This window comes from Equus caballus, chromosome 16 (assembly GCF_041296265.1).
Source record: "Equus caballus isolate H_3958 breed thoroughbred chromosome 16, TB-T2T, whole genome shotgun sequence".
In the NCBI taxonomy this organism is placed as follows: domain Eukaryota; kingdom Metazoa; phylum Chordata; class Mammalia; order Perissodactyla; family Equidae; genus Equus; species Equus caballus.
The window spans coordinates 19,402,979-19,546,566 of NC_091699.1; the positions used below are offsets into that span (position 1 = coordinate 19,402,979).

Below are 143,588 nucleotides of genomic sequence, written 5' to 3' on the forward strand. Positions count from 1 at the left end.
GATGTTTCAGGCCACAATTCGTCACTGTCATTTTAGTGACAATTAGTTTCTGTCCCATTATCAAAAAGTCTTTAAGAAAGCAGGACTTTAAGGGGGCTGGCACACAGGATGGGGACATTCTGTAGGGGAGATAGCACAGTGTGGCACAAAGCCACACGGCTTGGCCTCCGTGATCACAGCCCGGGGTTCACATCCTGATTCAGCTGCAACCCCCCCGTGTGGACTCGTGCACCTCGTTTTGCTCAGAGGTGCCATCTGTAAGATGGGAGCACTGACGTTAGGACTGTCAGGAGACTAAGTGGATAGTGCATGTGGCGTGCATGGCGCATGAGTTCTAGAGAGATCTGAGCCGTTAGTTAGTAGTGGGAGGGGGTACAGGGAGAGGCAGATGCTGAGAGGAAGAGATCAGACCCTGAGCACTGGGGCAGAGCACAGGGAGGGTACCATAGACTGGATGTTGGTATCGCCCCAAAATTCATGTTGAAATCCTAACCCTCATCAGATGGTATTTGGAGGTGGGGCCTTTGGGAGGTGACTAGATCCTGAGGATGAGGAGGGCACTGTCATAAGTGGGATGAGTGCCCTTACAAACGAGACCCCCGAGAGCTCCCTTGCCCTGTGAGGTGATATCGAGAAGATGGCCGTCTGTGAACCAGACACCGAGTCTGCAGTGCCCTGATCAGGGATGCTCAGCCTCCAGAACTGCGACTCATCAATTTCTGTTCTTTGTAAGCCACCAGGCTGTGGGGCTCTGTTACAGCAGCCCGAACAGACTACGACAGAGGCTGTGTGAGCGCAGAATCTGAGGCCGCGTGGAACAAGGCCGTGGTTTCCCAAAGCCAGTCCGCGTATCGGGACCTGACCACACCAGCGTCCCCTGGGAAGTGTGTCCAAAATGCCAGTTCCCACTCTCACTCCTAGATTTCCTGGGGATTAGGGGCTGAGATTCTGTGGTTTTAACCAGTGTCCCGAGATGATTCTTATGCATGGTCAAAACCAGAAATTGACATTTGGGGTCAGAACAACTGGACTTTGCAATCAGAACTCAGATTGAAATTTCAGTTCTTAGCCCACCATGGGCTTGCCTTCTGTAGCCCTGTTCCCTCATCTGTGAAGGGGTAACTCCTGCCCTGCCTGCCTTGCAGGGTTGTTTGAAGGCTCACGAAAGACACTGAAGCGGAAAGTGCTTTGCAAATTGGAGCCCCGTGTGAATATTTTTCTTATTAGGAGTGAGGAAGACAACATTGGTGGTTGGGCTCCAAGGCTTCCTGCTGCTTTTGACTCTGTCCACCAGGGGGCAGCAGGTGCTTGCGCATGATATTTTGGACGGGGGTTTCTCCAGGGCAAGTGACTTCTTACCCGGTAAAATTGGAACCCTACAAGGGTCTCATTTCAGCAGTCCTTGGGCTATCAGGTCCCTTCAGGGCCTGGAGCCTCAGGGAAATCGAGGTGGCTCCAGAAAGTGTCTTCAGAGATGCATTTGAGGTATGTTTTGTTATTCACTGGCTCTAGTTAAATTGCTTTATGCTTCCAAAAGGACACGGTGGAAAACAATGGTGACATTTAGGAAACCAGGTTTGAGATGCCAAACTAGAAGTGAAGGGTTTAGGTCAACACATTGGCTCTTGAATCCAATTCACGCATTCACTCATTCATTCATTCATTCGGTAGACATGAACTGAGCCCCTTCTCTGTGCCGGGCACTAATGAGGCCAGGCACCGGGGAAACAAAGATGAATCAGGCCCTGGTTTTGCCTTGAGGACTCCTGGTCTTCAAAATAATGGTGAACATTTTTGGAGCACCACCCATGTGTCAGGTGCTGTTCTCTGTTCCTTATATGTGTCAACTGACCTGTGTCCTGCTAGGTAGGTGTTACTATTACCTTCACATGACAGAGGAGGGCACTTACGTCTGGAGACATTAAATCAAGGTCATCTAGGGGAGAAGCTGGGATTCGAACATGGGCAGTCTGGTCCAGAGCCTGTGCTCTCTGTGGTTTAGTGGGGAGACAGACATGGTAACAACCTAGCAAGAAGAGACTCATGCTTCAGTCGCTCCATGTTCTCAGACACGCTGCTGCTGCCCTGCTGAGCTGGGCAGTGGGAAGTGATGGGGAGATCACGAGAGGGAGCAGCCCTCCGCTGACGGCAGGTGAGAGTTGGAGGATAAATACTCCAGCTCCCGCCGAGGTGACTCTGAGGTGTGCTCTCTATCGCCCCCTGGTGCTCCCCAGTGGGACTGGGCTCCAGGTGCCCACAGCCGTGCCCTGCTCACCAGTGCCTGCCTCCTGACTTCCTTCCCCGTCTGTCTCACTTCTCCACAATCCTATTGTTTCTCAGGATGCCTTCCAACTAAACTATTCCCGTTGCAATCCTTGGCTCAGGACCTGCTTCCGGGGGAGCTGCCTGTGACACCGAGTCTCCCTGAAGCAAATACTGAGTCGGATTCACAGCTGTGGCCGCCGCCCAGAACATGCTTGGGCCCAGTGGAGTGGGGTTAGAGGCTGCAAAGACTTGGGGTGCACTGACTTGGCCCTGTGGGGGGCAGTGAAGGCCGCTCAGAAGAGCTGACATCGGAGCTGCTGACTCCGGACCCTCTTCACTGCCTATTCAGGGGTGTTCTCTCTCACTGATTCCCTCCTTGCCTTGGAACCCACATGCTCCTCTGGCGTCTCAGAAAGTCATGACCCAGCCCCCCAGGATTCCAGTGCCTTCTGAGCCATGCACTTTCATCTCAAAGCATTTTTCCTACATACTTATCAGCAGTGTTAACCAGTTGATTGCTTCCGCTTGACTTTCCTGCAGCCATCCCAGGCCACAGGTCACCTTCCAGGGCCTCAGTATCCCGTCTGTAGGAGGGGATGGTAATGCTTCCCTCACCAGGCGTGGGTGCGTCAGTGTGACAGGTGGGAACAGGCTCTGTCAGCTCACAGGCTTGACCGGGGGCTCCGCCCTGCCCTCCGCCCTGCCCCTCAGGAGGGCAGCGCTCGGCAAGCTCGGTCACCAGCCACTTGTCTTTGCCCCTCCCTTGGTGCCGGGCCATCGCTCAGTGTGATCTTTGACCTCCCTCATGGTGTCCTGGGTTCAGAAGAGATGAGAAGGAGAGATGCTTTGTTTCTGGCTGGTTTCTTTCGGATGCTGCCAGACACCCAGCAGAAATCCCTGCGTCTCACCTTGGGGGCTCATGGCCGAAAGACAGCCCCACTGAGCCGTCGTGGCCCTCACAGAGCCCTGTCTCCTCCCCAGTCACGCGGCAAAGGCCTGCCGATCCTCCCGCCTGGCCCTGGGGGTGCCACGGCTCCTCCCGGTTCCTGTTTCCGTCTGTCAAGAATCGCAACAGGTGATAATCGTGGCAAACGTTTGCTCACCGTTCCCTAAGGGCCAGGCGCTGTTCTAAGCATTTTACAGGTGGTGGGCCCTGAATCCTCCTAACAGTCTTGTGAAGGAGGGACGGTTTTTATCCCCTTTCTACAGACCAGCAGATTGAGGCCCAGAGAGCTTAAATCACTTGCCCAAAGTCACAGAGCCGAAGTGCACAGCCAGGCTGTCTGGCTTTCAATCCTGACTGCAAAGGCAGTGGGCCAGTATAGACGGTGTGCTTGTGTGTGTGTGTGTGTAAGAAGGGGCGACCCTGAGGGACTCCAGGGGATAAGTGTGCAGACCAGCTGACAGTGCCAGCAGGCTCCCCCTGGGCCTGCCCCAGGCCTGGTGGGCACAGCAGCCCGCCTGCCCGAGGGTGGATGGGATCAGCTGCCCTTGTTGGGAGGTCCCGGCCAGCAGCTGCCGATCGGAAGTGTGTTGTTCTTCTTGGAGAGAAGTTGTGGGCCCAGCTCTCTCTGTTGAAGAGCTCGCTTGGCCTCTTCCCGGGGGGGTCGGTTCCAGGTCACCTCTTGAGCCCCACCCGAGAGCAGAAACAGCTTCATTTTGGAATGCAAGTAAAGGTCCTACTGTGGCTTCCTGTTTGTGTCACTGTCCTGGGCAAGGTGACTGACAGAGCCCCGGGGGATCCTCCTCCCTGTGGATCATTCATGGGACTGAATTACTTATACATTATCCGGTACATGACATATGTAGTACACACGTGCTCACGACACATGCGGTGAACTGTGAAATAACCCCTACCTTTGAATACATCCCAGCTACACTCTTCCGGGCCCTGAGACCTTGGCTCAAGGGTCGCTGTGACCTCGGTCGGCCCATCTGCAGAGTGGATGTTGGCAGTGCCGTCGCCTCCTGGGGGCTGTGAGGACTGGAGAGGTGGGTGCGTGGAAGCCCTGGGCGCAGTGCCCAGCACACAGGAAGCTCTCGATGAGCGTTATTACTCTTCAGCCAACGTCAGCGATGACCCTTATTGTTCCCGTTACTTCTGTCTGGGAGATGGTGTAGGAGTTAAATGAGGTCGTGCTTGGCACAGAGTGACGCTCATTACAGGGCAGTTATTTTATGATTATTATTGTTTGTCACCATATTTTACTAAGTTCTTTTGCCCTCATGGGGTCCCCACTCTAGATCTGAGGGAAAGCTGGAGTGCCTTTTCTCATTGGAAAAACCTTGAAACAGATGCGCAGGAAAGCAAAATGTCTTGTTCCAGTTTCCTGAAGAGTAAGGGTCAAAGCGATGACTGAAATTCAAAATCTTTGGGTGGATGTTGCTCGTGCTTCCTCCTAACCGCCACGAATCCCGCTCTGGGACACAGATCGAGGCTCCTTTGTCCTCCTGTTATGCAGGAAGCAGCTTTTTTTTTAAAAAAAAAAATAACTTTTTTTAAAGATTGGCACCTGAGCTAACATCCGTTGCCAATCTTTTCTTTTCTTCTCTCCAAAACCCCCCAGTACATAGTTGTATATTCGAGTTGTGAGTGCCTCTGGTTGTGCCATGTGGGACACTGCCTCAGCATGGCCTGATGAGTAGTGCCATGTCTGCCCCCCGGATCCGAACCGGTGAAACCCCTGGCTGCCGAAGCGGAACATGGGAACTTAACCACTGAGCCACGGGGCCGGCCCCCAGGAAACAACTTTTTAAACCACATCTTTACAAACCACATATACAAAACACTTTGCATCTACCATCTGGATCTGATAGGCTTCTTAGTCCTTTGAGGCCCATTCACTTTAAAATCCATCTCAAAGATGGGAAAACTGAGGTTCCCAGAGGCCGAGCTTCCTGCTCAAAGTCACGCTGCGGGCTGGGCCAGAGCCAGAGTCCTCCGTTTCTGGTTCTCCAGAGCACAGTCCTTCCTGCCCGTCCTCGCCTCCTGGCCACCCCGGGCAGCTCCGATTGTCTGTGAGGCCACTGCCTCTGAATCCAGCTCCGTCCCCTCTCGGAACTGATGACTCCTACTGTCCTGGAGTCCAGTCCCGCCTCACCTCTCCCTGCACAGACCAGGGTTGGACATCCCCATCTTCCGTTCCCAGCATGTGACCCCGCCATCCCTAGGTCCAGCTGCTTTGCTCTCGTGCCACATCTGCCAGCTTGCAGTCACCTATGCACTGTGTGGCTGAGCTCGACTCTCCCCCATCATGTCCTGCTGCCCCCACTTCATGGCAGGACACCAAAGACAGAAGAAGTAGGTGTGCAGAGGTGCAGAGGACAAATGTTGCTGATGTTATTGACAAATAGTGACACAGATACAACAGAAATAAAATAGAGATGTCCATGTGGGCACTGGGACACTGGTTGTCAGTGCCCGCAGCCCAGCTCACCCCGGCTGAAGCAGTTTGCTGGCACGCAGAGCTGCAAAACCCGAGGGTCGTCCCAGCTCAGGGCCTGGTGCACCCGGACGTGCAAACAATGCCCCTGGGAACCTGTTCCTCTCCACCTCTTGTCCTGTCAGTAGCAAGCTGTCCACCTTAGTTCCAGGCTTATGCCGACTCTCTCAGCAACTCCTGCAGCCAAGAGCATGGGCTTTCCTGGTTATTCCAGAAAAGGTTCCAGAACAGAGACTCATTGGGCCAAATGGCCTGGCTCAGGCCAGCCTAGAGCCAGTCCCTGTGGCCTGAGTGATGAAATGAGCTGACTAGCCAGGCCTGGATCCAGGGGATGGGACTAGACCCATGAAAACCTCCTGGATCTGGAAGGGGGAAGGCTGCTTCCTTTAGGAACATCTGGGTGCCATTCCCAGAAGGGGAGGGTAATCTACGCAGGAAAACAACCAAGGACTGGGGCAGCATTTGTGCACACTCCAGACCCAGGGCATCCCCCGCCATCCTCTTTCATCCTGAGACAGTGAGCTTGGACCCATTCAATGTCCCACATGAGCTTGATAGAAACCTGAGTGGGGAGTTTCCTCTGAGGATGCAGGGGCTGGGCTGGAGACTCTGTCTACACTGGCCTGAGTTCAGGCTGAAGCTGGGCAGGAAAGTCAGGCTCCCAACTTGCCTTCCTTCCTGTGGCCAACAGCATCCACTGATGATGGCCCTGCCTCAAACAGGGGGAGATTGTTCAGGAAGACAAAGTGCTTGATTGCTTCTAAGGGACATATGCTGTCTTTGGGGGGTGCTGAATGCAGCCTCTTCACTTAGAGAGTGAATGAAGACAGGCTGGGCTGCAGATGCCAGTGTGGTCTGGCCCTGGGCAGCGATGGGCAGACTGGGCAGGTGGCTTTGGGTCTGGGGTTGTTTGTGGGCACGAGGGAATCTAGACTCTTGAAGGCGAACAGACCAGATCCGACTATGCAAACGTGAAAATCCTCCCAGCTAGAAGCATCGCTTATTTTTCTCATTCCTCCAGCTTGGCTCAGACAGAGTTTTCTCAAAGAACGATCTGCTCAGCGGCTGTCTCGAACGGCTACATAAAAGCCTCTATAGCTTTGCCCTGGAGCACATAGCTGTAGATGCCACAAATGATCCGTGAAGGGATGGGATTTCTATTGACAGACACATGTTTATTCAGATCAATTAGGGGAAATTATTTTTTTGCGACACTCCCCAAACAAGGCTTTGCAGCTAATAATGAGTTTGAGCTGTGCAGCACAAATGACAGAAATGTGAAATGAGATGAGAAAACAATCTGCCAGACTGCCTCTTGGGGAGGGCACTGGATGGTGGGGAAGAAATGCTGCGGTGACCTCTTAGGACGGAGGCCAGGATGCTCTCGAAATTGCTGGGCATAATTAGGGAGAGAGAAGTTTGAAGTCGGGAGGGAGGGACTGTTTTTAAAAGCTGATCAGTATGAGGAGGGGGGCAGGAGAGAGGGGAGAGAGCCCCACTGCTGAGACACACCTACGGAGTGCTGACGTGTTAGGTACGGAGCTTCTCAGGGGAAATTCGGGGTGCTGGGTGGTGTGGGCCTTCCCCGTGAATGGACACCCTGTCAGTAGAAATTATTAAGAAGCCCCCAGATGCTCGGTGGGCAGACTCTGCTATTTGCCCTGATCCTGCGTGGGCTCTCTTGCCCTCTGACTTCCTCCGGGATGGTTTGGCCATCGGGAAGCTTCATTTTGGTTTGGCCAATGAAGGAGCGTGATGTTGGGGGATATTTGTTCTGCTCTTTCCCACTCAGTTGGCCATTGCTGGCTCCAAGGAACTACACGGTCCCTTGGGGTTTCTTTGTACCCTTCCCACAGCTTTGTAAAATTTCCATCTGTTGAACACCTTGAAATGATCCTAATTGGAGTTTGCTGACTTTTTCCTGCCGGGACCCTGACCGACCCACTTCATGTGAGTGCATTTCTCATGGAAGCCTGTGAAGTGGGGGGGGGGTTCTGTGTCCTGGGCGAGAGGCCGAAGCAGCAGCCCACACAGACGAACGAAGAGCTGACTTCTGGAACAGCACACACATTCAGGAACTCTCCGGGCCTCTCCTGGCAGCCTGGCTGCCCTTTGCAGCTGTGGTCACTTAAAAGTAAAAAATTTGAGTCTCAAAATAGCAGACAGGCCCCAGGAGCTCATTGAGCCATCGTGAGTGGTCCTCCTTTGACTGAGGCCAGGAACAATCAGGACCTTGAGACGGAGGGTGGGGAATCGAGAACTGCTGCATGTGACCAGCTTATTGATGTGGAAACTGAGGCTGGAAGCGTTCCAGGTGACATGTCAAGTAGATGGCAGCATGGAACGAACTGTAGGAGAGTGAAAACAGGGCTTGGCCCGAGATCAGATACGGCGTCCAGCAGAGGAGACGTCAGACAAGGAAGTCCAGAATTGGAGCTGGCCGGATGGAGGAGGGTGCAGAGCCCGAGCATTTCCAGAACACAGTGGGGGGGGGGCCCGTCAGCTGGGAGGGTTATGCGGTGCTGAGGTGGAAAACATGCTCCTCCATTTTCCTCATTATAAAAGCAGTTCAGATTCATAACAGCACATCTGAAAACCGTGGCACAAAATAGAAATCCCCCAGGGGCTGGCCCCGTGGCCGAGTGGTTAAGTTCGCGTGCTCCGCTGCAGGCGGCCCGGTTGGTTCGAATCCTGGGCGCGGACATGGCACTGCTCATCAAGCCACACTGAGGCAGCGTCCCACATGCCACAACTAGAAGGACCCACAACGAAGAATATACAACTATGTACCGGGGGGCTTTGGGGAGAAAAAGAAAAAAATAAAAAAAAAAATAAAAATAAATAAAAAAAAAAAGAAATCCCCCAGGTGCTTACCACTTACACCACCTCAGCTACGACTCGAGTATATCTCCTTCCAGGCTTTTTTCTTCAATATTGTCATTCTGCTCTTATAATTTTGCAGTCTACTTCTTTCTCTCAGCATTGTGAGTAAACTTTATGAATAAACATCATTGTTAAAAATTTCTATTTTTTCTACCATATAGGTTGCCAGGATTTGTTTATATAACTATTCCCATGAGAGTGGGCCCTTAATTTTTTTCCTTTTTATTTTTTTGCTATTGTCGTTAATGATACATATATATCATTATACGTATGTACATTATATATATGTTGCATGCAAACTTTGTACTTATATTTTTGTGTTCATCTCCAATTATTTCCTTCATTCAGAATTTTAAAAGTGGAATTATCAAAGATCATGAACATTTTAAAGACTCCTGATAAATACTGATGAATAACTTTCCAGAGAAGTTGAACCAGCCCCACTTCTCCTGCCAGTCACCCAGGAGAGGGCAAGTCTCAACGCAGCTTTGCCTGTATGGAGCTGGGCCAGCCTTGGTGGTCTGGTGGTTAAGATTTCGTGCTCTCACTGCCATAGCCTGGGTTTGTTTCCTGGTCAGGGAACCACACCACCCATCTGTTGGTTGTCATACTGTGGTGGCTGCATGTTGCTGTGATGCTGAAAGCTATGCCACTGGAAGCTATGCCACTGGGATTTCAAATACCAGCAGGGTCACCCGTGGTGGACAGGTTTCAGCAGAGCTTCCAGACTAAGACAGACTAGGAAGAAGGCCCTGGCCACCCACTCCTGAAAACCTGAAAATAGCAGCAGAGCACTGTCTGATAGGGCGCTGGAAGGTGAAGGATGGCACGAAAAGTTTGCGCAGTGTTTTGCAGGGTCACTAGGGGTTGGAATCGGCCTGATGGCACTAACAACAACTCTTCTAAGCCTGGCTCCACCCCCAAGTCCTGCCCCGCCCCCAGGTCCTGGCCTCGCTCCCAGGTCCCACCTCCTTCCATCTCAAAGGTGAGCCCAACGCCTGTTTGTGAACACGTGCGGTGGGTGAGGGTTCCTCTGGTTCCAAGAGTAATATGTATCTATTTTCTACTTTCCAGATGTTTCTTCCCTCTGGGGCCAATTCCATGGCTCCCTGGAAAGTGATATGATGACCTTGGGCTTGAGCCCAAAGAGCAGAGGAGATTTTTGGCAGGTGGGTGGCAAGTTGGTGCCAACCCACTTAGAGCAAAAACACTGTAGGTTGGGCTCACATGGAGGAACACGTCTGCAGCCGCCTCCCGTGGACTCAGAGGCACCAAAGCGGCCTCCAGGAGACTGCCTGGGCAGCCAGATGCCTCCGGAGGGGAAGCAGGCAGGACATGTTTTAGAAAGGATTTATGTATAGGGAGTTGATGCCAGAGGAGGCACGCACGGTGGAATCAGGAGACCTGGGCCTCTAGAGACCATTGGTACAAAGTCAACAGTAGTGTAAGAACTGGATATCCAGCCTCTCGGCGTCTCAGCTTCCTCATCTGTGTGCGTTAGTGTGGGAAGGGTTTCTGAGCCTTTTCTAATGAGTGTACATGCACACACGTGTGCACACACTCACATGCACACGTATATGTTCTATCTCACGATCCACATGCTGGAGGGTGGATGAACCCCAACTGTTCTCCATCTTTAATTTTCCACTTCTTGCTACTTAGCCTGATGCTGGAAATGCACTTGGTGGGTTTCTTGTAGGAGCTATTGAAACCTGGGGCAGTCTTTCCCCTGAACAATGCCCTCTTCCTGTCACTGCCTCAGGGTCCCACCACTTCCTGTGACTGGATAGAGTTCATTTGGACATTGACTCAAAAGTATGATTAAGAAAGTTGATCTGCAGAGCTTGCGTTTGCACTCCTCTGGTGTTTATGCCATCACCCCGCATGGCCCTTCTCTCTGACTGCCAGCTGCTTAGAGTTGTGAGATGTGACCATCTTACAGACGTGGAAACTGAGGCCGAGATGTGGAAACTCTGGCCCAAGAACCCCCACCCAGTGAGTGGTGGAGGCAGGACTAAACGTAGATCTCCAGATTCCAGGCTGGTGCTGTATTTATTTTATTTGTGGTTTATAAAAGATAGAACTCTTCAAAAAAATGAGTTTTACGTCTTATGAGTTTTATTCTCTCAACTCATAAACAGATGGGAGCAGTGGGGAGGGGTATGTGTGGCCCAGAGCCCTGTCCACAAGGGGCTTTTGAAGCAATTCTGTGGATCTCCCCAGTTCTGCTTAGAAACCACTGATGTTCACCACGCAGACTGCCCCATTCATTCTTCTCTCCTTCATTTTTCCCTTCAACAAACTTGGGATGAGTACTTCTCATACCTCAGGCTCCATGCTTAGCTTAGGTGAGCTACCCGGTGTTCTTCCAACAAACGCCTTGCCCTTGCCTTTTTTCCTTTCTTAAGTTATTCAGTCATTTCTGTTGCTTTCCATCAAGGAGCCCCAATAGGTGCAAGAAGTTTATGCTGTCTCGGAGGTGGAGCCCCTCTGGGAGGTTTTATGCACGGGGAGTCTCCAGGCCAGATTTGAGCGTTACATAGATTGTGCCTGTGGCTGAGCAAATAGTGGCTTGGTTCCCGCTGGGGTAGGAGGGAGATAGGAGGCGGGGAGGTTGGATAGGTAGTATAAAAGACCAGGAAAGAAATGCTAAATGCCTAGGCTAGTCAGTGATTGCACTAAAGGCAGCAAAGTGTAGTGATTAAGAGCTTGGATTCTGATGACAGACCCAGGTTTGAATCCTGACTATGTCACTTACTTGGTGTAAACATGGGCAAATCCCTTAACCTCTGCAAGATAACCTCTTATCTGTAAGCTAGGGCTGCATAAGAATGTCTCTGCTTATGGGGGCATTGGGAGGATTCACTGAGATAACTAAAGTGGAGGCTAAGCACAGTGCCTGCTTCATAAAAGGCATTCAGTGAATGCTCTTATCCAGTGATGATGATGGTGGTGATGATGGTGATGATGATGATAATGGTGATAACTATCAGGGATGGAGATGACGAATGGGATTTAAAGGAAAATTTGGGGATGACTCCTGGGGTTCTAGGCAAGAAGACTGAGGGAGCCCTTTTTGAGAAGGAAAAAATACACACAAAATGTATTCTTATGGTTCTACGCTTTTGTAGAATTGAAAAGTTGGATATTGGCTATCTTAACCCCAATCAGTTAAGACTGCCTTCTCCCTCCACTCTGGCTCCCCCTCCTGCCAGCTCTCTCTTATGTTGGGTGGTGCTGGGGCAGCTTTGGGAAGGACCTGTGCAAACTTCATTAGCTCCGTGTTAATCTGTCTCTGTTTACTCCCAATTTGCAGAACACCTGAATTATATTTACTTAACATTTCCTTACATCACCTTATGGTTGTACAGGGGAAGCCAGCGTCCTTTCCATAAACAGAAAGTGGCTACAGATTCAAAATGATGAAAATCAAACAAAGTTATTCAGTCTGAGCTAGACACTGTTGCCTGCAAGGACTCCAAACCTAGGACTTGCTCTTTATTTGTTAAAAAGGTGTTAAAGACATGTGGCACCAAGGTGAGACTTTCTCCTTGCAGTAACCAGCAAGATTTGAAGAGAATTGACGACGGAACATGGTGGATTTCTCTCTATGTGAGTCAGTGTTATTTAAGGCTGGGTGTGTGGACCACCCAGAGCTGTTCTTGAACTGCCAGTGGAACCCACCCTACACCATGGACAGTCCTGCCCCAAAGACAGGCTGTCATGTCACCATGCCATGTGGCTGCACTCTTCAGGGTCTGTGGAAATTGACATCGACAGGTGAACACAGGTAAAAATTAGCTCAGGATTAATCGGCTTGGCCTTTCAGCCTGACTTCCTCAAGCAGGCAGAAGGGAGACATCATCACACAAGGCTTCTATTTAGAGAAGGCATCTGAGCAGCTGGGCTTGGATGGGCCAGGCTCTGCAGAGGGGCTGCCTGAATTTCCAAAGCAGGCTTGCTGGTGACATCACTGGAGCCAGTGCACAAGAGTCCTGCTTAGAGACCACCACAAAGCAATTAAAGGCACAAGGAACACCCTACATCTTCTAGAAGGTTCCTCAGAGAGATTCCCTTCCCACGAAGGAGACTGAAGCCAGCAAATGGGTCCCCTGGAAATGAGAAGTGAGCAACATTTTTGCCATATTTTTAATGAATGTGCTTCTCTCCATCCCTGCCCTGCTCAATAGCAATTTGCTCAAATGACTTCCAGAAAGACTAATAAGTGCTGAGATAATCATGGACACCAAAATTGACCTTTGCAAAATATTTGCATCCTTTTCAAATTCTGTTTCTATACTGTGACATTAGCAGAGATGCTCAAGATATTGGCAACATCTCCTTTTTAAAACTTTAATTATAGAAAATTTCAAACATATACAAGAGTAGAGAGTATTGTAAGTTTAACGAGGCCCTTGGACGCAGCACCCAGTCTCAGTAATTACTAACTCATGGCCAGTCTGTTTCATTCATCACCACCTCCTCCCTCCCATTACCCCACTAGGTCATTTTGAAGGAAATCCTAGAATCGTGTTGTTTCATCCACAAATACTTCAGAATGTATTAGGTTGAACCACATGCAATTGCTGATAAACAAATATATTTACTTAAAGTTGGTTTGTTTGATGAGGACTCAAACACGGTCCACCCGTTCTGGCAGCATCCCTATGTTGCTGCTTCTCCTCCCTCCACGTGTCTCCATCCTTCTTCTCATGTCCCCCATGTCTATAGTCATCCCAAGAGGGGAATTTGGGAAGGAGGTGAGTTTGTCTCTGGAACTCCCGAGCTCTTCTGAGGGGTCTGCTCCGCGGTGTTCCCATTCACCTCCTTTAGGCACTCCGAGATCGTATATTTCCTACCTACCGAGGAATTTTGATTCCCAACAAATGCTGATTCCCTGAAAAAAGAGGTTCCAGACATGAGAGAGCTGGTGGATTGGAGGGTGGAAGGGGCTCCATGGTGCTTCTGTGCCCAAGGGACTGACATTTCTGTTTAAGAACTGACTGAGGCCTTGCCACTGCTCTGTGACCCTGGCCAAGTCACCCATCCGTCCGGGGCTCCAGTTTCCTCCACATAAGAGAACGGGTGTTGGTTTATCATTCCCACCATCAACATCGAGTGCTCCCTGTTAGTTGCTGTAGCAAAAGCCCAGCCTATAGCAAGTGCCTACTCATCTGCAGAGCAAGTGGACCAGATGCTCCAGGAGCCCCTCCCACGTGCTTCCAGGACACCCAAGCCCCGCCAGTCCTGCCCGCCTAGGACACCTCACTTCCTGCTCCTGGCTGGGGGTCATCTCCCACCCCTGACTTTGCTTGGCTGACTGAGAAGGAAATAACCACAGGCTCCAGCGCAGGGAGAAGAGGTGGCCAGGGACATTGGAGGCCACTTCCCCAGTGTCCTTGACTGAATGTCTCCCTCCTGGGTGACAGCCTGGGTCCCAGAGCTCAGCTCTATTTCGGTCACCATTTGGCATGTGTCACCTTGCAGAGGCCCGGGTCCTTAGGGACAAAGGGCCAAAATCTGCTACAAGAATGGTAATTTGAGGATCTTGGCCCCCTGCCCCTGGGGCTTCGGTGTTCTTAGGGACAAGCGGAATGATGATATCATGGACTTAATTACTTTCTGGATATGAGGGCCCTGGTCTCTGGGCACCAGCTGGTGTGAGGCCCCAGGGAGCCTAATTTAGGAAAAGGATTCAGCGGAATGACAGCTGTTGAAAGTGCTTGGCTCCCACCTTTGGCCAGAGAATTTAAGAAAAAAGCCCTTTGAGACTTTAAGACCTGTAGCTCTGGAGGCTGGTCTTCCCCCTGAGGTCTCCTAGGAAAAGGCTCAGTTCTTGGAGATGAAAGAGCCCACAGAGGTCATCTTGGCCAGCCAATACCCTTCCCAATACCCCCAAGAGGTGGTCATTCTGGCTGTGCTTGATTACCTCCAGTGATGGGGAGCTCAGTCTCTCTGGAGACAACCTGTTTCATTATTGGCCAACTCTAACTGCTGAACAGTGCCAACGTGACTTCTACATAGCTCCAATCTGCCTCGATGCCACTTCCATTGCCCTAGTTTCAACCTGTGGAGCCACAGAGAACACATTTAAATTCCTCTTCCTTGTGACAGCCCTTCAAATATTTGAAAGCAGCTCTCATGTCCCCCCGAGCTTCTTCTCCAGGCTAAACATAGCTCTTTCAGCCATTGCTCATATGACATGGCTTCAGTCGGCACCACTGTCCTCATCATTTTCCACTGGATGGATACCAGCTTTTCACGGTCCTTCTTACAGTGTGGGGCCCTGGAGGCACTGATCTGAGCAGAGGGGAGTTGCACACTCACTTTATTCCTACCCTCACATGTCTGCTGTCACAGCCCTGCTTGGCAGACACCCTCTCTCTTTACACACAACAAATCCAGCAGTCTTTCTCACGCGTGCTGCGGTGAAGCCACACCCCGCTCTGGGACTCAGGCAGCCATGTTTCAGGGCCCAAGCACAGGGCTTTCGCTTTGTGGATTCATGGTATTGTTCCGGGCTGACTGGATATTTGGGTCCTAATTCTCTCATTCGGCATTGGTGGCCCCCCTCGCTCTGCGCTGCTCGCGTTGCTGAGCGCGGCGCCGTGCCCGCCCCATCACCCGGCAACACGAGCCACAGGAATGGGCACGTGCGTCCCTCTCAGGCTCACGTGAAGTCGTTATTCAGCACCCTGTCGGGGGTGGCCATTCACACATCACAGGTCATACGGTCGCAGAGCTCCCGTTGCGTCACCCGCTCACAAGGGTGCTTGGGGAAGCCGGGTTACAGTCCATGTATTCTGCGTCTACGCATGATCCTCGCCGAAGCGTCTTGTCGTACTCTTGAAGAAAAGTGTGGCGGCAGCGGTGTCCCATGCGAGGTGAACCCAGGCTGCTCCCACTGGTCTCCGGCAGGTGTGGAGGGCCAGCGCATCTCCAGGTTGCCCTGGAGACGGGAGGGAGCAAGCGCCCCGGAGAGGCAGCAGTGTTGGCAGGGCAGGGGCCCGTGTGGAGTCGCGGGGGCCGATCGGCAGGTGGGGAAGACTCTAGGCTCCCGGCTGAGGTCACAAGGAAGGACTGAGCCCTGGGTGGCAGATGTAGGGCAAGGGGTGGTGCCTCCTTTCTCTTCCAGGTCTCTCACCTGTGGAACTTTCCCCGGGGACCAGACCCAGTGGTTTTATAACTAGGGAGACTGTAGATCTCACATTTCTCTGGCCTTTTTTCCATCCTCCTTTCCCACTTCCCCTGCCTTCTTTTCCTTTTCCCCCTTCCTTGCATCAGTTGTTTCTTGCCCTCTGAGCACGTCTGCCTCGGTCCTCACCGTTGCTGGTCCTCACTGTTGCTGGGCTGGCGTCCTCCAGGTTGCAGGCCATTGGGCGAGACACATGTCAATCAACAACAGCCCAGCCATGGCGAGAGGCGGGCCAAAGCGCGCACAGGGCGCTAAGGCAACCCGAAGTTTCTGCGTCCTCCCCAGGCTGGACGTTCGGTCCCGTGGTCTTCAGAAGCCTTTGAACTCCCCCTGGAGTCATTCCACTTTGGTGTCTGTGTGACAACTTCCTGGATAGATTCACTCCTGAAGGAGATAAAATTCCCCTTAGTTAGACTCTGGACTTGTTTTTGGGTGTAGAAAATGTGTCCCCATAATTAAAGTCAGCCCAGGTCATTTTGGGATTCAGAATGCTGCTGAATTTGAGGACGAAACCTGACAGAGAGCAACTAACCATAGGTCAGTGTGATATGCTGGAGCCAGCACCACTGGCGGGCTCGGAGCCTGGGAGAACCAGGAGCTCTTAGCACCTTCTGGAGAGAGTGTAGACTCTGACATTACTCTTGTGGCTCTTCCTCTCATTGGCTGTGTGACCTTGAGACTCTTAACCTCTCTGGGCCTCAGTTTTCCACATCTGTGAGATGGGGGTAATACTTTTGCTGGATCATTGTGAGGATTGCCTGAATTCGTGCTGTACCTGGTTTATAGCAGCCTGTTGTATTTATTACTTCACAGCTCTGCCGCTGATAGAACTAGGAGCTCTGTTTAAAAATCTGTGACTCTTCTAGAAAAGAAAAGAAAAATGATGGAGAACATGAATAATGTAGGTTCCGTAGGGTGCTTGAATTACAGTTTCAATGTAATTTCTGATTTGCGTTTCTCGTGCAGGTCACTGTCAGTCTGCCTGTCTTCACTGTGAGGTTTGTTAGAAAGTCTTTGAGAGAGGAAAGTGCAGCTGCATTTCAAAGGGAAAATGCAGGCCGTCCCTTTGTTTGGGACAGCTGGGCCCCAAGTAGCAGGGCTCAGGAAGCTTGTCCTGATGACAGCGACAGGTGGGCCAGGGCCTGTCCGGGTCTGAGAGGCGGTGTAAGTGTAGGAGCCCCCGGGGTGCCGATCTGGGAGTGCTATTGCGTAGCTAGGATGAGAGGATGGAATAATGCCGTGTAGGAGGGACACAAGGCTTTCCTGGGCTCCTGGTCAGGGTCTGGGGTAGAGGAGAATCAAAGTGGGGAAAATTCTTCCTGCTTCTCTGACCTTCACCGCCCCTTCCCCAATTTCAAGGCCAAGATCTGAGTTCCGGGTTCTCAGTGCTTGCCACTGTCCCCACTTATCTCCTCACAGGACTCAGCCCAGCATGGCAGCCAGGTTGCTGCAGGTCAGGCTCACCCTTGTCTGAAGATCATTTCTCTCCTGGATTTGTCCCCTTTTCCCCTTCCTCCTGAGTCCCAACATTGTGCCGTTTCATTAGGATTTCCCAACTCCAAATTCCGTGATATGGCCAGCCCATGCCATTCCACACTAAGTCAGCAGATTTCATTCTATTTATAGGACGATGCGACAGTTCAGACCTGGCGCCTCCTCTGCTGGCCTGGCAGCCACAATAGACTTTGTTTTCTTTTCTCTTTTTTCTTTATTCTCTTAGTTTTAAAGATAATTATTCTCACAAGTAATATGCAAATATATCCTCTCTGGGAAAGATTTTAAAAATAGAGAAATATAGAGTAAAATATTTAGGTTCCCCTTCATTCAATTCTGACTGTTAATAGTTTGGTATGTTTCTTTCCAGTCTTTCTTCTATGCGTTTATATACGTACCTGTATAAACACAAATGCAAATATATATGTGTGTGTATGGTAAAGAGTTTAACCTTGCCCAAACGGGGGACTGGCCTGGCTCCTGGGAGGTAAGCTTTCTTGACCTGGGGGTCTTGGGCCAGCTGGATAGTAACAGTGTGATTCAGCATGAGGCTGGCCATGTTGGAAAGACCAACAATGTGACTTTGGGTGGGGGTTTTGGGTCATGCAGTATCAGGTGACCTACAGCTTAAACCAACCCTATGGGCAATGATTAATCAATCATGTCTATGCAATGGAGCCCCAATAAGCACTCTGAACGCTGAGGCTCAGGTGAACTTCTCTTGTAGATGATGCTCTGTGCATATTGTCAAACATCAGAGATGTTTGACAGAGATGCACACAGATGTCAGCAGAGTAACGTGCCCATGACCCCGTGGGGAGAAGACAGTGGAAACTCGACATTTGGCACTTCTCCTGGACTCTTCCCTTTGCTCTTCTTCTCTTGGCTGATTTTAATCTGTGTCCTTTCCCTGTAATAAACCGTAACTGTGAGTGTAAGAGTTTTTATGAGTTCTGTGAGTTTTTCTAGAAAATTATTGACCCTGAGGGTTTTGGGAACCCTCTGAATTTGCAATTGGTGTCAGAAGTGAAGGTGATCTTGGAGACAGTGCCCTCAGTTAGCCTAAATTCATCACTGTGTGTGAATTTACCTGTGTGTGTTTAAAATTGCATGATTGGGAATTCTATTCATGGTTCTGGGACTTGAATTATTTCACATTCCATGTGCTTGGAGAACTTCTTTAAGGCTTATGTGTCTCAGTTTCCTCACCTGCAAAATGGGCTTAACAGCAGCATCTGCATCCATAGGGTTGTTATGAGGAGTAAATGAATGACTGTGTGCAAAGCTCTTAGGACGATGCTTGCTGTGAGGTTAGGGCTCCGTCAGTGATGATGATGATGGTGATGATTTCCACACCAGACCATTGAAGTCTAGCTTATTGCTGTGAAGAGCTGATTAATGCATATCATTTCTATTAGCTCCTCTGGGCTTCCCACAAAGACAGCAGTAGGTTGGGGGCTGCAGTGCTTTATGGGAAGCGACTCTTTGGCTGCACTGCCAGGTGGGTAAATGAACCAGCTGGTCTAGAGCAAGTGTTTATTGAGCACCAATTATTTAACGAACAAACGTTAGTTTGGCACACTCTGTGTGCGGAGGCCCTGTCCTGATGACTGTAGGACTATAAGCATAAGCGTTTGGGGCTAAGAAGAAGGAGAAAGGAACGCATATCGGCGGTAACAACCACTAAGTGTCACTCACTGTTAATCTGTTATTTCATTTAATCCTCACAACACCCCTAGGAGGAAAATGTTACGACTCCCATTTTCCAGAAGAGAAAATTGAGTCTCAGGTTAAGAAACTCTCCAAGTTCACACGGCCAGAATGTGTTGGGGGTGGATTGAAGTCCAGGTATGTCTCATTTCAAAGCCCATTCATTTTGAGCTGCGTCTCACTGCTGGACAAGACATGGGCCCTGAAAAGGCTCATTGTTCTTTGAAGGAGGGGTGTGGGGGTTGGGGGGGGGGGGGAGATGAGACATAAGACAATGAAAGGAGGCTCAAACTCTTAGAAGCACTTCCCCGATTACAAAGTTGCTTTGTCACTCAATATGTCATTGGAGTTTAAAGAACAACTCTGCCATAGGCAAGTGTTATTATTGCCGTTTGCAGATGAGAAAACTGAGGCTCAAAGGGACTAAGCACCTGTCCAGCTTAAACATCTAGTAAGGGGCAAAGCTAGTAGTGGCATCTGCTCGCTGCAATGAATGGGTATAATGGTACTGTGAGTGACAGAGAGTCAGGGCTCCTGCCAGCAAGGAGCTTGTGCTCCGCCCCCAGGGCGTCTCCACTGGTCCCTGGAAGGTGGTCTGTGTATTCTTTGACTCTGAGCTCCTTTTCCTTCTGGTCCAGCTGCTCACGTCCTTAGGACACTGAAAGCATATTCCTTTGGGGTCTTAGTAATAGAGCATTTCAAAAGCGAACCTAAATTAAAAATAAAAGCCTAATTAGTTTCCTTTGCAGCTTTATCTGCGAACAAATAAATGGCTACCTCTGGAGGGTTTTCTTCATTTTTCCAGGCATGATTCATCATCAAATATATGCTTCCTTCTAGATCCAGTAGAAAACTAATGAGAATTTAATCTCTGCTGAGCAGAGGAGGAAAAACCCAGCTGAATGCAGGGATGGCCACAGGACGGTCAGCGAGTGAATTAGGATGCTTTTGTTTATGGCCTGAGTGTGGGCTTCAATTGGGGGCTGTGCTCTGGCTGCCAACATAGGGTCATGAATGGAACTAGCATTCCTTTTTCTATGGAAATGTCAGTTTATGAGACACCCCGTGGACTTTGCCCTCCCTCTGGATCGGGCTTCATGGACAGGCAGGGCAGAACTGCCGCAGCCTTTGCAGAGATACCAACCATTCCTCCCTGTGGGCCAGCTGCTGCCGGCGTGAAGGCGTCCCTGGATGTCGTGGAACTCAAGATTTGTCTTTCCTCTTCGGAAGAACAGATCAACCTGGAGCGAACGTTGTGCCCACCCTCTCAGGCTCTTGTTCTGAGGACCACAGGATTGCTGGGACTTGGGGAATTATTCAGGAAGCTTCTACTCTGAGAAACCTTTGCTCAGTGGAGGCAGTAGCAATTAATTTGCCCATTCAGCCAGCTGCTTTTAATTGGGCACCTACTATGTCCCATCCACAGTGCTAGGAACGGGGGGCACGGCCTGGAAGAGAACAGATGTAGATCCCCCAGGAAGCTTGAACACTCTTTGATCTGGACAAAGTGTTTTTACAGCTGTGGTCACAGCTTGTGCCCACAGCAAGTATGTGGGGGAGGCAAGGATTGGTTATCCCATCTTCCAGATGAAGAAACTGAGGCTGGAGAAGGCAAAGTGACTTGCTGACAACATAAGGAAGTGACATAACTTGCCTGAAGTTGCCTGGTTTATTGATAAAGGTGAGAAAGTAAGTATTCAGTGCTTTTATTACAGGTGTATATTACATATAACTCTGTCATCTACAGCCCTTTTTTATGTCACCAGTGGAAAGACAAGGCAATTATTTTTGAACTACCAGAGGAGAGGATAAAAAATTTTCCCCAGATAATTGTAATATACGTAGAATTCTGGATATTAGGCTGTGGACAGCCCCCTGAAGGAAGCCTGGGGCCTCTGTGGTCTCCTGTTCGCTGGGGATTGTTACTGTTCTCTCAAGGTGCTTGTGAATATTGAATGAGAAGAGTCTGGAACTCTTGGCACCCCAAGAGCCGTCCACAACATGAATCGCTTGTCCTGGTATGTTAAACTCATACGAGCGCAGCATTTCGTGCCCTAAGTGTGTAATGATGCCCTCTGACACAAAGATAAATGTTTTTTCTCAGTCTGCAGCCCAAAAGTTAATATTTTACTGGGGCAAAGGACCCTCATCTGACCATCTTGGACGTTTCAAGTAAACTATTTAAATTAAATGCCTGGGTTTTTGATGACCCACTGTTCAAACTGAAAACCTGACTTTAATCTCATTTTTAACAGACTTGTTTGGGAGCTATTTTCTCTGCCTCATTTTGCCTTTAATAACCTGTCTTTCTTCTTAAAATAATGGTTGGTGTCACAGTATTGAGGTACATAATTCAAAGGGAAAAAAAACAACAGAAAATTGCAATTTCTTGTTTTTTAGAAAATAAGAAAAGTAGAAACACTCTCTACTACTCCACTAATTTTCAGATGTGAAAGAGAAGAAACTTCAGGTAATAATTTCTTTTTATAGATTTTTTTACAAAAGTATTCTTTTTTAATGTGGTAAAATATATATAACAAAATTTGTCATTTTAATCATTTTTAAAGGTTCAGTTCAGTGACATTAACATTCACAATGTTGTGCAACCATCAGTGCTATCCGTTCCAGAACTTTCTATCATCCAAACAGAAACTCTATACCCATTCAACACCACCTCCCCACTCTGTCTCCCCCAGCCCCTGTTAATCTCTATTGCACTTTAATTCTCTATGGATTTGACTACTTCACATGAGTGGAATCACATAATATTTGTCCTCTTGTGTCTGGCTTATTTGCTTAGCTTAATGCTTTGAAGGTTCATCCGTGTTGTAGCATGTTATGAGCTGAATTGTGTCCACCCAATAAAATTCATATGTTGATGTCTTGACCCCTCAGGACCTCAGAATATAACCAGATTTGGAGATCAGGTCTTTACCTAATCATTGGGGTGGACCCCAATCCACTATGACTGGTGTTCTCCTAAGAAGAGGAAATTTAGACACAGACATGTACAGAGAGAAGACCATGTCAAGACACAGGAGAAGATGACCCTCTAAGCCAAGGAGAGGAGCCTGGAACAGAGCCTTCCCTCACAGCCTCAGAAGAGACCAACCCTGCTGACACCTCGATTTCAGACTCCCAGCCTCCAGAACTGTAGAAAATAAATTTCTTTTGTTTAAGCCACCCAATCTGTGGTACTTTGTTACGGCAGCCCCAGCAAACAGCATGTGCCAGACATTCCTTCTTTTTTATGGCTGAAAAATCTTCGATTATATGGATAGACCGCATTTTGTTTATCCATTCATCTGTCGATGGACACTTGGGTTGTTTCCATCTCCTGGCTACTGTGAATAATGCTGCTTTGAATAGTGGTGTGCAAGTATCTGCTTGAGTCTCTGCTTTCAATTATGTTGAGTATATGCCCAGAAGGAGAATTGCTGGATCATATGGTAATTCTGTTTAACTGTTTGAGGAATTGCCAAACCATTTTCCGCAGTGGCTGTGCCATTTTAAGTTCCTACCAGCAAAGCACAAGGGTTCCAATTTCTCCACATCATTGCCAACGCTTGCTATTCTCCTTTTTATTTATTTTTTGATATGTTTGTTTTTTAATACTTGTTCAGCCAGAGGCATTAACATCAACAAGGAGCTCCACTTCTGGGATGGCGGAGGAGGCTCCTAACAGGCTGATCCTCCCTCAGAGAACAGCTGTAAACTCTGGATACAATATGACAGTCAGGACCCAAAGGCTCCAGAAAGTGCACTAAAGTGAGCAGATTTTGAAGCAGGTCAAAACGTGAAAGAAGGGCCAAACACCGAGTAGTTTCCAATTTTTACGGCTTTAGCTTGAAGGCAGGGTGCGATGACAATTTTTCCCGAATTGGTCAATGAATTCAACACAATCCCAATCAAAATCTCAGCAGGAACTTTTGTAGAAACTAATGGTCTAATTCTCAAGTTTGTGTGGAAATGCAAATGATCTAGAGTCAACCAAAACAATTTTGGAAAAGAACACAGTTGGAACGCTTACACTACCTGGTCTCAAGGCTTGCTATAAAACCACAGCAATCAAGACAGTGTGGTATTGGTGAAGGGTGGATGTATGGATCCGTGGAACAGAAGAGAGTCCAAAATAGACGCACACACATATGATCAACTGATTTTCAACAAAGGTGCCAAAACAATTCAATGGAGAAAAAATAGTCATTGCATTCTTTGGCCAAAACAGGTCACAAGAGTAGTCGAGAATCAAGGAATAGGGAAATAGCTCTACCTGTTGATGGAATGGGGATGGGAGGGGCAGCAACATCACATTGCAAGGGGTGTGGAGACAGGCAGACATGAACGACTGGATTCATTTTGGAATCTACCACCCCAGGCAACCCGGATGATCCTTTGGGACCCCTCATCAGACAACAGTGCTTGTCCGCCCAGGGTTCAGCTCAAAGGCCACCTCCTCTGAGAAGCCTTGCCAGATGGCTCTGTCTCGTGGTGACGCCCAATTACCGTTTATTACACTGCCCCTGTTCAGCTCCTTCACAGCTCTTCCACAGTCTCCTTCATTTCTTTCTCCATTTGCTCATTGTCTGTCTTCCCCATCAGGACGTGATTCTAGTTTAAGATGGCTTTGAAGTAAGTGAAAATAATTGAGGCTGGAAAGGTAGCCAGAGACCAGGCCATGAAGGACCAGAATGCCCCAGTAAGGAGTTTAGACATTAAGTTGTAGAAAAACAGAGGATGAAGTTTAGAACAAGGACGTGACCCAGTAAAATTGATATATTCTAACAAGACTGCTGAGGCGAGGGCCTTGGAGTAGAAGTCTTTGGGAGGTGGTGTGAAGGGAGAATCGGAGAGGCGGAGCACAGGGCCGAGTGCAGTCCATCGGAGGGCGGCTGTGATGGTCTGAGTGAGCGTGGACGGCCTGGGAGAAGGGGTCAGTGTGGATTGGGAGGCAGGTCCCCGAAGGCTGATAAGGCCGGACCTTCTGACTTTTCAACAGAGTACGGACATTTAGATGTTCTCTGTGGAATCTCATAAGTTTTCATTGTTGGCAGCTAATGAAAATGCTTCAACTGGGCTGTGGCCTGAGCCCCACTGGACGGCCTCTCTGCCAAGCATAATATAATCATGATTTCACAGGCGTAATTATAACTTCACTTGAATGCCTGGAATCCAGGTTGTTGCTCTGAATGGCTTGTGTGTGCAACCCAAGATCCAGCACCCGGGAGACAAGGTCAGGAGGTGGGAGGGCAAGGAGCAGGATGGGAATGTGAGCCCCCTGGGGAGTCGGAGGCCCAGCTCTCCGCCCTCACTGGGAGGAACCTGGGATTCTAACCCATGACGAGGGGTCAAGGCGCAGCTCTGCCACTTCCTCGCTCTGGGAGCTTGGGCAAGCTGCTGCTTCATTTCAGTGTCTTCCCCTGCAGAACGGGAATAGTAACCCCTGCTTCTCAGAGCTGGTTGGCGGAGAAAACAAGAACATGTAATTACTTATATGGTGACAACCTTGAAGCACATGCAGTTCTGTACCCTCTGCCTGAACGAATTCACTTAACACTCACAGCAATTCTATGAGGTCATCATTATGCATTTCTTTTTCATATGGGGAAACTGAGGCACAAAGAAGTTAAATAACTTGTCCAAGTCTAATGGCTAGAAAGTGGCAGAACAGGATTCAACGCAGGCTTCAAGATCCACAGTCCCACCTACTATGCTGTTCTCCTGGATGTGAAGCTTTCTGGCACTTAGTAGGCCCTCAGCGAAGTTATTAATTTGTTCAACTGATAGTTATTATACAGCTCCTGTGTGCCAGGCTGTGGGCTAAGCTCTGGAGGTGGAGCAGTGGATGGGATAGACATGGCTCCTGCCCTCGTTTGATCTTTGTTGAGGGTTTGCTGACTGCCAGGCTCTGTGTTTGGGGTAGAGGACTGCATTAAAATGTAGGTTTTATTATTATCCATGTATGATGAGGCCAACAGATCATGAGATGACTGCCATTGAAAGATAGTTCATTACTCACAGGTTCCAAGAGGAGGAGCATGCCACACTTTGGGGGCCACATGGGTGAGCACAGGCTGGGTCAGGAGGCAGAGGGAGCGAGGGGAAAGCCTGGGCAGGAGGCTTTATCGTGGGTTTTTCAGGAGGAACGGGTGGAGGAGGGTAAGCATTTGGGATTGGATAGTTTGGATAATTTCGGCAGGCTCTGGGCTATAGGGGTGGTCCTTGTCGTCCGGTACCTGGCCTTGCTGTGGGTTAGGGCAGGGGGATTGTGTCCTGAACTGCAGGAGCTTGGTAATAGGAGGCGATGGGGGCATGGACTCAGATCGGATGGTTTGCATGTCAAAGGTGTGTGTTTGTTGCTATCTCTAAGAATGGGCTAGCCCTGGGAGAGCAGTCCCTCCCATCACTGAGGCCCCAGATGCCAGAGCATCAAGAATACAGAAAAGAAGAAGTGATAGTTAATACAGAGACACATTCTCTGGTGTGGAACAGACACGGTTCTGCCAGGAGGGGAGGAGTCATGTAGGTCATAAATGTTAGTGAACACACACAGGAGTTCTTTTCTTGGTCATTCCTTTATCAAACATTTATTCATTCATTCAGCACATATTTACTGAGTGCCTGCTCTGTGCCAGGCACTGATCAAGGTCCTGAAGGTATGGGCGATAGAGCACAGACAAGGCCCCTGCTCCGTGAAGCTGACATTCTAGTAGGGGAGACAATGAGTAAGTAAACAAGAAAATAAATGAGGCACGCTCCTACCATGAGATCTTGTACAGAGACAATAAGGCATTGAGATTATTAAATAGTAAGAAATATGTATATATATTGGTCCCTGCCCTCTGTTCCTAATACAGAGCTCCTGAATCCCTTGGAATTTCCTGGGTGAGCGGAGCATCTTTTGTTCCAAGGAGGTGACTCTTGGTGGGCTCCCGGATTTGCACTGGTCACCAGAAAGACCAAGCCATAATAAGAAACTTAGAACTTTCAGCCCTGCCCCCATTTCACAGAGAGGGGAGAGACGCTGGAAATTGTGTTAACAATCAGTCATGTCTAAGTGATGACGCCTCCCTAAAAATCCCAAAAGTATGGGGTTGGAGGGCTTCCAGGTTGGTAAACACAGCCACACACCAGGAGGGTGGTGCACCCCAGCTCCACAGGACAGAAGCTCCTATACTCAGAACCTTCCAGATCTCACCCTATGTGCCTCTTCATCTGGCTGTTCACTGTATCCTTTATCACATCCTTTATGATAAACTTGTAAATGTAAATCAGCCATTCTAGGAAGTTATCAACCCCACGGAGGGGGTCGTTGGAACCCTGATCTATATCCAGTTGGTCAGAAGTACAAGTGACAACCTGGGACGTGCAATTGGTGTCTGGAGTAGGGGCAGTCTTGTGGGACTGAGCCCTTAGCTTGTGGAGTCTGCACTGACTCTGGTTAGTGCCAGAACCGCATTGAATTGTAGGACACCCAGCTGGTGTTGGAGAATTGGTCAGTGCGGGAAAAACTCCACACACCTGGTCACAGACGTGTTCTGTGCGTAGTGAGTAGTAGAAAACAGAGTTGCCCTTTAGTTGGCATAGAGGACTTTTTCCCTTATAGGGATATAACATAGATTGACTGGGGATGGGGCCTTTCAGATAAGGTGGTCAGGGACGGCCTCTCTGAAGAGGTTACACTTGAGTTAATGCTGGAAGGCAAGACAGAGCCAACCACGTGACGATCTGGGGAAGGAAGGAGCATCCCATTGCACGGCAAGTGCAGAGGTCCTGAGCCTGAAAAAGGCTTTGTGTGCTCCATCTCAGGCACCAGAGCAGGGCCTGTATGGCTGGAGCATAGGGAGGGAGGGAGGGAGTAGGGGGAGAGGAAATTGGAGAGGTTGGCAGGCACCAGATCTTACAGACTACAGTAAGAAGACTGGATTTTATTCTATGGGGACATCACAAGGCTGCATGTAGGAAGTGACTTGAGCATGTCAAAACATCAGCTTGCGGGGAATGGGTCATCGTGGGGAAAAGAGTGGAGACCAGTTGGGAGGCAGTTAAAGTCACCACGGAGGGATGACAAGTGCCTACAGAGCCCCAGGGACCCTGCTGGGTGATGAAGGCGCCACAGTCCTGGTCCTCAGGGGTCACAGTGTTGAGAGCAGACCACGAGGGAACAGACCCTCCCAAACCTGGGTCAAAGACCAACAGCTCATCTCCCGCCGTGCCGGCTTCATAAGACTTGTCTTCCTAACTGGCCATGGGGTCCCCCAAAGCATCCACCTTTCTCTCTGGAATTGCTCTCTTGCTGGGAGAAACCAGCAGAGCCTCTGGTGAAGTGGCCCCGTGCAGAGCCTTCCTAAGGACTTGCAGACTGGGCTCTGCCTGGTGTGCCAGGGCCCCAGCTCCCTGGGGGAGAGAGCACGCTGTGGAATGTTCCGGGCCCCGAGCTTCCCTCTCCACTGCCGTCTGGTGAACTGTGAACAGGGCTCCAGGACCCTGGGTGTGAGCCTTGGATCCGGGCGGCTCTGCTGGGGTCTCAGTCGTTTTTTCTGCCTCCTGCTACACATTCTCGTTGGAGTATCTGGCTCCTCAGTATTTCCCCGGGGCCAGTCAATACTTTAGTGTGGACTCTGCGAGAGTGGAAGTCAGACCTGTCTCCAGTGGTCCATGGAACCACAGTCAAGCTGGCTAACACAGGAACTCTATCAGCGGGCAGGGACCAGGCTCCTTGCCTGATTAAACCAACTGGCGTACCAGGATTTTTGGTTTAAGCAGAGAGAGCAGGACCAAATTGCATTGCAGGCAGAGTCTAGGGGAAGAATTACAATAAAACAAGAAAAATGAGTGTTTGTTTGGGATCAATTCTTCCTTTGCTTACCTACCTCATTTAAAGTCTCTGAACTTTGGTTAAAAAATGACGAGAAAAACAATAAAAATATCCACAACATCATCCTTAATTATTGCTACTTGTTTCACTAGTGGCTTCCACCATTCTTTTTTTTAAAACAAGTTTAAGGCGTACATTGTTGGTTTGATACATTATCTATTGTGGTACTGTAGCGTCAGCTAGCACCTCCGTCATATCACATAATCACTTTCTTTTTTGTAGTGAGAACAATTAAGTGTAACTTTTCCCGCATCTGCTGGTTCTCGATGGCTCGAAATAATGGGTGTGCGAAAGAGGCGTAGTTATTCTGGTATCCTCGTCAGTTTAGGCTTAAATTCTTAAGCCACCCTTCTTCAAGAGGAGTAGAAAGATCTCACGACCAGGAACCAGGAAAACGGGATCCAGTTCCGCTACCTGCCAGTCACGTGGTCTCGAGCAAGTCACATTTCTCCCAGGCCTCCATTTCCTCATGTACAAAACCCCTACAACACATTTGATCGTCTGTGAAATGCAGTGACACCTCTCCTGGTTCGCCAGCTACCCACCACGTGACCCTGGGCTTGTTCCAAAACCTTTCTGAGCCAGAGTTTCGTCATTTGCAAAAAAGCGATTCAAACAGCGTCTTGCAGGTCCCTGGACACACTATTTCTGTAAGGCTATCTTGCTGACAGTGATGCCTGCTTGCTTGAACGGTCTTGACATTTTCCCCCGTATAATTTTCCTCCGCTCCACACTGAAAATCTCGTGATTGACGATGACGCAGTCAGGAAACAAACACAGTTTTTTTGAGCTTGTTTTTCCAAGCGCCGTGGGGTCTATCGGTTTTGGGGAAAAACAGGACTGAACAAGTCCTCCCTCAGCAGGTCTGTGAGGCCAGGAGCCGCCATCGTGTTTCGCGTGTGGGATCTGTTGTCTCCTGATCAGAGGCCAAAGTTGTTTGGACAGAAGGGGTCACCCTGGGTTAGCTCCGCGCCCTTTTCAAAGCTGCTTTCCTTCCTGACATCAGGATCTTGGGTGAGACAGGGGGCCCAGTCCTTTACCTGGAAGACCCTGAAGCTGGTCTGGCAACTGGCAGCTCTGGGGCCAAAATGCTGCTCCAGCTGGTTGGCTGGTTAAGAAAAACCACTGTGGGGCAGTTTCCCGTAGCTCTCCCCTGCTCCTCCCCACATGGGGCATGTGGACAGAGTTTGGGTGGTAGTTTTCACTTGCAGCCGGTCGATGAAAGGCTGAGCTAGACAGGACTTGAGAGGGATTCAATAAACGTGGCCTTCACAACCTTTGCCCAAAGTTCCAGCCTCATCTCCAGCCACTGGACTTTTCACAGGCCCCTCCCCCCAGTGACACCCCCTTGCCTGCCCTCTGATTGACCCATGTGGTCAAGTGGTCTGCCGTGCCTTTGCTCCACTCTCAATGTCTTTCCTTAAGGCACTCCCAGAAGGAGACGGCCTGGCGGCCTGGCATCCTGGGAGGACACAGCAAGCTCCTGCTCCGGCCTTGTTGATGAAGCTGCCGCTAGCCAGGGGGAGCCTTGTGGTGAGGTCTGGTCTAGAGGGCTTCCCCTGGTTCCCAGGAGCCCTGGGGTCTGTGGGGAGGCCTCTGCCGCCACCACCAGTTTGAGGCAGAAGCTGAATGAGATGGGGTCTCCAGCTGCCTTCCTTCTGCTAATTCTTACAGGCCTACTTTCATTTATTTCATGGATAAGACTGAATAAAATTTCATTGATGTGAACAGTTCAAAAAACGTTTGAACGTGCCAGAATTCGCCACTCAGGTGCTCCTGAGAGGATGTTCGTCTCAAACCACATTAGGAGAAACCTATTTCTTCTGGGAATATCAAACCAGCAGGCTGTGTGTGAACAGGGCTCTTTACAATTTGCACAAGCCTCTCCTCTCTGTTCCCTGTCAGAGCCATAGTGATCCTGAGAGGCGGGCGGGGTGGGCGTTCCCAACCCCAATTTACAGGTGACTGCTGAGGTTTAGGGAGGTCCCTCGACTTGCCGCTAAGTAGGGAAGCTCAGACCAAGCTGGGGCTTTCTGCCTGCTAGGCCAGGCCTCTTTTAGTTTCATATTTAGAAAGAAGAATTGGGAGCCCTGGGTGGTCGAAAGAGGACCCTAGTTAGAAAAAGCCCAGCTCATGAAGGGTACCAGAATATGCCACCCTAAAATGAGCTAAAGGCCACTGAGAAACAGAAGATGCAGGAAAAGCTTTCAAAACAAGGCAAAAAAGGAAATTCATATTTATAAAGGAAATTTCTATCTGTAAATTGTCTCTCCTATAATAGGAAGAGGAAGACCGAATAACTTTTGTCAGTGGAGAGAGCTGGGACCTAAATCTGCACAAGGCTCTAAACAACCCCCGCTTTCCTGGTCGCCTTCTCATGACTTGCCTCCCCTCCCAGAAGCCCCCAACCCCTTCTCCTTTATTTAGACTGAGATGCTCTATAAGCCTCGTTCATCTGACACCTCCTTGGGCCCCATTTTTCTTTGTGAACGCCTGTCCATAGGTACGTAATTAAAATTGTTTTTTTTCTTTTAATCTGTCTGTTATCGGTTTCATTTGTGGGCCCCAGCCCATGAACCTAAGATGGGGAGAGGGAAAGAGAATTCTTTTCCTTCCCTACACGCCTCTGCCAGCAGTGCCCAGATGCAGGGCGGAGGTGGGATGGGGGCAGCGAGCAGAGCATCAGAATGGTGCCCTCGTCTTCAGTCTCAGAAAGTTCCTCTCTCCAAGTAACAACTGGGGCTGACTCCTTTGATCGGTCATTGGGTGCTGGGGTGTTGCTACATGCTGTCAAGTTGGCTCCAACTCCTGGTGACCCTATGAATGAGTGCTGTCCACAGTGTCCCATCCTCAACAGCCTTCCTCAGCTCCTGTAGACTTGCGCCTGTGGCTTCCTTTATGGAGTCAGTCCCTCTCATATTTGGTCTTCTTAATTTCCCGCTGCCTTCTACTTTTCCCAGCATTATTGTCTTTTCCAAAGAACCCTGCCTTCCCATGATGTGCCCAAAGTAGGACAGCCTCAGTTTTACCATTTTTGCCTCCAGCGATAGATAGTTCAGGCTTAATTTACTCTAGGAGCCTCTTGTTCATCACTCTGGCAGTCCGGGGCATCCACAGAGCTCTCCCAAACACTGTATTTCAAACGAGTCGATGCTTTTTCTGTCAGCCTTCTTCACCGTCCAGCTTTCACACCTGTGTATAGTGAGTAGGAATACAAGCGTGTGCATCATCTTGGCCTTGGTCTCTAATGACACTTCCTTACACTTGACGATCTTTCCTAAAGCTTTCACGGCTGCCCTTCTGAGTCTCAGTCTAGATTTCTTGTCTGCAGTCTCCATTTAGATCGATGACTGAACCAAGGGAACAGAATCTTTCACAATTTCAATGTTTTCCTTGTCTGTGTTAAAGTTGTGTGGTTCTTCTGTAGTCAGGATTTTTGTCTTCTTGGTGGGGTATCGTGTCTGCCATTTTTCCACCTCCTCAACCTTCTCCTGCATGCTGCAGTTAAAGAGTGTTTGCAAGAGGAGAGAACGCCGGAAAAGTCGACCTCAAGTGAGGGGGGATCCCTCCTCCCTCCCAGAAAGGAAGCAGGAGGCTGCACGTGTCTCTCACGTGTTAGATAACCATTCAGACAACTTGATGCCCAGTTGGCTGCAGATGACTTAGCATTTTGGAAAAGGCTTTTAATTCTAAAGAATTAGAGAAAATAGCTCTAATTTTGAGTTATAATTGGAACAGACAAGATGCAGGTTAGCCCCAGTTTCTTCTTATTTATTTCCTTTTGGAAAGTTTCCTAGCACGGAGGATGCTACATGGTGTCATCAAACCTTTGTCTGCAACTAGATTTGCCTTTAAACTTTGGGATAGAGAGAAGTTTCCTAGAGTCAACAGTGCCCTGACCCCAGAGTGAAATTCGTCCCCAGGTCCCTCTCCGTAGGAAACGGACAGCCCATAAATAGGGCCACGTGTGCATTCTCACGAGGGGGATTTCGGCACAAGACGATAAAAAGCGATCACAGTTTGGGCGAATCTGGAGGATCTCACTCTAACGGGCAGATTAACAGCCTAACAACAACGGAAACAAAACAAATATGCGTCCGCAGCGGAAGGCGCTTGTGACTCTGCCTATGGAAGCAGAAATGAGAGTCAGGAGAAAAGCTGGCCTCCCGAGGCCGGCTGTGGGCTGCCAGATATTTTCTGGCTCCAACAATTCGGCTTCTCGCTAGTTCACAGGAAGTGTCTCTGGAGCCATTTGAACTGTTGTTCCGTTGTTCCAGAATGAGGTGTTTTCGTTTTAGGCTGTGGGTGTTTCATCTAGGATATTTGGCATTTTCTTCCAGGTCCCTATTTTAACGACCCTTTGATTAAAAAAAAATGTGAATATACAGAGGTACAATCACGGCTTGTTCTCTCAGATCCACATGCTAATGTGGAGTTTGAGATAATTTAGCCACCACTGAATTGATTTCCTTTTGTGAAGATACACTGGTCGTATATGGTATGAAAACCCCTTGCAAGGCAGCGGGGGTGGGTGGAGGGAGGAGGAGAAGCGTAACTTCTCAAAGGAGATGAATTTTCAATTGCTGGTTCCCCGTGAATCCAGTCCATTCACTGAAGCAAGCCGTGCCGTTTCTCCTCGATGGAAAAGCATGGCCCTAACTTAGAGAAGCCACCTGTCACACCCGTCACATTGTGAACTGAGAGGCCAAAGGACACCATCTTAAACCAGCTCCCTCCCCGGGGCGGATTTCTTTATATGAGTCGTTTCCAATTGATCTGATGTCACCTGATACATGGATTTTCCCTCACTGTGCACACTGCCCAGTTAATTAACAACTTTGTAGGGGGCTGGAGCGAGAAACTACCACATTAAATGTGCACTGTAGCTCTAAGATGAATCCCCCTTTTAGGAATGTGATGTATTCATTTAACGTGCACCTTGGAAGTGAAGAAACGAGAGGGTCAACTTCTGCCCCCGTTTCTACAGACTCACAGACTACAGCACTTTACTGACTTTGAAAGACACAAGCTGCATTTTCAAAATACTGTTTTATAAATAACAGTTTGCATAAATAGCGACCATTCTCCCTGCCCCCCGCACCCCCCCCTTTGTCTGATCAGCCGAGGCAGGGGTTAGCAAATTACAGCCCACTGGCCAATCAGGCCCATGTCCTGATTTTGTAAATAAAGTTTTATTAGAACCCAGCCACGCCCACTTGTTTGTGTATTATCTGTGGCTGCTTTCCCACTACAACAGCAGAATCGAGTAGTTGCAACATAGGCCACATGGCTTGCGAAGCCTAAAATATTTACTATCTGGCTCTTCGCGGTAAAAGTTAGCTGACCCCTGGTCTAAGGTTATAGAAGATGCAAACTGGCCACCCACAGACCCATCATAGCCTACCCGTATGTTTTGCTGGTGTTTTAAAAAGTGAAGCAACAAGCGGCCGTACAAGCGGCACGGCCCCTGCCGTGGGCGCCTGGCCTGCTTCATGGGGTCGCCTCCTGGCTGACTCCTATCGGGGCTGGAATCCCATCCCCCGGGTAGCAGATTCAGGAGGGGTGTTGACTCGGAAGTCAGGAGACAGGCTGTGGTCTTGGCTCTCCCTTGAGCTTGCTGTGTGACCTTAATAAAGCTTCTTCTACTGGCTGGCCTCAGTTTCCCCACTTCTCAGGCAAGGTGTCAGATTACCTGGTCTCTAACTAGCCTTTTCAACTCTAACATGTTCCAGTCTTGCTGTTCCAAGTGTGGTCCTCAGACAGCACCACAGCATCACCCAGAGCTTGTTAGAAATGCGAAATCTCAGGCTCTAATCCAGACCTGCTGAACCAGAGCTCACATTTTAACCAGCTCCCAGGTGATGCTTATGAACACCAGGTCTGAGAAGCATGTCTCTAGAATATTGCCTTCCGAGTGTGATGTTAGCAGCGAATGCTGGTCTCCACTAAATTGGAGGCCTTTGGGGATTTCAATTTCTGAGATGTTTTAGTCCCAGGGCAAGTCAGGTGAGACATAAAATGCATGGTCCTATTAGTATAGGATTTCTCTGGCCTTCCGCCAGGTACTCTCTTAGCACTTTGTGGGACCCATTGTAAGTCTGAGGGTCAAGAGAGCCACTAGCCATTCTTAAAACATGCCCAGCACAAGTGCAGGACAGGCGGCACCTGGCTTTGAAATGGCAGGCTGACTTACCAATTAAAAAAATGTACAGTCACAACTTGTGAGTGTGTGTGAGTGGGTGTGCGTGTGTGTGTGCGTGCACGCACATGTAGCTGGATGCTGAAATGTCTCTCTCAGCGGGGAGGTCATTTTGGGCATTTGCCAGAAGATCTCAGAGATTAGAAATAAGGAAAGCAAGTTTGCTGATGCACTGTAAAAAACATCACAGAATTTTTAAAATATCACTGTTTCTAAGAGTAGAGGAGACTGCAATTGAATCATCTTCTTGGGCTCACTGTTGGGTAATACAAATAACAACAATGATGATAATAGGGGCCGGCTCCGTGGCCGAGTGGTTAAGTTCGCAAGCTCCGCTGCAGTGGCCCAGGGTTCGGATCCTGGGCACGGACATGGCACCGCTTGTCAGGCCACATTGAGGCGGCGTCCCACATCCCACAAGTAGAAGGACCTGCAACTAAGATATACAACTGTGTACAGGGGGGTTTGGGGAGATAAAGCAGGAAAAAAAAATAATGATAATAGCTGGTACTTATTGAGAACTTACCATGAGCTGGGAGCTGTCCTAAATCTTTAACGTGTGAACCGTTTAATCCTCAGAGCAACCCTATAAGGTAAATACCATTACTATCCTCATAATGGAGAAACGTGAACTGAGTGAAATGACTCATCTAAGGCCACACAGTAGAGTCAGGATGTCACTCCAAAGCCCACACTGTCAGTGACAATGTGACGCTGCCAGACGTGTTGGATCTGTTTGGTGAGTGAGTGAGGGAGAGTGGGGCTGAAGAGGCCTGTTAGCGAGGCGGCCGGGGCATCCCGGAAGGAATACAGCTGGGATTCTGCTGGAGCAGGCCTGTGTCAGCAGATCATTGTCTGTTACTCGTCGCTCTGCTCTGATGGACTGTAACTCCTTTAGGGCGGGACCCGTGTCTCCTTTGTCCGCTGTTGTATTTCCAACACCCGGCACAGTCTTGAGCCATAGTAGAAGGTGAGTAACTGCATGGTGAACAGATGAACCAAAGAATGAACTAGTGAGTGGGTGAGCTGCCTATGTTTGGAAGACAAACCACAGAATCTGACATAAGTGCAGTCTGGACAAAGGCCAAATCAATCACACAGTCAGTTGAGACTCTGAACATCTCGAGGAATCAGCAAGGGCTTCCTGGAGGAGGGAGCACTTGTGCCGAGGCTTGAAGCAGAGGTAGCAGAGGGTGGCCTTTCGGGTGGGAACAAGCTCAGAAAGTTCACTGTTCGCAAGCTCTGGCTTAAGATGTCACAGACACCTCCCCTTCAGCGGTGGACCAGACAGACAACAGACAAACACCTTCCTCCTTGGCCTGGCACTTTGGCCGGAGCATGGTCTTCCCTCCAGCTTTGGCATCAGACGGTCCCTTTGTGTTGGCCAAGGATGCCCTGCTGTCCTCTTCTGCCCCCTCTCCCCTTATCAGCTGAAGATGAACTCCACAGGGCTCTCCTGTCAACCGAAGCACAAACCATGTCCTTGTAGGGCAAAGGCTTGCGATTGCTTGCAACAATATTTCATAATTTATATATTTGATTAAAAACCGGAACCTGTGCCAGCAGCCTGCATAATCTAACATATTGGGATCATTAGCTGCTTGTGTCACTCTTCTATTTTCAAACTTTCCATATTTGAACTCATGGAAGTACATCCTTCACATTTATTAAACTTTTCCCATAAAAACAATTAGCAACTCTCCATCATCTTGCACAGGATGAAAAAAAAAAGAAGGCCATAATAAAACCCTTTAGACATTTCCTTTAGGGAATACCATTTTATTTAGGCCTTTAAAAACATTTGTCTTTTCTTGCCAGTAATTAAAAAAATATCAAGACAAATGAGATTTTTAGTGGCATGATAATTACTTCAAGATGAGCTCTGCGACTTGGCCTCCATCCTGGCTCTTTGCTGCGGCCCCTCCTCGGCCTCTCAGGAGCCTGCATTCCCCAGTCCTGGGACGGCCTGAGTCCCTTAGATTCCAAGGGTTGTTTCTCTTCCAGCTTCACAGATGCTCCTCTGCACTTCGCCCCTGTAGTTTATCCACCCTCCTTCTCTTTACAGACCTGAGCCAGCTCCACTTTGCCCAGAAGGCTTTTTTCCCTACCTGCAGCTCTAACAGGGCCTATCTTTCCTTTTTTTTTTTTTTTTTTACAAGAGGCCTGTTTTATGTGATTTGGGTGTGGCTGTCTTTTCCAATCCCTTCTCCTGCCCCTCAGAGGTTGGCTGGGTGGCACACGCTCAAGGCACTGCCAATTCCGGTACCCCAATCCCCTGGGCACAGTCACTGGTCGAGGGACAGGTACATGACCCATGTTAGTCCAGTCAAAGTCATTCCCAGAAAGCCCCAGAAAGAGACACTCCCTTTTCATTGAGCTCACTACCTCTAAGGGCAAAGGTGACCCTAGCTGCTGCTGATGGCCATGTCTGCCACCATCGGGGTGAGCCTGCCTGAGGTTGAGGCCAACATGGAGGAAAACAGAGATGAGAGATGAGAAAGGAAGAAGATTCTTGACGAGATAATTTGAACTACAGGATCCGGTTGTTCCTGAAGCTGGCACTTCTCTTGAAGTTTCTGACTAGAAAGTAGATTCTAGAATGTAAATTCCCTCTATTTTTTTTTTTTTTTTTGGTTTAAACTGGTTTGAATTGGACTTCCATCACTTGCAACGAGAGGGCTGGATAATATTTCTTCTGTCTGTAAGTCCAAATCATTTCTGTTGTCCGAGAGTCAACATTGTACCAAACTCAGACCAAAGAAACACTTTATGCTGATGCTTGCAGTTTCTATTATTATAGAATGGAGGAAATCAGACAAAAAGATCATTTTGCTTCAAACTAGTAGAAGCTGATTGAATGCAAATAGTGGGGGTTGAGAAAAAGGAGCAAACATATTTCTTCTTTTAAGAGCATCATCTCTAGCCTCGGCTTGTCAAAGGCAGAGAGGTGTGAATGGCAAATACATATGCCATTGCACAGTCTCGTCTTTCATGTAACTTTCTCATGTTTGAAGCCAAACACTTGGAGCCAAATTCTGATAACCCAGTGAGTCAAACACTCACGTCACTATCACTTGTGTCTCCATGGGACAAACTTGATTAAAAATCCAAATGAACTAGGAGTGTAAAGTCTTCAGAAATGTGTAATTCACTCAGGCTGAAAGGTGAGGCTGGCTCCATGGCCGAATGGTTAGGTTCACGCGCTCCACCAGCAGTCGAGGGTTTCACCGGTTTGGATCCTGGGCATAGAGCTAGCACCGCTCAACAGGTCACACTGAGGCGGTGTCCCCCATAACAGAACCGGAAGGACCTAAAACTAGAATATACAACTATGTGCTGTGGGGCTTTGGGGAGAAGGGAAAAAAAAGATTGGCAATAGATGTTAGCTCAGGGCCAATCTTAAAAGAAAAGACCATTCTTTCCCCCTGTTCTATAAAAAAAAAAAAGAATGGTGGGGACATGTCACAAGGACATAACAGCCAGCTTGAAAGAGATTTCTTTGGCCAAATTTGGGACAATTTAAGCATCAAAATAAATGATAGTAACAGATTACAAATAACGTAATAAAATAGAAATCTATAACTCCAAACTGATATAAATAAATGAATAAATAAATAGGGAGAAGATAGAACTTTTCTTAACTAATAAACATTAAAGGAATGATTGAATTAGAAAAATCAGCATTTGGCAACTATCATAGTAATAATTAATTCAGTCAGGAAACATCAATGGATACTAAAAACCAGTGGTTAGAATTTTGATGAGAAACAGGATATTAACATAGTCTCAAAGTACCTTCCCACAAAATACTGAAGAAATGCAAAGGGAGAAAGAGTAATTTTACAATGGAAAAATCTAGCTTAATCAATTGTCTAAAATTAACATCAACACTAATAGAATAAAAATCTTGTATTATCTGATAGGTTGCCATGCAAACAGCATCACTTCCATAGCATTCCTATGAAAAATGCATAACCTGAAGCTAATTATGAGAGGACAGCAGACAAACCCAATATGATGGACAAGTAAGTGGCCTCAATAAGTGGCCTTTAATCTTCTAAGATGTCAAGATCATAAATGTCAAGCAAAAAAATGAGGAACACTTGCAAATTTAAGAAGACTAAAGAGACAAGATAACTAAATGGAAAGCATAATCCTGGATTGGATTTATAAAAGACATCATTGGGACAGTTGGTGAAACTTGAATTGGATCTGAAGATTAGATGGTAGAATGTTAATTCTTGATTTTGATGGTTGTTTTGTGGTTATATAGGAGAATGTCCTTGTTTGTGGGAATTACACAGGGAAATATGCAGGGGTGACGGGGCATCGTGTCAGCAATAACCTCAAGTAGTTCAGGAAGAGAAGTTCTTTGTTCTCTGCTTATAATTCTTTTTGGTAAGTTTGAAATTTTACCGAAAGGAAAAGTAAGCAGGGCTATTTCCTCCAGAGCGTCTCTTTTCCTTAAGGAAGAAGACTTTTCTAAGCAGCTCTGCGGTGGAGAAGCCCCACCGGTCACGATGGAGTCACGTGCCCTTGCTCCCGCTGTCAAAGTAGCTGGGAAAGCAAGTCCACACAGTGGGAAGCGGGCTGTTCCCACAGAAAGAAGGAGGAGGTTGTGGAGAATGGCAGCATGTAGGCAGCCAACGGCGTCTGCCTCCGCCTGAAAGTTTTATACTTGATTTAGGCCGTTTTGGAACCCACTGCCATTAGCAACCGTGAATCATCCCAGGGCCCCGGGCTGTTTGTTCTTTCGTTCAGTTGCTAGGCGTTGTACTAGGATGGGGAACCAAAGATAATGAGACTGTCCTCTCAAGAAGTCCGTGGGGCGGCTTTCATGAACTAATCACTATAGCACCATAGAATCAGGGCGGCGACCACTGGGAGTCTGGGGTGTTGTGGGAGCACAGACGAGCCCACAGCACCACAGAGGGGAGGAAGCGCAGGGGAGTCTTCCTAGAGAACGGAGTGACGGGTGTGGCAGCTGTTCTTCTTGCTGACGTGGGGCGGATAAAATCATGTACTAGTTCACATGGCAAAATTTAAAGCATCCATCCTTCTGATTCTATGACAGAACCCCACTCAGCTATGGCAGCCCCGTGGGGAACTCCAGGCAAAGGGCACAGCCTGCACAATGGCGCAGAGGTAGGGAAAGCATGGGGCACATACAGGGACCTGCAAGCTATTTGTCTGGCTGCTGAAAGGGGAGCAGGAAGCAAGGTGAGTTGGGGCCAGGAATATTAAGAGACTTGATTGCAAAGCGCAGAAGTTTCCGCTTTCTTCTGTGTGAGCTACAGGGAGCCCTGAGTGTTCTGAAGAGGAGCATGCACGGTAAGACCTGTGTTTCTGAGCAGTGCATCTGAGCAGTGTGTGCAAAGGGTGAGTTTGCGGTGGGGAGACTCACCAGCAGATTGGTGTCAGGTTAAGCTTGAGAAGTACCTTAGAGGACGGACAGAATTTCAACAGACGGCATTGGTCTTCACGTAACCGGCACAGAATTAGTAAAAGCACAAGGGCTTGATCAAAGGGAGTTTGCGAATGTCTGGGAGAAAGAGAGAAATGGAAATCTAGAGAAACAAAGGGTTCTGAGGCCGGAAAGACAATTAAGCCACGTTTTGGAAGGATCTGAGTCAGAGTGAGGACTTGGTTCTTAACTTGAGAGACAATGGGGAGCCATGGAGGGTGGGTGAGGAAGACAACACACCCACAGCTTCTCTTTGAGAAGATGGACGTGACAGGGAAACTGAGGCTGGCTGGAGAGAGGAGCTGGAAGCAGAAAGCTATCACGGGAGGAAATAGCAATAACTTTGGTCAAACTTGCAAAGTGCATGAATGGGGCATTGTAGATAAGAGATGATGAGGAAAAAACCTGGGTGGTGAAATTAAAGAAACTTGGCAACCGATGAGAAGTTAAAGAAAGAAGGCAGGCCATTGGTGATGGAGCTCTGAGCTCCTGGGACTCATGTCTTTTACGCCTTTATATCCTCAGTAGAAAAAGAGATGTCTTTTCTTAGAAATTGTGGAAAGGAAACTAATTTGGGGACTGCAAATGCTCAGAGAGGCCATAAAAAGAGGGAAAATCTGGCCCAAAGACCTATTCTATTTGGCTCATTCAATGTTCAGTTGGCAACATATAAAAATGGAGAAGTTTCTCATAAAAATCCCATATTTCTTCAGGTCTGCCACACTGGTCACCTTGTCCCATGTGGCACCCATTGGTTGAATGTAGGTGGCCCTGTTTGGCTGCTCCCCAACACTCCACCTGGTCTCCCTCCCAGCAGGGTTCACTCATTACCTGCCTGGGCTCTGGGGGAGGCTGAGTCGGGTCCCTAGTCCTTCAGCAGCTCGTCAGTTCCCAGGAGGCTGCTTTCTGGTACCATGAAACACACCCACTTTCCATCAGCGACCAGGGGGCACCTGGAACTGGGGATGGGGATTCCGCCCCCAGGACCTACACTCCCCGAAGAAATCTGATGAGACACAATTGATGAAGAGGCACACTAGCATTTATAGTGCCTTATGCCAGCATTCACAGTCATGGGGCTAAATGGATGCCACGAAATCACTGCTGTGGTATAAATAATTAGATCAGGGCATTTGTGGACTTTGTAAAACCTTTATTGATGTTTATCATGCCAAAAAAGTTTTTATTTAAAATTCAAATTCCATTTGGAAAGAGGCAACAGACGATCGCTGGGATCCCATCCTGCTCTCAGAGGAGCTCCCACATTCACAAAAAAGCACGCACATTCTACAGCTATGTGATTTGATCACTCACAATTGCATTCTGGGAAACTCCTCCCAGAGATGCCTTGCAGGATGCCAATTGTGTCTTTAGTTGGTAGCTGGGAAACAACAACAACAAAAACAAAATAACTCCATCCTAAGACTTCTCAGAACATTTCTGGCTTTGAAACTGTTGACCCTCAAGGATTCACCACCACCCAGCCTAGAATATATGTGTACGTATATTCCCGGGGAAATCTCTGTTTTTGTTGCTTGCTGGCTGTCACATCAGAGCCTTAGGATGGCCTCAGCACACCGGGCTTTCCTTCTTGGTGGGATCCTGTGGATTCTGGCCGTGGACGGCAGCCCTTCAGGAGCGTCTGGACTTGCTGCAAGTTGGGCACAGAAGCTGGCCCTTGGTGATGATGTACGCCCGGCCGCTCAGTTGCTGCTCGCAGCCCTCGCAGACGAAGTGCTTTCGGTGCCAGGCCAGGTCTTCCACGCGCTGGTAGTCTGCTGAGAATATTATCTGGGGAGGGGAACAGAAGAAATGCACAACTCAGGTTCTGTCCCTCGTGGAGACAGTGCGTCGAGGACAAGCTGAAGGATAGTGGTGCATCACCCCCCACCCCCGCCCCGCCCCATTCTTGTTTTCACCTTTAAATGCTTCAGTGGAGAAATTGGACAAACAACCTAGGCAGTAAGCACAGCATTTGGTGAAGGTCATGGTTGCACTTAGCTTCTTGGATGGGTAAAAGGAATCCTCCACCATAGGCAGCCGTCCTTATCTAGCATCTGTGAGACTCTTTGGGCCAAACCCAGAGCCCAGCTGTGTTTTGAGAAAGAATCACATACCCCGCTGAAGACAGCCCAATGATGGCTAAGTGGCCAATGGCCAGTATTCCAGAGCGAGAGCCCACAGGATCACTTAGGCATTGAATAAAGTGACCCTCTGGGTTATACATATGGTAAGGAACCCCTGAGGCTCAGAAAGAAAAGAATAGCACAGTGGCTAAATGTGCCTTCTGCTTTGGGGATCAAACAGGAACCAGCTATGAGTTTTCACTTAAATACTTACCAGTTGCATGACTTTGTTTAATCGCTTTGTGCCTCAGTTTCCATATCTGTAGAATGGGCATATAAATACCACCCACTCCATCGGGTTTTATGAGTGCTACATGTGTTACTACCTAGGAAGTACTTAGAATAGTGACTGAGACAAAGTCAATGCTATATGATCACCACTGACCTCTCTGAGCCGCACTTTTCTCGGATGTAAAATGGAGATCATGAGTGTCTCTCCCTCAAGGACTGTTGTGAAATACAAATGGCACATCATACAACAGGTATGTAGCATATTACTGACCCGTCGTAAGCGCCTAATAAAGGATGGCGTGTCATTACTGTGAGTACACTGCGGTCCTCACAAAACGGAGGTGAGGGGGCGGGCCTGCTGACAGCCCTTTTCCTTCTTAATATCGCGTGATCAGTTATTAGGTAAGAGGACTGAAAGGCCTGAACTTCATATGGAGGCCAACATGTGGAAGGGTGACAGAGGCAGATTCTGGCTCAATGCCAAGAAGACATTTCTAACCCTCAAATGGTCCAAAGACGAAGGTAGCGAGTTTTCTGTCACGAAAGGCATGCAGAAAGTAGTTACTATCCTCATTATTATTGTCATTATTAACACACCTTAGAGTTCCTCTAGTCTAAACCCATGGTGGAGAGTTGACCTCTTTCACAGCATCCCTAACTATTGTATTGTAACGTGTACAGTGATGTTAGATTATTACATCATATTACATGATCATCAGACTCACAGCAGCTCCCATTTATTAGTCACTCGGGCAGGCCCAGTGCCAAGCATTTTCACGCACTCTCTCATCTATCCTCGGAGCAACTCCATGGGATGGACACTGTTAACTTTCCCATTTGGTAACTGACAAAACTGAGGCCCAGGCGTTAGGTAACCTCATGACTGATAGACACAGGGCAAGGTCTGAACGTGGGCAACCTGCCTCCTAGTGCCCCCACCCACTCCCCGCCCCGGTAAGTTCTCCTGAGTCCTTACTAAGTGCCAGGCATTGCACCCAGGGTACGACTCACAGGGCCTCTGTGTCTGATTCGTCCCAACAACCCCATGAGTGGGAACTAATACGCGCCTCATTTTGCGGATGTGAAAACAGAGGCTGGGAGCATGAAGCAAGCCCTGAGCCTCGGTTTTCCTATCTGTGGATCACCTCATCAACGAAGCCACACTCGCCTTGGCCCCTGGATCCTCTCCCCCTGCTGCGGGGCTGCCCACCTACCCCGTGCAGCCCACCCACCCCGTGCAGCCCATCGGCTCTTACCTCATCACAGCCGGAGCAGCGGGGCCGCATGCTCTCACAGTAATGGCGGCCACACCAGGGAGCATTGTCCTTCCAGAAGTAGATGAGGTCCACCAGCGGCTCGGCACACTTGACGCACACAAAGCAGGCAGGATGCCACTGCTTGTCGTAGCCCGCCCTGTCCGAGTAGACCACGGGGCTGTCGGCAGGGGCCGCTCCCTTGCAGAACTCGCAGACCTGGAGGGGTGGGGAGAACCCCGAGGATACAGCAGTCAGGAAAGCATAGGACACAGGTTCGAGTCCCGACTCCAGCCTCTGTGCTTCCTGGGTGACCTCGAGCAAGTTACTACCCCTCTCTGTTCCTCAGTTTTCTCATCTGCAAAGTGAGATAATAATAATGCCCATCTAATAGGTCGTCGTGGGGAATAAAATACTTATTTAGTACAGTGATTCGCTAGCTTTTTGGTCTCGGCACCATTTATACTATTAAAAATTAAGAGCCTAATGAGTCTTTATTCATATGGATAATAGCTATTGATATCTACCATAAGAGAAATTAAAACCGAGAAAAAAATCTAAATATTTATGAATTCACTTAAAAATAACAATAATAAACTAATAACATGTTAAGATAAATATTTGTTATCAAAAAGAACTATATCTTCCAAAACAGAAAAGCTTCGTGAGAAGCGTGGCACCGTTCTACACTTTTGCACGTCTCTGTAACGACCGGCTCGACAGAGGACGGCGGGACCTCGGAGCTGCTTTGCTGTCGTCTTCTGCATTGTATTGTTTGCTTTGAAATGTATGAAGAAGACCTGGCCTCACACTGATGGGAAGTTGGACAAGGAAGGGAGGAGTGTTTTAATAGCCTTTCCAGACAACCGTGGTTATCCTTCCTCGATACATCAAAGTGCGACAAGCGGTAGTTTCTCAAAAGTTAGTTACCGTGGAATCTGAAACTGTGTCAATCAGCCTTTCATCCTTGTTACATGAAAACCCGTCGTCCGCCTTGCACCGTGTATGGATTTTTACCCACGTGTGATTGTTTTGTAATAAATTTTAAATTTTAGATTTACAGAAAGATTGTCAAGATAGTACAGGGTTCCCATATACCCCACACCCAGTTTCCTCTCTCCTCAACTTCTTATATTACTCTGGAACATTTGTCACAATTAATTAACAACATTGATAGTTATTATTGACTAACATCCAAACTTTATTCAGATGGTCTCAGATTTTACCTAATGTCCTTTTTCTGTTCTAGAACCCCATCCAGGACACCACATCGCATTTAGTCATCCTGTCCCCTTAGGCTCCTCCTGGCTGTGACAATTTCTCACACTTTCCTTGTTTTTGATGACCTTGACAGTTCTGAGGAGGACTGGCCAAGTATTGTGTCCAATGTCCCTCAGCTGGGATTTGTCTGCTATTTCTATCACGATTACGTTGGGAGGAAAAGCAGAGGTAAAGTGACATTCTCATCACATCCAACCCAAGGTACAGACTCAACCCACAAACTCTCTTGAGTCATTCTGGAGTTACCTCCTCTCCTCAAAACTCTGATGATGATGATGGTGATGATGACGACAATGACAATGGCTATCATTCCCTTAGGGCAGCACTGTCTCAGGATTCTGCACTCATTACTAATACCCCTTACAGAAACCCTAGAGAGTTATTTCCTCTTCTGGAGTGATCTCCCTTTTAGGGAAATCGTTATTTCCCCCCAGACACGGCAAAACCGAGATTCAGAGAGATCCAGTGATGGCGCAGTAGTGCACAGCTCACAGGAGGCAAAGCTGGGATTTGAACATGGGCCAAGCCTGGCCCCAAAGCCAAGGTCCTTTCTCCTATCCACTGTGGCCCTCCAATCAGGTGTCAGCAAACCAGGGCTGTGGCCAAACCCGGCCGCCACCTTTCTTGAGGACCCAGCAGGATTGTAAAACCCAAGAACGGATTTCACAGTTGAAGTCCAATTAAGTGACATGTTTTCTCCCACAAAAGTATTCCATTTTTCTCATTAGTAGACCTGAGTTATGGACTGAATTGTGGCCCCTCCCCGCCCCCCAATTGATATGTTGAAGCCCTAACCCCCAACATGACTGTATCTGGAAATAGGGCCTTTAAGGGGGTAGTTAAGGTTAAACGAGGCCCCAGAATGGGGCCCTGATCCTATAGGGTCCATGTCCTTAAAAGAAGAAGAGAGACTTGAGATCTCTCGCTCTCTCTCTGTCTCTGTCTCTTTCTCGCCCTCCCTCCCACTGTGTGTGCACAGAGGAGAGGCTGCGTGAGGACACAGGGAGGCGGCCGTCTACACGCCAAGAGGAGGGGCCTCACCCGAAACCAACCCTGCCAGCACCCTCATCTTGGACTTCCAGCCTCCAGAGCTGTGAGAGACTAGGCGTCTGTTCTTGAGGCTGCCCCGTCTGTGGGATTGTTATTGCAGCCTGAGCCGACCTACACAAGCTGTATTACGAGAACCTGTGCTGAATTCTACTATTTTATTTTGAATTTCAAAAACCAAAAATTTGTGGAAATCTGTTTTCTCTCTTGTTACAAAAAGTACCTACATGATATCACTGATTTCAGCCCTTGGCCCACAATACCTAAAATATTTACCACCTGGCTCTCGACAGCAAATGCCTGCTGACCCCGGCCCTAGATGAGAACTCCCTCTTACTGAGCTCCAGTTCTATGTCAGCCAAAACAGAAATATTTATTGTTCTGCCATGTAAAGATGAGTAGGCATATGTTAAAAGCCTAAACACTTAGTGTCCTTAATTGATATACTTTAATTACAGACTTAGTATACTCTTGTATATAGGGAGGAAATAGACATTAAAATGATGAAAATTAGGGAAAGAAAACCAAATGACAAAGAATGTCCATGTACTGATGCTGGTCCCTAAGCACAGCAGTTGTTGAATGGATGCCCAGGTAAGGAATGTGTTTGGTGAACTGACCCTGACTGCCTGACGACGTTCCTTAGAACACGCTAGATGTGTGGTTTCAGTGATGCCCACAGAACGAATGGGGTGAGCCCTTCCCCAAAATGAAAACCCCGTTCCTCTGCACATGACTGAGTCCCAGCTCGCCTGGAATTCATCACAGGATCTAAACCCAAAGTCAGTGATGACTTGCATTCGTGTGTTTTCACCATCTCTTTAGCAAAGCCGGGAAGTGTAAACCATTTGGCAAAGGCTGTGTGAGTACCAAGTGAGTTTTCTGTCTGTCTGCTTTCTAAATCTCACTGAATGAAATTTCCAGCCCTTTTCCTCCCACACAGAAGGACTTACTGTTGAGCCACCACACCTAGCCGGGCATCACCATGATACATCAGTGGGGCTCGCCACTCCAAATTTCCAGGTGGTGGAAGCGGGGAAAGAGAGAGGGATACCAGTGCACTTGGATGTGTCTGGGGAGCATCGGCGGTACTCGTGACCCACAGAATGAGAGGGATGTGAAGTCAGAAAGCCACGTTAGAGGCCAGCCCGGTGGTGTAGTGGTTACGTTCACATGCTCTGCTTTGGCAGCCCCGGGGTTCACAGGTTTGGATCCTGGGCGTGGACTTAGCACTGCTCATCAAGCCACGCTGAGGTGGCGTCCCATGAAGAACTAAAAAATCGTACAACTAGGATATACAACTATGTTCTGGGGCTTTGGGGAGAAAAAAAAAGAGGAAGATTGGCAACAGGTGTTAGCTCAGGGCCAATCTTCCTCACACACACACACACACACACAAAAGCATAACTTTCAAAAGAAAAAAAGGAGAAAGCCAGTTTAGGGGTGAGCATGGGTGGCTTTGCACCCAGGTTACGGGTTGGGACTTCACTCTGGGGGTGATGGGGGGCAATTACTTGTTCTCGAGGCTAGGATGCTGTGCTCAGGTTTGCACTGTAGGGAGACAAAGCTGGCGGCAGCATGGAGGAAGGAAGAGAGATTCGTGCTCATAGAGCTTGGTCCTAACATTTCACCCGTCTGAAAGCGCTCTGTCCAGTGCCTCTCAGACGACTGTCTCTTTCCTCATCGTGTCCCCAGCACCCCTGGCTCGTGGCCTCATTACACCCAGTAGCCAGCCCTTTTTTAAGCAAACAGGGTCACTGCCACTTCATGAAAACAAGATGTCTGCGTATTGAACCCTGTCAACATGTGTCAGGAACCAATTTCCTCTTCTGGCCTCTGAGCTATTTTCAGTGCCCCTTTCCCTGCCATCTCAAAGGATGAGAAATCAGACAGTGTCCTGGCTCTGTCAGCCTGGTGGCCCCTCAGCCTCCAGGGACAGGCTGGCAACCAAGAGTCAAAATGCCCAGCCTGCTGGGTCCTTTGATCTTGGCCCTGCCTTTCTCTGTACAAACTTGTTTTCCTACCACAATCCTTGGTATTCAGGTTTACAGTTTCTAAATTGCAGCAAATGGTTGAGAAGGGGGGCTAGCCGTGTGACCTTGGGCAAGTTACCTAACCTCTCTGTGCCTTAGTTTTTTCACCTGTTAAATGGGGATACTAACAATATTACTAATAATAACAACATCGCAGGTTTGTTGTATGGATTAAATGAGACAATGGAATTAATGGCCTTTCTAAGGGCTCAATAATGATTAGCTAAAATCTCCTTTTATTCCTACCTCCACCTCTCCTTATAGATGAGAAACCTGAGGCTCAGAGGAGTTAAGTCACTTTCCCAAGATGACAAAGACATGTTGAAGGCAGGATTTGCTTTTGATTGGGAGGCCTGGGGTTCAGTTCCATAGCACCCCGAGCGTGTCGACTGGCAGGAGGTGATTCTTCTCATCGTTCTCTGTTTTTCCATCTCTGTTCTCTCGGTCCGTGCTGGCCTGAGAACCGAGTCGCGCGAGTTTCATCCTCCATGGCCACCCGACTGGGCTATACTAAGGCTTGGGCTTGGCGGGCAGCTCCCCTCTCTCCAACCCCACCCGCTCTGAGCCAGTGGCTCTCAGAGTCGAGCCTACCCCAGCATCTCCTGGAGGGCTTGCGAGCAGATCGCTGTATCTCCCCTCAGCCCAGTGCGGATTCAGAAGGTGCGGCCTGGGGCACGGGAATTTGCAAGCTCCCGGGGGATGCTGGGGTAGCCAGGGGACCACTCTTTGAAAATCACTGTCAGAGTGTTTAAAAATGACCTTATATATAAGCTCAGCAAAAATGACCTCATCAGTTCAGTTCAGTTTCAGCAAAAGCCAATTTGAATTCCTGGGATGCTTAAATTCTAGACTATTTTTAAGAAAGCCCAATGTAGTCACTCTCAGGCTACTTCCCCAGGGAAGGAGACAGTGTCGTCAAGAAGTCCTCCGGGACTGTGGTAAAAGGCCCAGAGAACATTTCTCACCAGCATATCCGTTGGTTCTTATTCATACTCCCAACTATCTAAAATCAGAGCTCACGCGAGAGAAGGTTTCCACCACTCGCCACATAACCTAGTTGGCAGACTCTCTTCACCCCAGGGGAGGACGCGTGGCACCGACCTTTCACAGGCAGAACACAGGTGACATTTCTCCCTGTGCCAGTGAAGTTTGCCCCGTCCCTGTTCAAATGGTGAGAGATTCTTAATTAAAAGGGCCTACATGAAAGAGTTTGAATAGGCTGCACTCTGGGCCTTTGAGACCTGTACACATCCGCTTTGGGAAAGAGCAGGACCATTTCAGACTGAGCTGCCTCGAAAGCTGCGACCCTGCGGGGCTGCGGTTTCCTGTCATGCTGAGTGGAAATGATTGTTGGAATTATTGTTGGACATGTATGGTCCTGCCTCAATGACTCACTTCTGTAGGGCAGACTGTGGTGGAGGGACGCTGCAGATTCTCGAGGTGGATCAGAACAGGCAACACAGCCTCCACCGGGCTCTCTTGTATGCACACCTTGGGACACCTGGGAGTCCTGAGGCCTTCGTGTGGAGACGATGCATAGAGATATTAGAAGGGGCCCAAAGAGCCCCTCTGGGTCCAGCCCCAGCTGTTAGTATCTTCCCAGCATCAAGGCCAGACGTGCAAGTGAAGGAGCTTCAGAAGATTCCAGCCCCCAGCCTGCGAGCTGCTCCGAATGGTGCCCCATGCACAGGGACAGAGACAAGCTCTCCGGCTGAGCCCGGCCCAGACTGCCGGTTTGTGAGCCAAGCAGATGTTGCTGTTTTAAGCTGCTGCATCTTGGGGTGGTTGGATGTGCCGCACTAGTTAACGGGAACATCCCACGTGGGCGCGCAGAAGGATTAAGACTTCTGAAATGGAAGTAACCAAGACAGAAAGTGTTTTAGGCAACAGCAGATTAAGGACAGTGGCCAAGGATGACAAGGTCAAAAAACTGTCTCTAAGGATGGAGCCATGTTGGCCTTCAGAGCAGGATCGGCAGATATGGAGCATCCTGTAAACCAGCAATAATCTCTCCACCGGAGTTGCCAGGAGTTCTCTCCCAATCATGCGGTTCTCTTCTGGAAGGCTCTTATCCCAAGGCCTACCTAGTCTAAACCCAGAGAGCCTTATGAAAAGCTCACTATTACAATACAGTAAATATTAACACAAGGGCCTTGAATTTAGGCACTGGGCTCGTTCCAACACAAATACTCAACAATTTATTTATAAACAGCATCTCCCCATTTCCTCTTATGGTGATTATTCACCATTTTTGCTTTACAGCCTCATATATCCTGGAGGTTTTTTTTTTCCTCTTTTCTTTTCTAGCCCAGTGTCATTTCTGGCATTCTTAACCTCCTGTGTTCTGTGCCCCCACACTGTCACCTTCTTGAGGCTCCTTACGATGCAGAAAGGGCAGGCTGGGAGGCAAAGGTTAGGGTCACGGGCTTTGGAATGAGGTCTGTACACAGCTTCATCACTGGTGAGCCCTTGGACCTCTCTGAGCCTCAGTTTCCTCATCTGAAACAAGTGGCAGGCCCAGGCTCATGGGAGATGCTTTACGCATGGTGGTCACTTTTGTTGGCCAACCACTTCGCCTCACATATCTTCTTGGGGCAGGGTGTTGAATATGGGGCTCTCTGCCAAGCGAGGCAAAATAGTAGGCATTTCTAATTGAAACTCCCTCCCTGGGTATCTGCTGAAGGGGGAAGAGGAAGCCAGGAAGCTTCATAAATCCTCCCCATGTAAGAGAGAACATCGGCCTGGGGTGTTCTCGAATCTAGCTTTGACCAGTGTGTGGCAAGGCCTGACTTTCTGCAAAAGGACACCGCCGAGTCGGGAAATGCCGTCTACATGGTCACGTCTGCTGTCACGGCCTCCCACGGCGCCGCGAGCGGGGTGGGGTGGGGGTGGGGGGGCTCTGGCAACGGGAGCTTCTCTTATTTGGAGTCGCTGTGGGGCCTGGGGTGAGGCAGGCCTGAGTTCCAGTTCTGCCTTAACCACTCACCAGCTAACGACCAATGTCCTCAACTCTGTGCTTGCTTGTGTTTTTTGGTCTGTGATCCAGAACAGAAAATACATTTTATGGCCTGATCCAGTCCACAAACACACACATACTCACACACACACCCCTGAGACAAAATTTCCCAGAAAAATATTTACTACCCCTGAAGTACTTTTATTTTCCAATTTTTTAAAATTCTGGTTGTTATTCAATAAATCAATTTACTATCCACTGATAGTTCGGACCTAAAGTTTGAAAGCACTTTTTAGCTTTTCTAAGAACTTCTCTTAATGTCCTAGTCTATAAAAAGGGGAATAATATGCCTTGTGGGATAATTCTTAGGATTAAATAAAATAACAATGTGGGGCCCCTGGCAGAGCCTAGGTAGTCAGTGAGTGGCAGGTGACATCATTGTCATCACCACCATAATCCATTAACCTATAATAGCAAAATAAAATTGGATAAAACCTAAGTGATTTGTAAAAAGCGAAAACTATTTTTTAGGTTCCTCTGGCTCTGGGGTCAGCAAACTGCACCCATGGGCCAGATCCAGCCCGCTGACCGTGTTTGTAAATAAAGCTTTATTGGAACACAGCCACGGTCATCTGTTTAGATACTGTCCATGACTGCGTTCATGCTACAAGGACAGAGGCGAGTAGCTGTGACGGAGACCATACGGCTCACAAAGCCTAAAATATTCACTCTTTTCCTTTTACAGAAAAAGTTTGCCAACCCCTGTTTTAGTCAATGGAATATTATGCAGCCCACTCCAGAAAAAAAAAAAAAAAAAAAGGATGCTTGTGAAGCTTATGTGGCAACATGGAAAAGTATTTATAGCATAAAAAGTGGGACAAAGGGAATTTTCTATGGAAAAACAAGAATCTCCTTCAATATCATTAAAATATCTCCACCATAAAGGAGGAAGGCAGATGTTGAGAAGCCTGGTAACCATGGAGATTTTTCGGGGCTGCTTCTCTGTCCTCCAGCTCTGATGGGCGCGAGGCATGGGGGTGGGGTGGTGGCTTTGAAGCCCCAGAGAGGGGCTGGCAGGAAAGCCAGCCTGCCAAGCCCACAGCCGAACATCTGCTTGGACAAAGATTTGGAAGTCCTTTGCCCACAAATATGTCCCTTGTTGGGGCTGGAGTCAGGCTGAGCCGCCAGCTGCTGTAAGTTTCCATCTGAGAGGCAGACCTCAGCGGAAGGGTGGGGACCCAGGCCTCCAGTCCCTCCTCTGTGCTTTCTTGGGGGGGGTGCGGCAGGGGGTCCACACTGTAATTTGGGACTAAATTAACAAATCTTTACGACTTCAAGGAATGTCCTGACTTCTCTCCATCTATTCCTCCTTCCAGTCACTCTGTTTGGTGCCATGGCTTGGACTGAAAAAGGGGGTGGGGGGTGGCTCCTGGCAGGAGTGATAAATACTAAAGGGTGGAGATTATATTAAATGCTATGTTCTGGCTTTGCTTCCCCTTTCTTCAGTTACAAGTTTGGGGTGTAGGGAAGGGCGGAAATGCCTGGGCAAAATGACATGCCCAGGAAATCTGTAGATTTGATTTCTGAGAAAATACCCAGTAAGCTCTGTAAATGCAGGGAAATGGTTTGGCGGAGCTGTTAACAATCAGAGCATTAAGGTCATTGCCGGCACAGTGCAGGCACCCATGGGTTCCATCCAGGTGGGAGAGCTGGGGAGCAGCAGGCCTGGAGAGCAGACAGGGGGCTTCACCATTCTGGCATGAAATGGTCCAGGTTGCCGGAGGCGGCAGCTCCCTGGCCATGGAAACCTTAGAAGCTCCCAGGACCGACGGGAACCCACAGTGGGTGGGATTGGGGTGGGGTAGGAAGTCCTTCCTTTGCTCTTGGCAGGCAGACAAAAGGCCCCCAGATTCTTCACTGGGCTGGGCCCAAACACTACCGCTCACCCCAGCAAAGGGAAACGCACACGCCCTAGAGCCATACCCGCCCTGCCTGGGCCCCAGCCCAGCACCACTCGGACTCCACATGATGGGGGACGCAGAAGGACCTGGGATGGAACCCCAGCTCCCCCTCTCATCAGCAAGCCGCTTAACCTCTTTGTGCCTCCGGTTCCGCATCTGTGAAATGGGTAATAACAACCCGACCTCTCTCCTTCGGGGCTTCAAGGAGACGAACGAGCCTGCTGTGCAGTAACAGCTCCCTCCCCTCTTCCCTGTTCCCAGCTTGTCTCCCGCCCCACACACACAGTGGGGCAAGTGACGGAGAAAGGAAGCAAAATCCTTAGGTTTGGGGATCGGCCTCACTGATTTAAAGGGCACGCTTCGGCGTGACAGTGGGTGAGCTGGGACCTGGGATTTCTATGCCATAGTGTTTCCTCCTGAAGAGGGATTTCTCTGAAGGCATTTCCCATGGCATCCGCCTCTCCTAACCTCGGTGTAATAATGATGCCTTGAGAGGATGCTCGAAGCTGGGCGCGTGTTCCTTTCTTGGATGTGCCCCGGCTAACTTTAGGTTGCCCTGCACTGTCAGTGGGACCTGGAGCTTGAAAAGCTGGGGGTGGGATACAGATCTTCAAACTTTACTCGGATCTGTGTAACGGGACAGCCCCAGCCACAAGGACGGGTCGGGCTCAGATGGCGCTGTTCCCGCAGTCTGGCTCTCCTGCCACTCTCTGGTTTCACTCAAAACTCAGCCCATGGGTGGGACTTCCACACAGGCAATTTGGAAAAGGCTTTTGGCCATAATGCTCCTCTGGTCTCGAAGGATAACCTCTTCCTCTGAGGACGGTGAGGTGGAGGGCCCGTGGGGGAGGCTCAGCAGCCCGACCCTGGTCTCTGAGGCAGGACGTCGCAGTAACAGGCTCACAGCAGTGCGATGGGGCCAAGTGATCTCACAGGAGAACCGTCCTACAGCGTCGGCTGAGCGCAGCAGAGACAAGTGGGGGCTCATGGCCTCCGACTGCTGGATGCAGCGTGGCCAGGGACAGGGCTGGTGGGGCGTGGGGCAGGGTATAAAGCAGTGTGTTACATTCTGTGCCTGTGCTTCCAGAACTTGCCATGGACCATGCAAGGAATGCGAGAGTGCTGGGTGGCGTTCTCAAAGCTGGACTCCCTCAGCCAGGAGGCCAAATCTAGAAAGTGCCCGTGTTATCATCTCTGGGACCCTCACCATAGACCAAATGGGGGATTCAATTTTGCTGAGCTTATATACGAAATAATTTTTAACACTCTTTAGCAGTGGCTCTCCAAGTGTGGCCCCCAGACCAGCGTCAGCATCAACCTGGGACCCACGAGAAATGCAGATTCTCAGGCCCCACCTGCACCACTAAGTCGGGAGCTCTGGGGCGGGACCCAGCCCTCTGGAGTTGGACCAGACTTGCGGGTGATTTTAGTTTGAGAATCACTGCTTTATCTCTAACTAAAGGCTCAGAGAAGTCCAGCCAGAAAGAAACCCACCCAGTTTCATTCACTCTAATGTTTCCCAAACTTCCGCGGCCAAATGACCCTTTTACGGCATAGGATCGGTTAGCTTTCTGAGGAGTGAGCTTTGGGAAGTAGGAAAGAGCACAGGCTTGGGGGCTGACTGAGGTTGGTTTGAATCCCACAGCCTTTCTTCACGCTGTTCGGTGGTTGGGAGCTTTAAGTCAGACCCTCTGGTACTTAATGCTGTCCTAGGTCCAAAGAAAGCCCTAAACGGTAGCTGCTGACAACAGTAATAATGATCACTATTCAGATGATGAACAGCGATGGTACCAATATGGTTCCAGTATAATATGTTTCACGTGTCCCTCCTTTCATAAGTCCCCGTTTGGATTTGCAGTGTCAGGCTGAGTCCTACGTCTCCTCCCATATCTGGGCTCTCCAGTTGAATGCCCTGACCACTTCTCATCGTCCTCCCCAGGGGACCCAATGTCAGGCTTCGTGTCTGACACTTGGCTCTGGTCTCTGTCCTACGCTGCCCGTTTATGAGAAACAAGAGGAGCACAGGGCGCAGAGTGGCTGGCACCCACATCCACCTAACGTGGCCCCTCATGGGGGTAAGGCAGAGGAGGTCAGGGAGCGTGGCTCACATCCACACCTCACGGCGGGGCTGCTGGGGGCGGGTGGTCCAGGCTATCCAGCTATCTTTACAGGGTTTGCTCCCTGGCTTCAAGGAGACGAAAGGGAGTTAAACAAGAACACTCATGCCTCTTTCTTCCTGGAACAGATAACCAGAAGGGTTTTATAACTCAGCATCACATAGCGGAAAGAGTATCGGATCCAGGTTCTGCCCCTTAGAAACTGTGGGACCTCGGAAAAGTAACCTATTCTCTCTGAATCTCCCATTCCTCACCGGTAAAATGCGGCTGGTGAAATTCACCCCACCAGGCACTGTGTGAATTAAACAAGGACCCCAAAAGAGGGAACGCAGCACTTGGCACAGAGCAGATGCCTAATAAATGTGAACTTGGGATCTCACCATCCTCCTGGGCAAATGGCCATCCAAACTGCCCCCATCTTTCGAGGTTCAATTTAATTCAAACATTCATTTATTCATTCATGCATCACATACTTATTGAACATCTACTGTCTGTATTGATGACAGCAGCTACAGATACAGAGTTGAACAAGACAAGAGCTCACCATCTAGAGGGGGTGACAGACATGAATCCACTTATTACATCTTTAGTTATCACACTGAGATTGCGGTTAGGGTAGGAGGGAGAAGTGTCTTCTCTCGTCAGCCTGGGCCAACCAACATTGGCTGCCTTTGGATTCTTACCTTATTTTCTGACTAGGATTTGCCACTTACTGTCTGGTCTTGTTTAAAGGCTTCCAAAGCGTCACAACTATTTCCTAAAGTGGACTGTAGACAAGGACCTGGGACCTCAGGCTGCTCTGCCCCACTTCCACCCTGAACGAACACGTGGGGCTGAGTCAAGGATAAAATACGTTCTCAGATCAGCACATCTCTTTTGGGAACGGCAACTGGAAATGTCACAAGGACTTAAAGAGGTCTCCCTCCAAGTCGGAATCACATCATGTTTATTCCTCAAGGACAGGTGGCTAATTTGAGGGTGGACAGAGGTCAGGGTTGGGCAGGAGACTAGTTTATAAAACATGGTAACTGGATCTAGTTTCTTTTTAAGTCCCTAGGACAGGTATTCTTCCTGAGAAATGCGTCTCTTCAACATCATCACCAAATTCATGGTAGAGAAAATAAGTTTTGTTCTTTGGTCTCAGTTCTCAGATAAAACAGTGTGAGGTCATAGTTCATTGGATGGCAATCCCAAATGAACACGCCAACGAGATGGGGGTCGGAGATGCAGGACACAGTTTTGGGGACCAAGTTTGAGTCACCGCAGAGAAGAAAGATCCTAGCCCTCTCTCGATGTAGCGACAGCACTGTTTGGGCTGGCATTTCCCCGGGATGTCTGGCTCATGGTGGGGACTGCCAGTCTCTTCCCAGGAAGACAGGTAATTTGCTTAAGGACTCTGTGTATTGAGACCTTTATCTCCAATGTCAAATAGAGGCAACTGAGGCCACCTGGCTGATGGAGGGTTGGGGAGCAAAAGGTAGAGGAGGAGCTGGGGGCCATGAAGCCTGGCAAACAGCAGCGCCACGTGGCATCAGCCTCAGGCGAGTCCTTTCACCTCCTGAGGGGCTGAGCAAGACAAACCCATCCAGGAGGCTCTCCCCTCCCAGATGGCGGCTTCCCTTGTGTTGTCTCAGCCTCCAGTGGCTCAAGCCCGCACAGCGCATCTTCCACGCTCCTACTAGAGGAAACTTTCTCGGAAGCACAGCTTGGATCCCATGATACCTCCCACCGAAAGCCTGCCGCAGCTCCCCCTGCCCTCACAGTAAAGTCCTAAGTCCATGGCACTCTCCAATGTGGGGACAGTGTCCTCTGCTTGTTTGGCTTCTGGGGCGGGGCAGACAGTACAGGCTAATGGATGGGCGGGTGGCACGACTCTCCAGGAAGCTGCCCTGCCGACCTCACCAGCCTTGTGCCCCCTCCCCCGAGCTCACCACACTTTCAGCCCCATGGGACTTGGTTCAATCCTCTGATTCCATTGTGCACTCTGGAACTTGGGGCCTTTTTGGCACATGCTCACCTCTTCAAGGCGGCACAGGCCTCCCTGCAAAGCGTGAAGGCCCAGCTGACCCCAGTTATTCTTCAGAGGCCAGCTTGGGCCTCAGCATCTCCTCCAAGCCCACCCTCTCCCCCAAGCAAGCTTAGACGCCGTTTCTCTAAGCTGCGACGGTTTGGTTGGCTGTGACCTTGTACTATTTTCCATGGGACTGTACCTGGCACAGAGTAAATGAGCACCACATAGCTGCTGGAGGTATGAATGCATGGGAGAATGCATGGACGGGGCTCTGACCAGGCAGCCCCAGCCCTGGGTGGTTTCAGCCAGACCCCGAGATATGGGAGAGACTCACGTATTCTTTGGATGGGTCTGCGATGCTGCCGTTGGCGGTGGGGGCAGCGGTCTCTGTGCCCTCTGGTTTTTCCTGCTGCTTCCCTTCCTCCTTGGGCAGGCCGCCCTGCCCGGGAAGGGCCACCTCTCCCACGCCGAGGGCCTCGCTCTTATATTGCTTGACAAACTCTTCCATCAGTTTCAACTCATTCTCCAAAAGTCCGCGGCAGCGCGAGGGGTCCTGATCGTAGATGGGGAGCTGGCGCATGAGCTGGCGGCGGCGGTAATGGGCGCCCTCGGTGCCTGTCACCGGCTGCTTCTCCTTTGGGATGAGATCCATGTACTGCAGGCCCTAGGAGGGGGAGATAAACCAACCGTGATTCTCAAGCAGAGAGCTGAGAATTGGTGAGCTATGGAATTGGTGAACAATTTCAGCTTCTTCAGGTTTTTGCAGAACCCAAGGGTTCTCCAGGAAGAAATGTTGTGAATTTTGGTCAACACCCAAGAGAGGCCTAAATAAGCTGTCGCTCTCCCCAAGTTGTGGTCACAGATTCATGTTCTTGATGAGAATGGTGTAATTTAAGCAGATGTTCATTTTAGATTTTTGCTGGCTTTGCAACATGGATTTTGTTTCCTTCAAAACAATATTTTTACTTCATTTACCTCATGGCAGTGCTCCTAATTAAAAAAAAAAGTCAATCTAGTTTAAAATTGCTTTTCTTAGAAAAGTATAATTAAAGCATTATGGGCAGAAGGTATTTCATGGTTTATTAATTTAAAAACATGCAAAGGCACCTTCTAATCGAATCGACAAGGTCTCGAGTCAGTAACATTTCCACATCCATATGACCAGTAACCATCTGAATATTAATACATCCATAGATAACTGTTCAATTTGGCTTTTTTTTTTAATGAACAAAAATCTTATACTTGGTTGAGTCCCAGGGATGGGGAGTTTAGGGGGAGACAAAGGTCAAGGCCACACAGCATGAGAAAAAGAGAAAGGCAAATTGTTTATCCTCCACTACTGTTCTCCAGTTCTGCGTCTGACCTTGACCGTGACCCTGACACCCCCACTAGGCTGTCTGATTCCCACTGCTCGGATGGCTGCTGCCATATTTACCTTCTTCGAACCCGCCTGCCCACATCGCATCACTTGGGGCTGGACTCATCTTGAAACTGTGTTAATCAACGTGGAAATCCATACTGCAATTCATAATGAACAGCCCCAATTATTGCCTGATTTTAGGGAGCAGGAGTGAGGAACCTGGGGGGCCTTCTAGGCCAGGGCCTGGTATTTGCTGAGTTTCACAATAAATGAATTCTGGATAAAGAGACTTTTAAGAAACGGAAGAGACAGGTGACCTGGGTTCCTGCGGGACTCAAATTGAGGGGTGGCCGTGGATGTCCCCTTGGTGGCTCTGCCCTGGATCCTGGGGACACCTTCTGGTATGGTGGGCTCGCAGCATACCCTGTCAATCCCTGTTCATCTGCAGGGTCCCTAAGACTTTTCAAGATACTTTCTCAGATCCAGGACATGGCCTGGGAGGTGGACCGAGTCCTGGGGTGTCAGGAAATTTGAGTTTCTAGCCCCAGCCCTGCTGCTGCTCTCTGCATAAGACTGAGAAGGTACCTGACCCTCTGGGCCTCAGTGTCCTATCTGCGAAGTTCAGGGGAGATGCATGGTCGTTAGGGTCTTGAGCTTTGTGAGAAGTCTGTGGCACCCTCACTCGATCCTCACCTCATCTAGGAGAGAGAAGAGTGGCAGCACTCGCCAGAGTCTACAGCCTGGAAAGGGGCCAAGGACGGGATGGCTTCTGGTTGGCCAAAGAGGCCACTATCCTTCACCCAACACTTGGAAGAATGAGAATTCCCAGGGAGCCACACAGCTGACTCCACGTTTGGGAAGGGCCTATCCTGGACTCTGTCTTGGGAAGACCAGTGCGGCTGTGGTGCTTCTCCTGATCAGCAGGAACCTGCAGGTGGGTTCCAGCACAAACATGCCGGACAGGGAGGTCTCCAGAACCTAGTCTGGAACTTTATGGTGCCTAAGAATCACTTGGCGACCTTGTGAAGGAGCTCCGAGGGCCCAGCCCCAGACTCTAAGTTAGGAGTTTGAAAGGCCTAGAGGTGCGCAGTTTTACAGGTCCTGCGGGTGAGTCTGAAGCAGGACATCCGTGAGTCAGGGCCTCTCTGGGGACAGTGGGTGGGGGAAGGGATGTGACCATCAGAGGATCAAGGATGCAGCAACCCAACAGCCAAGAGGCTGGGCCAGGGCACAGGGCCCTAGGGGGATGGGTTAGGGGACAGCTGTGGGGGCAAATACCCACCCCAGCCCTTCTTATTTCTTGCCTGGGGCCGGCCCCGCTCCCAGGATCTAAGAAAGGATTTTGGAGAAGCAGAAACGAGAGCTTTGCTCACTCCGTCAGAATGGACATCCAGACCTGGCCAACATGTCACTCACTCCGAGTGTTGAAGCAGCCCCAGTGGCATGGCTGATTCAGCTCCTGGGAGAGTCACCTCTTCTTCTGTGAAGGGTGCTGACTCCCCCAGGTTGAGTGGTTTATGCAATGGCAGGAATAGCTGACACTTACGTGGTGCTTATTATGTTCCAGGCACTCTTCCCAGTGCTTGACGTTCATTAACCCATTTAATTCTCACAACACCCCTAAGGGGAAGGTACTAATATTACCCCTTGGGAAACTGGGGCACAGAGAAGTTAAGTAACCTCCTGAAGGTCACACAGCTAGTATGTGGTAGAGAAAGCTTTGAACTCAGCAGCTTGGGTCTCAACCCCTTCTATACTACCTCTCTGGAAGATGGATGATTTGCAAAGAGACAAAAATGTCCCAGCATCTCTGGGAGAGTTTCCTTTTGTCATCATTTCAGGGTGAGGGGGCTGTGTAAGTATTGCCTGGCGCCAGGATTCCCCAGTCCCTGGATACGTCTGTGGTTCTGGCCTTCAAGGACCTGTACCGCTCCCTGATCAGCTTTACAAATACACGCCGTGGCACAAGTCCTAGATCGGGGGCCTTGCCAGCCAGCTGACTGTTGATCCCTGTGTGCACAGTGTCCTTTCACGGCTCTGTCCTGGCTGTGGGTGTCTGTGGCCTGCAGAGAACTGGATTCCTGGCTGGGGCCCTGCAGACAGGGAGTTTTCCTTCCCAGGGACCCAGTGTTCTTGCTGCGGCTCAAAGCCCAAGCTGGGTGCCGGCTCTGCCTTTGCATTTTCGAGGCCACAGCATCCAGCTGCCACTGATGTGTGTTTTGTGATGGCTGGCCTTGCCTGGCTGGCCTGAGACTCCTGCCACCACTCCCTAGCCACACATCTGTGGCAGACATTACTAGTCAACCCTGATGGTCTCAGAATCCATCTCCACATAGCCCTTCAGACAGTCACTATCGATTGGCATGGACTTGGGAAGGGGATGATGGGGAGACAGGGTTGGGTCCGCTGTCTGTGCTGCTAGGAGCCTGTCAGAGAATCTCCCAGATCTCTCTCCAGGAAGCTGACTAAGGTCATGTTCCCAAAGCCTTTAGCAAGAGGCCTTTGCTCAGACCAGCTGAAACGATAGGTTTAGGTTTTAATTTTTCCATGAGGACCTTTCTGAGGCATTTGGTGCTTTGCTGTGTGGCTGGGACATCTTGGGGGAAGGGGTTCCTGGAATCGGGTTTTATCAGGAGGGGGATCAGAAGTGCAGAGAAAAAAGTGGAAGGGAAAGGTGCTCGATTTCCAGGGTTGGGCAGTAGAACTCAGAGAGACTCTGGAATCAGGAGACCCAATCCTGATTCTGCTCTTTCTGAGTCTTCTCCAGCCACCAGACAAGGACAGCAAACGGGCTTCATCTTACATATCAATCCTGGTCAAGGGTGGCCACCTGGAGCGCTGTGTTGGGAAGGATTCAGCGGCCCGATGAGGCTCAAGGGGACAGCACTGACTGGTCAGCACTGTCCGCCACAGGTGCGGGAACAGAGGTGAGGCACAAGTGAGTGCCACCTACGTAGGCTTCTCAAAGACCTGTTTGCTTCCGTGTAAGATGGGGCTGTACGGCCTTCAGCACATAGGGAGGGGCGGAGTGTTGCTGAGATACAAATGCAAAATGCTCAACGGAGCCTGGTTCCCTTCGTCTCCTTCTTGCCTCCCCCCAAATCCTGGCTAGCTCTCAAAGACCTGCTCAAGCGCATCCCTATTTTTGGAAGCCGTCCCTAAAAATGCTAACCCAAGACACCTGCTTCTTCCTCCCTTTACTCCCACCTGCCCGGTTTCCCTGGCCTGGCTTGGTAGAGAAGGGCCTGAGTTCATGACCAGGCTCTGCCATTTAAATCAGCTGTGGGACATCTGGCTCACAGCATCGCCTCTCTGAGCCTCAATTTCCCTCTCTGTAGATGGGGGTAATAGGAGTATGTCCCTAACAGTGTTGGAAAACCAGATGACATCGTGCATGGAGAGCACTTAGCAGAGTGCCTGGCACATAGTTAGTACTCAATAAACATTAGCAATTCGGGTTATCGTGACCAGTCTTTAAAGGCTTAAGAATTTCTCTGGCTTACATTCTGGTTGGGAATGATGACAGATAGCAAGATTCAGTCCCATTTCCAAAATACAATCAGTCCTGATCAGTTAGTAATTAAAAGAAAAAGTCAGGAAGGTGAGTAGCAAGGGCGAGCTGTTGGATCTCAGGATGGTGACTTGCTCGGGCAGGCCAGACGCAGGGCAGACAGAGGGGCCTTTATACCGTGCGGTTTTATGAGGCAGCATTAATCACGGCCTGACGATGCCTCCCTCTGATTAGTCTGGGGCTGAAGCGTTTGGGGTTTTCACCAGCCAGGTCCCAACGCCCACAGCTGGCCTTTTTTACGAGCTGCTTGCTTTAGTTTCCACTGACATCTTGGAGACCCAGTTGATGGCTTCCCCAGACCTGGGCGCTGGAGACAGACCCGCGCTCGGAGCCACCCAGCACGTCCCGGCACTGCTGTTGTTCAATGCCACCCTCTGCGGCCGGGATCGGCCCCTGCCTCGCCCCTCCAACCGGCGAAGGCCAATGAACCATTCTGCGTTTCCTGACACGTGAAATAATTCCTACCTCACAGGGCGGCTGAGCTCAGGAATGCCGAAGGCTTCTTTGAAAATACGCTTTTCAAAAAGTACAGCTTACAAACAAAGCTTTGCCTCTCTTCACTTTCTCTAGAAGGGATTTTCCCGTTCTTAGGCTACGGCTTAGAACTGTGCTGCTCAAACTCCCTGTGGGGAAGGACCAAGGTTTGGTTGGTTGGGTTTTCCCCCTCTGGCAGAAGCATCTGTGGGCTCACTACATGTGAAAAGAACACAGCTCATGCCACAGACTTCCACCTGAGTCTGACTGCCGTGGAACTCTGTTCAATGGGGGAGTGCTCTGATCGCACGCTTGCATGACAATCGCTGCAAAACCGTCCCAACATTTATTCTCAGTTTCTGCACCTCTCATTGTGGACCAGTCACAAGGATTTTGCGGAGCGGCGCCAGTCCACAAACCACACATGGAGTGTCCCTGGCCTGGAGGGTGATGTAGCACAAATACTCATCAGGCCGACGGCGGGCCCTGCACAGCGTGAGGTGCTGGAGAGGGCGGTGCCCAGGATGGGCATGGCACCCACCCTCGCAGGCCTCCCTTCACTCCAGCGTGGGAGAGAGATGACAACTAAGCAAAGACACACAAGACAGGTGCAGCTTGAGATAAGCTTCTAAAGAAACAAGGGAGAACTGAGAGAGAGAGGATAATGTACCAAGAGGATGGTGGCATCCACCGCAGGTGGGGCAGTTAGAGAATTGCCTGTCAGAAGGACCCAGCCACAAAAAGAGCAGGCAAAAAACACGTCATGTAAAGGGAACAGCAAGTGCAGAGTCCCTGAGAAGGGCAAGAGCTTAGTGTGTTCCCGAGCAGGAAGGAGGAAGGTCAGTGCGCCATAAGGTGCTGAGTGAGGGGGCGCAGTGGGAGCCGTGGGAGGAGCCTGTGGGGACAGGACCACGCAGGACTCCAACAGCTCCCCTTTTCTCCCAGGAGGGATGAATGAGATGCCAGGCTTGCATCTCTAAAATTGTGGGGCTTCTTTTCTCTCATTGACCTGTAGAAGTCAGCTAGGCCCTTGCTGCTCCAGGTGTGGCTGGGGGCCCGCAGCATAGGCATCACCTGGGAGCTTGTCAGGAGTGCAGAATCTCAGGACCGGCCTAAGCCCCCTGGATGCACTTCTGCAAACTCTCCAGATGACCTGCATGCCGGCTGAAATTTGAGGAACACTGGTCTGTTCCACTGGGTGTTGGAGGTGGCTGCATGTGGCATGACCTGGAGAGTCATTTAAATACTCATGTAAATGAGCTGGTAATTCTGATCCCACAATCCAGACCTTCTGATTTAATCGTCTGGGGGAGGCCTGTGCATGGGGACTTCTTATGGGTCCTTGTAAGTGGGCAGGCAGCGTGGGACCTTGTGCAAGTCCCTTGTTCTCCCTGGGCCTTGTTGTTCTCTGGGTGCCTCTTCCCCAGAGTTGTGTAAAGCCAGTTTGGTTCCCCCTTCTAAGCCCAAGAAGCTTCAGCTGTTGAATCGAAGGCTGTTTCTCTGCTCTTCCATGGGCTCGGGAAGAGCACATCCCAGGCCACTTTGAGGGAAAATGAACATCTTACAGATGAAGATAAGCACTCTGAGAGTCCTGAATGATAAACCATCCTCTGCTCAGAAGTGGGGAGCCCAAAAAGCACCATGGACAGCCCCGTACTAGAGCTGGAAAGGCCCTCAGAATTCATATCAACACCTCTACCCACTTCATAGATGAGGACAACTGAGGCCCACTCAGTGTTCACTTCAAGATGACATAGGCTACAGCAGGTTCCAAACCATAGCCATTCCCACCATTTGTGTAACCCTGCCCTCTTCTTACCTTGTCTTTGAAATTCAGGAACTTGTGGCATGGCTAATATTTACAAGGGTAGGAAAACAACCGCTTGGTTGGAGGAAGCCGTCTTACCAGTTTCTGGGTGACTCCAGGGGGAGCCCACTCGTAGGTGATGGTGTCAAAGGTGGGATCTTTCCCCGTGGCAATGGGATTAGTCATGATCATCCGATTCCTCTTGTAAATCCGGATGCCGTCCCCGCCTTTCACCCGGGCCGTGAGGGTGGAGTACTTTGAGTCCATCAGCAAGCGGCCAATTTTCCGATCGTCTTCCAGGTCGGAGCTCAGGCAGTGGTCCTCTTGGCTGCATTTGCATGACTTGCATATTTTCCTGGGGGGGACAGGGGATCAGGACAAATGAGATGCAGAAAAGAGAGGCAGAGGCTCCCGCTGGCAGCATCTACCTTTTTGAAAACAGACTCAAAGTTTGACTTTAGTAGCTTGAAACATTAGCGGCAGACAAATGGTAACCTCAGACCAAAAGGCCTTTGCGACTGGGAGCTGCATCTGGAAGGCTCCAGTCTTTCCATCAGTCTGTCTGTCTGTCTGTAGGGAACGTGGGATACGCCTTTTGCTGGTAAAGAGAGCAATACATCTTTCCTCATGGTGGTTGTGGTGACAAAGACCTGGCTGAACACGGCCCACAACTTGCTGCTGTAAATAAAGTTTTATTGGAACACAGCCATGCCCATTCATTTACATATTGTCCGTGGCTGCTTTTGGGCTACAATGGCAGACTTGAGGAATTGCAACAGAGACCATGTGGCCTGCAAAATCTAAAATATCCACTATCTGGCCCTTTACAAAAAAAGTGTGCTGACCCCTGTCTAAAGAATTATTGAAATTGTCTCCCAAGATTTATGAGTCTTGGAGCTTCTGCAACTTTTAAACTCTTTAGCACTCATACTTAAGTTAGAATACAGCTGGAAATTGTATTCAAGAAACTGGTGGACAGGACCCAGGGGGAAGGTAATAAGCTTAGAAAAGTCCCGGGGCTGGAGAGATCGATGTTCACTGGCAAGCCATTCTTGTGAGGCCGGGAGAAGGAACAGCATCCTGGGGAAGCTTCAAATTCACTTGAAAGCCTGACACTTCTCTCTGACAATTAAAAACAAGAGTGTTTGGCTGCTTAGCATCATGTTGTTAAGGTTTAGAAATCCAGAGAGTTCCATGGTGGGAGAGGAAAATTGTGCTCCTCCCTTCTGGCTTGTCACTGTAAGCGTGCTGTGTCTCAGATGCTCTAACGTGTGCATGCAGTTTAAGAGCTTGTTAAGTAAAGTGAGCAATGTCAGGACCTACCGGGGGGACGGGGCAGGCCTATGCAGGGAGATGGCACAGCTGTTGTCTGAGAGCTCCATAGCCAGGCAAGCCCGAAGGAACCCTACTTTCTCCTCTAAACTCAGGAGGTTGACACATTTAATCATATAGCACAAATATTGATTTGGGGGCTAGCAGGGGCATGCCTTGATGGTCTACGTTAGTGGTTCCCCACCAATCCTGGCTCCCAGGGGGCATCTGCCAACATCTGGAGACTCTTTGGATTGTCACAATGGGGGGCTACCAGCTTCTATAAGCTAGAAGTCAGGGATGCCACTAAACATCCTACAATACACAGGATAGCCCCCTCCACAACAAAGAATTAGTCGGTCCAAAATGTCAATAGTGCTGAGACTGAGAAACCCTTGTATAATATGAAGAGAAGGAGGCCCCATCGTAACCTTCAAGGAGCCTACAGATGGGATGGGAGAGGGAGAGAGACTCAGATGGAAACTCTGACATAAAGTAGACTAGGTTGGGGCACAGGGGAGTTGTATATGCTCTGGGGTCGTTCTGCTGGCCCGGCCCAGTTCCTCCAGGATGTAAGCATGTGGCGTGTGGCAAAAGGCTTGGTGGCGCTGAGTTTGGAACACAGTGGGTTACAGAAGGTCAGACACATTCCTTCAGGGCAAGGCTGCTGCTTGTTTTTGTGCACTGATGTGCAGCGTGACTTTGAGGGGAGGAGAAGGCAGCATCTCCACCGTGATTTAAGGAGGCACTCGCAGTCCAAGTTTACATTCAGTGGGCTGCAATTTGAGAAAGCTCAAAATAGACAATCTCAGGGAAATTCCAGCACTACAAAAGAGAATACGGCCCTAAAGTGATGTGAGGCAAAAACAAGAAGTCTTTTCGTTCTCATACGAAGGGGTTGCTTGCTTTGCAAAATCGGGGCATTTTGTTCATGATCGATAATATTCTCTTGCCTCTCCCTTTTACCAGCCGGGCATGGAGGAGACTACTTCCTAAGAAGAGAGGTGATAGCTCCAATGTGGGGAATGACAGCAGCAGAGCAGGAAGCAGAAGGAGGAGGAAGAGGGGGGAAGTGAAGGAAAGCCCGGTGTCCATTCAGATCCTCTGACCTCGCCAATAGCTTCCACACACGGAGCCGGGTGAAGAAGCTGCCCTTTGCTTTTTTGGCTGATGTAGACGCTCAGGATGCTATCAGAGATGTTGGGAATGCAAAACACTTTGAAATGGAAAATGTTGACAATTATGAGATGTTCTTTGAGATTGTGTCAACATTACTTCTCCTTTTATGTTGCCAGGCACATTGCTGGGACTTCCTAGATAAGGAAGACACCCCTCGAGCCCCCTCTGCTCTTTCCAGGCACCCACACTGTAGGGGACACAGACACACTAGAAAGGTCCTCACTGGTTAAAATGGCCATTTCTGCCATCTGTCGTAGGCAACCCAGAACTGCGGAAGAGGCACAGCCTTGGCATCTAATGCCAGCCTGCACACTAGCCCACCACAGGCCCAAGGTCAAGTTTCTTATCTGTAAAACGAGAGGTTGTTCTACATCAGGGGACAGCAAACTATGGCCCGTGGGTCAAATCTGGCCCATCACCTATTTCTGTATGGCCCATGAAAGACTAAGAATAGTCCTTACATTTTTAAACGGTTGAAAAAAATTCAAAAGAAGATTACTATCTTGTGACACGTGAAAATGATGTGAAATTCAAATTTCAGTGTCCTTAAATAAAGTTTTATTGAAACACAATGACGTTCATTCATTTACATATTGTCTATGGATGCTTTCATGCTATAAGGGCCAAGTTGAATAGGGGTGACAGAGATCACCTGGTCTGCAAAACCTAAAATGATTACTATCCGGCCCTTTACAGAAAGCGTGCTGATCCCTGGTCTAGGTGATGAGATTTCAAACCTCGCTGGTAAACTTGGATATGCCCTGCCCCGGCTCCAGGTGGTCAGATTCACTGGGCTGGCGTGGGATCTGGGCATGGGCACTCGTGATCACGTACCAGAGGTGATTCTGACACACACCAAGGTGCGAGAGTCGCCACTCGGTCCCTTTCAAGAATTTAAGCCCCTCGGGCTGACCTCTCTAGATCGTCCCTTGAAAAGCACAGGAAGCCCAGCTCTTACAGCAGAGTTATCTGTCCCCTGCCCCAGAGAGAAGAGGCAGAGGTAAAAGGGCGGTTCCCGGGGCAGTTGCTGAAGCTGGCGTGGAGACAGGCCCTGATCAGAAGGGGTGCTGCCCGAGGAGGGTGGGAGGAGGGATCAAGAGCCAGCCTGGAAGAAGGTAAACTTTTGTAATTTAAGAGCCAGGCGTCTCTCTTCCGTTTTTGTACGATGTCCCCTGCTCTCCTCAAATCAAGGTTTTTTTCTCTACTCACTGAAGTCACTGTACATTTAAAAAAGAAAGCTATTAGAAGAAGAAGAAGAAAATCTCCGCAGGCAAGGAAGAGACCTTGCGCTGGGCTCTCTTGAAAAGCCTGGAGGCCTGGAGGCATGTTTTCCTCTGCCCTGAGTGGCAATTCAGCATCCTGCGAAGTTGGCCAGGTGGGCAGGGAGCCCAAGAGGGCGATGTGGAAAGCAGGATGCTGAGGCTGCTGGGCGAACTTCCTCCTTATGTTTTCATGATATTTTGTTCCGAAAGTCTGCTCTTGTCTTCACTCTGTACCCTCCTCTCTAAGCACTCCTACTTCTGTGCTACTAATACTAAGCCCAATCTAATTCGACAACCATGGGGATCATTAATGCGATTACAGACAATTTGCCTGAAACTATGGAATTAACTGTAAAGCCGGACGGGGATCCTAGAGCACTTCAGCTCCAACGCTCCCATTTTTCAGATGGGAAATCTGAGGCTTCGAGAAGGGAAATGTCTTGTTCAAGCAGAGTCAGCATGTGAATTCTGTCCTGTGCTTATTAGTCGAGGGACTTTCCCACTAAACCAGGCTGGCTGCCACTTTGATCATTTAAATATCTTTCAAACTATTGAGATTGTGAGAACTGGAACATAAAAATGGCTTGACAAGGTTTCCCCTCTAAGGTTCTGGGATCTTCCTGCCCCAAGAGGGCTTGAATTTAGGTCCCTGTTAAGGTTGCTCAAACCAAAGATGACACTTGATATCCAGGACCTACAAGCCTAGTTCTCAAGGATAAATTCACTTGATGTTCAAATCATTTGCAGGATGATGAGGAAATGCAGGAATTAAAACTAAGGCTGAAAGACTTCTGCTTCCAGCCATGAGAAACAGGGTCCACAACTGCTCTCCTGCCATAGACAACTAGAAAACCAGACAAAGTATATTAAACGATCATTTTCAGGTGTCAGACAACAGGCAACGAGGGACTGTGGCCCTTAAGAGAAGGGAAATATTATTGAGCTGACTTGGTGTGTGCATTTCCGGAACCTTATCCCCCTGCCCTAAGAACTCTGAAAGGAGGTGACCCAGATGGCTTCAGAGAGCTGAGGAGTCAACATTGTTCTACGACACCCTGATGGCAGATTCAGGACCACTGGGGTGAAACGATATGGAAGCTGACTCTTCAAGGCCAGAAAGAGCTCAAGTGCTCAAAATAGATGGGTGGGGAGTTCCGCCTTCTGGGAGTGTTTTAGCTGTGGGAGGAATTCGTGGGAGGAACAGGGGATGGGAGCCGGGACTAGATGACCTTGAAGGTCCCTTGCATCGAGAAGACCACATAAGCTCCTGAGGTGAGGACTGCCAGAGAATGGAGGCAAGGAACAGTCCTGTGCTCTGAAAGCTCAGGGCCTGCAGTGCTGCAGACCAGTAGCGAGCATGGGCTGGGGTTTCACGCAGCCCCGAGTTTGAACTCTGCCATTTAGCAGCACTCCCCGTTGCTCACTCTCAGTTTCCTGATCGACAAAATGGAGATATGAATACCTACTGCTTAGGGTTATTTCACCATTTAAATAGAAAAGATTTAGCTCAGCTCAATAAATATTTTTGTAATGGCCATCTCACAATGGAAGCCGACATCTCTGAGACGAACACCTCCCAAATTTTGTTCCCCCGCTGAGTGCCCAAGGCAACCCTCTGGCAGTGAAGACAAAAGCTCCTTCTTTGCTGTTGTGCCTTACAGAGCCTCTCTCTCCTCGGGCAGCAGGGATGTCACACAGGCTGCGCCCCGCACAACTCCAGGGGGTGCCATCCACATAGATGCTGATGTGAACAGTGCCTGGGAGACGTGCCGTGTGGCAGCCCCACCTCTTGTTTCCAGAGTCCTCAATGAAAAGAAGAAAGAAAAGCTCTGCATAGCCAAGTCCAGCTGGAGCTAACGGCCCTCCCGCATGGGGATGAATACCAGGTCCTGGTTTTTAAGTACAGTGGACCCAAAGACTTTCACTTCTGTCCCAGGGGCACTCTTAGATCAAAACCCACCAACAGGGATGCTGGTGCAGGAGGGGGAGATCAAGCACAAACACCAACCCCCAGGACAGACAGTTCTACCCGGAACGGACAAGGCACCAGCTAACAACGGGCCACATCTTCCCAGGGCAGTTCTTGCTGGGCTGATCTATGCAGCCTCCACCTGGAAGTGGTTTACGAAGCACTAAACTTCTTCATCTTGGCTCCCCGAGGGCTTTTCTGTCATTTCTGAATCAGGCCAAGCAGGAGTGCATTCACGCCCGAGCCAGTCCTCCCGCAATGCATGCGTCCTAAGCAGTCCCAGCAGAGAATGACCAGGGTTCCCAGAAAGGACAGCCAAGAAATGAAGGCAGGCAGAGCCTCTCCTGACAAACTCTATTACCTCCATGGATGTGGCTCGAAGCCTGAACACGTCCCCTTGCATCTCAAACAAGGCACACCTCTCGCTGACTGTTGCTGGCCCAGGGACATCTGGAAAAGGAGACAGAAAAGAGGGCGTTTTCCTTCTAAACATCTTGGACAGCGGACGCTTGACCTCTAAAAGACTTGGCATGCCAGCAAAGGGATTGTGTGGGGTTCAAAGGGCTCGAGATGAATAAGCCATCACTTACTGTTTACCAGGAATGGAGAAGACCAGCCGGGAAAGTGGCCATGGGGCAGGCAAGTATGGAAGGGTGGGGCGCTTCCCAGTAAAAATGCAGCGGGAGCTCCTGCCCAGCCTCCAGGGCTGTCAGCAGACACCAAGGCCGTGTTGGAAACCCTCCACCGTGAGGGATCATCTGCTCCTTCCCCAACCCTCACCCACTCCCCTGATCCACTTGTCACAGGAATGGAATCTCCCAGCCCGTGTCTCCTCTCCCTCATCTATTTGTGATTTATTGATAGGGTGCGACTAAACCAAAGCTACAGGCACAAACAAACGTCCATCCTGCCAAATGTTTATAGCTCAAAGCATAACTTAAATATTTTGCTAAAACACGGTAAATCAGGGGCATTGGAAGCCTAGTCGTCCTTTGGAAGGAGAGCAACTAGCATGAGGCAGGTTTTATTATTCGTTACCAGCCAAAGGTAACCAAAGTGCATTGGTGGCTGCTGCTGATGTGTTTACACCCAAATGGCTCTCAAATGGGGCCTTCAAACCAGCAGCATCACTGGAAGCTGGCCAGAAACGCAACCCCTCAGGCCCCAGCCCAGCTCTTTTGAATCAGAATCTGCACTTTACCAAAATTCAGATTTGTATCACCCTAAAATTGGAGAAGCAGGCAGTTAGTATATGGGTCTGCTGGCTGAGAAACTGACTAACTCTCCCCTGGGAGTGGGGGGGGAGGACGATGCACTACAGGTATGCACAGGTACGGGGATTTTATGAGAAGCAGGGCTCCATCAACTAGCGAGATAAAGGGATAAGTTCCTCATTCATCAAACTACTGAGTCGCTTAACCATTTATTTAGCATCTACTATGTGCCAGGCAAAAGGATGCGTCATAAGACTCTGGGGTGCCATGGAGGAGCTCACAGTCTAGGTGGAGATGCAGAGGGAAACACATGCTTATCACCTGCTCCTGGAAGGGGTAAGTTTGAGGCAAGGGAAGCTGCCTGTTGTGGCGTAGAAAGGCCTGGACTTTGGAGCCTGAGAGGCCAGGATTCCAATCCCAGCTTCACGACTTAACAGCCACAGTGGCCTTGGGACAACTGAGCCTCCAGTTTTCTCATCTGCCAAATGGGTACAGAGATAATGTGTGTAAAGTGCAGATGACATTAGGTACTAAAAATGGCAGGTGCTACTATTTCGCACACAGACCTTAGGAGCACAGAGGGAGGTGTGAATAAACCAATGTGGGAAGTCCAGGGTGCCTTCTCAGAGGAGGTGACTCTGGATTGGAGCTGTGCAAGATGAACAGGCAGAAAAGGAGGAGAAAGAGATTCCTAGCAGGAGGAGGAGAAAGCACGAGGGCAAAAAGGTACAAAGGAGCTTGATGGGCAGGGTGTCGCCGTCTGAGCACGCGCTTTGGGACATGCCTCGTCCACCCTCTTTGCTTTTAAGCGAGGAGGGGGAAAACAAGTAATGAAACTTGTGAGGCCGTCCTCGTTGCGAATGTTAGAATTCAAGGAAGGACACGAAATGAAATGTTTTTCTTCTGCACCCCAAATCTTCCCACATAACAGCTCCATGCCTCCCACTTGGCGCCTGCTGTTCACACCATGTCTTCCCAGACTATGCTGTTCTGTCTAATACACATTCACCGCTCGGGGAGTAAGGGCCACGTTGCAATCATTCGAAGGGAAGCACATTCATAGTCATGCCTGTTCAGTGCTAGATTCATGGTCAAATTGAAAAACAAGACGATGCTCACCACCAAGACGTCACCCTAAGTTCAGGAACTTTCAAGAGCAGGCAGACCTTTGCTCCCTCAAGCCGCTGGCATTTAAACCCTGCAGACTTCCGCCTCTTGCTCTTGACACCTTGGATTCTACTAGTTGAAATACACTCATCCTTTCACACTTAATATTTGAGTGATTCCAAGGTTATTTTGGGAGGTATACAATTTATGAATAAGGTTTCACTGTTGGACCGTGTCAGATAGACCCAGAGGCGGCGAGGCCTGGAAACAGATGAGCTATGTGAAACATTTCGTAAGTGGCGAAGCTCCCTGCATGCTTGAGCATCATTGTTCTTCTAATGAGCGGCTGATTTAACAGTCAGCCTACAAGGGGATTAGTCCTGATGCTTGGCTGTGGGAGTTGAGCTGCTGGCTCGGGGTTTGGTTTAGAAATAGTGACGTAAGGCAACACGGCACAGCAGGGCCCTGGCCTACGGGCTGGGGCTGGACCTATGGTGCCAACTCTGACATTTATTAGCTGTGCAGCTAGAGGCAACTCATTTCCTTGGCCTGCCTTGGTTGCCTCTCCGTAAAATGAGAAAACTGGCCTGGATCAGGGTTGCCCAAATTCTGTTCTGCAGAATCATTGTTCTGTGACATGTTTCAAAGTGGTTTACAGCTGGGGGCGGGAAGGATTACAGGATCAAATGAAAATGGCAGATGCCAGATGTGCAGGGACTTCCAGAGCCTTTGAGCGCCAGGCTACACGAGAAGAGGAGAGGAGAGGAGGAGGGCAGGCAGCTATTTTGGGTTAAGAAGTCTAGGCTTGGGGACCAGAAGTTCTGGGCTTTCCTCTCAATTTTGTCCCTTCTTCTGCTGGGCTTGGGCAAGTGACTGGACTTGCAGAGGGTCAGTTTCTTCATCTATGTCATGGGGATAACAAGAACCAACCTGCCTCCTGGAGTTAAATGGGTTAACGCCACATGGAAAGGGCTTAGGATGCACTTATCATGCACTGCGTGTTTGTCGTTGTTGTCATCACCTTGTGTAAACAGTCTGAGAGACCCTGAATCAGATGTTCTCAATTTTTTTTTCCCAGCTGCAGAATTCTAGGGAACTTCAGAGGAGCGACTTTTCTAACTGCACACCTCAGACACTTTCTAATGCTCTACTTTGTTTCGTGTGTCGCCTCTCTGACTAGGTGCAGGAAGCAGAGGTGGCCTTGGTTTCCATCCTGCTAGTGGGATAGTTTCCATGGCGACAGAAGTCCGTGGGAGAGAAAAATAAATGGCCTTGCGAGGAAGAAATAGATTTGGGCCATCAGGCCGGCTCACAGCCGGGTCCCTGGCCAACTGCTGAACACAGTAAATAGCCATTTGTCCATCGCATGCCATTCATCCAGGAGCCAGACAGACCCAGAGATCTCTGACACAGAAATGATGATCCTGTTTATTGAGGACGGGAACACATCAACCAGAAAGAGTGTTTCAAATGAGATATTCCGGTTTATAAACAGCAGGTTTCTCTGATGTGGACTCCATCTCAGATGAAAGATGTCGCAGTGGCTCACAGTAGCTGAGACTAGAAGAGCTTAAAAGGAGCCATCATTTAAAAAAATTGGGTTCTTGGAATGCAGCATCTATTCTGTCCTTTTTCCTGAGGGGAGGATAAAATGTTTTGACAGTTTTCTTTGGCTCAAGCTAGGAGGACGTGCTTCAAATGATGTTGTGGAACTGAATCATGGCAGGGACTTAAAAGGACTTAGATGAGACCAGGAGCCCCTGGGGATGTGCGAGGCAGGGGCAGCATGGGATTCCTCCCTCCTTTGAGCATTTACTTTCAGGTGAACCCCAACGGAAGTCCTAAGGGGAAAAATGTCACCAAGAACAGTGTAGGACTGAGATGAAGAGGAAGTGAAAGGGAGAAATGCGACGTGGAGTTAGGGATGAGTATGGGTCTCGGGGCTAGAAAATGGGGATTCTTCCTTCAGCTCAGCTCCCCCTCCTTGTGTAACAGTTTCCTCCCCTGGAAAATGGGTTTTCCTGCCCTTTTTGCTTCAACAGGGCTATTAAAGCATCGTGTAAGATTAAAACGTTGTTTGTAAAGTTAAATAAGTATTTATTATTGCTAAAAAACAATTATCCAAAACCTGGACATAAGACAGAAAGGTGGGTGGCACAGCCTTTCAACGTCATATGGTGGCACTATGACATTGGCGCCCCTCCCCCCATCCCCAAAAGGATTATCTAGAGAAATTGACTTTGCTCTACTCCAAGACTTGCTGAAGTTACATGTTAACTTGTAAATTTTTGTCTAGCAGAGATATAAATACAAATAATTTTTGTTCTTTCAGAAAAGATAACCCCAAAGGTTATGGCTTATTGTCCTGTAGGACATTAACTAGTTACGGACCTAACCCATCAACCTTGTCCTAACATTAAATTACCTATAAGTACCTAGCTCCTCAAAAGCTTTTTGAACTGGCCTAAATATCTTACTGATTCCTTCATTAATTAATGAGTTGAATAAGTTTCATTTTGTATTTGCGCTAGAGTCATGATTTCACCTTTTTGAAAACTGTACCTTAAAACCACCACATGCCTTCCTGACTATCCATGGATTTGTTTCCTGAGCTGGGGTATTCTGAATTGACACTGAATTCTCTTCCAAGTCAAATACTCTTTGTCTTTTACACGTAAGCGCTGTAATCATATGTGTTAGTAAAGATTATTGGTCAACATGCTTTGTTACTTAAAAACAAACCCTGCCCTCGGGGGTCCCAGCAGAGAAGGTAGAGTGAGGGTGGAGATGGGTGGGATGGGGTGAAGTTACGAGAAGGTCCAGAAAAGAACTGTGATCATATACAGAAAAATGATACTGGAGAGTACCCTACTACCATCAACAACCCCAAAATAAGAACAGCCTGGCAGTCCACACAGCCATTTCACCTACTTAAGAGTCCTCTTCTTTAACAATTATGACAACCCTGTAGGTGGAATCATCACTCCTAGTCAGCAGAAGATGCACGACAGCGAACCCGAGAGAGGGGAAGCAACCTGCCCATTCAGAGTGGTCTGGACTGGAGCTCCCATGGGGGAGGGCGTCTCCTAACACTACCCTTACCAGTACCGGTTTTTGAGCAAAAATATTACATCTTTCCTATTAATGATGACTGTAGCCAACGTTTATTGAGTCCGCCTCATGTGCCAGGCATAGGCCAAACATTTTAATAATATTTAATTTAAGCTTCTTGATGAACCTACAAGAGAGGTACTTTTAGTAACCTCATTTTCAGATGAGGAAACAGGCTCAGAGAGGTTAAGCCTCGTCTTCAAAATCCAATAGCTAGTAAGTGGAGCCAGGATGTGAAACCAGGCAGGGCTTACTTCATTGCTACACTCTCATCCAATCTGCTGCGGCACTTTCCGCCGAGGGGACACCACTTGACAGTTTACAAAGTATATTCACATCCCTTATCTGCCTTGGTTTTCACAACCACCCTAGGATGTAGATATCTCACATTTGGTTCATGAGAAAAACAAGCTCATGGAACTGATGGGATTTGATGCTCAGGACGTAATTCATACTCATGACTTTGGAATCCAGATCCTGTGACTGTCTACCACACTAGGAGTCTCCAGAGTCCAAACAGCCTCCTACGAGTCTAGCCTTGACTCTGGGCATCAGGCCAGTAGGATCCAATGGGGACAGTGTGTCTATAGGGGTAGGAGGTCCTGGAAGGCTTAGAGTCGGGAGTAGGACAAGGTCATGATCACCTTGGTCCCCAGATTCCTATCATCCAACCCTGATCTGCTAAGTAAACTAAAGTGTAGATGTTCAAGGCAATGGACAAGCTTCAAGGGCCGTTGGAGAGGCAGCAGCCAGAGGAGAAAGTGGATCAGAACCACAGGGAGCGCCTGTGAGAGAAAAGCACCAGGACACTGGCTTCACCTGGTTTATCTGTGCCCTCCCTGGAAGCCTGAAATGACTACAGCTCATGTCTGCTTAGTACCAGAGCAGGGAGCTGGAGCTCACCCTCCGACCCAAGTTGTGGAGATGGTTGGACTGACAGTGGCTTAGGGGACACATTGGAGACTGTTTCCTAGAAACTGTTACCACTTAAAAATAAGAACAAAAACTATAATAACCAAGTAGCAAGCCATTTCTGGGTTTGTTCCCAGCTCTTAATAGTTTGTCTATATTAAGGATATTAGCACACATCTCATTCTGAAGTTATGCTGAACCACCTTTTTTGTTTTTTTTTGAGGAAGATTAGCTCTGAGCTAACATCTGCCAGTCCTCCTCTTTTTGCTGAGGAAGACTGGCCCTGAGCTAACATCCATGCCCATCTTCCTCTACTTTATACGTGGGACGCCTACCACAGCATGGCTTTTGCCAAGTGGTGCCATGTCCACACCCGAGATCTGAACTGGCTAACCTCGGGCCACTGAAGCAGAACGTGTGCACTTAACCGCTGCGCCACCGGGCCAGCCCCTGCTGAACCACTTTTAAAGGGATAAAGTTTGTTGAGTGTTAGATATCATGGGGTTCCCATGATTTGGTCCCTCTCACCTGTCCAAATTTATCTATTTCTATTTCCATATCATCTACTGTTTCTACCCAGATTCTCTCCCCATCACCTGGGCCTCTTGCAGTCCTAAACATACACTTGGGGTCTTGCTCATGCCCATCTAAACCTCAGAGAGCTTCGACCCCACCCACTGTTTAGGGACCAGCTTAAGTCCCATCTCTTCCATAGTAAAAAGAATTAACAGCGGCTGTAACAAGTACTAGGCTTTGTGGTTTTCCAGTAACTGTGTTAAGCCCAAGCTCGTGCAAATCCTACAACACCTCTGTGAGGCTGGTATCTTGTGTTGGTTCTCAAGGTGCGGTCCCCAAGCAGCACCTGAGAACTTGTTAGCACTACAGATCCTCAGTCCTCACCCCAGACCTACTGCATCAGGCACCGTGCGCGGGGAGCCCTGCCCTCGCAGTTCAAGCCCTCCAGGGGATCTGGATGCACAAGCGAAGTCTGAGGACCCTTCACCTTGGCTGGCATCCCCGGGCTGCACTGGAATGAACTGAAGAGGAGCATTGTCTTGGTTTGCCGGAGACTGATTCAGGGCCCGGATGCGACACACCTCCAGGGCTAAAACCAGGAAAGCTCCGGGCAAACCAGGATGAGTTGGGCTCCCTAAATAGCAGATTCAAAGAGGTTAAATTAGAGTACCAGAGCTTGGATTTGACCTCATGTTTCTCTGAATCCCGAATCTCCATTTTAATTTAGCCAATGCACTGCAGGCGATGCAGAAGCCTTTTTCAGATATTTTGGGGCCCTTCCACTTAAATGTAGAATTACGAAAGCAATCAGTACCAGGAAGGAGAAAGAGCGTGTCAGGAGACTGTCCTGTAGCAGGGGGATTTGGCCTGGCCTGGCTGTGTACGGGGACAGTGCTTCTCAAACTAATCAGACACTCTGATTAGCATAAAGATCACCTGGGATCTAGGTGACATGCAAATTCTGGTCTAGCAAGTCTTGGGTGAGTTCTACAGACCTCCCAGGAGAAGCCAATGCTACTGGTCCAGGGATCACACTCTGAAGAGCGAGGGGCCACATCGGTGGTTCCCAAACTTGCACATTAGAATCACCTGGGATCTCTTAACACTTCCAAAGCCCAGGCCACAACGCAGAGCAATTTAGCCACAATCTCTGGGGATGGGCCCCAGGCCGCAGTCATTTTGGAAGTTCCCCAGGGAATTCCAATGTGCAGACAACTTTGGGAACAACCAGGTCTCACCATTGTACCCTCAGCTGCTCCAGCCTGGACTGTAAGTCTCTCAGCTCATTAGCTCAACATCTCTTCCTCCGAGACTACTCACAGACCACCATCCCCGCAAGATGAGTTTTTACAGCATGTCTGAATTTTGTTACTGTCATTTCATTTTGGTTCCATCTGCCCTGGCACAAGCCCGCCTCATTAACAGCTGACAAAGCAGCCACTGCCCTTTCTCTTCCTCTTCCTCTAAATTTCACTGGCTGGCTGACTCCCCTCGGGGGCTTTCACTGATATTGAGACCCTCTGCCAGGCTTGAGATCAGGAATGGTCCTCCCCACCCACTGGGGCCAAAGAGGGGACCGAAGGATCCTGCCAGACAGAGGAGCCCAACCTGGGACACCTAAGACCAAAATGTTATAAGCCACATCAAGGAAAACTGGCTTTTCTTTGTTTGCTGAAGGAGGATGATTCTTTTGGGGAGAGGCCTGGCTGGGCGGTATCACAGGGTCCTTGCACTTCACTTTCTGGCTCGATAACCCCAGGGTCTTGACAGGAGTCTGGACTACTTCTACTTTTTATTTTTGGTGAGGAAGATTAGCCCTGAGCTAACATCCATTTCCAACCTTCCTGTTTTTGCTGGAGGAAGATTGTCGCTGAGCTAACATCTGTGCCAATCTCCCTCTATTTTGCATGTGGGACACCGCCACAGCATGGCTTGATCAGCGGTGTGTAGGTCCGTGTCCAGGATCCAAACCTGTGAACCCCAGGCCACCAAAGTGGAACGTGTGAACTTAACCACTACGTGACCAGGCTGGCCCCTTCTTCTACTTTTTGAAGCTTCTCCAACAATTGAAAAAATGAGTTGCCAAAACAGGGTTACAAAAATCCTAACAGGGTAACGAAATCAACACACTCACCAGCACAATGACTCCCCGTCTATAGACTTCAAGTCTACATTTGCCACCCATCCTGAAGGTAAACCCTCCCTGTGACACGTCCCATGTGCCGCCAGAAGTGGAGGCCAGGGCCGGAAACCCAGGGATGCTGGGGGAACAACACAAACTCTTTCCAGTCTATTCACTCTGACATTAGGGTGATGGCTGGCCACCTATTCCATAATATATAGTTACTGTTTTAATGTAAAATGCGTGCTCCCTATCTTGCCCCCTCCAATCAAGCCGAACTGTTGCTCTGTGCTTATCCTCTGGCTTCTGGCTCACTCACCTCCCTACTGATGCTCCTGTTCCAGGGAAGCCTTGAGCTAGGGCTCCAGGTTGTGGCCAAGAGAATCCTGTCCCCCGAAATAGGAGGTGAAGGAGCGGCACTTGGGGCCAAATCCTAGAGGGTCCTATCTTTTATCCAATCTGGGCTTAAGATGACTGGCTTAGAATATGGTGCAGCAGGCAGAGGAATGTGCAGACCAGGCTGCTGGCAGTCTTTCTCCTTATTTGAATCTCCATTCTGCACCGTCCGACCTATGCTCTCTTCGATGACCTGGAAATCAGCCATGGAAACAACTTTGGATAAAGCACTGCATATCTTACTCAGGCAGCAGCAAAGACCTTGTCTACATTACAGGTCATAGCTGGGGGCAAAAATGTTCTTCAGGGGGCTGTGTGTGCAAGTGTGTGCACGTGTGTGCATGTGCGTGTGTATGTGTCCAAGCCTACCGTTTCTGCCTCAGAGCTGCTCTCGGGCATTTCTAGTCCGGTGTCTGGACAAGCACAGATGCGAAAAACATCTCTTCAACTTAGATACCCTTTTCCTAAATTGTGTAATGCGGATAAAAATGCACAGACTAAACAAATTGAGATTAGCCCGACTGATCCACTACTTCGAGTTCTACGCAGGGAAAACTTTTTCTTTTTTGTTTTAAAAGGCCAATCCTATTTAAAGCAACACAGAACAGGAAAACATTTGGTGGGTGACGAGCTGATTGCAGAAGTGCCCGAGTCATCAGTATTTGAGGGTACAGATTCAAGGCTTTTTCCTGTTGAATGGTTTGTGTGTGGCCGAGTGCCTTTGTCTGATGGATTTAGCTCTGGATGTCAGGAGTGTCCCCAATAAAGTGTTAAACAAAGGCCCAAGAAAAAGAGTACTTTTTACTGTCTAGAAATGGTGTTTTGTTTTTGTTTTGTTTCTGTCTGTCCGGGTAGTCCGTCCAGGCCTAACTCTAGGAGAATCTGGGTTTGGGGCAAAGTATACCAGGAGCTCCTTACTGCCCTCCCTCTCTCAACATGTCACGTTTAACAGGCAAAATTAAGTTAGCTTCAAAGCGGCCAGGACGGAACACTGAAGTCACAGAATCCCAACACACGCTGCTCCGGGGCGCGTGAAAGGTTAGCAGGACACAGGATGGCCCCAGACTTTTGTGGGGCAAAAGGGGCCTGTTCCTTCTGTGTCTCCTAGACCAAGCTGGCCCTGAAGTGGGTCCCAACCATCTCTTCAGGCTCCTTGATGAACACGCCCCTGGGGAAGTTCTGGAAACTGCCGTCCAATTCCTACTCTCACTTCTTCAAGGAGATCCTTGATTTTCCTCCACTAGGTACCCCCTCTCCCCCCTACAATCTCCTAATCACCACATAAGACCCTTTACGGAACATTTCCACAGTTGTAATCACTAGTTTGGTTCTGTCTTCCCCTGCAGGGAGGAAATTATTGGAGATCCCCAAGGTACATGCCTTGTGTGAACAAAAAGGGTTAATCTGGCTATGAAAACCGAGCAGAAAAGCAAATCCATATGTGGAGAAGGAACACAAAATGAAAGGTTTCTCTGTTTAAGTTCCTGCTTTTGCCTCCCCCTTCCCCACTACCCCCTCCTTCCATCAGCCTAGCTTCACTGATTGGAGGCTGGTTCCAGAAAAGCAGGATTGCCCAGACCCAGAGTCATGAAAGGAGGTCCGTGAAGCGTGGCAGCCCGCCTTCGGGGTGGCTGGTTCTAAAACCGCACCCCAGCCCAACAGCCGAGCCTATCCTTAACTGTCTGCAGCCTGGAAATCTCCTCCTGATTAAAAACAAGTAATTGCAGTCATAGTTCCCTCTGTTATCTGGCCCGGTCGGCCCACTGAGTCTATTCGTAACGTCTACCTCTTAGTGCATTATCGCTTGGCCTAATAGAGCAGACACCGCGGGGTCTCTGCTGGCCAGATAGGGGATTATCTACCACTTTTTCTTTTCTTCTTTCTGTCTGCCTTTTCGGTAATTTTACTCTCTTGCATTTTTGGGACTTTCATCAAAAAGTAGGCAAAGAAGCGATAAGACTTCACTCAGCAAATTTTTTCAAGCGTTTGCAGCTCTTGGAAAGGTCTAACATGAGGGACGTTTGAATGGAAGAACCATAGCACTTCTGTGAAACCATCTGCGTGGCTGGGCTCCTCTCCTAGCCGGCAGTGGCAAGAGCCCTTGAAGGTGGGCAGCCTCGAAACATGGCAGAATATCTCTTTTATCTTCCAAAGGTGATAGCACTGGGGTCGCTTTGAAAAAAGAGGAGTTCCAAACAAAGCAAAAATTTCCAAATCCTAATTTGAGTGATTGATGGCTGGATGACTGAATCTGTGTCAAGGCCCATGGAAAATCTAGGAAGTTGTCGGTCCCCACCCACGACTCCGACTCCTTTGTTTAACATTCCATTGGCAGGGTGAAAATGATGCTGACTGGGGCAGAAGGGAAACCAGCCCCTTCGGCTGCCAGCTTCTTGCTGATAGCTGATGTTTACACGTGATTGTATCCAAAGCAGCTCCACAAATCTTATTTATAAGGGACCCTGCTGGACTGAAGTGGTAGGACTTTTAGGACTGAACTAATATTTTCCTTCGACACCAGCTCCCTTTGAACTAGCCATAGGCACTGCCCAGGCTAACGTGAACAGGGAATTGCACCAACACAGACTGGCAAAACCAGCAGAGGGGGCACAACTAGTCTCCCCGGTTTTTGAGAAGTGCCCCACGTTTCTAGAAAAGTCAGCCCATTATTTGAGGGACTGGCTGCTTAATTCAAATAGTTAGTAGGAGGAGGGTCCTCCTGCCTCCCCCACCTCCAGACTTTTTATGGATCTTTGGAGACCACTAAGGTTCCCGGAGTGTGGGCAGCGTTCTCATTGACTATGAAAGGGATTCCCGACCTGGCATTTCTTGCCAAGCTACCTGTTTCCAGAGGCTCCAATGCAATCTTTTTTCCCTTGAAGTTGTCTTTTTTCTTTCTTGGGTAGGCCCTGCCCGGTTTTGGGGAAGACGTAGTAAAGCCATCAGGCTCACTCTGAGCCAGAAGTTATCGAAACCCCTTGGGAGACTTTTTTCTAGAGGTTTACCAAGTAGCTTGGAGAAAGTCCATATAGAGACTCTTTACTCTCCCTCCCCCCATTTCCTAAAAGAGAACAAGCTGTTGGGGTCCCTAATATCTTCAGGTTACACTTGGAAATTAAAATCTAATTGGCTCCATGGTTCTTAGGTTTCGGGCTTTAATAGACTCCATCTCAAGTAGAAAACTGTAAGCTCGAGGCTGACAATGCTTATTACGTCTCCCCAGTTTTATAAGACTCCCCTGATTTTAGTGGCCTGATGTCTTAAGAATGTTAAAATTACATCCTTTCTATAAGGAGGTAATTTGGTCCATCCGTGTGTGTGTGTGTGTGTGTGTGTGTGGTGCACGTGCATGTGAATTCTTAACTTGCAGCGTTACTGACCTTTCCGAGGATGACACACTTTTATGAGAGTTCACTTTGCAAATAGCGGAGACCCAGTACACTAAGCTGGAGGGTTTCTAACTGAGCCTCTCTGAATCTTAACATCTTCAAAGGCAACGTGCTGTGTACATGTTCAGCATGTTATTAAAAGTCTGAAGGCTTTCCTTATGCAAATGATTCCTGCTGGGGATCTCCTGCCTAAATTCTTAGGCTAACTTACATGACAATGGAAGTACTGAGACACACACACCCCTCCTTCAGCCAACAGGGGTGCTGTGATGGTAACAACCCACTTGCGTTTTAGTGTAGTGCCTTTAGCAAGACATTTTCTTGTTTTAAAACAAGTAGCCTTCTTATAAATGACTTCCTTCTTCTCTCTTCTTTGTTACCATGTTTTAAAAACCAACATTCAATACACTTTTTAGTTCAAATATTCCATCCTTTCCCCCTACATAATGAACTAGTTGTACCTACTGTATATAGCTGAATTCTCCGTATAAGAAAATCTGACACAAGAAAATGATAGATTCTTAGAAATGAAAACACCTTAAAGAGGATTTAGGCCAAGTTTTTCTAAGCCCAGTTTTATGAAGCAGAAATTAGCAGATGGTCATTTGCTTTGCAAATAACTCACTTTCAAGGTCTCACCTTTGAAGCTCATCTAACACAATTAAATCATAAAATCAGAACTATAGAAGCTAAGTTACCTTCCAGAAAATTATCTCGAGTAAATTTAGAATTATTCATTGAACCATATGGCCCAGGAAAGATGCCAAATTCCTGTATGCCTCTGAGCCTGCCGGAATGCAGTTCCCTCTGCTTGGTCCAGTTCTCTCTCCACCTAACAAACTCCTATTCGTCCTTCAGGTACCCTTATCATGTGGTCTTAGAAAACTATCTTGTACTTCCTGTAGTATCCATCATGATTCTAATTATTCAATTGTGTACATAACTCTTTAACGTCATTCTTTCCTGCTAGACTGTAAGTTCTCTGGGGCCAGAGGCCCCGTGTGTCTAGTCCATTGCTCTATCATCAGTGCTTGGAATAATGCCTTGCACATGGTAGCTCCTCAATAAACATTTGTTTGAATAGCTTCTTTTATAACACTTCTGTTTTTGCCTTTTATCAATGCTTCTTGGCGATTAAAAGCCAACACACAATAGATACCCTGTGTCTGAGGCTGATGCCTGCAGGAGGAGTTGGAAGAAAAAAGCACTACCCTGGTCTCCAAGATTCTAGCTTCTCCTGGTCGCCCAAACCCCTCCAGCCAACTCTTCTCTGTCCACTTAAATGGCTCCCCTCTCCCCTCCAAGGTTCTGGCACTGGTTCTCCTCTCGGCTCGGTTCTCAACATGCTCTTCTCTTACGCAGGAACCTACTCACTTGGCTTCAGCTCTTCCCTCCAGCTCTCAGCTTTATCTCCAGGGCTGTTTTCAGCTCCTGGAATCTCTTCGTGGACAGACTGATGGAACGGCCAGCTTGCCTTCTTTGCCTTCCAAACCCACCAATTCTCCTATGTTTATGATATCCCTGCCTGTCCAGTCACGCGGACCTGTGGTCTGAATCCCAGTCAACTGCTCAAGGTCAGCAGACTTGGAAAGCAAGCTCTTCTTATTGGTCAGAATCTGGCTTTTCCTCATTGAGGGAGCCACTGCTAGCTTGTGTCAGCCTTTCTCTGTGTACCCCAGAAGGTAGAGATGGTCTCCCGGTGGGAGAACCAGTTTCTGAAACTTCTGGAAGGGGACTCGCTAGAGAGAGAAAATCAGACTTCTCTAGAGAAACTCAGAATGTAGCAACCACAGGCTTCTCCATGAAACAGAATATAGACAAGCAGTGGGAAATTGTGAAAACTCAGGCCAATCCGTGAGAGTCAGTAAGCTCCGCAGGCTCTCCATGGCATTTCTGGTCTTGGCTCATGGCTTCGAAATCTCCCTTTATCCACTCCTGCCCTTGAGACGATCTGCTGGCAGAGGGCTGGAGGAACGCTGGTCATGCTGGAGCCTGGGGAGTTGAACCTGAGCCCCGGCTCCTTTTTTCACTTTCTGTGTGACCCAGCGAGCAGTTTCCACTCTCTGAACCTTGACTTTTCTCATCTGTAGAATGGGTCATAATCCTTACCAGAGTGGTCCCTGCCAGCATAATCCCTACTGTAATCCCTGGGTGGTGGTGAGAATCAAATATGAGAATGCATACAAAATGTTCTGAAAACTGTAAAGTGCTGTAGAGATCAGGGATCACCAAATATTAGATGTTTATGAAACCCCATGATCCTCCTTCGTGAATTTCGTCCTCAATATACTATCTGTGTGATTATGTACTTATAATTTTTCTTTAAAAAAATCACTTTTTAAAAACTTATTTTTTTGAAAAATAATAACCTTTATCCCTAAGATATATAAAAAAATAAATGGTAACCATGAACAATACAATCAATATGAAAGCACATCATTAAATTCTAGCTAATACTATTGCCTTTTGAAAGCTCTGAGCCTGAGGACCACTCTCCATCTGTTTCAGGTGAAGCTGGGCAAGCGTTGGAGGTGTTGAAGACATTTTAGCTCCAGATGGAGACTTTCTCCTTGACATAATCAGAAGGATGAAAGAACTAAAAAAAGGAGAAAGATCCTGCTGACATGGTTTAAAGTTGTTAACACACGTCTGTGTACCAAGTAAATTCACCTCGTGACAGACAAGTTCTCGGTCCACACCACGGGAACCCTGTAAACACGTTAGGTATAGACAAGAAATGGTACAGAGGGAAAGAGGGGGAGCTGTGTATTGAATATCCTACATTTAATTCACATGCATCATATGAGCTATGTCACTACGGCATTTACTTAATCCCTCTGAACCTCAGTTTACTCATCTGTAAAATGGGATTGGTGTAAAGATTAGGAAAAAACTATGTAGCACAATGCCTGGCGCATGGCCCGTGCTTAGTAAGAGCAGTTAATATGCCTTGTTCGAGAGCAGGTCTTCTATTTCAGCCCCTCACATCAAGGGCAGAACTGGGTGCAGTTTCTGGTGTTTTGGTTCTGAAGAGTATGGAACGACTAATAAAACGGAGGAGAAAATTTGGGGCCGTTTCTCTACCAGCAAAGTAAAGAGGAGAATTAAAGTAATTAACTGGACCATTCAGATTTTTAAAAGACGGGAAAAATATCGACCAACAAAGCAACTTCACCCAGCAAAACCCTGAACAGACTTATCCCCTCTTTCAAAAAGAGTTCACGGTCAGCATGGTGTCAAGGGCTTGGCTAAAATTATAAAGCACCGAGAGGTGTTGATATTAATCGTTTTTTAAAAAAGGGAGTGCCAACTATAAGGCTTCAGGATAAGAAGAAATGTAATGGGTCCAGGGCCTTCTCAGAATTTCTTGTACTTCAAAGAGCATGTACTTGGCAAAGATTCCCCCACTTTCCTGAGTTTGGTCAACGTGGCTGAGGGAAGGCAAAACTCTTAAAATCCACACAGATGGAACTTTTCCACTGGCCCTATTTTGGTATAAATATTCATCAAGGACTAGAAACTTAAAGTAGATATGGGTCTGAGCAATGAGTGGTTTGGACTCAGTTTCAGCTGATTTTCAGTCATCCCGCTGGCTCCCGTCTCTCAGGAGGGCCAACTCTCCTGAGATGTGGCTGCTGTTGTCCAGAGATCTGAGCCAACTCCTCCCCAGACCACGGAAATCATCAGAGTTTGTTCTCAAGAGACTTCCAGCCAGAAATAAGGGGCCTCAAGGTTCAGATGAAGGTTCAAGCCAGTTGTTTGAAGGAGGGAAAGAAATCAAGGCTTGGCTCCTCCGCCATCCTCAAGTCAACCCTTTTGTAGGCAAGTCTGAAGGAGGACAGTAAAACTTGTGACCAGACATTACAAATTCAGGGTCTGGTTTGGAACGGTGCCTTCCCCATCCCTCTGACTTTCATTTCCTTTTCATCTTAAGATCCTTGCTAAATACTATCAAGGAGTCTCCCTCCCACTCCTCTGGTCCCTGCCTATCTTGCCAGTTCTGATCTTGGTCCATGAGTCAGAAGGGTTTAGATTAAGCAATATGTATGGGGTGCTGGGAGAGGTTAATGGTCTCACCAGCTCTATTCCATGTCTGTCTCGTGTCCCCCGCCCTCATGTTCTCTCCCCTCCTATCCCCTCAGGATTCCTCATCTCTGTCAGAAATGAGAAGCAACCTGCTCTTACCTCTTCTTCTATCTTTCCTTCTCTCCCATATACTGATTCCATTTCCTTTTCTATCCATTAATAGTATTGAGCCCTTACCAGATGCCAGGCTTTCCGAGGGGGACAGCGAGGAGAATAAGGCACGGTCCCTGCCCTCAACGAGCTTACGCATGGAGATAATTACAGTGCAGGAGTTAAGAAAGGACAGCGAATGCTCACGTTCCAGGGCCATTCAGAAAACTAAACGTGCACTCAGTAGGAGAGGAAATCCATGCCGGGAGTTCAGAGGAGAAAGAACTTGGTCTGCACTGAGGGCTTCACGAAGGAGGGCCCTGAGGAAGGGAGAGGATTTGGGCCCAGGGAGAAGGCCATTCAGCATGTATGTGAGGAAGAAAAAAGTATGTTCCGGGAACGAGTGATAGATCAGTTTGGGGGAAGCAGAATGTTGTAGTGAGAGAGGAGGCTGAGCAGGGACTCAGCAGGTGGAAACTTTAATGCCAGACTGAAGTCAATGGAAAGACTCGGATGAGTCCTAGCGGCAGCTCCTGGGGACAAAGTTGTCCACCAACATGATACCTCCATGGGGCTGTGGCAGGAACTTAGCCCTCAACCCCTGGGTCCCCACATCCTTCTACTGCTTGCATATATAACACTTTCCCATTATCTATCAAATAGTGTCTTTTGTATTTTCTAACGGTACTTCAAGGTAAAATTTACATATAGTAAAAATTCACAAATCTCAAGTATTCCCTTGCTTACTTTATATGTATATCCCATGTGACCACTATCTAGATAAAGATATAGAATACTTCCTGTGCCCCAGAGGGTTCCCTCATGCCCCTTTCTAGTCAATAACAACCTCATCTTATAAAGGTAGCTAATATTCTGACTTCTAGCATCATAGATTGGTTTTGCCTGTTTTCAAATAACACATAAATGGAATTATGTATTATACATCTTTTGTGTCTGACTTCTTCTGTCCAACGTATTTAAGATTACCCATGTTGTTGCATATATTAGATTTTTTTTTTACTAAGTAGTTTTCTGTTGTATAAATACAAAATAATTTGTTTATCCATTCTCCTATTGATGGAGGTTTGAATTATTTCCAGTGTTTAGCTATTATGTGCTCCTTTCTCTTGGATACCTACCTAGAAGAGAACCTGCTAGGTCATACGGTAGCTATACATTTAACTTTATTAGAAGAAACCAAACCGTTTTCCAAAGTGGTTGTATCATTTTACAATCTCCTGGCAATGTACATGAGTTCCTGTTGCTCCACCTCCTTGCCAACACTTGCGATTGTCAGTATGTAATTTTACTGTTCTTCTGGGGGTATAATCCTATCTCATTGTGCTTTTAACTTGTATTTCTCCAATGACTAATGATGTTGAGCACCTTTTCCTATACTTATTAGCCATTTAGACGTCTTCTTTTGTGATATGCCTGTTCAAGTCTTCACCTATTTTTTAAAAAATTAGATTGCTTTTTTGAAATTATTTATTTGTAGGACTCATTTATATATTTTAGATTACAATCCTTTGTCAGATATAAGTACTGTGAATGTTTTCTCACCGTGGATTGTCTTTCACTTTCTTAGTGGTATCTTTTAATGAACGCAAGTTAAAATTTTGATGACCATCTTTCCTATTTATCTATTGAGCATTCCCTTCAGATGGAAAAGTCACAAGGACATAATACTTAGATTACTCTCTTATTGTTCTAGCATTCCATATAGTAATAAGCTATGACAACTTTGCAAATAATTTTTAAAAGCTTCTTAAAAAGACATTACCTCTTTTACCAAGGTTTTCTTCTTCTCATTCATAGCCTTCTCTGATTTCATATTACCCTCGCTCCCTTCTTAACAATCAGGTTCTTTGTATGGGGAGCAGCACTGATTTTTCATGAGTGCTTATGACATGGGTTTGGAGTTCTCTTGGTGCTTTAAAATGTCCTATTCCCTTCTCTCTTGACATGTTTTTCCACTTTAAAAACTCTCTTCCAAGAAACAGGATAGTTTGGTGGCACAGAAGTGACCTTTCCAACTGGGTGAGGACAGAAGGAGAGGGAAACATCCTGCCCAGAGGGAAGAGGTGACAGAAGTCACAAAACTGATGGCAAAGCAAAGACTAGGGGCTCTCTGTTAGCCATCTCACTCAGCTAAATGCGGACACTAGGCCTCCCAGAAGATGGAAGTAACCCAAGAAATAGATGCTTTGACCTTAATCCTGATCAACATGTAGGATTTGGTTGGTAAAGCAGAAATGGAACATTAGAGAAAGTGGCCATGGCCATTCCCTAAGAGAATAAATGGGGAAAAGTTGCAGAGAGAAGATTTTAGCTTAAAAGAAAGAGCTATCTAATAATTAGAGGGGTTCAAAAAAACATCCCCTTAGGAGGTGTAAGTGCTTGTAAATGGTATTCTCACAGCATCTGGGTGTCCAATTTTCCTCATGTGTAAGGTTTTGGATGGGGTACTTGGACAAAATAGAGTTTTTAAGTCTTTCTGAACCTGAAATGCTATGACACCCCAAATCCTTACCCCAACTCTTCTAATAACTAGCTCTGTCACCTTGAGCAGGTCACCTAACCTGCTGGATCTGTCTGACTGTTAAACAAGGAAGTGGACCTAGAGAATCTCTAAGGCTCATTTCACCTCTTAAAAATTAATCCTAATTGCTGAGATATACCGTACAAGCATTTTTCAAGTAAGCATATCCTCATTCCCTTGTGATGGTCCCAGAGCTGGGCTGGGTCCAAGGAAAGGTACAGAGGCAGGAGAAAATAGCCACTCCAACTGGCGTGAATCTTATTACAGGTGTGTTCTCCCCATGGGCTGTTTGGGCCTGCCGGCTGAGCAGGAGAACAGACACGAGGAAACACAGCTTTTCCAGCAAACCTGGCCTCTTCTTCAGGTCCTTGTAAACACAGAGATGATCCCTATAATTCCTTTTCCCAGATAATTGGCAAGGAGTCACTGAAGATATTTTCTCCCTTTGTTTAACACACCATATGCAACCGACAAAAATCAAGAACGATTATCCCAGTGGCATTTCGATATCCAAACCACGTGTTTTTCATGTTGATGCATCACCTGCTCTAAACCATGGCGAGAAGGAATCCACATTTTCAGACCAAGTCAGAAATCTGAAGTAAGAACTGTGCAAAAGGAACTGTTTTTTGTTGTTGTTGTTTTTTGTGGGTTTTTGTTCTGCTTTATTTCCCAAACCCCCCCAGTACACAGTTGTATATCTTAGTTGCAGGTCCTTCTAGTTGTGGGATGTGGGACGCCGCCTCAACGTGGCCTGACGAGCGGTGCCATGTCCGTGCCCTGGATCCAAACCCTGGGCCGCCGCAGCGGAGCGCGCGAACTTAACCACTCGGCCACGGAGCCAGCCCCCAAAAGGAACTGTTTTGATGCAAGATTTTGAATCTTGCTCATGAAGTTCCTATATTTCAAAAAGCTGATTTTCTTCCTCATAGTTCATCGAGGAATCCTAGTTGAGATTTCTTTTCCTCTAACTATCAATTAAATGGCTTCAGAGTTTAAACGCGAATGAAACTCGGGGCGCACACGCACATCCCGTAACGCTGTGAATTGTTTTCGTGTTCTGCTCACACACGCCGTGTGCTGAATCTCACAGAGTGTGTGTGCGTTCCTTGCTTTCCATATAGTGTATGTCCTCAGTTATCTATTGTTTTCCTTCCGTCACAACAAGAATCTACATCTTTCTGCAAAAATTCACACTCAGTGGGGGTGGGTTTGCTGGAGCTCCATTGCTGGTTTGGGAGTCTCCAGCCACAGCCGTAAGGAGCTTTCTGCAGGCCACCTTGGCAACCCCTGCTGTCCTGCCACCCTAAGGGGTGTTGGTTGAGAAGCAAGAGGAATGAGTTCTCAGATGAGAAAATAATAGATGTGCATCATGGGTGGATGGAGACATGGGAACGTACTTCTCCACAGTTCTAGGTGGATGATATGCCCCAAGTTAGAAGTCAAATAGGATGCAGAATATGCGTGTCATACTTGGAAGGCATAAACGGGTCTGGGACCCAATCCTAAGAGCTCATTCATCCTTGTCTTTCAACACTCAGCTCAAATGTCGCCTCCTGGGTCAGCCTTCCCTAACCTCCCCAGGTGAGGTTAAGTGCTTCCTCTCCTGAGCACCTCGGTCCCACCTCCCACCTGTGATGGAGGCCTTTAGGCACGGCCGTGATTCTCTGACGGCCGGACTGGCTGATCCTTTTCCGAAACCATTCGCCTCTGGCATTCCTTTCCTTTTACTTCTCCACTTCCCAGCTCCGTCCCTGGCATGTAATCGTTGCATAATATATGTTTGTACCAAATGAATTCTTAAAGTTGGCCAACTCAGAGCTGGGTAATAAATTTCATCAAAATAATGTTTTTATTCTCTTTACCATTTCACTCTCATTAGCTCTTTTAAGAGTGATAACTCAAGTTTAACACACATTTGTTATTTGTCAAGTACTGTGCTAAGAACTTAACAGATTATTATTGTGAGGATGATAACTTTGAGGCCCATTTTATTGATGAAGAAACTGAGGCTCAGAGGTCATCTGACTTGTCCAAGGCATTAGGAAATAAGTGGCAGAGCTGGATTTGCACCCAGTTTGCCTAGCGTAAGAACCTCAGATCGCAAGCCACTATAGTTGTGCGTGTGTGTTTATATATGCATATATTTGTGGATGTGTGTATAGAAAACTGCTAAAGCTTTATTTCGACAGAGGTCTCAATACATTTGGGCTCTTTTGGCTGTCTGACATGAAAGTATCCGTTTCTCAGAACAATGTTTTAAATGCATAAAATAAAATATGTAGGATTACAAAGGAACCCAGTATTACTGAAATAGTATCAGTACACGACAAATCTGTGATTCGGCAGCATACATGCCTTTATTAAGTTAATTAGCAAGATCTAGCAGCGGATTTAATTACTGTTATTTCAGAACAGGACGAGCCTAAGTGGTACACGGGGCACCTAGTGCAACAGTGATAGGATAGGAAAATACCCGATTTCCATTGGTACCCAGGGCACAGGGCCCACACCCAGCTGTCTTTTCCTAACATAAATGTGGAATACAACAGCTTCATTTGATTTAAAACAAAGGCACAGGGGCTGCTAAATTGCCAGGACTTTGGTCTTCACTCATAATGGAAAGGAATGCTAAGTTTCAGGTAGAGGTTGGGGATGCAAGGATGCAATGTTTTTCTTCATTTACATACTGTGATACCCTCCATTCTATCCACAAATCCCTGGTTAAAAACCTCTCCTCTATTTACTAACAAGATTTTAAAAAATCTCCCTCCCAGACTTCCTCTAAAATAAGAAGCCCCTAATACTGCCGCTCGCCCCCCACCCCCCGCCCTCGGCTGAGAGCGGAATCCCTTTAACAAGGGCACCAGCGGCCACAGGGCCAGGGCTGGGGTGGGGAGCACCAGGGAGCCTCCGTAGGTGGATGGCTCTCCTCCAGGATGAGGGCAGGGCTGGGATCCACTTTCCCTCCACCTCTTCCAGCCGACGGATTAGCCGGGTCAGTCTCCTCAGTGGTCAGCCTCCCGAATCAGTACCTGGAAATGCCACTTAGTCATACAGCCCAAATAGATGCTGTCTTCTTGGGGCAGGCTTCCTCCGGGGGGGTTAGTCAGCCAAGAGCTCTTTCCCCATGCTCCTGCCCTTTGGTGCCCCTGACACCAGCACCATGAAGGACAGAGCTGGGGTGTCAAGCTGCCTGAGGACACAGGCTGAGCAGATTACTCGTCTACCACGTGTCTGCAAGGAGGCTGAAAGGGCCCCTGGGTGCTGGTGGTCCCTGAGAGCTGCCTGTCGTCTCCCTTGCCTCAGACCTCTCCCCACTCAACACCCTATTTGAAGTGCAACAACTCGGAGAGGAATAGCATACTCATTCCACCGACACTGTAGAGATGACGGGGGTTGGCATGTGGCTCAGAGGTGGACAGTGCTGGGAAATGTGAGAGTGGGGAACAAAAGAGGAGAAGGGGGGGTGTGTGTGGAGGAGGTCAAGAATCAAACAGAATCATGGAACACTGACATTATTTGGCCTTTCTCCCACCTTTATGAGAAACGAATTCCACCAGACTCAAGTATACATGGCAGGGACCAAGTTTCTCACTTATTGTCTTGTACGCAGTGCTCAGCACAATGCCTGACCCATAACAAATGCTAAATAAATATTTGCTAAGGGAAGAAATGAATGATTATTACCCTGTCTCATAAGCAAGACATCTGAGGCTCGCGAGGGTAAGTCCCTGTGTAAGGTCACACCCCTGGGGCCAACGACCGTCTCCAGCAAGGGGAGGGCTGTTTTTTAGAAGTGTAGCAACCAGACACTCAAAGCAAATTGTTGCCATTGCCACAATTTTGCATACAATGTGGCCTGGATATATTTATGGCTAGGTCTAAGTTTAGCTACAAAGAGAAGCTCCTGCAATCTGATATCTTAGAAGCCACGCGTGACGTAGGTAAGCTGTACTTGGTCTCCCACGTTCCAGTACGAAACCAGCTATGGGATTTCTGCCCTGTGCTGAGGAGAGGGGATACCAATGACAGCAGGAGGAAATATTTTTTGAGCACTTACAGTACATCCAGGCACTTTATGTGCTTTCTCTCATTAACAGTGGTTTAAATGTAGAACTATTGTTAATTGTCTCTCTCAAATGAGGAACCAGAGTTCCGGAGAGGATAAGCAACTTGGCGAAGGTTGCAGACCTAGCAAATAGCAGAACTAGGAGTCACATCTAGACCTCCATGCTTGCAAAGGTTGTGTGTTTAACCGCTCCTCAAAATGGCCTCTAAACTTTTTGGCCAAAGCTAAGTTCATAGCCAAAACGTGCAGCTGACCTTCTGAAGCTTGAGGGTAGGAAGTTGCCATGACATCAGAGTACTCTGGGCATAGAAGTGACAGAATATAGAAGATACCCTTTTCTTCTCCATGCGGAAAAGATGCTGTGAGTCAGTGCCTGTCTCGGTGATGTCACGTGTAAATTTTAGATACGCCATTTCTCTTCTATGTCGCGTCTACAACAAGAAGGGACTGACCAGGCAGATCACTGGATTCTGCTCAGCTCTTTTATACAATGATTCATTCGTGTTTTTCTCCAAAGATTAATTTTACAAAGGATCCAATGTTTTAAAACAAGAGAAGAAAAAAAGAAAACAATCCATAAATAAATCATGTGGATTTAAAACAGCCGCCATGGGATGGACCCTGGTGCTCCTTTGTCCTTCAAAAGAGTGACTTGCCAAATGGAGCCTTTGGTTTCTTCCCCCTCAGCGATCTTATTTCCTTTTAAAGCGTGTGCTGGTGGGGGCTCGGGCTGTGTTTTGCTTGGTCTTGATTCACGTGTTATTGGGTAGACTGTGAGTCAGGCTGACCAGGCGTGTAGAGATACACATTCCAGAAGCCAAGCTTATCCCTAGGCTAGAATTTCCTGGAAGCTCTGGGACTGGGATCTCTAGGATTTGTTTTCTTTTTTGTCAAGTGTCACTGCTTCTTCAGTAATTTCATGACAATATTGCATGATTCCTTAGATTGTCTCTCTACCAGCCTCCTCCCTAGAGCGTTCCATCAGTCTTCTAGAAAACCAGGAACCAGGAGAAATTTAGAAAGCCCTTGTTCTATCCCTGGGAAGTGGCTTTGACTTGGTGTGGGTGACAGTATACACTTGGTAGTGACCAAGAGATATCAGAGAGGTGCACTTGGCAAATGCTGGGCACCTCCTGAATCGGACTGTCAGTGTGTAGGAAGACGTTGATCCTGGTGTGAAGCTCATAGTAGTAATCATAGTCCCTCTCTCCCAGGCTTCTGCTTCCAATGAAGCCTTCTTGTTTCTTCTTATAGCGGAAAGAGCATAAATTTTGGAATCAGAGAAGACCGTATTTGAGTTCTTAACCTGCCATCATACGATCTTAGGCAGGTCATTTAAACTCTTAGTCTTAATTTACTCGTGTGTAAAAGGACATTAATATTTTTGCATGATAGTCCTTAAGGCTATAGGAGATAAGATGGGAGAAAATGGCAAGCCCCCTGCATGCAATCAAGAGATGCCTTGCCTTCCTCTTTCTTGCCTTTCCCCAAACTTGTCTGTCCTAACAGAGAACAGACGAGTGTTCCTGCAGAGTCCTTAGAAGGCAAGAGACCAAATAAATGATAAAAATAAGACCAAATACGTCCCTTCTGAGAAAAAATGTAAAAGGGTTTGCTTCTCATATTAAAGAGCAGACAATGAGCCAAAGAGTTGATTTGGGAATTTTGCAAAGCTTTGTAATTATATTATTGTTTCCGTTTTCGTGAAAACACAATTGCATTCCCACATCAAACGTTTAGGCTTAGATACCAAATACAAGTTTCGGCCACTAAAAGAGTCTTGGTGGGGCTGGACTGGTGGTGCAGTGATTAAATCCGCACGTTCCACTTCGGCGGCCTGGGGTTGGCCAGTTTGGACCTGGGACGCACTGCTTGTCCAGCCATGCTATGGCAGGCGTCCCACATATAAAGTAGAGGAAGATGGGCACAGATGTTAGCTCAGGGCTAATCTTCCTCAAAAAAAAAAAAAGAAAAAACAAAAAAAGAGTCTAGGTACACATATGAGACCCAAGTTCTTGTTTAACTCTTTCTATAAAAGCTTTATAGAAAGCATTTCTAGAACTTCTGCAGATCTGTGCCAATGATATGTGTGAAGCTCCAAGAGGGGGTGCAGGACGCCCGGAACATTTCATGTGAAGTTAAGGGAATGTCATGATCTTGAGGGACTCCTGTGGAAGGGGCTGGTGGCCTTGCACCTGGTGAGATCATGGCAGCTGCCAGCCAAACCCTCTTCCTGTTAGCAAACGAAAGCGGGAGGGAGGACAATTCCAAATGAAGACACTTACAGAGAAACAGCTGTCCCTTCCTTCTGGATGTCTTGAAAAGCCGTTCCACAATTCTGCTTTCAGTGGAACGAAGTTTTAGGCCTATTTTTCCATAATCGTTTGTTATTTTGGAGACAGCCTGGTGTAGAGGAAAAGCCAGCGGAGTGGAGCGAGAAGGCAGTCTGCTTCCCATCCAGAGGCTGCCACTTTTAGGAAAAGGGACCTGTCCAAAGTCACCCGGTGAGTAAACGCCTGCAGTTACTACAATGACTCAACCCCTGGCCAGAAAACTTTTCTTATAATAAACATTTTTAAATGGTGTTGGATGAACACTAAGGAGATAAGAACTCCCAGGGTCTTACTCATCATGACAGATTTCCACTTTATTATACATACACTATTTTGGATGTGCAAGTTGAAAAGAACGAATGATTCTTCTTCCCAAAGTCAAATCAAATCCTCCTCTGCAGCCCAGTTGACTGCCCTGGGTTGCCAGAGGAACTGTTCCCTCACTTCTCTGCCCCTTCCCTTATCCTCACCAGAACTGGCCTGAGGAGGGGCGTGAAAGAAAGACACACACACGAGCCTGTGTGGCTGTCCCTCCTTTCCGGGCCCCTGCCTTTGCTGAATTCAGCCCATCCTTTTGCTTCCTTGTCACCTTTCATCAGTGAATGTGGCGAGAAGATCAAACTACAGGATCTTCAGAGCGGAATACCCAAGTCAATTTTCCCCTGTCCTGCTTGTAGAACCGTGGGGAAGCCCTGGGCTCGGAGAGGTTCTGGAGCTGGATGGCCTAGGTGAAAGCCGGGAGATGATCTGTGATTCAGCCTCCCCCTGCCTCTCACCACAGGTGGCAGGCGCACTGCTGGAAGTCAATCGCCAGCCCCCAAGCCCACATGTTCAGACACATCTGCACAATATGACAAGCATCTGCCATTTACAAAGCAATGGCTTCAGCATCTGTTTTTGGAGATCCTTGAAGAAGGACTTGGATGTCTTTCTCTTTTTCTTTTTTAAATAAGGTTCTCTTTTGGGCCAAGCGGCTTATACACCTATGGGCAGGTCCCCAGTGCCTTGGCTATTAATGTCTCTAAGGGACAGCTTAATATATTTTTACAATTGAGGGAGCCAACGACAATTCTCGAGGAGCCATGTTTACGTTGGATCGGCTCACCCAGGCAAGATGCCAGCAGTTTTGCACGCTGCAGGAACTGGAGGTGAAAGCAGGAAGGGCTGAGTACAGAGGGGAGGACGAAGCTTTAGGACAGGAAAGCCAAGAGGGATGTGATGTGGAGAAGGCTTGAGGGAGACGCCCAGCTGAATCTGGCAACGCACTTAGAAGAACCATCATTTAATGCTCCTCCGACACTGTGTTGAGGGGTGAAAAACAGAACCCTTTGGAGCCAGCCCACTGGCACAGGCACAGTCAACAGCGAACATGCTTAGATCTCTTTTTTCTAGTCCTGCCTAAATCTCTGCAAATGGCTCCTTGGCAGCCAAGAGGCCTGTATTCCTGCAGAGCCTGATGTGCTGCAGCACTCCGTCTCGGCGATCTCAAATAAGGAGACTGACCCCTCTGGGACTCAGTTTCCTTACCTAAAAAGCGCAAAGAGCTCCACGTCCCCTTCCAGGCCTAAAAATCTATGACTCCAGAGTGAAAGGCTCAATAACTGGTAATCTCTGTTTGGTGTAAGCAGATTTTGTATCTGTTGGGCTGGAACGAAGACAAGATCATTGGTCACTGTCTTAAATTATCAAGGCTGAGCAATTGCCTTTGCTTCAGCTGAATGAAAATTAGTTGCTCTTCAGGCAGGACGGTCATAAAGAAAAGTGTGTCCTTCATTCACCAAAAGACGCTTTTCAGCATTCACACACCCATCAAAATATACCGCCGCCACCAACAATAACAATGGCTAACTCCATACGAGAGCTCACATGCTGAGCCCTTTATAGACATTATCTCACCTAATGATCACAGACACCTGGGGAGGGTGATGCCGCTGCTGTCTCCCTAATTTTCTGATGAGGACACAGGGTCAGAAGTTAATTACCTTGACCAAGAGCACGGAGCCAGTAAGTGGTGGAGCTAAAATTTGAACCCAGATCTGGTTACAAGAATACCAGCAACCAGTATTCTTAAACACACTCAATAAACAACAGAAGAACAAATCCACAATAGTGGTTGATTCCACTATAAGAAACGGAGCATCTGACTTAGCAGATGAGAGGAGGTAGGGAGCTGTTTCTAAGCTCTGCTGCTAACTGTGTCTGTGACCCACGGTGAGTCCCTCCGTCTCTCTGGGTTTGCTTAGAGAATCTTGAAGGCTACTCCAGTTTTTGGATTTGCTGTTCTCTCTTGAAGACCTTTTTATGACTTTCTGGCTGCTGGGGATTCCCTGTACCCTCCTCCCCTTGGAGCATGGCGGTGGAGACAGCTTGCTTGCCATTTTAAACCATTTCTCATTTTGTAAATAGGTCCCTTGTAGCTCTAAGAGTCTATGAAATCGTTTCAAAACGCCTAAGTGTGATTACGCATCCTGAAGCCAAATGTTATAAAACTCCCCACTGTTGCAGATTTGAAAAGTAAATATGCAGTAAAAGCTTTTCAGCATGCTGTTGACGGCCACAGCGTTTAATCAGCGCTGTGACTGCAGCGTGGGGAGCCTGCCCGCGGCTTCTTGAAGACATTGGTTAATCTACAAAGTGGTGATCTTCCTCCTGATTGTCACGGTCCCAAGAGGTAAAAAATATCCGCCCTTTCATCTCTACCCACCACATTCTTTCTCTAAGCCTGTAATTGGATCTAAATGGAAAATAAACCCTTTGCGGGCCAAGGAAGTTGGCACTCGAGAGTGACAAGGAGGAGAACATGTCCTGCCTCTAATCCAGATAATCGCACTCTCCTCTGCACAGGAAAATAAAAACGAGGCTTCTCCCAAGTGGTGGCCTCCGCAGGCGGGAGGCGGGTATTCCACGAACCCCATCTCACTTCACACATTAACCATCAACCAGCTTGTAGCAAAGCCACCCAAATCATCTGACTTTCCAGAGGACACGGGGACTCTGCCCTTTTAGCTCTGAACTCTTACCTCAGCTGAATTTGCTGAATTCAGACACACAAATACTCCGATGCGACAATTTAAAAAAGAATGCACAAAATGTACTGTCTGCACACACTATGGTCTTCGCTGGATGGATATTCAGCGGTTCACTCACAGTTTGCTGAGTCCTGCTGTGGATGGCATGCTGTGTTGGAACAGAGATGAGCAAGGAAGGTTTGCCCTCAAGGAGTTTAGAAAGATGTGTAGAGAAGTAAGAGCAGTGCATGCCTGACTCACTACTAGGTGGAAATTAATAGGTATCTTACCAAGGTCTAAAGGGTTCTGAGAATTCCACAGAAGGAGAGATGACTTGATTCTGCAAATAGTCTGGCAAATGCAACGGGGGCATGGTACATTCCAGAGAGATGCCCAGATAAAGTCTGACTTGGTGTACACATTCAGAAGGGTTCCCTGGACTCTGTGTGCGGGAGTCTGGGGCAGATCCGCCGTGCAATTGTGCAGCTATAAATCACATCCATGAATGCTGAGCCTCTAAGTGGCTGGCTTGCATTTTTATTTTGATTCTGACATAAGGTTTTTTTTTCGCCACTCATTCTACCCCACAGGTGATGACAGATGTCTAAGGAAGTCTTTGCCCTGCAAGACCAAATCCCCTGAAATCAGAGTTTAAAAACGACTGCTTTGCGAGATTAATCCACAGTTAATCTCAGTACCATGGCTGTTTCTGCTGCTTTGCGGGAGGCGCGGCCTAACATCCCCACATCTGAGACAAGGAAACTGAGGCTCAGAAAAGTGTCTTGGTCAATATGGTGCAGATATAAAGTGGCAGGCCAGGGTTTCAATGCCTAAGACTTTCCTTAAGCTCAGCAGCCTGATGGAATCCAGGCTCTGTGACCCTGGGCCTCAGTTTCTTCATTGGCTGTCTCACTGCTCCCTTCCAGCTCACGTGTCCTCTAAGATTCCCGCCTGTGCCATCTCCCAACTGCTTTCAGGTAGGCAACCAGCCAGTGGTGGAGCTACAGGCACAGGGCAGGCCCCTCCTGTGGTAATTGACCCGTGACCTTCTGGGCTCCCGGCCAGCCCTCTTGAAAGAGAAACGTGCAGACCCTGGGGATGGAAATTAGTTCCCGGGTGCTGGATCTGCTGCCATTGCCAATATCACCAACTAAAGAAACTCTGTGTGTGTGTGTGTGTGTGTGTGTGTGAAAAACACAAAACAGTGGGATAACGGCAAAAGGGGAGATTCCTTGTGAGTAAATATTACACGCCCTCCCCCTTCACTTCAATCATAGGACGGGGAAGAGAGAGGGAAAGGTTGAGTTTTTCCCCCTACAAACCACAGGATTACCATTTAAAAAGGTTTTTTACCTTATTTAAATTTTAATTAGCATCACCAAAGAACTAAGGTCCTTTGCCAATACTTTACACAATGGCTTTTAAAAGCAAATTTTGCGGTGCGTGCCTGTTAGCTCAAACTTGTATTCCCAACTCTTCCTTCTCCTGTGAAGTCTTGGAATTGTGTCCGTCTCTAGGTAAGTTTCCGCAAACACATGGGAAAGGGAAACGGGGAAAAGAAGGAATCTAAGTACAGACAGATCTCAGCTCACCTTTTGAACTCCTGGGTTGAGGTCCTTGGCCACCTTTGCCATCTTCTTCTGGGCCGGAGAAACAGCGCCTGGCTTCTCAGGCAGAGGCGCGAGGCCGCGCAGCGGGGACAGCGGTGGCTGAATGGCCAGGTTCACGGGCCCAGGGGGAGCTCTGCGCGCTGCCGGGCGCAGCGGGGCCCTTTAATTGGAGAGTGGGACTCCCTCTAAAACCTCGCCAGCCAATCCACGAGGGCGCTCGCACTTGGCCAGCCAATCCCAGCTCGCGGCTCCCCCCCCGCCCTCCGGGGGGCCTCGGCCCGACTGGGAGGCTGCAGCGGGGCGAGCGCTGCCCTGACGTCAGTGTGGCCGCGGCCCCTGCCTGCCCGGCCGGCGGCTCGCATCTGTCCCTCGAGCGAGCGGCAGGAATCCGTCCCCACGCCCTTTTCCTTTAAAGGACAACGGGCAGAGGGTGGGGCGGGCTGCTGGGCCCCGCGATCCATTCAGGTCAAAAGGGAGAGTGATCAAACGGGAAAGCCGAGGTATTTTTAGTGAGCTGGCTCCAAAAATAAATGCTGAGCTGTGTTCCCCTTCCCACCCTTTCTGCCTTGTCGTAGGGGGGTCCAAGCAGAGGGGGGAGGCAGGTAGTAGGCAGCAGCGTTGATTTGGCCCGCGAACTTTTCCCGAACTTAGGTAAGTTTTTTAATCACCAGAGAGGAGGTGCGATTCCAGTGAGTTAGGCTTTAAAAAAAAAATTAGTGTTTGTAAAGTATTATTCTGTCTTTCATAACTTGCTTTAGGGTCAGTCCTCCCGATTATAAATGCCAAGATGTACATCTTTACCCCTATAGCCATATTTTCTCATTATAGCCTCATGGTTATCTCAGGTATTATTGTTAATACCATGATGGTGATGATGTTGATCACTCCCATTTAATAGATGGGGAAATAGGATCCGAGAGGGTAACTGGTCCAAAGTTGAATTCTCCAGCAAGGCTTTAACTTGAGAGACTGAGAATGAGAGCTCACCTGGGGAGAAGGGCCACAGGATTACAAGCCGTACACTAGGAAATGAGTATTTTTCAGAAAAATTGGGTGACGCAAGTCTGGACAAGCAAGATGCCATGTGTGGATTTCGCACGTCCTTGAGATGGAGTGTCTTGCAACATCTAACATAACTCCTATAAGACACAATTGGCCGGTCTTCCCTCTCTCTGCCGTGTTGTCTGCCTGTAAATGCACGTCTCCCCACTGAGCCACTTCCAGAGACCTGGGTTTCCCAAGGCATTTTCCCTGCAGGACAGAGGACTAAACACGAGCCCTTTTTCACCCTGGGAAGAATACTGCTCTGTTGAGGTTTTCGTCCTGTAACCCACGATGGCAGCGCCCCCTGCCAGAATCCAGGGCTCAAGTGGGCTAAAATAAAATTGGGTTGCAGGGAGACTGAAGGGTCATCTCCAAGTACATCATGTGGGACTGAATTGGGGGGCCGAGGGAGCTGCAGGTCACATTCTGGGGCTTTCTCTCATTTTGGAGGTGCTTTCCTTCTTAAAGCCTCCTGCAATTTGGTTAACACATCATCATCTCCATCCATCCCAAATCTTGACCAGTGATCTCAAGTTGTGATTCCTTTTTCGGATTCCTAGAAAGGGCTTTCTGTTTGGGATTCCTCTTTTCCAGGACAAGAGGTGGCCTCTTCTTCTTCCATGGATTTCTGCTCTAATTGATGTTTGTTTTGCTGGCCCCCACCCATAGCCCCCACACCTGGCGTGTGATAGACCCGCAGAACACATTTGTGGAATGAAGGGAGCTTGGGTTCCAGCTTTTAATCAGCGGCCAGCAGGCAAGGCTGGACTAGGAAGAGGTGGCACAGTGCTACACCTGGTCTGGTTTGTCCAAACTTCCAAGGTGGGCTGCGTGTTAAACCCGTGTGTAAATAAACTGGAGGCCAACAGAAGCCTGGCCTGGGGAGGTTTCTACGTGAATAGCCCTTTCAGTAGCAAATCCTAGGAACAATAGTGCTGAACTGCTGGGCTGTCAAGCCAGAAGCCTTTCTATTTCAGAACTCCTGGAACAGAAGCCAGGAGAATAACAAAGACAAGCTTTATCCCTTGCAAACCAGGCAGAAGCCTCCCCAGTGAAGTCATTTCCATTCCCTTCCCAGCTGCCCTCCTTGCCCCATCCTGAGAAATCATTGTTCCGCAGAATAATTCTAATTTTATTAACTTTCATACTGTTTAGCTCCAAACACGAGACCCTCTTCCCCTTCCTTATTTTTACCCTTGGGCCTGGTTTCAATTAAGGAGGCAGATATTGTGGCCATTTCTCAGAACATGAGAATCAGGAGCGACTGCTTGGAGTGGTCCAGTCTCTCCTTTCTGGAAAGAACCTGTTGTGGGCAGAAAGGTGATCCGCACTCCCCGCGAGAGCTTGCCCTCTCCCCGGCTGAGGATGCTGACTCTGACTCTCTAAGCCCTGCTCTCCAGCCAAATGTTCCAGGGGTCCTATAGTCAGAGTCTTGGCTGGACACCAGGGCAGACTGTTAGAATTTGGGACTGTTCTGGGAAATGGAGGAAGTGTGGCCATGACACCTTAGCCTCACTCCGGCTCTGAGGTCCTTTTGCTTCTCTTTGGAAGAAAATGGGGTATCTTTTCCAGGTTGGAACAGTAGAGAGATCTGATTTTCCCAAGGTTCATTGCCTTGTGGTGCTGGGGCTTATTAGAAGCTTCGTTCATCCATCAAGCAGTTTGGGGGCCCCTGCCTTGAGCCAAGCCCTGTGCTAGGTGCTAGGGACACCCGGGCAAATACAAGAGTCCTTCCATTTCAAGAATGTCTTGGTCTAATAAATATCACTAGAGTGCTCTGGTTGATAAAGCTCTTATCTTACTTGAACTTCAAGACAACTGTGGAATAATTCTGGTTGTTCCATAATAATTCTAATTATTTCTCTGGGAGAAAACAGAGATTTGGGACAGTCAGGGACTCCATCCAAGGTCACACAGCCAGTAGGCAGGACAGCTGAAATTTGAAATCAGAGCTTCTAACTCCAGACTGTGTCCTTTCACCTATATCACACTACCTCCCATAACGACTCTTGAGGATTGATTATAGAGAAAAGAGTTAGCACTGGGACTAAGATGGTGATATCGCCATCATTACCAGTGGGTTCGTCCTAAGTGGGATTTTTGACTCTGAGTTTCATGCTCTTTTCACTGTTCATTCATTCATTCAACAAACATTGAACTGAGAACTACAATGGGTTAGGCGCTGGCTGAGGATACAACAGACAGTGAGTAAGACAGGAAAGGTTCTTGCCCTCACACAGCTTCTATTCTATTGGGGGGAGACTGGCATTAGACAGGTGAACAGATAATTGGATTAGGTAACTGAGGGTGCTAATGGGTGCCTTGGAGGAAATAAACAGAGACTCACTGGATGTGTGGTCCATTCAGATCAGGTATCCAGGAAGCCTGACTGAAGGGGTCATGTGAGCTGAGACCTGAAGAAGGAGAATGAGTCAACTATGAGTAGAGCCACCAAGGAAAGAACATTCCAGAAGGATGGAGTCATGAATGCAAAGACCCTAAGGTGGGTGCATGCTTGCTGTGTCTGAGGGATCATAAGGTTAGCGTGGCTGGAGGGTAATGAGGGACAGGGAGAATGCCTGAGGGGACCCGAGAGAGAGAGGTGAGGACCAGATCACAGTGGACCCTGCTAAGGAGGTTAATTCTCCTCTGAGGCCAGTGGGAGCTACAGATCAGTGCTTTCCAACTGAAATATAATGTGTGCCACCTGTGTCATTAAAAATTTTCTAATAGCCACGTTAAAGAGAAAGTGAAAAGAAACAAATGAACTATTTATAGTAAATTTATTTAATCCAAGATAGCCAAAATGTTGTCATTTTCACCTGTGATCCACGTAGAACATTACTGAGATGTTCTACGGTCTTTTTTTCATGCTACATCTTTGAAATCTCGTGTGTTTTTTACGCTTACAGTACATCTCAGTTGAGCTCAACCACATGTGGCTGGTGGCTACCGTAGTGGACAGACCAGTTAGGGAGCGTTTTAAGCAGGGGAGTGACAGCATCTGATTTGCTATTTAACTCCCAGCAAGGCCACCCAAGACGTACTAATAGAAACCTAGGTGGTAACTAACAACCCCTCATCATCAGATGGAGCGGCTGAGGGGCTGGGAACCAATAGCTGCTTGTCTGGTCCACTGTGTGTTTCAAGCATTCGCTGGGAGGGACAAGTGAATCGCCCAAAGTCATAAAGCTCGAAAGAGGCCAAGGAAAACCTTGAACCCAGATCTTTTCCTGCCAGACACTTCAGGAAATCCCCAATAATCACAGTTTATAATGATGATGTTTTTATTGTTACAACGTGGCAAGCATGGTTTTGTTGTTTTAATATGCAAACATGAGTGGTGGCTTCTATTTGGTTATGAGTTTTTAAACATATTGTATTCATTAAAAACACCCAATACTTAAGAGTGGGTAGATATAAATAATCCATGAACCACATAGCATATTTTAATGTGTGTTAATTGATATAAATACACCATAATTACATAATATATTTTAACTTGTATCAACTTGGACCACCATATATATGTGAATTGTTCACAACTTAAATTTTTTGGTTTCTTTCCTGCCATTCTTACAGTAACTTTAATTTTAGAATAACTATCTAATTTTCTCCAGACTTTTGGATGGCCTCCTAGATCAAGAAAGGCTTTGCCTATAAGGCCAAAACATCTGGATAAAAACAAACGTGATTGTTGGATCCAAGTACTCTCCTGCCTTGTAGCCTGTCTTTGACAGGAACAGTGAAAGACACAAGGAAAATCAGCGCATTGTGAAGGAAATGTGGACAGAGTCCAGAGCCCTGCATTTTGATCCCAGCTCTGCTGGAAATGGGATGGCTGACTGTTATCTGTAAGGCCACTTGCAACCCAAGTTTGTTATTTACTGGGAGCAGTGATCAATGCTCTGAACATCAGATATATATCCCACCTGAGGGTGCAATGGAGCCGTTCTCTCTTTTACCAGGTTGACAAAGGAGTAGAAAGAGTACAAGCTTTAGACCTAGAAAATCAAAAGGGAGATTATTCTGTGGGGGCCAGACCTAATCAGGTGAGCCCTTTACAAGAAGACCTAGAAGTCAGAGACAGAAGAAATCTCTACCACTGTCCTGCTGGCCTTAAAGTAAGCTGCCAGGGGCCGGCCTGATGGCGCAGCGGTTAAGTTCGCATGTTCCGCTTCGACGGCCCGGGGTTCACCAGTTCAGATCACAGGTGCAGACGTGGCACTGTTTGTCAAGCCATGCTGTGGTCGGCATCCCACATATAAAGTAGAGGAAGACGGGCACGGATGTTAGCTGAGGGCCAGTCTTCCTCAGCAAAAAGAGGAGGATTGGCGGCAGATGTTAACTCAGGGCTAATCTTCCTCAAAAATAAATAAATAAATTTTAAAAAGTAAGCTGCCCCGAGTTCCACATCTGTAAGGAAATGAATTCTGCGGACAACCACGTGGCAGAATGATAAATGTATTGTTCTAAGTTGCTAAGTTTGTGGTAATTTGTTATACAGCATAGAAAATGAATACATTATTATCCTCATCGTTCTTGGATCTGTTTTAAAGATTTAATTCTCTGCCACTTCCTGGGGCGAAGAAGTTTGGTACCTCTTTTTAAAAGAAATACTTCTGTGCCCCTCAACCCTTAACACTTCATGGGGCAATAAGTTATGCGAGTTGTGTGTGTACTTCTTACCAAGGAGAGAGTTCTAGTTATGATCCTGGAGGCTTGAACCATAGCACACACTTGATTTCCACAAGTGTGATAATTAATGCTACACTCAGCCTGTCCATCCTCTCAGTGTGTGTGTGTGCCTGGACCAAGGTGGAGAGACAGGACTCCCAGCCTTTCGGGATCATTCTGGATCTTCTCCACGTTTGCCTCCAGACCCATTCCTTCCCCCTCCTGCAGCTTTGTCCTGGGAAGCTGACCACGGACTCTGTGCACAGGCCCCTTTGCTGTCTTCACTTTCAGTTGAGCCGGTGGGAGGCTAAGGTAGGAGGCCGAATAGGTGTATTTAATCTCCCCACTTCCTCCCTGTTGGCCTGAGTTTTGGAGGTGGTTGTGTTCCTCTCCCTGCAGCCATGGCTCCTGTCAGCCTGGGGACAGCTCTCTCCCTCGGCCCCTTCAGGCCTTCAGCAAGGGTGGTCCTTGCTGTCGCTGGTCCCCAGCATGCTTCCTCCTCCCAGGTGGGTTCATTGAACCCTGTTTTCTCCATCATTGATAGTCGCTTCATTAAACTCCCTTTAGTTACCCCTTCAAGTGTTTCCAGCCAGGACCTTGACCCCTACAGAAGCCAAAATGGGTTTTAGAGATGATCCCACGGCAGCCTTCACTAGGTTATTGAGATACACGGTGCCCCACGGGTTTCTCATATTGTCTTTTTGCCTATTGGCATGTGAATTTCTTAAAAAGACTTGAGGCTTGGCAGCTAATTAAAATAGGAAAACCAGTTAGAGGTACTGGGAAAAGCAAGACAGACATTTGAGGACCTTCTCCTGGGCAGGGCCGTGGCTGCTTTTGCATCGTGAGGAGAACACTGACCATGGAGGTCCCCTTCGGCCACCAACTGTGACTTTCAGTCTATAATGCCCTTGTGCCTCGGTCTCCCCGTTTGTAGAAATGGGGCTTACTGTGAGGAGTGAACGTGGGGCTGGATGTCTAAGCCCTGATGGCTCCTCCAAGTGTCAGGCGATCCCATGCCAGGGTTCCAGCTCACATGCTCTAGTCTGCAGTCTTTGGGGATGAGGCTTGAGTGTGAGACACTGGGGAGCTTGGAGCAATTTGCTGAGCTGGACCCTCTTCCTAAGCTTGAATCACTGTAATTTGCTGAGCTGCATGGAGTTTGCAGCCAAAATGTAGCAAAATACCCATTGTGTTCTACGTGGCCAACTGGGAGTGAGGTGGTGGTCTGACTCGCTAAGGAGAACGCATATTGAATAGGATTCAGAGGCGATGCTGCAGCTCCAAGTTCCCAGTCTAAGCATGATTTGGATCCTTGGGGGAGGGTGGCTAGTGGGAGCAGTGGACTGGGTCCGAGGAGGCTGGGGGGGTAACTCTACAGTGGCCTCTCAAACAGGGGATTGCTCAGCTTCAAGGGACACACTCAGGATAATTGGTACCAAATGGCATTTCTAGGCTATCACCACCATGGCTGCCAGGCTCTCACCTTCCGGAGGCAGGAGGTCTTATCCCCATTTTACAGAAGAGTGAACTGAGCCCTGGGATGTTAAGGAATTTTCCCAAGGTCACACAGCCGGTTGCAGAGCCTGAATTTGGACCCATATGTGTCAGACTCCAAAGATGGTATTGATAAAAACTGCAAAACAACAGCTAAGGCACAGCAACCGTTTCTCGGAGTATCTCCCGTGGGCCAAGCTACACTTATCACGTTTCATTCCTACAGTATAGGGTTGCACAGAAATAAAAACCAGTTTATCCTCCTCTCCACACACACACTTAACACCAATGGTCTGATTGTAGTTAATCCTCAACAACCTAATTTTGGGGACTATTTAGAATAAAGTTCTATTTTAGAATAACTTTCTACACACCAGATAATGGGGAAAATCAGGCCTATTCAACCCATCAGGAAATCTCTAATTATCAACAGGTTGGGGGGAGCATTGTAGTACCCCTGTTCCCAAGAGAACTTAGAAGATAGAGAGGAGATACAAATCAGTATAGCTAAAACTGTTGTTAACATTTTTTCTCATTATTACATTTTCCATTCTGTTTGCCTTGTCGGCATTTTAATTTTCCGAAGCCTTGAGAGCCTGCATTACATGGTAACATCTGCCCACGGGATATTGAAATCATTCTCTACTCTGGAAAAAAATAGTGAAGGTGCTTCTGTATGTTACCTTTGGGGGCACAGCTGACATATGTGGGTTTTGTTCAGACTGTAGTGTCTGAGGTCCTATCTATGAGCCTGCGTCATTTGCGATTTGCAGTTCTGTGGCCTGGGCTCAAGGCCAAAACTGGACTGCGTTGTGAAGGAGGTGATGTCTGGCTTGATCCATCTCCCCTCGGAGTCTTGCCTTTCCTCAAGGATTACATTGACCTGTCTGAGCATCCCATTCTGACCTACTCCCCGTGTCTTACTCCATGCTGCAGCCTTATTATTCCTTTTCCAACCATCAAATCTACCTGCCCTAAGTGCCCTGCTCTCTACCCTGGCCAGCCTCCCGCTTACTGGATTCTGTAGCATACTGCTGAGAAAAGAGTGAGGGATTTGAAGTCAGGCATATCTGAGTTTGAACCCTGGTTCTACCACTTAACTACGTGGCCAGGGGCAAATTAACTTCTCTCTTAGATTGTTCTGGCTGTAAGATGGAAGTGATCAGCCCTACTTCAGGAGGGTGGGACCCAGCTTAGTGAGGGACTCTGTGTCAAGCACCCAACCCATCGCTTGCCACACAGTAATACCATAGTTTCCTTCCGCTCCCAAGATTCCTCTCCCCTCTAATGTCCATTAATTCTTCCTTGTTCATCGCAGGTAGATTCAGAATAACAGTTCCCCACTGCTGCGTCCTCCATCATCAGGGGGATGAAACTGTCGCATCGAACTGGTTCTGCAAAGATTCTTTTACTTGCATGCCCACAGCAGGTAGCAGTTGGGTGCAGACAAGGGCAAACTTTCTCAGCTGATTAGGGAGCATCTACCCAAAGTAGAGGGACTGGGAGCTGGACAGGACCTCAGAGGTATCCCAGCGCCCCCTCTGTGGTGTGTGAAGGATGTTTCTCTCCCTGCCCTTGAATGCTTTCCATGTCCAAGAGCTCATTGCTTGATACCTGGTAGCTGTGTAATTATTTGCTAATTTCCAGGTACGTGTAATTATTTGCTGATTTCCGGGTACGCAGTCATCATGCTTGGTTCTCTTGGAAAATCTTCCCAGTGACCCTCAAGGTTTTGATTAGCCTGAATTTGGGCGTCCTTTCCTCCCTCACCACAGGAAAATGGGATTAAATATGTTTCACTTATGTCATTACAATCACAGATTCCTAGGGGGAGAGGGTAGTCAAAACACTGTTCAATGGTCATTTTAAGTATGTTCATTCGAGACAAGTTATAATTTAAAAACATAATTTGGATCTATTGTGGCTAACCATGCACATCCTAAGAGGCCCTCTGGGAATGCAGTGGAATGTCCAGTCGTCTCGTCTGTGGGCAGGATTCCAGAGCTTCTGAAAGATGAGTGTGTCCTGTGTCTGATGAACAAGGTATGAAGACACCAAATCTCCCTGACGAAGTCCAGCAATGCTTTGCCACTGATCAGTCTTTCTGGAAAGACTGGATGAGCTCACCCAGAAGAAGGGGGTGGGTGGGAGATTTCAGGAGAGATTCCTAGTTATCAGAAATGAGGCAGTGAAATCTGGGGCTTCCTGTTGATTCCCCCAGTCGTTCTCACAGCCCAGGACACATGGTTTGGCCATGATGTCATCTGACATGGATAGGCATGCTGAGGCCAGAAGCTGTCAAGCAGATCCTGGGTTATGATGGAGGGTGGGAGGGATGTTCAATTGGAGGGTCACGTGAGTGTGGAGTGAGTAATGCTTTCCGGTAGGGTATTATCATCCATCCCATCATTGATGGCGGGTGAGGAGGGGGCGAGAATTAAATTCTTCAAGATATGCAAAAACACTTATTATATATCCCCCCTCAAATTCTACTTTTCCAAGTTAAAATCTTGTATTTAGTAATCTCATCTTTTGTCATGCTAGGAAAGTATTCTCATAGTATCCAGTCGAATTTAGATGACTAATTCTATCGTTAGCTCATTCATTCATTCCTTCAATCACTCAGCTGCTCATTCAGTCATCTGGTCTGTGGTTCATTCATTCATTCAGTCTGTCGTTCCATTGGTCTATCGGTCGTTCTGTCAGTCATTCAACAAATACCAGTTGCACATCTCTTTCTGTCCCAAGAGCTCTGCTGAGTGTTGGGCGTGGAGCAGTGAAAAACAGTTGCGGGATCTGCTCTCTCCTGGGAAGACGGCTGTTGAGCAATTACAACCAAAGGTGCTGAATGGGGAGTATTCTGATAGGAAGAGCCTGGGCCCGGAGGCGAAAGAAGGTCAATTTGGCCAGAGCTTACTGTTTTCTATTCCCTAAAACATCAGATTCCAGTGGCTTAATGTCTAGGGTCGCTGAATAAATAACTCCAAACACTGCTCCACTAGAAAGAAGAGCTAACATGTGTGGAACTCTTGCCATGTGGCTGGGCACTGAGCCAAGTCCTTTACAAAGATGGTCTCCCTTAATCCTCCCAGGAATCCTGAGTTCGGAACCCCATATCACAGATGAAGAAGCTGAGGCTGAAAGAGGATAAGCATGTTGTCTGTGGTCACATCGAATGAAGTGGCATAGCCACAAATTAAACCCTGGTCTGTCTGATTCCAGAGCTCACGGTAACAACCATGGATGCTTTTTTCCCCCACATGCCCAGGAACTGGAAAACCTGTAACAAAAGGCACTGAGAACTCAGGGCCAAGAGAGCCTCTGCACCTTCCCAGCTTACTCCCAAAGAGCCACGAGCTGTGCAGGGATGGTCTCAGCCCATGGGAACAAGAGCGGGAACTTGGGGTGACCACGTCAGAGAGCATCTTGGGGTAAGCCATGTTCCTGCATCCCAGAAGGCATGAGAAAGCTTTGCAGGAAGTTATTTGTAATAGTGGAAAGACCTTAGGCAATCCAACCGAGAAATGAATCAATCTTATGCTCGCATGTGCATTTTAAATGTAGCTAGAATAACATAAACCAAATTAGAAAGCCTAGTGCTCACATGACATCTTTATTTGGTTGTAAAGCAATCCTTTGGACACAGTCTCTTTCCTTTTTAATGATCAGAAAAATAAAAAGTGTTAGTCATTTTTGCAAAAATAGGTCCTATATTTCAAAAGAAAAGAAATAGCTTTCTTAGAGAACATAGCCTTCTATTTTTTCTCTCCCTGTGTCCCCTCCTCCAACTCAGCAATATGTGTCTCCTGTCTAGATGTTAGATCATTTTGAGCTAATTTGGAAATCTTTGTGCTGAATTTAGAGATGATTCATCTACAAATTGAGTAGTCCCTAAGTTTGACCCGGGATGGGGAGAGTAGCTAGCGGTGCTGGTGGTGATTCGGGCTTGCCAGTGAGTGACCTGTCTTCTATCACATGAGATGTTCCTGAATTGCTACCATGACTCAGCTTGAGTCTGTACAACCGTGAATACAACCGTGAGCTTCCTCAGCAGCCTCTCTTCACGCCCCCCACATGGTTTGAGATGAGTCTGTGCTCATGGGCACTGCTGAGTTTGTGTCACGTATTCTCAATGAAGGCATGAGTGAGTCATGTTTCCATGTGTCTCCCCGTCAGTTCTATTTGCTGTTCTGTAGTTACCACAGGCTTAGTCCATACACCATCTCCTTCCTCGGAGGGATTCTTTTACCCCATATCTCAATTATTGTTAAATATGTCACCTTCCTTTCCAGACTCAAGCACAGTGAGCCTCAGAGTTGAATTAATCTGCCTAAACCCCACTAACTACAGGGGTACTGCCTCTTCTTGACAACAGCTAGTACTACTCTACTGGTGCAATACTGCAACTACCACCACCACCACCACCACCACCACCACCACTACCGCCGTCACTGCCGCCATCACCACTACCATCACCAACACCATCCCTACCACCACCATCACCATCACTACCACCACTGCCATCACCACTACCACCACTGCCATCACCACTACCATCACCACCACCACCACCATCACCACCACCATCCCTACCACCGCCATCACCATCACCACCACCACTGCCATCACCACTACCACCACCACCACCACCACCATCACCACCACCATCCCTACCACCGCCATCACCATCACCACCACCACTGCCGTCACCACTACCATCACCACCACCATCCCTACCACTGCCATCACCATCACCACCACCACTACCACCACCACCACCGCCACCACCACCATCACCACCACCATCCCTACCACCGCCGTCACCACCACCACTACCACCATCACTACCACCACCACCACTGCCATCACCACCACCATCCCCACCACCACCGTCCCCACCACCACCATCCCCACCACCACCACCACTGCCACCACCATGACCACCACCACCACCGCTGCTGTCACCACTGCCACCACCACCACTACCACCACCACCACCACCATCATCACCTCTGCTTCTCTCACTACCAGTAAGCAATATTTTGGAACATTTACAATGTTACAGACACTGTTGAGTTCTTTGTATGCTTTATCTCAGTCTTCATACCAACCACATGTGGTAGGTGCTTTTTGGATCCCAATTTTCCTTCTGAAGAAAACAGGCTCAAATAAGCAGAGTAACTCACGTAGGTCTCACTGTAGGTAAGTGGCAGAGGCATTATCTAAACCCAGCTTAGCTGACACTATGCTTTTAACCATGACGTCAGTGTTTTCTGCTTTCATGATCTTTATCGCCACCTCATATTGTATCTCCTCTGTGCTATTATTTATGTAATGCTGGCTGCCTGCGGCTCGCCACACTCATATGAATAAGGCTGCAAGGGCAGACGAGTCGTTTTTAACATGCCGTACTTTGAACCTCCTGATACATCGACCATAATGTGCATCATCGATCGATATAAATCCCATGAAGGAAACCAGAAACCCGCACGAGCATGGACTCGGAAGGATGACTTTGTCAAGCTCCTGGTCCCCTCTCTGTGGCCGATATTTTTCTCATCAGTCTTCAGGCAAGAGACCCATTCTCCAAGTAGCTTGTCCTCTTTGCTGCATGACTTCTTTTCCCCACTGTGCTATCATTTCATTTCCTCTAGTGAGGACCTTACTTCGTCCTTTCTAGGAATATTCTGAGAGCATCTGTAAGGTTTTGTGCAAACTTTACTGCTCTGGTTGAGTAACTCTAACCTCTGTCCAGGAGGACCTGCTGGTGTGTTTGGAAATTGGAAATTATCTCATGATTTCTAATTTCAAGGGGCCTCCGGTGAGTGGTGACTCCAGTATTGCCTTTAGACTCAGGCAAGAGTGGCTCTTGTCCTGGGACCCCAGTCTGACCCTCTGGTCACCCACCTCTTCCAGCCCAGGCTTAGGTTCCCTGGACCCCAGAATTCCCTGCTTGATGAGCCTAATCCCACTTCCAGAGCAGAGTGGGCCTCTTCCCTGGGGCCATTCTCCTCCAAGGATGGACTCTGGCACAGTTTACCTTAGGCCCCAGGGGGAACCAAGATATGGCTTTTTGTGGGGTGTGGATGGAGTTTGAGTATCTGCACATACATGAGCAAGACCCCTTGAGGAGCGGGACGAGAAGGTGGAGACAGACCAGAAGCCAGAGGGGAGTCCAAGAGCTCGGAACTCAAACTTCTCAAATTCGGCCTTCTGGGTTGTTTTGAAGGTATTTATCATGGTGGGAGGATAAAACATATTTTTATCGAGCAGTTAATTAGCTTAATTTATAACTTCTGTGTATTTAGACCTACACGATATAGGGCTCCACTTATACCCTTTTGTTCTGAGTCCCTCAAGTGTCAGGGATAGGCCTGTTAGCTCCTTCTAGAGCCACCAGTTGTCCCATTTTACCCAGGACTGAGGGGTTTCCCTAGGATGCAGGATTCTCGGTGCTGATGGAGAAAGACCCAGGCAAAGTGGAACAAGGGGAGTTGACCACGCTAGACCACCCACTGTCTGCAATATAGAGACTCCTATTGATTTGTATAACTGTACAGAACTCAGACTCCTTTTTTCTGGGGCAAGAAAGAACTTCTGTTTACATTTTCATCATAATAGCACGCTAGAAATCCCATTTAATGATAGACCTGCTCTCAGACTCAGGAGATAATTAAAGGTCGTGTAACCATGAGAAGGCCTCCTGTCTCCAGAGCAGGATGCAGCCGTTAACACTGGCCTTTGTAAAATTGCCACCAAAATCACAATGAGCATTCATTGGCCACTAGAAGAAGAAAGATCTTCTAAATTGTTGCTGGAAGTCAAAATAGATTTCTCTATCTTGACCTGTATTAGTCCTCCTAGAACAAGGAGACTGGGGATGGCTCCAAGTGACATTATTCCTGTCAATCACCACTTTTAACTTGGCTGCAATTGTCTAAAGCAATTCCTTTCCAGAGAGCCTACAGGTAACTAAGAGCTGTGGATATTTCGAGGTATTTGGCAACTAAAAAGAGTGGATGGAAGCATCTTTAGCCAAACAACTTTCTAGGCAGAATTGAGAAGTAGGCAAAGTTATCTCTACCCATGCTGCTGCTTCTACTTTTCCCACCATCTTGTCTCCTGAGTTCTTGGGAATAAGACCTCCGTTCATTCATTCAGCAAATGAGGCCAAGAGTAGTAGCACTCCAAGCAAAAGGAAATGCAAGAGCACAGGCCCTGTGCCCGAAACATTCTCACTTGAAGATCTAAAAGCAGACCAGAGGGGTGGGCTAGGAGAGGAGGGACATGGAGCCAGGTGGGGTCTGACGGGTGGGTAGGACTTTCGATTTTATCAAATGCAATGGGAAGGCAGTGTGGTGGGCTGAACGCTAATCCCCAAAGATATCCACAGCCTCGTCCCTGGAACCTGTACATGTTAACTGATACGCCAAAAACAGACTTTGCAGACGTGATTAAGTTAAGGATCTTGAGATGGGGAGGTTAACCTGGATTATCCAGGGGGATGCTGAGTGCCATCACATGTGTCTCTGGAAAGAGAGATACAGAGGGAGAGTTGACACAGACAGGAGAGGAGACAGCAATGTGACCGCAGAGGCAGAGATGGGGGTGATGTGCCACAAGCCGAGGAACGCTGGCAGCCTCCAGAAGCCGGAAGGGGCAAAGAGCAGAGTCTCCTCCAGAGCCTCCAGAGGGATGATGGCCCGACCACATGCTGATGTCAACCCAGTGATGCTGATTTTGGACCTCTGGCCTCCAGAACTGTGAGACAATAAATTTTTGTTGGTTTAAACCACCATGTTTGTGGTCATTTGTTACAGCAGCCAAAGGAAACTGATACAGGCAGTTCCTAGCGTTAGGCTGGGATGTGTATGACATGGTGTGACTTGCATCTCTCAGTGATCTCTTTGGCTGCTGCATGCAGCAGAGATCAGAGAGGCAGGAGAAGGAGTGGAGAGAGCAGCTGGGACGTTCTCGCGGGCATGCAAATGCGACAGGACGCCGCAGTGGAGGTGGAGACAGGTGGAACTTTCAAGATTTTCTTTGCAAATAGAATGACAAGACTTGCTGACAGATTGCCATTAGGAAAAGCAGGCTCTGAAAAGTCAACAACAACTCAGTTTGAATGTAAATGTGCTTTTTCTTCTGAGAAAACTTTTAAAAGAAGCACGGGATCCCCTAGCAGTGGGATTTTCGGCTGTATAATACCCCGATTGTGGAGGAAGGTGCTGAGTGGGGTGTGGGCTTGTGGAGTGTCCCTACAATCCTTTCTGTTATGTTACTTAGCTGACCACCTGCTCTGTTTATAAGCTGTCACAAATCCTTTTTTTAGGAGGAGAACCTGGGGAGTTTGTATGTCAAGCAGGTTCGAGAAAGGTAGTGCCAGAGATTCTGATCCTAGTCAGAGCACCCTCTACGACAGCACTTTCAGACGTCAAAGATTCTGATACAGCAGGTCTGGGTGGAGCCTGAGACTCTGTATTTCTGACGCTCTCCCAGGTGATGCTCATGCTGCTGGGCTCTGGACCGCACATGGAGTAGCAAGGTTCACAGGGATTGTTTTCAGGGCTTTAAGCTCCTGTGTGCCAAGGATGAGCCTGACTCCAGTTTGGATGTGGTACCACATGTGTCAGAAACAGAAGTGGCTCAGACATGCCGCCAAGCCGTTTTGTGCGATGGCCCAGCTCTGAGCTCGGGGCAGCAGATCCTTTTCCTCCCGAAACTAGTGACACTCTACGTTCTCTCCTGCTGAGCTCATAAAGGCTTCCTTGCCAAACCCAACAGGGACCAGCTTCCCAGACTGGGTTACCATGCTGAGGTTTGCCAGGTTCACCCCTTCCGGGAGTGCTGTGGGCCAGGCGACTTCCTCAGCCCGGCGCTGTCTGTCTTGTTTGGGCCACTGAGGGTTGGCATGCCACAGTCAGCATGCTGTCTTGACATACAGTCCTGGCCATGCTCCTCCCCCACTTCAAACCCTACCCTGGCCTTGGTCAAGCTCATTGGCCTACCCACAAACCTCTGCTTCCGTCTCCAGGCTTTACAATCTACAACCCACCCATATGGAACCACCACTAGTTTCTTGTTTCATCTGCTCGCTTTCTCTCCTCTCCAGGCCTGAGGAGTCACAGTTTAACTCGGAAACCATCCTTATATGATGGGGAAGGATGTACAGGGTGAGGAGAGAGAGGAACGGGATATGGGCATAGAGAGATGCAGTGCAAGCTAGCGGTTAAGAGTGCAGCCTTCAGCATCAAGTCCCTGCTTGGTCACACCTCAGATCTGTGACCTTGGACAAGTCTCTGAGGCTCCCTTTTCTCATCTATAAAATGGGGAAAAGAAACTTTTCTCCCAGGGCTGTTGAAAGCGTTCAGTGAACTAATGCGCTTAAAAGACTTAGCTCTGCCCCAGGCACATAACGAGGGTGGAGATGAGCAATTGGGGTTAGCCTTTGCTGTCCTCACGCTCTCCTCTCTCCCTTCCCTCCTTCTCCCCTCTCTCCTTGCTCTTACACTCCGGATCTTGGGGCCTCCATAGGGGTACCATTCTTGGCATTTCCTCTAGGTGAGTTTCCACAGAGGTGGGAAGTATTGATTGTATTCTAGAGACTGTTTTTGATAACTGACCAATAGGAGTGGTTTTGTGCTGTCCACTTAGCTACATTATCAGCAGCACTTTAAAAGGAAATGAATGGAAATGCTCATTATTCCGGCCATTAGTCTAAACTTGGAGCAAACAGGAATCTCTAGGTCCAAACATTTCCCCTGTAAAGCTTTGTTTATCTTGGAGACCAACATCAACACAAAACGAGGTTTCAGTATCAACACACAGGAAGGTTTGAAGTCAAGGGCAGCGGAAACCTTTTATACATCTGGTGTCCGGGCCACCTACTCTTCCTTTCTAGACCAGGAGTAGGGGGGCATTTCAGGGTTGCGCCATCAGATTAAATAACCAGCAGCTGACATTAGATTCCCGATGTTGTTATCTCTAGAATTATGGAGGAGACTTTGAATCTGTGCAGATAAGGTCCAAAGATGAGTGTTTGCTGAGGCCCAGTCACCTCCCCTGCCAGCCCCATGAGACATCATTTGTCCATAGGTCAGCTAAGGAAAAGAAATAGAGGCTGTGGCTAGGGTTCCTTCACCCCTATTCATCAACAAATGTTTCACAAGCACCTCGTATGTGTCAGCCACTGTTGTCAATGCTGGTGGTGCAGCAAGGAAGCAAGCACAGAGATCCTTGCCTTCCTAGAGCCCATGTTCTAGTTAGGGTATGTCTTGAAGTCTTATAAAACGTCTACTTGTCCCAGCCTGAATTCAGAGACACAAAGGATTCCAGGTCCTGGGGTTTGGTGGCAGGAGAAACCTTAAAGATCACCTAGTCTAAGGGTTCATTACCTTTCTGAGGGTTCACACGCTTCTTTGAGAATGCTGTAGAAGCTGTGAACCTGCACTTGGGTTATGCAAACTTCTACCATCAGTTTCAGGGAGTTTCACTCTCATCCTCTCTACCTCCCTAACTTGAGAGAACATTCCCCAGCATCCTTGCTAAGAGGGTCTTACCACAGGGTAGGGCTATTTTCTAAGAGACGGGCAACTTGCTCCTTCTCCAGGCAGCCGATTCCATCCTAGAGCTCCGTAGGCTGCACTCTCGACCAATTTCTTTTTCAACCCTGTTCCCTGCCTCTAAGTCCTGAGACTGGGATCTGGTGCAAATATGTCTGGCACCCATTCACGGGGGTTCTGATTTTTTTCTTGAAGGTGCAAAGAGAAGTGCCTGTGTCTGCTACCCTCCTGGGTTTTGGGGCTATTATGGGCATGGCTACTATCCTTTTCCCTGAAAGGGAAAGACTGCAGTAACATTTCTTCCCCCGGTCTCTCTATAAAGATACTGGCCTAAGATAGGCCTCCTTAGACTCCTCCACCCTCTGTTTACCTTCTTATCTGAAAATATGACTGGATTTGCAAATTAGCCAAAGGAAACAGAGACATGTTTTCAAGGCTGGCGACTTGCTTTCTGAGCCTGCCAGTATTTATAAGGCTTCAATGACTTCTCTGTTCCCTGTGTTGTGTGGGAGGAAAAAGAAAACTCTTACCTACGGGGTGGGAAAGCAGTGTCAACAACTCTGCTGAAAGCCAGTTTTTCTTTCAACCCAAAGTCCAGGCCAGGTGAAGTCCTTCAAAAGGACGGAGACGGAGCTGGAGACCCAGCTATAAGACGGCCTTCTCAAGGGAAGGAAGTGTACCACGCGGCAGCACCTTAAAGAGCTTGCTCTTCGAAAATATTGGCTGTAGAGTGTGGAAGTTACTGGTCTCGTTATCTACCGGCCCAGAGGGGTGTGATCTTTAAAAGCACGGGCCCCAGGAGAGTGAGTGGACAGATGGTATTGATTCACAAAATCAGTTGAGCCACAAGGCAGAGGGGGTCGGACTGAGAGGGATTTTATTTTCTTTAGCTCGCTTCAAGGTATTTTTGAGCCACATGTACGTGGAACAAGCACTGCCCCAGAGCTGGCTGTTTTTATGGACCTACTGTGTGCTAGGGAGGTGCCTAGGAGCTGAGCCATTCATTCTGAATTCTCACAGCATCCCCGCCAAGAAGGAATCGTTGTTGTCGTTGTCATTGGTCCTCAGCTTCACGGAATCAAATTAATAATGACTCTGGGTTCATGATACGCACTAAAAATTACATATTTAATAAGACAGACTCTGGAATCAGACTCGTGTTCAAATTCTGGCTGTACTACTTATTAGCTATGTGATCTTAGGCAAGTTACTTAACCTCTCTGAGCTTAACTTTTTTCCTCTGTGAAATGAGGATAACACTAGCATTGAGAAGGCTAGATGAGACAATGCCTGTAAAACTTAGCCCAGGGAGAGAGCAGACCCAGTCTTTGTCCTCAGGAAGTTAATATTAAAATGACTTCTAATAAAATGGACAAACCCCTAGAGTGTGGTACAGCAAGAATGCAAACAATGGCTTCTAGCTCAGTCTGGGTTCCAACCCTGACTGGCTACTTAACAACTACGTGGACTTAGCTCCCTGAGTTTTACTATTCTCATTTGTAAAATGGGGATAAGGACAACACCTTGCAGAGTGAGGAGGCAGATTAAGGCAGTTTATGTAAACTGCTTGGCACGAAGTGAGCGCTCAGCCAGGGGTACTATCTTTCCCTTCCCTTTCCTTCTGAGAAGCTGGGCCTGGCCGGCATCCCTGGGCTGGGGGTAAGGTGTCTGCTATCGGTATGGCACAAACCAGCTGAGTTCACTGCGGGTGAGCAGAGAGGGTATTCACAGCACATCTCAGCTCTGGCATCTCCATGCTGAAATCCACCACATGCCCACCTCTGGGGACCTAGAAAGTGCTCATTACATTATTTCCCCTTTGGACAGGCTTTGACTTGCAGGACAGATGCCTCTGCTGTGCCCACCGCAAGCATCATTCACCACATAGGGAAGCCACGTGCCGATGACCGGGGGTAACCTCAGTTACCCTGCATGGCCGGGATTGTCCTGTGGCCGCTAACCTGTTACCCAGGCGGCCTGCCCCAAGTCCCCAGGCAGCTCTGAGAGCAGAGCCTGTGTGGCATTTTACTGCTGTGACCCCACCCCTATGAGAGCGCTTCAGGAACGATTAATTACATGGGAGGAATCTGGGTGGGAGTGGTTGTTTCCAGCGTGAATTATTCATTCGATACAAACAGTTCCCAGCCACCTCCCACCGAGAGGATGCTGCTTTTCCTCCTGGCCCTGCTGCAGAGCTCGGGCTTGCTGAGTAAGAGGCACATCACAGGCAGCATGGTCAGAAGCAGGGACAGATGAAGGTGAAGATGGGTTTGCCTGGGTTTGCAAATTCCCTTTGGAGGCTGTCAGCAGTGCAGGCAGTGAGGGTGCAGCGTGATGCTTGCTGCCGGTCTCTTCCACCCCAACCTGTTGTCTCTTTTCTGCTCAAGCGCACACTCGTCCTTCCTTCCTGTCTTGCTTCCTGCTCTGTCCTCGGTGTCTTTCTCGTCACCTGACCCAGTAGTGACTCCCAGGGCAGCCCTGCTCCCAGTTGGCGAGGGAGAAGTAGCGAGCTCCTCATCCCCCGAGCTGAGCCCCCTTAAACGATGTTCCTCACCGTCTCCTTGCAAAAGCCTGAAAGTCCTGCTCTGCCGTAAGACTCTGGGATTTCAGGAGGCTCATGTTGGAGGGAAAATAGATCACCCAGGAGACGAGCACCCAAGTCCACTGATGCCCAGTGTACTGGTCAGCCAATGCTGTACAACAAGCCCACCCAGAATCTTGTGCTGTACAATGTGGACTGATTTTGCTCATAGGAATGTGCATCAGCTTAGGTGGCTGGCTTGGCTCTGCTCCACCTGTGTTCATTCTGGGACCAGGCTGAAGGGGCAGCGTGTCCCCAGGGGAGCCCATCTCATGGGGATGGCAGAGGTGTCAGGATAAGCTTGACCTGCACAATCACATTTCAAGCCCCTGTTTGAGTCACTTCCGCTAACATCCTATTGGCTAAAGCAAGTCACGTGACCAAGCTCAAAGAAAAGGGATGGGGCCATATCGTCTGCCTTTTGTGGAGGATTTGCATGGCTTCATGACAAGGGTACCAGTTATAGGGAGGGGAGAAGAACTGGGGCCGGTAAGTCAATTTCTGGCAACTGTTAACACCTGAGTGTGAATTAGGCGGCTTGGTCTGGAGAAAGTAGTGATAAAAGGCTGGCAGATACAACTCATACAATTCCATGAGGGGAGGTGAGAAGAATATGGACAAAGCCTGGTTATTCCTGAGATGGAGCAGCGACTGGACACCTCAGAGACGACCTGAGGGTACTGGATACCTGAGAGCAGTGGTTCTCACACTTGAGCTTGTTTCAGAGTCCCCTGGAGGGCTGGTTAACACACACTGCTGGGCCCCACCCCTAGAATTTCTGATGCAGTAGGCCCGGGGTGGGGCCCGAGAATTTGTACTTTCAACAAATTTCTGAGTAATGCAGATGTTGTTCATCAGAAACTACACTTTGAGAACCACTTCTCCAGGGCAGTGGTCACTACTGAGGGCAAGCTGATATTCGTGAGTGACGGTCTTGCCTAAGCGTGGTCTAGCCCTCTCCCTTTTGATTTCATGCCAATCCTATTCCAATGACTTTTCTCCCTCATTCCTGTTCCTCTCCCTCCTGATTCTGCAACCCCTTTTTCTTCCCAGAGAGCTCCTCAGTCCTCTTGTTCCCTTAACGTGTGTTCCCTTCTCCTTGCTCCTAAAGGTCGCAGAACCCAGGGTGTGGCTGGAGCATGCCTGACAGACACACCAGGCAGCTGACTCATAACCTCGGAGGAAAACGCTCCATGTTTAGGATGGAGATTCCCAGTATCTACGAAGATAGTATCCTAGGACATATACAGATCCCTCGGCTCTATTTATGATGGGTTATATTTTTGCCTCTGTGCTACATATTTGTACTTTCACTTGAAAAATATATTTGGTGCCTGGTGGCAGCCATCACAAGGCACTGACTTTAATGACTTGTGAGAGATGGAGATAGTCCCCACGGGACCATAACAAGTGTGTCGTGAAACTTACCCAGGAGTTTGGGAAGTGGTTGGACCTAAAACCCCACTCACTTTCAGAATTCAGCCCGGTGCTGGTACTTTCCAGCATCGTCATATAACTTCCGGTGAGCCCAGCTCAACCTACTGGACTGGAGTGCCAGGGAGCCCATGACCATAGGTGCCCTGCATGCCCTTCAACTCCTGCCTGAGCAAGTCCGTGATCTGAAGATGTTTACAACTGGTTCACAGAGAGAGACGAAAGAGAAGGTAGCTACTACGCTGGGGCCCACCAGTGGCTCCTTTATTGCTAAGCACCTCTTTCCATTTGGGGCCCATGTCGTACACAAAAAAATGTTGTCTTTCTTTCTCTTCCCACAGGCTCCAGGGTCTCAGTCTGCTCCGTTCTCTTCTCAGTAGCGGCCACTACTTACATCATCCCTGGGGACTCTGTCCCTCCCACGCCTGGCTGGGGAGTGGAGCGAGTCTTCCTGACCTGCTTTCTCCTGCCATTCCAGATGACAAGTCCATAGGGACATTTTGCTTAAGTTAATGCTAACTACCAGGGAACATCATAACCGTATTGGCCGTTGATTAACAAACTTTGCCTCTGGGATCATAAATAAAAGCATCATGTTCTTTGTTTTCTTGACTGCAGGGATCTGTAAATCCCAGTTTTTTCTGAGCCAGCCTTAGCGCAGAGATCTTTAGTGAAGGGGACTTTCTTTCTACCAATGAATGAATGACTTCAGTCTCTTCTGTATTAGTTTTTTATTGCTGCGTAACAATTTACCGCAAATTTAGTGGCTTAAAACAACACAAATGTTAATTACCTCACAGCGTCTGTGGGTTCCGAGCTCGGGCGCAGTTTAGCTGGGTCGCCTGCTCAGAGTCCCATCAGCCAGGGCTGGGGTCTCGTCAGAGGCTCAATTGTGGAAAAAATCACTTCTGAGGTTCCTCAGGTTGTTGGCAGAATCCGTCTGCTGTGGTTGTAGGACAGAGGCCCCGTTTTCTCTCTGGTTATCATCTGGGGGCCACCCTCAGCTCCTAGGGGCCACCTGCGGTTCCTTGCCACATGGCCCTCTGCATCGGCCCTCTTACAGCAAAGCAGCCAGCAGCAGAGAGAGAGTCTTTTGCTCCATCTGCTGAGATGGAGTCTTTATCTAACACACTGTAATCGCAGGAGGGAGCGCCCATCTCCTTTGCCGTATTCAATTGATTAGAAGCAAGTCACAGGTCCTGCCATACTTACACAAAGGCGTGACGAGCAGAGGGTCTGTCTGTCACCTCCTCCTTCCAATCTGAAGATGTAGTGCAGGCAGAATGGCAGATCCCTCGTAGCCCCACAAGACACTTTGCTTTGCTGAGGACCTCCCACTAGATGTCACTCAGTTCTAGGGACCTCTTCCTCCATTCAGAAGTGGTACCATGAATCATTTCTACAACAACCTACTATTCGGGAAAGGAACTCCTAGACCGTCAGACTCTGGGTGGGTGTCATCACTGTTGTGTATTCATTTTCATCACTTATTAGTAGTTCGTTCAATAAATATTGAATACGTGTCAGGTAGTGGCACTGTTTCAGACACCGGAGAGACAATTGTGACTTGAGAAAGTCCCTGCTCTCATGCAGTTTACATTCTAGCCACTGGAGAGAACCAATAAACAATTAAATGAAGAAATGGCATAAGCACGTGGCAAGTGTCATGAAGGAAATAAAACATGGCTAGAATGTGCCAGGGGAGTGTTTTAAATGGAGCAGTCAAGGACGGTGCTCTGAAGAAGTGGTATTTGAGTTGAGCCTTGAATGAAGACAAGGAGCCAGCCATATCACCATTTGGGTGGAATAAAAACATTTAAGGTAGAGAAACAGCAGGTGCAAAGGCCCTGAGGTTTAAAAACAAATTTGGCCTCTTTGAGGAACTGAACGAAAGCCCATTGGTTGGAGCTGTGAGAATAAAGGTGGGAGACGAGGTCGAGGATATTGGCTGAGGGCTGATCACTTGGGGTTTCATCAACCATGGCAAAGGTTTGGATCTGATTCTTGTATGAGGGCTTCAGTAAGGGTGTTCTGGCATGTAATCTGTACTTCCCGAGGCTCAGTGTGGTTGCTTTATGGAGAACAGGGTTTGGGGCAGCAGGAGTGGAAGCCGGGAGACCCGTCAGGAGGCCACCGTGGTTTCCAGGCAGTGGTCCACCAGCCGGGGCTAAGGTTGCTGCAGTGGACGTGGGGAGGGGCGATTGGAATTGTGCTCTATCTGGACTTGCCTTATCTACCTCCTAAATGTGTGAGTTGAACACTCTCCAGTTTTTTACCGGGTAAAGAAGTCCATCCTTGAATCAAAAATGATCATTTTCTTTTGTTTTGTGAATATTTGAAAGTTTGCATAATAAAAAGTTAAAAAGGGGATGCAGCTCTTTCCCACGCCCCACGCTGGCTGCCCGCTCGAGGCTCCAGCTGTCAACCCTCAGCAGCGCGACAGCTTGCTTCAAAGTGGAGGCTCGAGAAATGACTAGCATTTTGCTGACTGAAGAGTCCCGCATGCCAGGCCCTTGTGCAAACTGGCTTCTGCCCGCATGGTGCGCTTGTGGGGCGTCCACAAATATTTCCTCTGTCATTCAAGGAGTGAAAAAAGTGCTGCTAAGTTCCCAGGGCAAAGGAGGGGGGCAGATTTTGTGCTGAAGCTTGACTCAAATGCTTCTTGTTAATGGAGAGACACAGTCCAGCCCCATGGCTAAGAACACAGATTCTGCAGTTAGAGTATCTGGGTTCACTCTCTGTTCTGCTGTGTGACCCTGAACAAGTTACTCAGCTTCCCTCTGCCTCAGTTAACTCATCCATAAAGTGGGACAATAATGAGAAATACCTTATAGGATTTAATGAGTTAACACTTGTGAAGCATGGTTAGAGAGTAAATGCTAAAGTTCAAAACAATAGGTCAGATATTTTGACTCTCTTTAGGACACTCGTGATACATAAGGAACCTATTAAAAACACAGGTTGCTTCCTCTTCCTTTACTTTATTTATATATTTTAAAGTATGCTTTTTGGTGAGGAAGATTGGCCCTGAGCTAACATCTGTTGCCAGTGTTACTCTTTTCTTTTTCTCCCTAAAGCCCCAGTACATAGTTGTATATCCCAGTTGTAGTTCATTCTAGTTCTCCTCGGTGGGGTGCTGCCACAGCCTGGCAAGATGAGCCGTCCGTAGGTCCACACCCAGGATCCGAACTGGCGAACCCTGGGCTGCTGAAGCAGAGCATGTGAACTTAACCACTCGGCCACGGGGCTGGCCCCCAACCTCTTCCTTTACTTTAAATGTCAACACATTTATTGTGGAAAAAACCATGGGATTTGTAGTGAGATGGACCTGATTGAAGCCCTAACTCTGCCGTTTACCGGCTGTGTGACCTTGGATAGGTCACTTAACCTCTCCAGAAGCCTCATCGCTTCATTGGGAAAATAGAAAGAATAATTAGAGTGATATGCTGGTAAATAGCTAATAACTAGCTCTCTGAAAATAAGTAGTCCTTATTAGGAGTGTTTTCTGATTTCCGTGATTTAAATTCGTCCACTTTATCTGATTTCAAGCTATCTGTGTGAAGTGACTAAGCACAGAGTTGGGATGAAATGCACATAGTCTACTCTTGGGAGCCAGTGTGTTTGTTCTAGCATGCTCATGAATGACAGCAAGATCTACCATTTACTGAGCACTTAATGTTCAGACAGTCCTAAGCGGATCTCAGTGAAATAGAGTATTTTCCTTAGTCTCTGAAGCAACGCTACGAAGAAGGTGTTATTATGATCTGTATCCTACAGTAGATATAGTCGAGGCATAGATAGGTATTTGCCCAAGGTCACACTGCTAGCAGGGGTGCAAATGACTCCTTCAGTGCCTGGCCCCTGGGAGGCACTCAAGAAGAGATAGACATTGATATTATTGCTTCTGCAACAGAAGAAAGGATACTTCTCAACATTCAGCCATTTCTGTAATATTCCATGCATTTTCATAAAGTTCACTCTCATTTGTTATACTTCTAAAGGAGCTAATAAAATTTCACCCTTCCCATTAAAGTCGGGATGAAAGGATGAGGTTCAGAGAATCACTCTCAGTTGTTAAAATAAAAGCTGAGGATTTGACTCTGCTACATGCTTGGAAGAAGGATTCGGGATGGAGAGAAGATGTGGATGTTCATTGAGTACCTACTATGTGCTAGGCACTTCATATCCATTACATCATTTCCCAGAGGTAGAAAGAATTATCCTGACCCTACCCTCTGTTCGGCAGATGAAGATGCTAAGCCTTAGAGAAACGCAGTGAATTGCCCAATATTACATCACTAATAAGTGGCTCTGCTGGGGTTTGAACCCAAGAGAATGGGCCAAACTTGGCTCTTTTCATTGTACCATGCTGCTCACTCTCGGGCTCCCCTGTCCAAGGAAGCTGTTTTCTAGAACTCAGGTTGGGACCCTGAAATAACAAACAGAGCCTTGCTGATCGCAGAGCATCTCCTGGCAGCTGGCCCAGCCCTCCTCCTTCTGACCACCGTCAGTAAGAGCAGTGGCACAGCCAATGTCACGATCGGTGGCCCAGAAAAACACAGGGGCCCCTGTATGGGCCTCTGGTACTGTTTATATGAAACTGCTCAGCCCATGCCCCTGGGATGCCCGAAGTCCTGGCCGGTTGTTGAAGGAAAATATCAGGCAGTGCTCCATTTCTGGAGCACGCATTCCGAAAGACAAGCAGTCCATTTTTGCTCATGACCGAGTTAACTGCAGGCCCGCAGAGCCGCAGACTTACTCGTCTGTACTCACGTTCATCTTATTTGCTTTAGGTCCACGGCCAGCGTCCAGAGCAATCCTGAATTTAACTTCTTATCTGCATGGCCAGAGGGCCTAAGTGGATGAGATTACATATGAAAATATCTTTGGAAACACTGACAAAAATATTACTACCGTGGTATCTGGGGTTTTCTGACCCAACAAATTGAACGGGGAATTGTCTTTTTCCTGCTGAAGGGCATAGCAAGGTGGTGTATTTTTCAGTTTTTACGAGGCCTAGGATATCCAAGTGGAAAGGGTCTTCATTTTCCTTATTCATTCATTCCTCACTCATCAATTATTATTTGAGCATCTGCCTTGTTTCAGAAATTGCTGGGTGTTTAGGTTAAAAGATGAATTTGGCATGATTCTCATGAACACGAAGCTTGTGGTCTAGTCGGGGAGGAGCTTCATAAAACAATCCTATAAATACATTTAAAATTGCCACTGTGAAAAGTATTATGAAAGGGAAGTACCAATGAAAGCACTTAATTAAGGGACCTGACCCAAACTGTGGGGCTCATGGTAGGCTTCCCCAAGGAAGTGACATTTGAGTAGTGAGCTGGAGAATGACGGTGGGTAGTGGGGATAGAACCTCGGGTAGAAGGAACAGGCATATGCAAGTCCTGAAGGCTGAAGATAACATGGCTTGTTTAAGAGTGGAAAGAAGATCAGAGTGGCTGGATCACTGAGTCTAAGTGAGAGGGTGGGATAAGACGAGACCGGGGAGGCAGGCAGGGGCCAGGTCATGGAGGGACTTGCCAAGTTAAGGATATCGCTCCGTCCCCTGAGAACGATGGGAAGGCATTGAGGATTTCCAAGCACCATGGTAACGTGATTGATGCTGTCCTTATAACAGAGCATCTGTGGAGGATAGTCTGGAGGGAGGGAAAGATGGTGGGGTGTGGGGCTGGGGGGGTTCAGATATTTCATTTGAGCAGTCAAGAGAAGAGATGATAGTGGTCTGACCTAAGATAGTGGTATTGCAGATGAAGAGAGAAGGGGAGGCATTCCATTCTAGGGAGATTTAGGAAGTGCACTGACAGGACTTGGAATTTTTTTGGCCGGGGGAGAAGAAGCACCAGAGATAAATTCCAGATTCATGGCTTATGTGGCTAGATGGATGTTAATCTCATTCACTGACATGGGAACATCAAAAAAAGACCAGGTTTGTGGAGTTCGTTAGTCAGCTTAAGCTAATTTATGTTGAGGTAACAAACGACCCCCAAATCTCAGTGACTTACAAAAACAAAGGTTTATTTCTTTCTTCTGCTCTTTGGCCCCATGCATGGGTCAGCTGCATTTCTCTTCCATGTCGTCTTTGCTCTGGGACCCAGGGTGATGGAGCAGAGGCTGCTCAGAGGGTAAAGACACAGGGCAAACCACTTGCTGGTCCTTAAAGCTTTGGAAATGACACACGTCACTTCTTACTTTTCATAGGACAATACAAGTCACATAGCCATGCCTGAGTGTATAATCCTCTTCTAGGGAGGGGCACCCCAGGGTGGGCCACAACAAAAAACTGCAGAAGGGAGACTTAAATTTCAACTTCATCATCTGTAAAATGCAGATGATAGCGGTGTTTACTTTGTAGGGTTCTTGTGATGATTGAATGAGTTAATGCACAGAAAGTGCTTAGAACACACACGCCATATACCCTGTGGCTCAGAAAGGAAAAAGAATTTGTCCAGCGATTCCTATTAACATATACACCCGCTGCACCTAACTCCCAGGTGTGTGGTAAAAGTAAAATTCCATCTGACAAACATTTACTGAGCAGATGCTGTGTACCTGGCATTGTGCTCAGCTGAGATTCAGACTGGAAGAATTTTCCCTTTAAGGAATTTACGGTATAACAGGGCCTAGGGATGTGCCAACAAGTACAAAACCCAGGGATCATGTAAGAGTGCTAAATGAGAGTGGGCAGCTCCGGGCTTCCATTTTTCCCTTTGGATGAGTAAACATGTCTGAGATCCCCAAGATTTCTCAGAAGTGGTGACTCTTGACCTGGGTCTTGAAACCTTAAATGGTTCATCAGATAGGGAATGTGGGAAGGGCACTCCAGGAGGAGGGAACGGCATGTACACTCCCAGAGTCAGAACTGCCTGGTGTGTTTGTAAATTACACGGTGAGTGAATTGAGCATCAGCAACTCTCCCCAACCTGGAATGCTGGGTCATCAGGGTCTGCCTAATGATCTGGTTTCAACCTCTCAGCTGGCTGCCTGGCCCTTATTTTGTTCAGTGGATATTTGAGCTGAGGTTAGGATGAGGAGAAAGAGTTAACTTCAACTGGAGAACAGTTTTTGCATAAACAGGGGAGAGAGACATGTGACCATTGTCATAGGGAAAGAAATTTTGAGGAAATATTTTAAAGGGAAATTTTAAAGGACATTTGGCCAAACAATGCACAGTCTAATCCCCTTCTTCAGTCTTCTCTCTACAGACCTTCAGTAAAATTGTACTTTACTGTCCGAATGCTATAGGGAGTGGATTTTTGTGTCTATGTATTTGCATATATGTGCGTGTAAGTGTTTGTGTGTTTGGGAGGAGGTGATATGTTGAACTTGACTATAATACAATGGTGGGCTGGCCATGAAAGCCTAGGTACATTTGGGTCCCAAATAAGCAGCTTGGTATTATTAGAATGTAAAGTAAAATGTAGGCAGTGTTAGGATATGAAAATATAGATGCAGGCAGGGCCAGTTGTGAATGGCCTTGAACACCAAGCTAACAACTTGGACTCCAGCACTCAAAGTTAAAAACTATTGACAAGTACACAGGATTAATATCATATGAGGGACTAGAGAAAGGGCTACAATTCCTTGGTAAAGATGGCTAAGATGTCCTCACGTGCCCTCAGGAGAGTCTGCCAACACTGGTGTGATTGTGGATTGAGAGAAAAAGGGGGAGAATTCTGTTCCGTTTCAAGATAAATAGCATTGCTTTAAAAAAAAAAAACCCCAAACCTGCCATATCTCTATGTGGTGTTGCCATGGAAAGAGCTATTTTCATCCCATGTGAGAGCAGGAAGCCACATAAAACAGAAAGAAATGGCCAGAATGCAGGCTTGAAATATCCCTGGGCTGCCCTAACTTAGCAGCATTTTTAGAGAGGGCAGTTTCTTCATGTTTATATGACAGGAATGAGAGAAATGAAAGGTCTCAATGACCTATTCCTTCCATTTTCCCATTGAATGAGAAAACATGCCTAAAATCCATGGAATGGAGAAGATAGTCCAAATAAATGACAACTTACTGAATGAAGAATCGTCTCCAGACGGCACGTCTACGATCTCACACCCATCATGCCTTCCCCTCCAAGGACCACTACCGTCTTTGAAGGATGTAGCATAGCTCATTGCCTTCCTGGTCAATGCATGCATTGAAGCGTTTTAATCGGTTGTGGTTGGCATTTTAAGGGGCGTGTTATGTTCCGGTGCAAGCTGAAAGATTGTAATGAGGACATACGGATCTTTCCAAGAAAAGTATGTTTTAAAAAAGAAGCACATTCGTAATGTTAGAAAAAAAGGAAGCATAGTCAGATCTTGGAATAAGATGCTGGGGCCACCTTAGGTGTCTGAGAAAATGACTGGTGCCCGGGTGAGTGGTAAAGTTATGGGTTGGGACAGGAATTTGCAGAGTCTTGGGACTCTGGGAGCTGAAGGCTCCTGTTGAATGCACCAGAAACCAGGGAAGCAAATAATGTTTTGTTAGCATGTCTGGTTCCTCTGTGGCCCTGTGGTCAGGATCTTAAAGTTGACATAGTCCCTGAGGCTGAAGAAGGGAAAGGTTGGCAATTTTAGGCAGCAAAAGGCTAGGACATTAGGTCTTGTGTTTTCTGAACAATTTTGGGGGGAAACAAACCTCAGCTTGAGAAGTGAATGTGAAGACACATCCATTTCAGAGAGAGGCTAGAGGCCCAGATGCAAACCGAATGTTGTTCCCCGTTCATTCTGTGCAATCACACTAATAAACGGGTTAGAAGGGCAGCGTGCACAGACTAGACACTTGATTGAAAACAATTCTGCTTGGTGTGGGAATGAGGGGCATGATTATTTTCTCATGGCTGGCAACATTTCTTCTTAAGGTTTTGCTTAAGACGTGAGCCATATGGGTTTGCTTTCTCTAGATAGCTGCGGGCCAAGGAGAAGGAGTACAGAAGCCACTCGAATGCCGCGGTCATGTTGGAATGGCATTCAATTGAATTTGACAAGCACAGATTGAGCACTTACTGTGTTTGAGGCAAAATGCAAGACATGAGAATGCAAAGAGAAACAGCATGGTATCCCTTCCCTGTAGAATTCACGCCTGTCGGTACCCACACGTCCACAAATAGCTGTGATTAATGCTAGAATTCGAAAACAATCGTGTGAGATGCTGGGGCTGGACATTTTCTATGTACTTAATCTCATTTACTTCTCCCAGAAATTCTGTTGGTTCTTGTTTTTATGATCTCCATTTTTTCAGATGAGGAAACTGAGGCCCAGAGAAAAGACACAGTTTCCTGAACCTGTAGCTAGTAAGCATTGGAGCCAAGATTCAAATGTGGGGCTGCCTGAGTCTGAGCCTGTGCTATGTCTGTTATACTGTACCCCCTGACCTTACTGGGTGAGATCAGAGGGAGGCAGGAGCGCTCAAGGGTGGCAGGATGGGGGTGGGAGCAGAATTGATGCTGTCATGGGCTGAGGCGGGGGTTGAGGCAAGCTACAGAGAGAAGGTGACCTTGGCTGAGCCCACGAAGAATGAATGGGGTTCATTAGGTTGTCCAAGGGCGTGAGAGTGGGGAAGTCTGTGCACTTCCAGTAGAGAGAACAGCCTAGGCAAGGCTTGGGAGGCATAAAAGGATACAGCAACAAGAATTCTGCTATGGCCCCTTCTGGGCTAAGTGTCAGGGGGAAGGAGCCAGGGATAGTTGATTCATTTTTTCAACAAATATTCGAGTGCCAGTGCTGTGCCAGTCCCTGGTAGAGGCACTGGTCATACACTGGCCACCAAGACTGGACCACGGCTCTGCCTGTATGGGACCACCCTTGAGCCAGAACATAAATGAGTCCACAGACAAGCCAACAAACCAAATACGTGTCAGCTGGTGAGATGCTGAGAATCCAAATAGTACCAGGAGAACTAGATCTTATGGTCAGGCATCTCTGACAAGGTGACTTTTAGGTTGAGATTGAAGACCAAGCCTGAGCCAGCCACACTGAGATCCTGGGGAAGGGCATTCTGGGTGGGAGATCAGCAAGGACAAAAGCCTTAACGTGGTAAAATTGGGCCAAAGAATACATTACAACCAAACCTACGTGGCACTGTGTTCCTGCGTTTGTCATGTGATCTCTGGGGGGGCTGTCATGTTTGGTGCCTCCTATAGGCTCATGTGGGAGGACCCCATTTTGGAAATCCTCCTGAAATTAGTGTGTTTGCTGTGGGTTCCGAATTACATAAAAACCACGCACGTGTTCAACCCAACTCCTTTTCCAAATGGACAGGCGGCTTGGCATGTTACTCAGCCTGCACATTGTTAAAACCTGCCTGCCGTGTTTTCTCTGCGCCAGCCCTGTCCTCACCCTTTCCCATCTCAACAAATCTGCCAGTGATTAAATTGCCTCATTTTAACCAAATGGCACCAATTACACTTCCCCCTTGATTTTCACTGTAGCCACGGAAAACAAAACCTCGTTAACAACCTCCTAAGTGTTCCCTTTCAAAACCCAGGTTAAATGAGGTCTTTACCACTGAGGTCATTTGAAGACTGTCAGTTTCCATTAATTAAACATGAACTTCATCCCCCATCCACCCACCCCACTCTTGGTGGGGAATGGTTCTTGGAAGTGAGTTCTGCTGTTCAGCAGGGAGAGGAGACTGCTGACATGCACAGACTGTTCAATTGTTTCCTCCTTACCCAAGAAAACTCAGGTGGAGGCAGTGAGGAAACGACAGAAGGCGCCAAAGGGGGCCAAGCCACACCCTTTCTCCAGCCTCTACCTGCCTCTCTCACCTCATGCCTGCTCTGCCTCTATGGCCCCTTCTGCTCCTTACCTCTGAGTACCCACCCTCACCCTCCGTCCCCTGCGCATGGGGTGGTCATGTGACCCAGACCTGGTGGGCCTGTGACACAGAGCTGAGCCGTCATCCCCCTCACGGCCTCAGGGATTGGGTCAGGGATGGGCACGTGGTCTGAGGCAGGCCATTGAGTGTCAGAGCAGGGCCCTGTGCTGGCGGGTGGGTGGGGGGCCCTCCCTCTGGGGCTTGTTGAGCTGGGAGGACTGGGGCCGGCAGCTGCCGTTGACCATCTTGTGAAAAGCAGAGTTGAGAGACGACCTGAGACAGCGTCCTGGAGATATTATTTGGATACCTGGATCCAGCCGTGTCCTGAAGCCAGTGCAGTCTCAGCCTTCTCAATTATGTGAACCAATACATACCATTTACTCTTCTCTGAAGCCTAGTTTTGAATTTAGTCTCTATTTCTTGCAACTTGAAGGGTTCTGTGTCCACAGCTGCCCCACCTCTTGCAACCCTCCCGACTGACTTGCTTGTTCCTTTTCCTCATTCAGAAAAAACCCATTGAGCTCCTACTATGTGCCAGCCGCACGGCTCCTGAGGCAGACGGTGACCTTTATCTGTTTCTCAGCTCCCCCACTGTTCCCGGCTGGCAGAGCCCTGTGGTTCCCTTTGCTCTTCTCCGCAGAGCCATGGGGCGGGTGTGGAGACACCTACTCCATTCCCCACAGCGGGTCTAGTCCAAGAAACTCTCTTTCTCTTCTTTAAACCAAACTTTGACTTAATTATAAGGGGCATGTGGCCCATTTTTGGCCAAGATGTGTGAAGGGAAATCTTTTGATGGAAGGGGCGCTTCGGGGAATAAAAAAGGGGGCAGGAAAAGTCCTTTTTTCTGATGGGTACTATCTTTGCGTGAGACACCAGGAGCTGTAGCAAGGCAATGGCAGAGCAAAAATGTGGGGAAAAAATCTGCTACTTGATGACATCGTTGAACTACTGAATTAAATCACTCTGGGTCCTCTGAACTTTCTGATATGAGAAATAATAAATTCCCTTATTGCTTAAGACTTTGGGTTGGGTTTTCTGTTACTCACAATTGAAAGAATTCTAACAGATGCAGATGCTCAGTGAATACTGATGCACTAACTGGCAGCGCTGTGCCTCCTGGGGTGGTTATCCATCCCAACCAGAGGGGTCCATGCAGTGAGGGCACCATGTCCTACATCTGGCTTTTCACTGCGTGAGTGTGGAAGCTCAAGTGACCGGGCTCCAGGGGACTGCCTGACTGGTGATAAGCTGACTCATTTGAGAGCCATAGGTAAGAACTGGAAAGTCAATTTATTAATTTACATTTGAATTAATTCCTACCTGGACATTCTTTCCCTGTAGACAAGCTTCCATGGGAAGCCAATGATAACTGGGGAGTAGCTGGATGAGCTTGGAGCTGGAGCCAGAACCAGGAGACTTAGTTCATTGTTGTAAGATTGTAGTGGCTCATATCATCTAGCCCCAAAGGACTGAGGCCTCCACCTCCACCCTCCACCATCCCAGGAAGCCTTCCTTGACTGCACTCTCCCTCCCCCTAGGCGGTATCAGGTCCCCTCACAGATTCCTATGGTTCCTCTGTGTTAATCTAAGTATCTCATTTCTCCCAGTGGATTCTAACTGTCTATTGGCGCGCTGCCTTCTCCTCAACCGTGAGCTCCCAGGAGGGCGGGACTCTATCCGCCTTGGTTCCCATTCTACCCCCAGTTCCCACGGCTTTGCTTGGCATTCCAGGTGATCAGTCCACGGCTGTCGAATGAACAGTGAATGAACGAAGGTGAAGATATTCACCCAGCCTCTCCTGCCTCGTCTTACATGGTGGGTGCTGCCAGTGGCCTCTCGTGACTGTTTTCTTGCGCATCAGTAGCTGAATTGAGTTTTCAGTCCTTCTGTAGTCACTTCAATTCCCTTAGCTGGTTATTTCCAGTTGCTCCTAGTCGATCTGGGAGTCCTGGTGGGGATGCAAACAGACCCGTGTGGAAGATCCCTCCTCTGTCACTTACTTGTGGCCTTGGGAACTTCAGTGTCACCATCTGTAAAATGAGGCTGAGGGCAACACCCTATCTCGTAAGGGTATGGTGAGAATTAAAAGAAAAAAAATGCATATGAAATGCTTTACACAGCACCTGAAATACACTAAGTGTTCCTCTAATGTCCTCGGTTATTATCGTTCTGGAACTTTGTGCCAGTCCTCGGGGCTGGGGCTGAGAGGGGAGCGTCTCTCCTGGAATTGTAGATGCTGACATTTTGTGCCCTGCATCACAGAGGAAGAAAGAATCAGGGTTTCCACCTAGCATTTCCGATGATGATGTTTTTCCATAAATAGTTTTTTGAAAAAACAAGATGTAAGAATGTTTGAGTCCAGCCCAAGAATGTATGCTATGTTCTTTAAAAAGGAAATGTCAACAGAGAGTTGGGTGACAACCAGTCTCATGCCGATCCTTCAAACAAAGCAAAGAGGGCGTTCCATGGGAAATATTTAGACAGGACCTTATCTGAAGGAAGTTAGTTTTAAGTTTCCTTCTACTTCAGGGGACAAGGAGGTCAGACCATTAGATGTAGCAGGACTTTTGGAATGAGCATTGTAAGAGCTGAAAGGACACAGCCCCTCCCTCTGGAGCACGGTGTGGGAGGCCGCTGACCTGATGGCGACGCTCCAGGAACTGGCAACGCATCACAGTCACGGTCCAAACTCTACCACCTCCCTGCACAGGTCGACATCTGCAAGCCTCAGCTTTCCCATCTGTAAAATGGGCGTAATGCTAGACAGCCATCTACCAAGAGAGTTGTGAGCAGTGAGTGTGCTAGACACATGGGCACAGCGCCTGGCACACGGGGGTCGTCGCCGAATGTAGGTGCTTTTACTCCCTCCTGCCTCTGCCTCTTTCCCTCCCTCCCCTCCTTCCTTGAGGACTGCTTCTTTTATTGCTACTACCACTACTTCTACTTCTATTACTACTACTACTGCTTCTATTACTATGACCACTATTATTACTGCTGGAATTTCTAATACTGGAAGTAGTATTAGTACTACTTCTTTTATCACTGCTATTACTATTTCTTTTTCTCTTCCTCCTCTTCCTCCTTCTTCTCCTATTACTGACTTCTACTACTACTTCTATTACTGCTACTACTATTACTACTTCTGTTATTACTCCTATTACTATTGCATCTACTGTTACTTCTATTACTGCAAGTACTACTTCCACTACCACTTTTAATATTCCGACTACTGATACTCCTACTACTTCGACTACTACTACGACTACTACTACCGCCACTGCTACATGAGTTCCTCATTTCTATCAATCAGGTCATTTCATAAATGGGAAGTGTAGGCTAAGAGATAGGGACGAACCTGCCCAAGATCCGAATTTGCTTGAATTGGGACCAGAAGTGGGACCGGAAAGCAGGTCTCCTAACTCACAGTACAGTGTTCCTTTCCTTCTTCCGTGACCCGGCGCTGCTGGACTCGGCCCCACAGCGGTAATTCATGGTCACGGAAACTGGCTTATTAACTCATTAGAGGTGAGACTCAGGGGAACGCCTGCTGGCTGTGTGGCTGTGGGTGAATCATTTAACCTGTCTGCACCTCACTTTTCTCACTTGCAAAATGGGGATTATAAAGTTCCTATCTCGTGGGGCTATTGTGGGATCGAATGAGTCAATAGAAGTCAGAAGTGCTTATACCAGGAACTAGCATGCTCCTAAGCCATGGGGAACGTGCTCATCCTTGTCCCCCAGCCCCTAGCCCCCCGCCCACCATCTCTCTCTTCAATTCTCTCTGCTCCCTGCGAGAGGAAGGAAGAACTCAGGCACTGCCTGGGCAGGTGTCAGACTGGAAAACCAGATGACCAGTTCCCATACTTGTAGGCACCACTGGCTGACAACCCCCGCCGTCTCTGTCTGTCTGTCTGTCTCTCTCTCTTTTCCTCCCTCTCCGTCCTTCCTTCCCTCTCTCTTTTCCATCAGTTGCCTCTGTCTCCCGCATCTCCGTGCGGCCGGGGCTGGGTTGAACAAGTGACAGTGGGGATCCTTGATGCCTCCAAGTCATCAGAGACCAAGAGCAAGAGGCTGCAGCCTACCTGGGTGCAGATCTTCGTGCTGACGTTTACCTGCTTTGTGACCTTGGCAAAGTGACTTCATCTGGCCGAACCTCGGTTTCCACGTCTGTCGTGGGGGTTAAGGAGCTGAATAGATGTAAAGTTCTTAGTATCGTGCCTGGGACGTTTTAAGTGCTAAGTCAGAGAAAGTCCCACTTCACGTTGTATGTATGTGTGTGAGGGAGGAATCCCAGCACACCAGACTTTCCCCGCCTGTTTATGCGTTTCCACCTTTCGATGCTGGCAGAAGCGACGTGGGACGCGACGTGGGGTTTGTGGAGCAGTTTCCCGTGCCCTGGGAGAGCGTGGAGCAAGCTTAGGCCTCCCGGCCCTCCACCTCCTCCGTTTCTGTGAAACTAGACCAGAAGGGCGCAAAGAGCCTCAGGCTATGGGGCAGCAGTGACCTTTGGGTGTGAGGCCCGACTCTGCGGCCAGCTCCGCAACACCGCGGACATATCAAGAAGGAAAGAGGGCACCAAGGAGTGGCTTTGGAAGGGGCTTGAGAGGGCATTGTGTCCAAGCACCTCACATCACAGAAGAAGAAACTGAAGCTCACGGAGGTGAAAGACTTAAGACTCGTAAGAGTAATAAGGACTCAAACTGGTGATGAAGAATACAAACTCTGGACCCGGGCTGCCTGGGTTTGGGTCCTGCTTGTGTTGCTTACTGGCTGTGGGATGTTGGGCTGGTTGCTTAGCCTCTGTGTTCCTCAGTTTCCTCATCTCTGACAACGGCACGGAATGCACTGAGTTGTGACTAGTGTTAGATGAGTTAACGTGTGAAGCGCATGGAACAGTGCCTGCTGTGTACTTAGTGCCGTATAATTGCTAGCTGTTACAATTGCTATTAATTGCTATCTCATCAAACCCTCACAGAGTCCATTCCTTCGACTTGCGCAGCTTTGCGAAGCCCCCTCTGATAGACCCCCAGACAGGATGGATTTCCTGGCGGCAGACCCTGGGATGTTCATCCTTGCACGTCATGTTAGTTAGGGGCCAACACCATCGAAAGGATGGGGAGGAAGCAAGATTGGGCAGAGGGAGGAGCTGAACTGCTCTGCAGGCCCCACAAGCCCCCTCAACTCAGTGGGAGCTCAGGAGCCAGTGCTACCTGTTGGAGGTGTCCCGTGTGGTGTAGAAAGGGCCAGGCCTTTACCACCTACCTCACTCAGCCATGGGCTGCTCCCAAGGCCGTGACCTGGGGTGGGACAGCTCTCTGGAGCTGGGTGGATCCACAAGAGCCGAGAGCTACAGACAGCCAATTCTCAGAGGGCAGGTCTGCAAAGCACAGCTCGGACTCTGCAGGGACCCACAGCTTTTGCATTTTTAGGGATGCACGCTCTACTGATCTCTTAAAAGATGGCTCCTCCTGCATTTTTCTTCTAAGACGGACTGCAGAACAGAGAACAGTGGAGCAGGAGAGCTCTCGCGAAGTTTTTGTCAGCCCCTTATTTACCCAGAGGGATTCTGAGGCCTGGAGGGAGGTGATTCCTCTAAGCAAGTCTCTGAGCTGCGATCAGAACCCAATGTAACTCAAGAACTGAATTTTAAATTTTATTTAATTGTAAATAATTTACATTTAAATAGCCACGTGTGGCTAGTGGCTGCTGTTCCACCCTTGGAAGAACGCATCCTCTTAGCTGCACTGAGAGCCCTTAGTGTCGTTACCGGACAAGCAGCGCAGAAGGCAGAGAAGTTTTGGAGGCAGGAGTGTTTTGAACTCTCTTCCCTTCCCGCCTGAAATGGCTCTCTGCCCTGGTCCAGGCCTCTCTTAACATCTTTAGTCTGATTCCAGCCCACTCGAAGGACTGTGTTCACACGTCGTGAAGGTTGCTTACGCTCCTTTGCTCATCTCTGCTGCTTGCAAACATCTCACTTTCTTATCTGCAGACTTGTCCTCTCTTAGGTTTCACTCGCAAGGCATGCATCTCAGCCTCGCGCTTTAGCTGCACAAGGAACTAGCAATTCAGCTCCCCGGGGGTCCACGCTTGGGTTTCTCCGGTGCCTTCCCCCATCTCATTTCTGTGATGAAGCGACACAATTTTCCTGCACAGGATCTCTTCCTGCCTGGAGGAGCTGGCTGCCTCCGGGATGCTGCCTAAGGCTCTGCGGCAGGGGCGATTCTGCTGTGTGTGCTGGTGAGGATGAGAAAGCGCCAACCTGTTATGGACTATTCGAAAGCATTTTGGAGCCGTACGTCTGCTTCTGCTTGTGGAGCTGTGCTTCTAGATAACAGACGGCCCGCTACCACCCTTCGGAGTCCGCTGGGTTGGGGCGCTTCCTGGCTGCTGCTTCTTAGCTAACTCAGATTCTGAGAGCTTGTCTTTCTTTCTTTCTTTCTTTTTACTCTTATTGACTGTTGAAAGGTTTACCATGTGCTTTTTAACTAAAAACAGCAAGGTGAAGGTACTCACAACTTTATAAATTGTAAGTGTGCCACTCACCTTCCTACGAACCCACACTTTCTGGATTCACCCTGAAAGGTGAATTTGTTCAGCTCGAATTAATTTATAGGAAGAGTTTTCATTGCTCGGTGAAGAAAAAATTCTTTATTGAATTATTAGTAGTCATGGCAGCTGCATTTAATGAGTATTCATAAAGGACTCCACACCAGAACAGAGGCTTCTTAGTCTTCCCTTTTGATCCCCAAGACCACCCTGTGAGGTGGGTCCTGACATCATGCCCATTTTATAAACGAAAAGGGAAAAACCTGGGGAAATGACTCGCCTAAAGTCGCACAGTGGTAAAACCAGGGTTCAAACCCGGGTTTGACTGCAAAGCCCGTGCACTTAACCCTGGGCCACCCAGGAACCTGTCACGTGTAAGGGACACCTGGGCAAGCGGGTTTGTGTCGTTATGATGGATCCCTTTTGTTCTTGACTCTCCAGCCATCTCCCCGCCGCCTTCTTTTGGTAACAGCATCTTGTCTTCGGTCAGGTTCCCAAAAGCAGAGCCTGAGAGGGGATTTGGGTACCAAAGAGTTGTTAAGACAGTGTTCCCAGGAGACCCAGTAAGGAAGTGGGAAGGAGGACTGGGAAGAGGAGAGATGCCAAGCAAGGGAGCAATCTAACTTAGGTCCCAGCCTCAGCCTGATCCCTGCAGGCTCTGGAAAGTAAATTGCACCTGACTCGAGGCAAGAGAGCTGGGTTTTCCTACCCATCCCCCCGCAACACCACTGTGGATCACCCATGGCAGATGTCAACTCCTAGGCTCTCCCAGCTCTCTGAGCTTACACGTGGCTCCAGCAGCCTGAGGACCATCCTTTAAAGAAAGTCACAGGCAGGAGCTGGAAGAAGCAAAACTGGGGCAGGGGAAAAGAGAAATGGCCAAGGGGATTCAAGGGAATCTGGGAGGAGAGGACGGTGGACGTGTCCTCCACGCACCTGCGCTTTCTACTAAGGACATGTCCCTTTTGCGTTCTGTTGGGCCACTGAGTCAGGATCAGCATTTCGCTACCTTGACACTCTTGGCATGTGGGGCAGGAGGATTCTTTGTCGTAGGGGCTGTCCTGTGTGTTGTAGGATATTGAGCAGCATCCCTAGTTGTGTCAACGTACTGATGCCCAAAAATGTCTCCAGACAGTGCCAAGTGTCTCCTGGAGGCAAATTCACCCCCCATTGAGAACACCTGGTTGAGATGATCGGCCTTCCTCTGGCCAGAGGATGGACATTTGACCCAGATCTGCCTCCCAGGAATTTCACCCTTGCCTTGTGATACAAGGGCACACGTGGTCGGGGGTGATGCCTCAAGAGTGATGCTCACAGATGCCCTGATTTCTGCCTTCCTGGGGCCTTGTGTTTTCCCCCAATTTTCTTCTGGTTGTATGAGTCACCCCAAATCTTTCCATAAATTCCTTCTCTGCTTAAATTAACCTGAGTCAGTTTCTTTTGCCTCTGATGAAAGATCTTAATGGACACAATGATTAATCTGTTCAATTTTATGACTTGATAGCTCTAATCCAAGGACTGAAAAGTATCTTTAGACGCGGAATGGAATGGAAAACTCTGCTCGACCATGATCACTTCTCCTGGCTTCTAAACCTCCACCTTCTCCCTCTTTCTCACCTTCATATACATTTGTTTGACAATTTTCCTGTCACTCCAGGGTATGTTGGATTAGTTAACTAAAATAGTCAGCAATCTCCTTTGAAGAAAGCCTCTTTCTTGGCTACTCCACCAAGCCTTGGCTACAGAACAATCTATTGCTTTAGGAAACATCATCCTACTAGGAGACATATATCTGGATACTTTCCGAGGATTTATCTTTTCCGTGTCTAAGATACAGTTCTTCCTCTCCAAAAAAGGAGTTATTCATTTTTTCTTTCTTTTTTTTTGGACTTGGATACTATTCATTCTGTTTTTCTGGAGAGCTATCTAAGACCCTGGAATTGTTCCACTCCCAGAGATGTGTAGTGTAGACTCTAGTTGATGCTTTGGAATGGCTCCACTGGGGATGGGTGTGGCTGAATGTGGGAGCCCTCTAAGTCCTTCCCACAAGACTCCTAATATGCTCTCTCCTCTTAGATGTAGCACATAGCTTTCTGAGTTTGCATGGGGCTGCCCTACTGCAAAATATTAGGGGAAAGCATTGATGGCATACTGGCAGTTTTCAGAAGAACTTATAAAATCCTTATGTTTAAATCATTAGGAGACATTTTAACTGTTTGAGAATGTTCTTTGGGAATTTGCCATTAAGAAAAACCTTTCTTTCTTGAGGATTTGTAAAGAATCACTGGTCTTGATACTATGAATTATGTAGTGTTTCCTTTTTCCCCTTGGCTGCCAGGAAGCTCACTGCCAAATTTGATGCTACTCATAGATTCTATGTTATATGTACTATCCTATGTCTCATATTTTCTCTCTCTCCTTTTTCTTTGTCTAGATTTACTCTTCCTGTGTTTATTTTACTAACCTTGTTATACTCTATTGTAGGCTTCTCCATAACCCTTTTGAGAAAGAAGCAGGGTATGAACAAACAAATAATTTTTAGCCAATTGTTGCTCCTGTGAGGTTGATGATATTCTGCCAGGTATTTTAGCATTTTATTCTCTGATTCTACCGTTTCCCCACTTCTGTATCTTTGAGTTTAGCAAAGGGACCAGCTCCAGACACATAACGGACGCTCATTCAAGACTTGATCATTTTCCTTTGTTTTGTTTATCTTTGGGTCTTTGGATTGGAGAGGATCATGCACCAAGATGCTTAGTTTATTTTAAAATGAGGGAAGGAATATTTTACATACCAATCATAAACTGGAAGCTTGGGTGAGGGCTGGCACAGCCCACGGAAGTGTTGCATGCTGCCATTTTGTTTGGTCTGCCCAGTATTTTAAGAAGCAACATAACAAGGCAGGGGTTACATTTGGTTGTACAGTGAGCAGCTCAGCCCTGTTATCTTTCACTCCTTTGGATTCAACATTTATGTTAGCTGTTTGGCCTTTGTCGTTATCTGTATTTGAGGTGCCTGCTTTGTAGCTATTAACCCTTTTTACCAGCAGGTAACAAATGTGTAAGAACAGAAATAGGTTCTGACTTATAGGAAATGTCCAATACTGAAGTCATTCCAGATTCCCATTGAATGGGTACATATTTACTTTCTTTCTGCAAGTTCTGTAGCAGAAATTTAGTGGAAGATTTTCCATTGCTGAAAGTCTAACTTTGAATGCGTTAAACTCTGTGGATGTGTTACATGTTGACTTTTGAGAGGAAGTAACGTTCTACAGGTGTGTTTCCGTGCCCTTAACATCCCAGACATAAAATGGCAACATATGCATATGTGTGTGTTTGCGTGTGCATGTCGAGTGTTCCCTAACTCCCTTCCAATACAGGTTAGTTCCCATGAGCCCTTGGAGCAGCCAGTGTAGCTCTTCGGGCCTCAGGTTCTTGGGAGAGCTTTTGACCAGGTGTGTTCCAAGCCCTCGTCTGTTATTAACTCCTGCAGTACGGCCATTGCCTTGGAATTTAATTAATCTTCAAAATCAAGAGACGAAAAGACAACCCACAAAAGGGGATAAAATATTTGATAATCGTATATCTGAGAAGGGGCTGGTATCAACAATATATAAATAACTCTTCCAACTCAACAATGACAAAACAACCCAATTAAAACGTGGGCAAAGGACTTGAATAGACATTTCTCCAAAGAAGGTATATAAATGGTCAACAAGCACGTGAAAAGATGCTCGACGTCATTAGTCATTAGTGAAATACTAAATCAAAAGCACAGTGAGATAACAGTTCATACCCACAAGGATGGCCATAATAAAATGAATAAATAACCAGTGTCGGTGAGGATGTGGAGAAATTGCAACCCTTATACATTGCTGGTTGGAATGTAAAATGGTGCATCTCTTTGGAAAACAAGTTGACAGTTCCTAAATAAGTTAAACATAGGCTTATCCTTTGACTCAGCAATTTTACTCCTAGATGTATACTTGAAAGAATTGGTAACAGGTATTCAAAGGAAATCTGTACGTGAGTGTTTACAGCAGCACTATTAACAACAGCCAAAAGGGGGAAACAACCTAAATATCCAGCAACTGATGAATGCATAAACAAAATATGGTATAGCCATACGTGGAATATTAGTCAGCCATAAAAAGGAATGAAGTATTGACAATACATGCTACGACATGGATGAACCTTGAAAATATTCTGCTAAGTGGAAGAAACCAGACACAAAATGTCACAAGTTGTATGATTCCATTTATATAAAATGTCCAGAACAGGCAGATCCATAGAGAGAGAAAGGAGAATAGTGGTTGAAGGGGACTGAGGGCAGGAGAGAATGGGAAGTGACTGCTTAATGAGTAGGGGGTTTCCTTTTGGGGTAATACAAAGTTCTGGAACTAAATAACGGTGATTGGTGCACGACATTGTGAATG

General features: G+C 48.1%; 1 protein-coding gene and 2 long non-coding RNA genes across 4 annotated transcripts; 2 read left to right on the forward strand and 1 right to left on the reverse strand.

The window, feature by feature from the left end:
* Window positions 1-19,019: 19,019 nt before the first annotated feature.
* Window positions 19,020-22,178, forward strand: LOC138918195 (uncharacterized). Its single transcript, XR_011427205.1, has 4 exons — window positions 19,020-19,128; window positions 19,831-20,679; window positions 21,391-21,460; window positions 21,886-22,178. It is a non-coding gene; the product is annotated as an uncharacterized lncRNA (long non-coding RNA).
* Window positions 22,179-40,663: 18,485 nt separating this feature from the next.
* Window positions 40,664-100,373, reverse strand: LMCD1 (LIM and cysteine rich domains 1). Of its 2 annotated transcripts, none has more exons than XM_001491739.7 (6): window positions 99,971-100,373; window positions 69,842-69,930; window positions 63,859-64,114; window positions 56,882-57,211; window positions 43,145-43,360; window positions 40,664-41,322 (listed from the first exon to the last, which is right to left on the reverse strand). In XM_001491739.7, the coding sequence occupies exons 1-6, from the start codon at window positions 100,010-100,012 to the stop codon at window positions 41,164-41,166; spliced, it is 1,092 nt and encodes a 363-aa protein (XP_001491789.3). In that variant the 5' UTR covers window positions 100,013-100,373; the 3' UTR covers window positions 40,664-41,163. The 2 variants fall into 2 exon arrangements, with proteins under 2 accessions (XP_001491789.3, XP_005600465.1); XM_005600408.4 differs by lacking the exon at window positions 99,971-100,373 and adding an exon at window positions 98,391-98,686.
* A 21,087-nt stretch (window positions 100,374-121,460) lies between these two features.
* Window positions 121,461-122,390, forward strand: LOC111768476 (uncharacterized). Its single transcript, XR_002800877.2, has 2 exons — window positions 121,461-122,013; window positions 122,125-122,390. It is a non-coding gene; the product is annotated as an uncharacterized lncRNA (long non-coding RNA).
* Window positions 122,391-143,588: the final 21,198 nt, after the last annotated feature.

Coding starts and splice junctions, on each gene's coding strand:
- LMCD1 (XM_001491739.7), bottom strand. CDS start 100,012: ATGGCAAAGGTGGCCAAGGACCTCAACCCAGGAGTTCAAAAG. Junction 64,115..69,841: donor TTCGAGCCACATCCATGGAG/GTAATAGAGTTT, acceptor TGTCCCCCCCAG/GAAAATATGCAAGTCATGCA. Junction 57,212..63,858: donor CTGGAGTCACCCAGAAACTG/GTAAGACGGCTT, acceptor TCCCCCTCCTAG/GGCCTGCAGTACATGGATCT.